General features: G+C 43.5%; 3 protein-coding genes, 1 long non-coding RNA gene and 1 pseudogene across 11 annotated transcripts; all 5 read right to left on the reverse strand.

The window, feature by feature from the left end:
• Positions 1-14,458: 14,458 nt before the first annotated feature.
• Positions 14,459-48,436, reverse strand: GPAT4 (glycerol-3-phosphate acyltransferase 4). 4 transcript variants are annotated; one of them, XM_035003967.1, is made up of 13 exons: positions 48,280-48,436; positions 35,222-36,225; positions 26,333-26,402; positions 25,653-25,953; positions 24,793-24,867; positions 23,600-23,689; positions 23,355-23,448; positions 22,624-22,739; positions 21,727-21,782; positions 21,456-21,541; positions 18,080-18,208; positions 17,913-17,992; positions 14,459-15,986 (listed from the first exon to the last, which is right to left on the reverse strand). In XM_035003967.1, exons 2-13 carry the CDS (start codon positions 35,384-35,386, stop codon positions 15,878-15,880), a joined length of 1,371 nt encoding a protein of 456 aa, XP_034859858.1. In that variant the 5' UTR covers positions 35,387-36,225; positions 48,280-48,436; the 3' UTR covers positions 14,459-15,877. The 4 variants fall into 4 exon arrangements, with proteins under 4 accessions (XP_034859858.1, XP_034859860.1, XP_034859862.1 ...); XM_035003969.1 differs by lacking the exon at positions 48,280-48,436 and adding an exon at positions 37,151-37,193; XM_035003971.1 differs by lacking the exon at positions 48,280-48,436 and adding an exon at positions 37,132-37,150.
• LOC118010138 lies at positions 20,588-20,792 on the reverse strand (annotated as a pseudogene).
• A 6,507-nt stretch (positions 48,437-54,943) lies between the features above and the next one.
• LOC118009831 lies at positions 54,944-56,444 on the reverse strand. Its single transcript, XR_004679039.1, has 2 exons — positions 56,307-56,444; positions 54,944-56,077 (listed from the first exon to the last, which is right to left on the reverse strand). It is a non-coding gene; the product is annotated as an uncharacterized LOC118009831 (long non-coding RNA).
• Positions 56,445-78,435: 21,991 nt separating this feature from the next.
• On the reverse strand, positions 78,436-91,139 carry GINS4 (GINS complex subunit 4). The gene is made up of 8 exons (XM_035003972.1): positions 90,953-91,139; positions 90,228-90,341; positions 85,816-85,902; positions 84,934-85,047; positions 82,320-82,417; positions 82,065-82,153; positions 78,977-79,067; positions 78,436-78,886 (listed from the first exon to the last, which is right to left on the reverse strand). Exons 2-8 carry the CDS (start codon positions 90,321-90,323, stop codon positions 78,790-78,792), a joined length of 672 nt encoding a protein of 223 aa, XP_034859863.1. The 5' UTR covers positions 90,324-90,341; positions 90,953-91,139; the 3' UTR covers positions 78,436-78,789.
• Positions 91,140-100,674: 9,535 nt separating this feature from the next.
• Positions 100,675-122,301, reverse strand: GOLGA7 (golgin A7). 5 transcript variants are annotated; one of them, XM_035003974.1, is made up of 7 exons: positions 122,225-122,301; positions 121,869-122,000; positions 116,549-116,701; positions 111,475-111,537; positions 109,992-110,093; positions 108,672-108,734; positions 100,675-101,342 (listed from the first exon to the last, which is right to left on the reverse strand). In XM_035003974.1, exons 2-6 carry the CDS (start codon positions 121,977-121,979, stop codon positions 108,687-108,689), a joined length of 477 nt encoding a protein of 158 aa, XP_034859865.1. In that variant the 5' UTR covers positions 121,980-122,000; positions 122,225-122,301; the 3' UTR covers positions 100,675-101,342; positions 108,672-108,686. The 5 variants fall into 5 exon arrangements, with proteins under 5 accessions (XP_034859865.1, XP_034859864.1, XP_034859866.1 ...); XM_035003973.1 differs by lacking the exon at positions 100,675-101,342 and adding an exon at positions 104,663-106,059; XM_035003975.1 differs by lacking the exon at positions 100,675-101,342 and adding an exon at positions 104,663-106,059 and having other exon boundaries at positions 108,672-108,739.
• Between the last annotated feature and the right edge of the window lie 21,878 nt (positions 122,302-144,179).

Genomic DNA, 144,179 nt, shown 5'->3' on the forward strand with positions numbered 1-144,179 from the left:
CTCCCGGAATTCATAGCCTAGTGGGAAAAAGGTCCATTTGGGGAACTAGGTACCATAAAGAAAAGATTAGGGGGGACAGAAATAAAAGCACTAACATTAACTGAACCCCCCCCCCCCCTAAATTCTCCCACGTGGAAGGCCTGGATGACCTTACTTGACCTCACAAGGAACTTAAGAGGTAGGTGTTATGCTCGTCGCCTGGTTGAGGGAACCTGGGCTCAGAAGGTACCTAAGGCAAGTCCCAGAAGTAGGAAGGCGAGCAAGCCGAGAGTGAATTCCAAGGCTCTCACATCCACTTGCCCCAGGAGCAGCCCCTCAAAGCCTTTTCTGTAAGATGAGAGGCCAAAATGAGGTGTGCTTTCAGGAGCCTTCCAACTTGAATGATCCATGCAAACACCAGCACGGCTGGAGTCCCCTTTGCCGTCCCAAGTCCTTCAGTTTGTCCCTTGGGCCCCCAGGGCAGGAGACTCTGGCCTGGGGAACCCGCCCGGAGGGGAAGCAAGGGTAGGAGGAAGACTCCAGCTGGGGCCGCTTGGAAACTGAGGCACCAACCTTTCATAATAACCCTAGTGGACCCAGAGGACAGGAGTGACTGACAAGAAAACATAGAATGCTTTTAATCCAAAACAATGCCCACACTCAGTCTCTCTGGAGGTCAAGTGGGAAGGAGACAGAAGACAGCTTGTAAGAACAGAGCGCCATCTCTGGAAACTCCTGGCCACAGGCTGCACTGAGAAGCCCTCCGCTGACACATGGGGCCTGAGGTGGGGGGGGTGGGGTGGGGGGCGCGCCTGCAGCCATGCTGCTGCAGGCGGGACAACAGCCTGGGAGCACCCGAGGAATCACTCAGCACAGCCCCCCAAGACGAAAAACCTCTGTGGGCTCTGGGAGCCAGGAGCTGCCCGGTGTCCCCCGAGCACTTTGAGGAGAGCATGGGGCTTGCAGGCCGGGAGGAGGCAGTGAACATAATCCACTTGCCAAGTCATGAAGCAGGTCTGGAGGAGGAGGCCAGTGACCACCCAAATTGAGCTTGTTTCCTTCTTTTGTAAGCGTATTATAGTCCCAACTGCTCTCGTAGAGCTGTAACTCTTGCATGTCTGATTCAAGTCGTTTGGGGTCAGTATTAAATCAAGGTTGGGGGAAGTTTTTCCCTGGGGAGACATTTGCTGAGCTAAACAAACTCTTCTCCAGTCTCCACGTTCTGGGACACCTGCCATTGGAACCTGTGGCTCAAAGACTCCATCTTCCCCGCCGTCTCGTCTACCTCCCTCTGGCTCTCATGGGCAGCCTGAGCACGGGTGCCCAGCCAGCCGGAGCTCCTGGCCCTCACTCACTCTCCCAGAGGGAAGAGCCCCGGTGAACGGCCCAGATTCCCGAGGGTAATCGGAATAAGTCTTGTTCTCAGCAGATGCGCACCTGGGTGCGTGTGCATGTGTGTATGTGTGTGTATACCTGTGTGCGCGCGTGTGTGTGTTGCTGGGGAGAGCTCAAGGCTATGCCACTTCATCTATCATAAAGAAATCACAAGCCCTAGTGGCGCCTGGGTGGCTCAGTCGTTAAGCGTCTGCCTTCGGCTCAGGTCATGATCCCAGGGTCCTGGGATCGAGCCCCACATCGGGCTCCCTGCTCAGCTGGAAGCCTGCCTCTCCCACTCCCCCTGCTTGTGTTCCTGCTCTCGCTGTCTCTCTCTCTCTGTCAAATAAATAAATAAAATCTTTAAAAAAAAAAGAAAGAAATCATAAGCCCTAGACATTTTATGCCTGATTATAAAAAGAATTTCTTGTACGTCCTGAATTCAACAAAAATCCAAAGTTATTTTGGAAATTTGTGCTTCTTGCGACTCCTCTCCTAGCACACCACAAACTTTTCAGGGGTGAGACGAGGGGGAAGAAATTAAATCCTGTGCTCCCAATAGCCACAGAGTCCTGCTCTGATGGGCAGCCCAGTAGGCTCTGACAGGCAGGCACAAATTCTGGGCCACAGCCCTCGTATCTGTGGCTGCCAGTGTTAGAAGGACACAGGACTCGTCCCAGCGGGCTGGGGGCAAGTACGGGGATGGCAGTGTCTTACCAGGTTGAGGACGGCCATGTCCTGATTGCGACAATTGAAGAGGAGACGGGGTACTGGAATTCCACTTCTGGCAACCCCTCCCCATACTCAGGCCCCCTCTAGGGGTTGAAGCTGGACACCAGTTGACCCGAGCCTTTTCCAGCAGCACAGCGTGGAGGACTGTGTTCAGTTGCCTCCTGGCTCCACCGCCCTGTGGCCTGGGCTGGTTACTCAGCCGCTGAGCCTCAGTATACCCATCTGTGGACAGGAAAGATTGCACAGACCTCGCGGGGCTCTGTGACATCAGAGCTAATGAGTGTGCCCGGCACATGCAGACACCCGACCTGCTGCATGATCCGAAGAGGGCTTCGAGGCTCTGAGTCCTCACGTCGCCAGCGAGTAGCTGGGTCAGGTGACCAAGTTAGTTAACCGCTTGAAATCCAGTTTCCTCATCGGTAAAATGAGGCTGACGTCGCACTCCGCAAGACGGAGAAGGTGAAAGGAAATCGCGTGCAATGGACAGACCTGCGTGGGCACTTATTATGAGGATGCTGCCACCCTCCCGCTCCTCCCCAAGTTCATGGCTTCAGGGAGGCCTGAGCCAGTGCTGCACAGTTCTCCACCACCGACCCGCTCCCGGCTCCGGTCAGGCATTCGGCCCCGGCCCGTCACCTGCTCTCCGGGCGGCGGTGGAGGGACTCGCATGGGACCCGGGTCGTTCACCCGGCTCCCCGGCAGGCCGCTACCGGACGTGGAGGGCTGAGTGCAGCCTGCACAAGTGTTTCTTCGGGGCCCACTGTGCTTCTGTAGACACGTTAGCTGGGGCAGGGAGGGGTCCCCACCTCTTCCCGGCACCTCTGCCTGCCTGCCCCGGGGCGGCTGGATCTGTCTCTTCTGCAGGGAGGCCTCGCTACTCTAGGGCCTGATCTGGACACCAGCAGCGGCCTCACCCGGGAACTCGTCGGAAACACGGACCCGCGGGCCCCATCCAGAATCTGCGTGTAACCGGATGCCCGTCCGGCTCCCAGGCACAGCACGCACCGCGTGAGAGGGGCCGGGGCGGGCGTGGCTGTGTGAATGCGCAGGCCGCGCTTCTCTTCTCGGAGCACAGAGGTCGGGCTCGACCAAACGTTGTTCAGGGGATGCAGTTGAGCGCAGGTACGGCCATGGCATTTGTGACCACGGAAAACACAGCTGGGACCCGATTGTGAGCAACACTGTTAAAAGTCTCGAGGACAAGAAAGTAGCTACCACGGGCCCGCACTGCTCTCCCAGGTGGCCGGAGCCCCTCGCTGCAAGGCCAGAGGCAGAGGCCCAGAGCCTGGGTGCGAGGTGGCCGGTGTCCGCAGCGGACCGCGAGGAGAAAGAGGAACTCCAGAGCCTAGCCTTCTGTGGGCGTGTGGCAATAGGACCGAAAACCTGCCGTAGGTCAGAGGTCTTTGAAGACAGCACTGTGGCTCCTGTTCATAACGATGTCCCAGAGCCATCAGAAAGACTAAACCCCATCCTTTGTCTTCTGCATAAGACGGCGGAAGAGGATATTTTAGAAGGATTTTCATTGGGAAATGATTTTGCTTAGAACAGTTCACTCTCCGATGATGCTCAGATAAACCAAACGGTACCAAATAAAAGAAATGTGCTGTTCTGACTATCAGATCATGTCATTTCAACTTGGTTCAGAGGGTGGGTTGGGAGTTTACAGAGGAATTTTGTACAAACCTGTGGTGGGAAGGACTTCCGTTGTTCGGGAGGCAGAGGTCATGGGAAGGAGGCTAAGGGAATCCCTGTGGTCACCTTGTCTCCAGGCCAAGAGCTTTGGCATCAGGCCAGGATGCCAAAGAGGCATTCATCTGTTCCCTATACTGCAGAAGAAGACCCCAGAGCCTTCCATGGAAGGGACTCCTTCCAAATGCTTTACTTACACCCACTCATTTGTCTTCTAACAGCCATGTACAATTTAGTATCCCCATTTTCCGGATAAAGAAACTGAGGCAGAGAAACGAACTGATAGGAGTCTGATCCCAAGTCCATGGATATGCAATAGTGATTCTGCTTGACTTCAGAATCATGCTCTGTCCTCCATTCATTAAACACTCACGGGGCCATGCCCTGTTCCAGGGACTTCTCTCACCTCACTGTCAGAAAAACCTTACATGAAATAAGCACCATTATGATACCCATTTTATAGCCAAGGACACTGGGGACACAGAGAAGTTAAGTAACTTGCCCTACGTCACACAGCTTAACCCAGTCTGACTCTGGAGCTTCCATTTTTAACTACCATAAAAGGGGAAAGAGAGAGGGGCCATTTGAATTAGGTCTGGGCTGTGAACTGTTTAAAAAGAAAATTAGGATTGTATGTGTTCATAAATTAAAATCCATGCCGTCAACATTTGAGATCTGCTTTTTGCCTGGCACTGTGCTTGTTGCTGGGCATCTGAACAGAGAACAAGCTCCCTACCCTCCTGATGCTCACAGTCTAGAAGGAGACCAGCTGCCAAGAAAGAAGGGGAACACAATGCTATTGTGAGGAACGTCTTCACAGGGAACAGAGGGACCCCCCAGGAGGCAGTGGTTAAGGATTAGAGAGCATTTAACTGGTGGCAATGTACACTAACAAAAATGCAATTCCCCGTTGATCCACGTGATACCATATCTCATCAAAAGCAGTATATCCTGTATCGTATAAGGAGCACTATAGAATAAAGGCAACCTTCACTCGTGAGAATCACTGTGTCTATATGACCTAAACATTAGAATTTACAGAGTTTGAATGAAAAGCCACGACTGAATGCTCATTTGAAACGATAATACCATACTCACTACAGCCTTCCATACACTTTCACGCACATTCTTTCGTGGGTTTTTTTTTTTTTTTTATGTACGCACATTCTTTCATTTGATTCTCTGACAGGCTGGTCATTGGATTTTATCCCCAATTTGCATATGTGGAAACCAAGATCTATGCAAGTTCAAAACTCCTTGTCTTCTAAGTCCAGGCTGCGTCTCTCCGTGGACGTGTAAAGACGTGAAAGCTACAGAGGACACAAGAGGACCAGATGAAGTCCTCTAATCAAAGACACACTGATCAAGTGCGTTGTAGCGCACGACTCCGGCGAACAGCGTTTCTCTTGGTGTGGTCTACGCTGCTTTGCCGTTGATGGCCAGTGTCTCTGGGAGGAGCAGATATGCCACAGCCAGAGAAGATGTTCACTGAGGCAGTTGCCCCAGCTTGCCTGACCTATGATTTGTCAGGCATACAGACCCCCAGGGCCCCTCCGGATCTGCGGACTCAGCTGGGCGAGGGCTGCCCCTGGAATGTGTCTGGGGAAAGGTGCCCAGGGCACTGGAGTGGACAAATTTGGCAAATAGTGATTTTAGAAGCCCACATTTTGGTTCTCCCTGCCGGATCTGGACTTGTTCACAATGACCTGCATTGTGGGTTCTGTAGGGTTTCCTTCCTCCCCAGGTGACAAAGATTCAAATAGTCAGGGAAGGCAGCCGGGATGGAAGCAAAGCTGCAAAGGGTCTGGATCTTCTTCCCAACGAAGGATGGAGAGATGGTAGGACGCTTCCGGTCTCCTGCTGCCGAATCCGCTCTGGGGCTGTGATACTTGCGAAAAGGTCTAATATAGTCAATCCTTCAAGGGCTCCGGGGAGAGACCCCGCTCTAACAGATTTGCTAAACCACTGCCGCTGTGTTCTGGAAAAGAAGGCAACGTTGGGCTTGCGGTTCTAATTCTGCTTTAGCTGGGACCATCACATGCCAAGGTGGAAGGAGCCAGCGCAAGCGGGGTCTGCGGGCGAGGTGCAGGATAACTGTAAAGTACAGTGCCTTGCTCAGTGAATGGCAGCTTCTACACTCACTGAGTAGTAAAAGGGTGCAGTGCGCGTCTGTGGTTTGGGCTGGCCTGCCACTGATCCTTGCCTTTTTCTGGTAAGGCTACCCTGATTTTTCTAGGGAAAAACAACCCTCCTGCCTCATTCGATTGATCTAGTTTGGGCGGGCTGACCCCACCCCCAGGCATACATGACTGACACAGTCCTAAGCCAATCAGCGAATGCCACCTCTCCGCTCGTGTGATGGATTGGTTCTGGGATTGGCCTGAGGCTCTTGCAGCCAGTGAACAAAGACCAGGTTGGCCTCAGGGCTACCTGTCTTACCTGTCTGCCTGGCGCTCTTCTGGCTGCTGTCGCGGCCCTCTTACCTCGGTGAGGATGCGGTACGCCCGCCTGAGAAGGGTGCCAACCCCGGGGAGAAGTAGGGCTGAGAGACGGACGGGGAGCAGGACTGAATGGGTGACACTGTTTCAGGCCCAAACTCAGCCAGGCGTAATCCACCCCTAGCCTTTTCAGGAGATAATACCCTCTTGTCTTGAGGCTGGTTGAAGTGGTTTTCTATAATTTTTAACAGCAAGAACACGAACAGCAAAAATAAATGGACAACCCTGTTGTTTGCTTACAGGCTGGTCCTTCAGGGGGCTTGCCACATGGGGGTATGTGGACAAAGGGGACCGCCCTGGGCGAGTGTTCCCCAGCGTTCCTTCCCTCCCAGCCCGGACGGAGACCTGGCTCCCACCCTTTCCTTCTCTTTACTCCCCGCTTACCCCCACAGCTCGGATGGCCAGGTTGTAATGAATGGACCATCCTTAGTGACAGAATGGGGCTGGATTAAGCGTTTCCTCCCCTCCTCGGCGATTATTGGCTTGGAGTCCTGCTCAGATTCCTGCAGAGAGCAGCGCCTTGCTCTCGTGGGGAATGACACTTGAGCTCCTTGGAGGGTCTGCCGGTGAGGAAATCTGCGGAGCCCCCTGCAGAGCCCCCCTCAGCGCATGGCTTCATACCTGCAGGGCCCAGCACCACCCTCCCCACCATCCATCTGGGCTGTGCTGCCCAAAAAGGTCACGCTGTCGGGCTCCTTCTTGCCCTGTTTGGGCTGTGCTGAGCCTGGAGCGTCACTCACAGAAGCCGCTCGGTACCAGTCTAGTGACCCCGTCACTTACAGGAGTCTGCTCCCCTGGCGGCAGTGGGCACCCTCCCTTGTCCTGAGGCTCCTCGGACAGCGGCCCCTCCTTAGAAGCCCTGGCCTGGCCGACCGCATTTGTTGCTCTTCAGGCCCCGACCTTTGACAACCCCCGGGTGTGCAAACGGGGCAAGGCCCCAGGTGGGAAGAGAGCTTCAGGTGATAGATAGGCAGGGCAGGGGAGGGGCGGGCCGGCCGCAACCCCGTGGGCAGGTGTGTTGAGAAGGTATCCTTGTCAGTAACAACCCCATGGGGGCAGGACACAAACAGCTCATACTCTTTAACCAATAATCCTTTTGTCCCTGTTTCTTCCAGGGAAGGCCCCAGCGCCTGAATAGGGACACGATGACACTGGAAGTGGGGGAAGAGGCTGTTCTCCTTGGTGTAGAGCAGTTTGCCAGCCTCTTGCCCCACAGCCAAGCCAGGAGGCGTGCCGTTCGCAAACCCCTCATTAGGGCCTCTCTGAGCAGGCAAACAAACATCATTAATCTTGGCAAAGTGAGTGAAAGCACATTCACCTGTCCAAGCAAGAGAATTAATGTTGTGTCAATAGGAAATTAGTATTTGCCTCTGGCCTTTACATCATCCCTTTGCTACAAAAAGCCCAGGGCGGACCAGCCCAAACGCAGGATCAGAGTCAGAGGAAAGAAAACAACACCCCCCCCGCCCCCTGCCCCCTCCCCCCAGGCCCAGGGCCCGGCCCGGGGCGGCTGTGCTGGATGGGATGTCGGGTGACAGGAGAGGCCCGGCTCGGAGGGAGGTCTCTGCTGCAGGGGGAGCAGGGGAGATGTTGCCAGCCTCAGACAAGGTGAGTGGTGCCCACAGTGCCTTGGGGCCAAGGTTCTCACTGGACTGTGAGCCCCAAGGAGACACGCACCCCTCACCGTGCATGGACAGACGTGGCCTTGGGTGACTGTTTGTCTCCGGTACGCGGGGCTGTGATCTCTCACGCCAGGCGGGCAGCGCACTGTAGCTGCACAGGTTGAATGGGGCCCCGTTATTGGCCAAGGGCCTGCTGCTTATTGAGCACCTGCTAAGGGCCGGACACGGAGTGTGGTGATTGACAGTGCTTCCCTAAGTGTCCTGCAAAGAAGGTCTCAAGGATGATACTGCAGGGCAGAAGATCCAATAGGTTCGCCTCCAGGCCACATACAGGCAAGAGGTGGATTTGAACCCAGGTCTGACCCCGGAGTCAGTGTTTCCCCCCACGAATGGTCACACACACTTTCACACCAGGAAGGATCAGCCCACTGCAGGTGAGGTCAAGTGTAAAGACCGGGAGTCTCTGAGGAAGCCTTCTGGGTCATTCCGTGTTCCTGCTATCCGCCAGGAGGGCCTCATTGTTGGGGGGTGGGTCAGAGAGAGGCCGGGCCAGGCCAGCCAACTTGAGAGCGCGAGGGTGTGTGCGTGCCTGTGTGCCCCGGGAAAAGAAACTAAACAAGCCGATCAGATCTCTCGTTTCCAGAGCAAAGCACCAATTAAACACAAGGCAGATGTGAGCAAATAAAGCTGTGGCGTCCAGAGAGAAAATCAATACTAGATTATACGCCCTAGCCCAATCAAATGCCAATTAATACAGAGCGGGTGGGGCTGGGTGCTGGGGGAAGATAAGTCTGGCCGGCCAGCATGCAGGGGCTGACCGTGTTTGCCCCCAACGTCCCCACAACTTGGGGCTCCTGCCCTTTTCCTCCTCAGGTGGCGGCTGCCAGCCCTGATTCGCCTGAGGTGTCTGGGGGTGTGTGGGGGGGGTGGGTAAGAAGAGCTGCCCTTTAGTCCTGGGAGCAGCTCAGAAGGAAGGAAGAAGGGCGCGGAGATGCTACGGGAGGGCGGCGCCGGGAGGGCACACACAGTTCAGAGCCTGCACACGGGCTGTTGGATGTTTAGTTCGCCACATAAAAAATAAGGCACTTGCTTTTGGAGAGTGATAGAAAGTCAGGCAAAAATGGGAAAACCGGAAATCAAATCTCTACCCCTAAGAAGTGATACTCAAGCCCCTGGTTATTCTGTCCGTGCTTTTATTTAATTCAGAAAGTACAGCCAAGCAGTTAATAAATAATTTTCGGGAGGGGTGATAAAAGATAGATGGCAAAGGGTTTGCAGCACAAGACCGGGTGACTGTGGGGGTGGGGTTGTCCAGAACATTCTGTGGAAAGGTTTCAGTTCATCACCAGGGTGCCAGGGACAAGGCGGTGTGACACACAGCCACCTGCCAATAGAGAGAGTTTACCAAGTTTAGCAGGCCCCCTGCCGCAGGGAGGTGGCTTTGGCAACATCAGAAGGACAAATCAAAGGTGCCGACGTCCCAAGGAGAGGAAATCTGGCTGTGGGCTGGGTGCCCGGCTGCAGAACAGTTACAGACTATGAATTCCTGCCCTTGTGGGGGTCAGGACACATGGTCGCAGAGCGAGTACGCCCTTCCACCAAAATTCCCAGTGCTCTTGGGGAAAGGAGACCCAGTTGTGTGGGAAGCAGAAAACAAAAGTGGAAGGAAAGGTGGCAAATCGCTGAAAAGGGCACCTGCTTCCATTTCCCCCACAGGAAGCCTCTCTGGCCAGGGTCCCTCCTGTACCCTGAATACTCCCAGAGGTCCTTTGCAAGTGCGAGCTCTGTGGGCCAAGGACTGTTGCATGCCAAAGAAAAACGAAATTTGCTAGCTGAATATTTTTTAGACATTTTGCAAGATGCACAGCCTCCCTGACAATTTTTAATGTACTAACTGCCTGGTCCAGTGAACTGATTAATTGGTGCTGGAGAGATCAATAAAAAACAGAAAATTAAAACAATTTTAAAGTGATTAAGTAGTTTAACACCTGTCTCCCATCACGTCAGCGCAGGAAGAAAAATAAAGCAGGTGTCGAAGGGGCCTCCTGAAGCAAGAGAAAACAGCGCCTGCCTCGGAGAAATGACAAATCACAGCTGGTGGATCAATCGGAGTGCAGGCAGCCCTTCCCCAAGCCCACTGCAGCAGCGGCGGGAACCAGAGACCCCAAGAGGCTGGGCACCTCCCCGGCCGCTCCTTCAGAGCCACTCCTCAGCGAGGGAGGAACAGTGCAAACAGGGCAGGAGGGAGCACGGGGAGCCGAGGACCATCTTGGCCTGGAACTCTGGGTGCGATGAGATGGGAAAGCACCAGCTAACCTTCTCCTGACCTCACTTCCAGCCAGTCAGAGCTGAATCTGTGCTGCATGGAGGGGTTCAAAGGCAATGAATACGCATTTGGGGAGCTGTGGGGTCAAGGGAGGGAAATCCATTGTCATAGCTCTCTAGGATTACCAAATCCTCCATTCTGGAAGCTTCAGCTCTCCACCCTGACTTCCTCCCAACCTCCACCTTCCCCCCGCCTCTACTGCCTGGCTGTATCTACAGGTGTGCAGGTACCCGCTGTGATGGCCCCAAAGTCCCTTGTAACTCCTCTGGGCCAGCCTCACACCCCTAACCCCCAACCAGCTGCCCAGCAGTGAGAGTCACCCCCGTCCCAGAGTTTAATGTATTTGATTCCGAATCACCAGAAGTAAACTCATGGAGCTCAAGAAACTCTAAGATGATTCTCCTCCAACTTTCCTCACCAGGGTCCTAAAAACAGAGTGGAAAGAATATGGACAGGTCAAGGGAAGTGAGGGGCAATGAACAGAGGCTAGAGGTAAGCTCCCCAAGTGAAACATTTCACAGTCTCCTGTTTTACCTTGAAAGTGGGCTTGCATTTTGCACATATCAAGTACAGAATATACTCAATGTTACTCGTGTTCTAGAAAGCTAGGTGCATGCTGCCCTGTGGCTCTCCTGCCTGGGCCACCACTACATCCCTCCCTCCCCCGGGGGTGTTGGGGTGAGGCTCAAGCCTCAGGCACAGGCTCTGAGCTCCTTGGAAGGGGGAGCCGGGCTCCTTGGCCAACCTCCTGCGTGTGGGGGCAGAATGGGCCACGCCCCTGAGAACCCGCATCAATACTCACCTGCCCGGTGCCACAAGCGTTTGTTTTCTGCTCCCCAGCTTCCTGTTCCCCTTTGAGGTTCCCTTGAAGCTTTCCCTGCCAAGACCAGGACAGAAAAGGAACTCCAAGCAACAGCAGAGAAGCCTTGCAGCGGGTTTAAAACATTACATTTTAAAAACATTTAAAAATGTAATTTAAACATTAAATAACCTAAAATGTTTAAAAACATTAAAGCCCTCACCTGAACTTCTTACTAGCGGTCCCCACTTCGCACGTCTTCCTGTTAAAACCTGTCACACTGACCAGGAAGGGAAAAAGAGTCACAGTAGCAGCCTGGATAGGGCCAGAGTCAAGGAGTTCCACCCGTGAGCTTTAATAAAAGCATTTTACTAGCCACATTCTCCCCCTTTGTCCTGCTTCCATCCGGGCTGGGAGTTCTGCTTCTGTATTCAGTGCTTGGGCCTCTGTATCCATGACAAACACTGTGGGGTATTATTCGTATTAGCCTCAACGAAAACTTGTCAACCCTTTACAGCAAATTTTAACGCCAATGACCATCTCACAAAAAAAGACCTCCAGTCTTCAGCTATTGGCCCACTTTTAAAAAATCATCCATACAGCCAGATCTCTACATAAAATGTAACGTATCTCTTGGCATTTCCTGTCACAAGATGGGACCTGGGAGATTCGGTGGGGATGGAAGCCGAAAGGCCCTGCAGTCCAACTTTTCTCATGGGTCCCCGATGCCTGCTTGTCAAGGGTGACTAGTCGGGGGTGCAGCAGGTGGGGTGGCCTGCGGGACGGCGCAGCTCTGGGCTGCCCCCGGGTGCGTGTGCGTTGTGCGCACGCGCGCACGGGGCCCGGCCAAGGTACCTCACCGCTCTCGGAAGCAAACAAAGTTCTTGATAACGGCGCCCTCCGGCCCGCCGCTGCTCCCTGCAGAGGAAAGGATCAGACTGACGAAGATAAAGTTTCCCCGGGCTCAAGTTCCAAACTCGGCTGTTTTGTTTCTGTTAAAATGCAATTGTTTTTCTCTGGAGTGTGCGGTGACTGCTCGGCGTCAGGAAGATGTATGAAAGCCTCCACTTCAATTCAGCATCCCTTTTCTCCCAGACAAACACGGTCGGATTTTAATAAATCAAAGAGCCACACTGTTTAATAAAAATTTATTGACTTACAAGTGATTATTTATCAAAAGGCCATTAATAGCAGGTACTGAAATGATGTGTTACTGGGTGGTGCTGGGGAGACTAATAGAAAATCAATGCAGCTGGCCGGCCGGAATGCATATGAGAAGCCCCCCCGCCCGCCCACGCCTGGCGCGATTGCACGGGCAAAATACACCAGACGCTACCCCGGCTGCAATGAAAAGTCCCCCCTTTTTATTTATCGTTTACGAATGAAATGATCAATACTTTTAATCTAGAGCAAAATTTATTAACTTTCCCATCGGAGAGAGACATATTGACTGGGGGGGAGAGGGGGTGTTAGCGCCACGGAAGATGGATGGCCGGACGGCCGTCTCCTAGCCGGTCCGAGAGCCAGAGTGCGTGCCGCTGCCCTTCCGGCCCGCAAGTCCCAGGCCACGCAGCGCGCGTGCGCCCCGGAGGCACACCACGGCGGGCTCGCTGTCGCTGCCGTGGCCCGGACGCGGGGGCACCCACCCACGGACCACGGGGCTCGGGGGCAGTTCCCCGAAGGAACGGCAGGCTCTCCGGACCCAGAACACCTCTGCGGGCGGGCAGGGTTGGCGCCCGCTGTCGGCGCTGTCGGCGGGGGGCTGCTGCCAAGGGCTGGGCACTCGGGGCACCGCGGGGCGCTCCCTGCCCGCTCACGGCCAGCCTCTTTTCCCCTCGGAAGGGCAGCCGCAGGGAGTAAAGAAGCAAGTGCTCAAGTTGGTTCTCCTGTCCCAAGGCCACCATCTCAAACTGCTCCATCAGGCTGAGCTTGCGGAGCTCTGGCCTGACTGACGGCCTTCTGCCGAGCTCCCTCTGACCGGGGAACGTTACTAGCCTTTCTGGAAAGCTCCTTCTCTAACTAGCTGGAACAACAATACCTCCCGGTTGAATGGAAACAGCTTGCCGAGATCCACTCAAACCCACGCAGCCCCGCCTCACCTAAAACACTGAGGGACAGCCTCTACTGGAGTGTCCACTAGCCCTATGTTCTAGAGGGACTAAACCGATACAAACGGACTTACTTCTGAACCAGATGACTTTAGAACCCAGAACTAAAGTTTGAACCAGGGTTTTTTAAATTACAGACATTTGAGGTGGAAAGAGCTCTGGAGGCCATCTAGCCCAAGTCCTTAATTGTGGATCAGGAAATGGAGAAATAAAGTCAAAACAGCAAATGAGCAGCAGGTTTGGAAGTGGGATTAGAAGCTGGCCAGTGCTCATCCCACCAATTGATGCCGTTGGTTTTATTCCCGAATCATCCTCGTTGTTGCGAGGATCCTAAGCATGAGTATTCTGTACTTGACATTTCTTTACATTGATTCTGTCGTTCCTGCGTGTTGTAAGGCTTTACCACCCAAGACCTGTCCAGTTATCCCAAATCAAGCATCTGACTTAGGGGTAATGTGGGGCCTGCAGGACCCAAATTAAAAAGAATGGCTGTGTAGTTTGATGAGTCTCCATACTTACGACAAGCACTAAATGAAAATTTTAGAAATTGCTTTTCTGGGGGTGAAATTCACATTTCTCCTCTTGGTAAAACAGTGAAATAATCCTTGCTTAGTTTCCACAAATATTTCTTTACACAGCAGCTGACTCTAACCCAGGCTCTTGCAATCCTCTGCTAGGTCATCAACAGATAGGCATATTTTTAATATTGTTTTGATCTTTTCAGCACACCTGTGAAAATCATGATACAAACGTACTAAGCAACAGAGCTTTTTAGAAAAGAACTTCTAAAAAAAGGGAACTTGATCTTTAAAACCGATTTTAAAGATCATTCTGGATGGTCTTTAAACACTATAAATATATTGCCTCCTCTAAAGGCTGAAAACCACTGTTTCCTCTTCGTAAAACAGTTCATAAGAGGCTGTTCCTTACAGTCAAAACAGGGTTTTTATTGGAAAGAAAAATTGTTTTTCACTGGTTAGCGAAAGGGCAGGTAAGAGGAAATGGAAGGCTAGCAAGGGAGGCAAAGGAACCAGAAGCAGTCAGGGCAGGGCAGGCCAAGTGCTATCAAGTCAGTGCCTCAGGAGCAGGGCTGCCCTCCCACCTCATCCCCGGGCACAGGCCAGAGGGCAATCTGGGAGAGGTGACGCTTACCACAGCTGGTGCAAATCCTGAAAGGGGCCACAGCTGTGCCATAGCTGTGCCATGCTGGAGCCAGGGGTGGGAGTGGGGAGGGACGGAGAGATGGGTAAATGGTTGTGGGGGAAGGCAACTCTCTCTTGTTAGGGATGTGAAACTGGTACACCCTAGGAGCCAGAAGTGGTGAGGGTTGCTTGGCTTTGGATCCGCCTTCATGGTGACTGTAGGCGGGCGCAGGGGACCCAGGAAGCCCACAGTTTTCCTCCGGCTGTGTGGAAGCCCACAGTGCACCCAAGAGCCACCTGCCCATCCTGTCCCCTCACTAACCCTTCCAGAGCCTCTGTTCCTACCTTGCCCCCCTATTTCCTTGCTGCTTCCCACTGTCCTTACATCCAGACTGCCCTGCCCTTGTCCCCAACAAATGGTGCCTCTTCACACGCCTCTAATGCCAGGCACCCATCAGTGGAGAAATCCACATCTCAGTCTGTGCTGGAAGTCTAAGTTAATCAGAGAGAGAGGCAAACATCTGATACGAGGAGGAGCTTCTTCTGAACACTACTATTCCTCATTCCAGAAGTCAAGTGGATTCCCTACAGTCTCGGGGCTTTGGTCGAGTCAGAGAACTGTAACTGCTGTATGAAGCGTGTTGCCTAGGGCTACATCCGGGGGACAAAGAGTGAAGGGGAAAACCCCTCAATTAATTGACCATCAAAGACAATTTTATTTACTCACAAAAAGAAACTCAAAGCCCTCTGCAGCAGCTCCGAGTTCAGACCTTTTCCTGCCACGTTTCATGGACCTATATTTGTAACACTGAACAACTTGTCCTTTAAAGTAGCACTTCAATCCCCACAACAACCCTGTGAGGTAGGTATCACCACCCTTCCCCTCCTGATCCAGGTTACAGATGGGGAAACTGAGGCACCAGTTAACAAAGAGCAAGTCACATGGGAGTTCAGGGTTAGCAGTGGAGTTCGAACACAAAATGACTCTTGGTTCCCACCACACCCTAGTCACCGGTCCACCTCGCTTCCTGCCATCCCCTCTGGTGACTGCCTGTGGGCAGGAGCGCAAGAATTAAAACCTCATTTTGCCGCAAGCCCCCGCAGACAGCGGTTTTCCTCTTATCCTGTCTGCAGAGCTCCGAGGCTTCGGGGGGTGATGTTGAGACTGAAGCAAGTCACACTGCCTCGGCAGTGCCTCTCCTCACAAATGGGGGGACCCTTTCCCCAACAAAGTCTGTAACAGACGGACATGCTAATGTCCTGAACACGGGAACGTGGCTGCTTCTTCCCAACCACTCAGCCCCACACACGTACAGGTGGAGAGGTGACTTTAATGGCATTCCTCCAACGGACTTAGTGTAAAAGAGACAAGAAGGCATCTCATCCTGGGCAGCAGCCCCAGCAGCGTCCACTTCAGACGGTGCGCCCAGGGATCTCTGGGGCGGGTCTGAAGAAGCTGGAGTCCTGGGATCCAGAGCGGCCTGAGGAGCCCCGGAGTTGGGAAGGGTGCGGCGGCGGGGGCGGCGGGGGCGGGCGGCAGCAGCAACTCCAGCTGGCTCGCGGGTCAGGATCTGCAAGTGGTGGCTCCAGCCAGCGCGAGGCGCAGGCTCAGGACCGGCTCCTGTCCTCGTGGTTCCCAACGATCATCTTGCTGTACAGCTTCTGCTGCTCCTCTTTGAACGTGTCCTTCACCTTCTCCCTCTTCAGACCACCATCCCTGATGAGAGAGAGTGTGATGTAATAGCAAAGACGGCCTCCTACCCACCCTTACATCACAGCACCACGCTGCTCAAAACCCCAGAAGCAGCTGTCAGAAACAAAAGCACTCCATGGTTCTCTCCCCCATGAGGGTGACCTCAGATACTGACCCGGCACTCCCCAATTCCACCGTTTCTACCTTAAATCTCTCACTCTTGCCCTGGGGTCAGAAGTCACTCCTCACGGTCAACGTACTTTGTAATCGCTCAAACCTACCTACCAAGGAGTTTACAACGCTTTCTACTCAAACATTCACCCTCACCCGACAACAGATACAGGAGGTATTCTGGCATCACGAAAGGTGAGCCAAGCTTTAAGAACTACGGAGAAGGTAATGCATCTGTAAATCTCATCTGTGAAATAAAGTCTGTTAAGATTCAGACCCAGAGATGCACGCCAACAACGAACACAAGGGGAACTGCGAGTCCTTACTTCTTCCATGCTTGAAGGATGGCGCTGGAGAGAAATCCAAGTCACTCTCAGACTCCTGGGCTGACACTGGGATCTGCTTCTTCAAAGTCCCATTCCTAACTGGCACCCCAACTGCTTGCCTACACCCTAGAATTAGCATCACCTACCTTCAGTGACTGACGGAAACCCCAGTCCACGTTCAGGCTTTCTGCTACACCTATACTTCCCCCTTTGAGTTATGCAGGTGGTGGTGGCAGAGAAAGTCTGACGAAGCACAACCCCCCTCCCCATCACTGGACAGACCTCACAGCGAACGCTCTTCTATGTGTGATGCCCTTTACAATCCACAGCAAAGGTGCCTTTTTAAAGGTAGCCCCGTGGACAGGGAATGTGGAACAGTGGTTAAACATTCCAGCTCTAGCAGCCTGTCAGACCTGGGTTCAAAGTCTGGTGCCCTGATTCCTCTGCAACTCTGAGAAAGTTTCCGGACCTCTTCAAGTTCTGCTATCTCATCTGTGAAATGGGAGTAACAGTTCTTACACTGCATGGGCTTCCTGTGAGGATGGGGTGAGGTCATCCCCGGCAGTGGCACAGTGCCTGGCTCACAAGGAGTGCTCAAGGACCATGCCATCACCTGAGAACCCACATGTCAGTTTAAAATGTGAATCTCTACTACATCCTTTTCCCATAATGCCCACTTTAGTCAAGTGCCCCATAGAGCTGACCCTTGTGCTTAAAACAAAGGGCCCCGGAGGGTGGGATGATTTCCCTGAACCAGCACTCCTCCCAAGTCAGCTCCTGTTATTTGGGGTCTAACCACCTCATACTCTAGTGTAAGGGTCCACAACTATGGCCCGTGGGCCCAACCTACCCTGACACCTCTTCTGAGAACGTTTTATTGGAACCCAGGCATACTCATGTGTTTCCATATGGTCTCGGGTGCTGTCACACGAGTGGCAGACTGAAGCAGTCACGACAGTGGCCGCATGACCCACAAAGTCTACAGTATTTACTGACTTCACAGAGAGAGCTCGCCGACTCCTGCTCTAGTAGGAACAACTCATTGTAATAAATGAAACTTCTGCCTTTCTAAGGATGGTCCAGTTTTACCAAATACATAAGATTAGAGAGCCCAGTTTAGGCAGCTTCCAGACCAGCATCAGGTCACCCCTACCTAAAGAGACAAGGACCATCTGGGTGCCCTGGCAGACGGGTACAGACCCCAGAAGGTACAGGGAATCAATTGCTTCAGACGAAGCGTGCTGGGCTCTGTGTGCCCAAGGTCAAGGCAGCATGGGACACTTCTGAACTGGAACTAGGAGAAAGGAGTCACACTGCTCACTCTCCAAGGCTGGCGAGCTTAATTCTCCACACCAGGGAGAGGCGGATTCTTCGTAAAAGGAGACAATTCAGCATCTGCTTCAGAAATTCACATCCTGCTAGACTCTGCAGATAAAACCCGGCTCTGACTCACCACAGCAGGTCCACGAGCCCCCCCTGCCTGGCAATGGCGGATTTCACCCTATTTGCAAACTGGACGGCATCTTCATCTGTCTGTAAGAAAGAATAAATGAGACCACTCAACACAGGCTGGAGTCACACAGAAGGAAGCCAAGAACTCTGCATGGTGTGAGTACCCACCTCTCTGGTCATGGGAGGCAGGTACCAAACGCTGCAGACAATGGCCCAGCTGGTCATCATTCTCAGCAGGTACGTCACCATCCCATACTTGCTGCTGTTCCAGAAGGCATCACCAAATTGAGGGTCATACTGAAAAGCAGTGGAAAACTGGATGGTAAGAAGTCAGTAGTTCTAACAAAACGTGGGTGTCGCCAGCAACTTCTGTGACTGCGTCACCTAGGGCAGTATCAATTCCAGAAAGCCGCTCTCAGACCCCTCCATGAACACTTCTGAAGTAATTCTATGCCCAGGCAGTTCTGACCTCTAGCAACATGAACCTCCCGATGGACTCAAGATTCTGCTGTCGATCATCAGGGAGGACTCCCCGAACTGCTTTCCTCAAACAAATGAGCTCCCTCTTTGACCCATTTCACGCCTTCCTCACTCATAGGTGTATGTAATTCTTAACGTGTTCAAGCATATCCCAAACCGGAGAGAACAGCATAAGATACTCTCCTACCACCATTCCCCAGATTTAACCATTAGAACATTCCACCACACGTGCTTCGCCTGTCTCCAACACTGCCTCATTCATTCATCCGTACTTCTACAGTACCTCACCCAAACATACCAACTTTTTAATATCATTTCTGGTGCCCCTGACCAAGGAGAAAACAACGACAAAGCTTCTGATATACTTCCATGACGACAGCACGAACAAAGCTAACTGTGAGCAGGAGGCTTTGGGCTGATGGCGTCAACAGCGTTCTTCAGAGCACCTGAGGCACGCACGACAGCTCATGAGGCCTCCGCCACGCACGTGCTGCGCTTCCTACCAAGCAGCAGGCTCACCAGATACCTTCTTTTGCCAATGACTCTACTGGAAGCAAAGGCTGCATTTTGTGGGCAACGTGGCTGAAGCTGTGACCCGCAGTCTCACCCACCAGAAGAGAAAGCTAAGTGGCAGGTAAGCAGTGGGGGAGAGGTGAGGGAGGAAGTTACGTAAGAAGCAACCAAAGGAACTGAGTCCTCAAAGAGAATGCCCGAACGGAGCATCCTGCACCTGCTAGCGAATGTCTGAGGGGCCATCACACACACGACCTCAGGCTGTAACTATAAAGCAAAGATGGGGACCAGAGTGTGGAAAAAGAAAAGGAGGTGGAATGGCAAGAGTGATCCCGCAGGGGCAAGCTGCTACCGGTGTGAGAAACGCCCTCTCCCTGGAGAAGCTCGAGAGGAGCACCGGCAGGGATGCTGGAGGAGTTGCCCTTGACGGAGTGGGGCTAGGTGTGAACCACAGGATCTTTCAGGCTCCTCAAGCCTAGATTTCATGATTCTCAGAGCAGAAACTGTTCACAGTTTCTGATAACTATGCCTAGCCGTGGACCTGACTACACAGGAAGGAAGACATTTAGATTAAATTACAGACTGAACTAAGAAATTTAGATTTAACTACAGAAAGTTCCGTGAGCTTACATTATAATAGCAAAGGGAAATAAGGGAGAAGAATGAGTTTTAAACAGAAACGAATGCTTATGTTTTGAAGAAAATGGTGTTATATTTTATAAAGCCCTATATGGATAAAGTAGTTGACATCAAATGTGAAAGCCCTTTGTTTAGAGCTGAATCTCTGTTCCATGCTGGGCTGACACTGTAGATAGAAAAAGGCGGCAAAAACTCAAAATTGCAATAAATTTCTCAAAATCAAATAATGGCCTAATTTTGGTGGAAACATAGTAAGAGCCTTGAAACTGCTAAGGTTATCCAAATTTGGTTACCAATGAAGGCTTTACAAAACTAGCAACGTTGTTGTAGAGCAGTTCTTAATCCTAAGTGGGCTTAAATAAATCTGTGGACAAAATGAAATTATATGTAAAGCTGACATGACTTTTTCTTTGGAGAGGAGCCGTAAGTGGCCTAAGGGTCCATGTCTCAAAACTGTTTAAGAACCACTGCTCCACAGCAGGGCTCCCCAAGTGTGGTTCTCAACCAGCCCATCTGGAGTACCCTGGAACAGGTTAGAAATGCAAGTTCAGAAACACCTAGCAATCTGCATTTTCCCAGTCCCTCCAGGGGATGCTGATACAGCTACAAAGAACTGATGTTCTGGAGCAAACAGTAAGGAAGGGCCTCTTCTAATACTGTTTTTACTGCCCATGTATGGGGAGCACTGGATACTGAAATGCAGGATGGGATGCAGGAGACAGACACCACTCCCCAGGCTCTCCTCCCATGGCAGACACCGCTAACAGACTGTTCTCTTTCATGCTGTTCCCAGAGACAGCATCCTCAACAGGTGGCCTGGGCAGCCCTAACCCATGGGTCAGCCAGTTCTCCTCCAGCCACCATGCATCTACCACTGCTGCCCCAGTGCTCGGCCTCCCTGGCAAAGGGGAATGCTGGTAAGCATTCGTCGCCCCAAGAGACACCCCTCTTCCTGCACTGCACTGGCTGTGCTAAGTGACGCGGATCCTCTCCAGAGTGCTCTGCAGACAACACGCGGACCCTTGCGAAAGGGTGGAAACTAAATTTTAGGTAGAACTGGCACAAATGTACTTGCTGTTCTACCCTGATCTGAGATTTCAATGTAAGCACTAAACACACTGACAACAGCCTGTAGTGTTTAGAAGTAATAATGCGAGTAATAACATTCTTTTAGGAAAAGTTTTCAATTAGCAATAATCGCGCCTCAGATAAACCTCATTGGCTACGATACTGCCAATAGAAACAGTACAACGTATGGATTTATAAAACCAGATGGATGTAAAGGCGGAGAGAGGAAAAGGACTAACTGAATCCCATCTTCCCAGTGAGTTTGAAGTACAAGTTCCTAAAAGGTGGGGGAGAGCCTAGACAAGCTCTTGAGATGCATTTCATCAATAGTTCCTGGTGTTTACAATGATACCACAACCCAAAGCAGTGGAGCTGTTTCTTCCTTCAGTATTAAGGACACATCTGTAGCTATCCATGCTCCCCTTTCCACCAAATGTACACATCCAGCTGGGCCATACCCCCCACTCCCTACAGCAAGCCTCCTCTTCAAGTGGAGCACCTTCCACTCCTGGAAGATTTATGAAGATGTCATAAGCGGGGCACAGCATGCAAAGCTTGTGAAAGAGTTTGCCATTTCCTGAATCTGGTGATGGCAGTGAGGTGTGGGCTAGAATGGGCTGGTCCTCATTCAGACACCCCCTGTCCCTTCTAGCGGGCTGTGAACCGTGAACAATTCCTTTCTCTTCCTCTAGCACACTCTACCCACACTAGCCCGGCCCAAGCTGCTCCACCGGAGGACCGACCCGCTGGCCGGTGACACCACCTTCTTCCTCCCCTTTCTCTCGCTGTGTCCCATTCACGGCAGCTGTGACAATGACCACATGCGCCCTCAGAGGTCTTGTACCTTGATAGCAACAGGGTAAACCGTGGCTCCAATTTCAAAACTTCCCTTTTTGAACATCATCACTGATGTATTATTGATGCAGGTTCCTAAAACACAGGAGAGTAAAATGTGCAATTTCTTTTGGTCCTTTTACCTCAGAGATTAGGAGTTTAAGAACTAAATATATTAAGAAAAATTCTTCTAATGGCTCTTCAAACAGGATAAAACCATCCTGCATGGCCTCCGGACCCTCCCACACAGAAGCTCTCTACAGGGATCGACCCCTTCTTACCCTCTGGGAAGATGAGGATGGGTAGCTTGCTTTTATCCTGCACATGCTCAGTCAGTCTTTGGAAGGGAAAAAGAAAACAAAGGTTCAGACAGCCTTACATCCATCATCATCAAAATGCACTTATAAATAAGCTATGCAGATGTCACACCGGATGGCGTATGAAAGCAAGTTAACAGATATGATGATCTTTTATAAACCCACAGTCTGAATCTCATAAAGACAAAACTTATACAGACAGGGAGAATCAGATGACTACTTAACTAATTCAGCTGTTCAGTTAAGTATTAAGGTCTATGTAGAGGACACTGCTCAGACTTGGGACGACCTAAAGGATGTGACCTGCCGCAGGGCCTTGCTAACAGCACCCTCAATAAACACTTGTTACTGGATTTCTGGACTTCCTGACACCCGTGTTGGGTTAAACCTACAGTCCACCTGGCTTAGCACTGTCCCTGAGAGATGCAGTAAAGGGAATCCGGGGCAGGTTCACCTGTCCCTGTAGAAGATGGTCTCAGCTAAGTCTTCATTCCTCTCGGTTTCCTGCAAAGCTCTTGCCATTATGTACCCCAGCTCTACCTTTTTTCCATTGCCTTAAGTTTGTTTTTATTTGTGATAATGAGTTCACCTTGAGATTTCAAATAGCCTTAAAAGTTCATATGTGGTTTATCACAATGAGTAGAAGGAATGAAAAAGGTTGAGCGATTACTAACTTGGCAAATAATACCAAGGTTTCTATACCTTCTTATATTCCATGTCTTAGGGAAAAAAATGTTTTATTATGAAAGGAGTACAGGCTCAGTGTAGAAGACGCTATGATTCTACGGTGGAGGGATAACCACGCCTAAAACGCGTTCATTCTAACTGATCATACAGAGCAATGGCATTTTGTGGATTTACCTTTTAGCCACCAGGTGGCGATCTTTCACTTCAGAACGCTCAAACCAGACGTGCGGGCAGGCCTTCACCATGGCTCTCTGAATCACACCCATGAGTCCCCCGTGCACTTGACCCACCTAATCTCACAGAAAGGCATAACCGGGAGTGAAGCCATCCTCACACAAATTCCCCGCTCTGTGGAGTCAGCCCCAGATCCCAAAAGGAAAGTACCCCAACCTCTCACCCTCTAACATTTTGATAAGCATAGGTTTCTCACTATTAAGAAACCATTATTAGACTCTCTGAATCTTAAATTTTGCCTTTTATTCAGTGATATCAAAGATACATCATTAAAAACATAGCTGAAAACCCAAAAAAGAAATAATAAAGAAATAATACCTTGTGTAAAAATGCTTTTCCTGGGCAAATTCTCCAATGCCCTTGAACCCAGTCCTTTCAAATCCTCCTTCCCTGTCCTTCACTCCCTTCCATGGTCTGCCTAAACATCCAAAGTCTAATCTCCAACCACACTCTTAGTTAGTACCCTGCTCAGAATACCCCCTATCAAAGTCCCAAGGATTTCTCAAAGCAACAGAAACAGAGGTGACAATCTAGATTGGAGCCCGTGTGTAAAAACGTGTTTCCACGTTTATATTCCTAAGTAAGGGCTTTCTGAAGGGTCCAGAAGCATCCCAGCCCTGAGCATTCTAAAGCTCTTACTTACCCAAGAAAGCAACAGAAAATGGTCTTACCATGGCATAATAACCATCACTGGCCAAAATGATGACGTCAATTGGAGAGGTGTGATTGGCCACACAGATGCCACCGTTTCTAGGCCTGTTTTCCCTGTGTTTAAAAAGAACGCAAAACAACAAAATCCATGTGAAACAACTGATCTGGAACTCAGCCCTTACTCACCCACCTCATGGGCTCTGAGAGCTCAGAAGAGCCCTCGCTGGCCAATGCCATTTCCCCGTGTCATGCAAAGTGCCCTCACCTGTCGTGGTAGGTAATGATGGCTGTCAGGGCTCGCACACAGATCCGGTAACACATTAAGTGAACATGTTTACTCAGGAACTCCTTAAACCTGGTAGGACAGGACGAAGATTTTTATTTTTACTTTATACATAGGAAGTCGGTAAAAGTTATGGCCTCTAACAATGTAACTATCACTGCCTACAGCCCTTTACAACTGCAGATGTTTTTATAAATATTACCGCATATGGTAAAACTCTATGGTGTACAAGTGTCTTTATGCCTATGTAATGAGGAAACAGAAATGACGAGAAGTGCTTCTATTTACTGAAGTGACTGGGTTTAGAATTTATAGCCCTCAAATTTCCAGCAAAGGTGAGCCTCCTCGATTCCTTTCCTTTCCAAGGACAGAGAGTCTAACCTCACCAGCCCAGGGAAGAAGAGAGCTAGCCCCAGAACTTCCAGAAGGAACAAATTTCTCCACAAAAAAAGCCCTACCTATATTTCTTTTCCTTTTACCAATTTATCAACACAGCAGAATGCTCAAAACTAAATGACATGCTGTAAAATCTGCTGGCCCTGGGCGCCTGGGTGGCTCAGTCATTGGGCGTTTGCCTTCGGCTCAGGTCATGATCCCGGGGTCCTGGATTTGAGCCCCACACTGGGCTCCCTGCCCTGCGGGGAGCCTGCTTCTCCCTCCCCTGCTTATGTTCTCTCTCGCGCTGTGTCTCTGTCAAATAAGTAAAATCTTAAAAAAAAAAAATATGCTGGCCCTGGACTCCATGGTTGTGAGGTTCCTCCCTTGTCTTTAAATATTTTTTTTTTTTATTTAAAGATTTTATTTATTTATTTGAGACAGAGAATGAGAGAGACAGAGAGCACATGAGAGGGGGGAGGGTCAGAGGGAGAAGCAGACCCCCCGCCGAGCAGGGAGCCCGATGCGGGACTCGATCCAGGGACTCCAAGATCATGACCTGAGCCGAAGGCAGTCGCTTAACCAACTGAGCCACCCAGGCGCCCCCTCCCTTGTCTTTAAAATGGGAAGTGTGTGACTGGTGAAAAATACAATCTTAATGCTGACGCCACTGTTATCAATGGGTTATCTTATCTATCTAAGATGCCATGGGTCTGGCTGTCCCCAAAGGAGTGGTCTGGTTGGAGCCGCCATTGCAGAACTAAGTACCCTCCAGACACGGACTCTCGTAAACCACTCACCTCCCGTTTGGCAGGTATCCCACCACGGTCGTGCCTACCACCAGAAGGCTAATCCCAGTAAAAGCAAGAGCTATCCTGTAAGAAGAAGACACGTGAAAACATAGCAAACAAACCCTTGCACTACAGATAGACTGGAATGTGTGAAGATGAAAGTGAGCATCACGAAAACCAACCCCAAGACCATCTGATCACCTAGGATCCAGGTAAGAGTTTCATCTAGGAAAGAGAGCAGAAATCATTTTAATTCCAAACTGACAGTGAGCTATGGATTTGGCTCTCAGTAGATGCTATCTCCTCAGCCATCAGGCAGCCAGAATGATGGAAAAGCCTACTGTTGGCCGCTCTGCCCTCAGGCACCTGCTGTCCTGCTGTCTTACCCTTCCCTTTGGCTCCACACCCTGGCGGAAGCAGAGCTTTTCTGGGGAGCAACAGGAAGCAGAGCCTGAGGTACCGGCAGCTGGCAAGGCGTACTCAGAATAGCACGTGGTACAGAAAAACTGAGAGCTCAATAATGCCTCTGTATTAGAGAGGTAAGCTTGCAGGAAAGCATCAGCCATGCCCAGGGAAGAGTGGCCAGAAAGTACACCATGTTCCCTATCCCTGTTTAGGCCATCTAGATGAGTAGTCTGATTTTAAGAAACCCCACGATTTCTGTCTGATATGCAGAAAATCCAAGGGCCTTTAAAAGATAACCACCAGCGTCCCCTTCCAAGAGTCAGATGGACTGGCCGGTGACAGAATCAAACTATGCTCCTTTCTAAAATGGAAAAGCAAAGCAGAGTGACACAGGGAGGCCAACCATGACCGGGCTTAGGCAGCCAGCAGCTCAGGCCTTTAATCCCCATCCGGCCTGCCCTCACCTGAGTGGCAGAAGGAAGCAATAGCGAATCAGCACTCCTAACCCCCATAAGACGGTGAGCCGAAGGCTGATGTACTGGAAGTTATAGTTGGTTCTACTCAGCAGGTTCCAGGACTCCAATTCCTCTGCTGAGAATCTCTTTGTCACCTCATCATCCATAATGGTCTCCATTCCTTTCCGGCAAAAGTAGAAAATGTCAGAGAGCTCAAACTCTGGTGTATTATCCAGAGCCCTACTACTACCACTTCGACGAATTTCTTTGATCTCTTCTTCTAGTGAAGTGGGATCTTTTGCAATGATTCCTGCAAAAGAGAATATCCATGTCAAGCAGCATGCTGGGAGGAAGCATGCTAAAAATATTCAGAGTCCAGGGGCACCTGGGTGGCTCAGTCAGTTAAGCATCCAATTCTTTGGTTTCAGCTCAGGTCATGATCTCAGGGTCCTGGGATCGAACCCCTCACTGGTCTCTGTGCTTAGCATGGAGTCTGCTTGTCGCTCTCCTTCTGGTCCTCCCCCCGCCCGCACTCTCTCTCTCAATAAATAAATAAATAAAAATCATTAAAAAATATTCAGAGTCCACATCCTCCCTTTGATACAGTGAAGAGTATGTGTGGAATTAAAAGCACTTAGGAACATGTTTCAAAGGGACTGTTTGGGATAAGAAGGAAGAGCCAGTCTTACCATTGGTATAGGGCTTGTAAAGTTGGTGGTTTTTCTCCTTGGCGCCTCTCTCCATCCTCAAGGTGGCCCACTGTGGGGAGAAACGGCAACACACAGAATGAGATCCTTCTTCATACAGCGAATGACTCCATTTCCATTCTGGGAAAGCCTCAATCCCAGTCACCTGAGATCGGACTGTAGCTGAGAAAGCACCCACTCTAAAAGGAAAGTCAAAGCCTTCTCCTTCTAGAGCAGTCCCCCTCCTGATGACAAGGAACAAAAGATGAGTCACCTATAGTAAAGGCCTAGAGACTCAAGAAGCTTGGGTAAATTTCTCGGGCTTAGGTTCTTTCTGCCCAAATCTGTCTTCAGGGTACCTAAGGAATTCACTAGCTAGACCTCTCTTGTTTCTTCTTCACTGCCAAAGAGCAGCTATTCACAAACAGCAAAATCAAGCATCCTTTCAGCAACTGCCTACCACCTGATGCTGCCTACCCCCCAAATTATTCCAGAAGCAACAATTTTAGTTTTTGAGTATTTAAATAATATCCATGTCTAGACTGTCCATCCACCTCTGAGTAGCCTCGTAACAGGAGGACCCCACAACATGATATAGAAGGGCATAGTGTTAAACAAAAACACACAAAAACACCATATGGAAATTTCAAAAAAAAATCTGGGGCGCCTGGGTGGCTCAGATGGTTAGGCGTCTGCCTTTGGCTCAGGTCATGATCCCGGGGTCCTGGGATCGAGCCCCACATTGGGCTCCCTGCTCTGCGGGAGGCCTGCTTCTCCCTCTCCCCCTGCTTGTGTTCCCTCTCTCGCTGTGTCTCTCTCTGTCAAATAAATAAATAAAATCTTAAAAAAAAAAAAATCTAATTGAACACTTATGCTAAGTCCCTTAAGCAACTCATCCCAACACTCTTTTCTATCTACGAAATAGGACTGATGGTACATCAACCTCCTGCTTCATGGGGTTGCTTAGGATCAAATGAGATCATATATGTGACAGAACGTGGGAAACTGCAAAACACCCTAACTGTCCTCACTGTGAGTGAAATAATGACTCTAGAAGAGATCTAGAAAAGAAGCCTCTTCCTAGAGTCTCCCTTCCTTAACACCCATCTAACTACACTGAGCCAGGGTCTCTCCCACTATCCCATAATGAGAGGTGAAAACGAGCTCACTTATCCCTAACTGGAATATGTTATCACTGCATAAAAAGTTATGTCCAGGGGCGCCTGGGTGGCTCAGTCGTTAAGTGTCTGCCTTCGGCTCAGGTCATGATCCCGGGATCCTGGGATCGAGTTCTGCATCGGGCTCCCTGCTCATTGGCGAGTCTGCTTCTCCCTCTCTCACTCCCCCCTGCTTGTGTTCCCTCTCTCGCTGTGTCTCTGTCAAATAAATAAATAAAATCTTAAAAAAAAAAAAAAAAGTTATGTCCATGGCAAGTCAAAGAAATAGAATAGATATTTTAAAAGGTGTCTTTTCAAACTTGCTTCCACAGTTACGCAAGGTGAGAGAGAACCCTCAAGTATCAGCAAGACTGCTCTGGACGGTCCAGCAGAGCCAAAAGCAGGACATGAGTTTAATTAGTGATCTGACCTCATCTGGAAATTTCTTCAAACACCACTGTCTAAGAAAAAAAGACAGCTTAGAGTCACCCACTCATAAGAGGTCTAAGGCAAGAAAACCCACAGAGCCCATTTTCTATACTTCGGATATTTAGCACTGATGTTTTTTGGCTCTATGCATGGATGATCTTTTCTAGAAAAAAATGTAAAAGAAATGCCTACAATGGAGGAAGGTAGACTCCACCTGGGAATTCCATCTAGGGAAGCGGGGAAGAGGGGCAAGAGAGCTTATAGCAAGCCTGACATACAAACAAAGGCCACTCAACTGGAGTTTGGGGTTTTCCATTCTGGCCAAGACTGCACTGGTACAGCAAGCACAGACAGAATCAGAAGAACGTGGTTCTGTACTGACAATTCTGATACTCAGATGAGGCTGCAATAGGCAGTTAATATATGACATCAAGCCTCTCGAGCACTAGAATTTAAGTCTGTGAGAACTGCTTCACTGCAAAATTCAAGATGGCTGAGGTGTTTTAACTGCAAAGGTATAGGTTAAATGAGACCCTACAGCTTCTAGCTCTATCGCAGAGCTGTCATCAACATCGCCTTGCCCTCCTGCTCTGTACATCTAGCTTTGCTTTTTCACACTTCAGGTACATTACAAAATGTTTCTGTGTTTAGGAGAGAACTGTCCAGTCGCAAGGCCGGAGGGACCTGGCTGTTAGCTGGGAAGAGCCTGATCAGTGAACCGGATCACTTTGGCCCTGTGGAGAAGACTGAAGGAAAGGGGCGCTGCACATGAGCAATGTCTCATAACTCCCCAGCTGGCTTCTCTGAGTGGTCACTTTCAGAAGATCCAGAATAAACGGAGAATCCTAGGTTCAGAGTTCATTCCTATAACCCTCCTCTCCTTCCCCTGACATGCGATGCCATTTACCATGCTATTCAGCATCAGATTACTCAATTATTCTTGTCTCAGCTTCTCCTGGATAGAGAAGAGACCAGTTAAGGGCATTAACGATGCTGCACTCTTAGGTAACATTAAACCAAGGCAGACCTTGGCAGGTGAAAGGCAGGCCCAGCTCCTAGAAAGGCAGAGGGTGCAATGTATACTTTTGCTAGTTATTCATTCTACTGAACACTGAAATTTAGGAATTAATCACAAGTCACATCTAACAGACTTCGCAACCTAATCTCAGCAGAAACTGCCTCCTTTTCAGTCAGCCCTCACCGCACTGTCCCATGAACTAACCATGTATGCCCAAAGAATGAGACCCTTAGAAAATTCAGGCTCTCATCATCTAGTACCTCTATTCCCCTGCACACACTACCTCTTTGAACAGCTCTCTTTTCTCTCCCTGCTTCAGCTGTAACCTCTAAGTAGCTACTAGCAGATCTGCAAATCTTCACTTCACTGAAGTGCCAACCTCACATATCCGAGCGCCTGCTGGTCATCTTCCATGCAAGTCCAACCAGCCCTCACCAGCATGTTGCAAATTAAAGACGGCACACCTCCCAACCCTGAAAGTGCTCCCCTCCCTCTGGCCCTCCTCCTATGGCACTGGTCACCAAGCTTTCAGGCTTCCCATCTGTCACCAAGTCCTCTCGCTCCTCCCCTGAAAGGGGACTCTTTCACAGCTGCCTCCCGTGTGATGTCATTACCTTCGCTCTCTAGCTTATTCTCTTGCCTGTATTAATGCAAAGGCAATTCAACTGCCCTTTCCTCCCTTCAAGCCACCCAGACACATGCTGCCAGTCTGATCATGTCACTTCCTGGCTCAAAAAAACTTCAATGGCTTTTCAATGCCTAAAGAAACATTTGCTTCTATAATTGACCTCACTCCCTCCACGCACCCAATGTTTTTGCTCCACTAAGCTATGTACGGTCTCTAAACAAGACTGTACTTTCTCACCCGTGCTTCTAGAATGCCTTTTCAAGATCCAATTCAAATGCCAACTCTTCTATGAAATGTTACCTACCCATTTCCTGCAGAGTTCATCTTTCCTGGTGTATCTGAATTAGCATCCAATTGTGATTTAGTTATTTATGCATATACTTGTTTTTCTTACTACACTGTAAATACCTTGAGGAACAGGAGCCAGAACCCACCCATGTTCTCACTCCAGCAGAGTCTGATAGAAGGTCTTACACTTAGTAGGCAGTCGCTAAAGGCTGCAATTTAACTCCCAGTATTTCTATCAAGATCTCCATGTGAAAAGATACAACCTACAACTACTTCCCATCACCTTCCCTGCCAGAGTCATATTCTCACCTTCTTCAGTTCATCCTCTCAGCTCATCAGGGTTCTGTTAAAGTCACCCTTCTCGCTGGAGTAGGGAGGACATGCCTGGTTGACATGACCACTTTCACTACAAGCACATGAAGCAGGGGTTACGACTTCCACTCTGTAGATGAGGAAGCACATGGGAAAGTCTGACGACTTAGGTCAAGTTTCAGAGCTCATCGAAGAGCCCTGGATTTCAAGCTGAGGGCCACTAACTCAAAAACTCATGTCCATCCCACTACACACTCCCACTGTACAGCCTCTTCAATTTCCTCACAACTACCACTTTCTAGGACTCTCCAGCGGCATGTTTACAATTGTTGTAACATTTACAACAGTCTCTGACCTGACGTGATCAAGCCCTTGCTGCCCATGAAGCAAAATCACCCAGGTCATTTCTTTCCATCTATTTCCAGGCTTTCTACTTCCTTCTTTTCCAAATCATTCTCAACTCAGTGGAAAGCCACTCCCAGGACTTCTACTCCAAATAATACCATCATCACTGTATTGAGGGTAAATCTGAAGCACAAACATTAAGAAAACAAAAACACTTTTAAAGGCCACTGCTGCCCTCTGCACATGAATATCTGCTGCAACTCAGCATTGACAGGACCTACACCGAGTCAAGTCTTCCAGGACAGGGAACTGAAAAGACACTGACCCACCCATATTCTCCCCTTGGCAGGGATACTGAGGTTCTTCTATATAGGATGCACTAATTATGGGAAACTAGCTGTTAAGCCAGGGCTTGCTTAGTTCTGCCAAAAGCACAGGTATAGGTACTGCATGGACCAAGAGGATATGCAGTTTTAATCATCTTTATGCAGATTACCTATTAAAAATGGCTGACAAAATCCTGAAAGAAAATATGGATACAAAACTATATATACATGCTATTAACACAACCATAAAATATGAATGCAGTGCCAAAGACTGAAAGGTAATGCACGTACAAAAATGTTAAGGTATTAGAAGCTGTGTAAACATGAATGAATGTTTAAAATTCTTTAATATTATATTATTTCTCTGGTTATCTATTGCTACATAGCAAACCACCCCCTAGCTTAGAGGCTTAAAACACCACCACCATTTATTTCGCTCATGAATCTGCAAGTTGCACGAGGTTTGACATTGGCTGCGTGGCTCAAAGGCTAAGGGCTGGGATCCTCTTCATACTTGCTCACTCCTGTGTGTGGCAGTCAATGCTGGTTGTCAGGGTCTCCCTGGGGTTGTGAGCTGGAATACCTAACACATGGCCTGGGCTTCCTCACAACATGGTGGCTGGGTGCCAGGAGCAAGCATCCCAAGAGTCAGAAGTTATACTGCCATTTCTAACCTAATCTCACCTATTGCACAGTATAATTCATGTCCACTACATTCTTTTTTTTTTTTAAGATTTTTATTTATTTATTCATGAGAGACAGAGAGAGACAGAGAGAGAGAAAGAGAGAGAGGCAGAGGCAGAGGGAGAAGCAGGCTCCTCGCTATCGCTAGCAGGGAGCCCGACGCGGGACTCGATCCCAGGACTCTGGGATCATTACCTGAGCCGAAGGCAGACACTTAACCATCTGAGCCACCCAGGCACCCTGTCCACTACATTCTATTTGTTAGGAACAAGTCGTAAAGCAGGCCCCCCTATTCACGAGGATGTCGATCAGACTCTACCTTTTGATAGCAGACCTCAGAATCACTTCGGGAGTTTTAAAAATATACCCATCCAGACCAATTAAGTTGGAATCTCTGGGGAGATTCTAGTGCTCCCAAATAAGTACTTTTATTTATTTATTTATTTATTTTTAAGATTTTATTTACTCATTTGAGAGAGAGCGAGCGAGCACAAGCAGGGTGAAGGGCAGAGGGAGAAGCAGACTCCCCGCTGAGCAGGGAGCCTGATGTGGGACTTGATCCCAGGACTCCGGGATCATGACCTGAGCCAAAGGCAGATGCTTAACTGACTGAGCCACCCAGGTGCCCCCAAATAAGTACTTTTATTGAATTCCCCAGGTAATTCAAATGTGTAGTTGGGGGATAGACCCACAGAATTAAGATGATCTCTGAGCTTTCTACAGCTCCAAAATTATACATAGCAGCCTGATTTAGGAAGGATGAAAAGGCTAAAAAAGGTAAAATAAAAGTCTATTAAAAAACACCCACAAGTGGGGCATCTGGGTGGCTCAGCTGGTTGAGCGTCTGCTTTCGGCTCAGGTCATAATCCCAGGCTTCTGGGACTGAGTCCTGCACTGGGCTCCTTGCTCAGCGGGGCGCCTGCTTCTCCCTCTGCCTGCCACTCCCCCTGCTTGTGCTCTCTCTCTCTGACCGATAAATAAAATCTTTAAAAAATAAAAAATAAAAGATAAAATAAAATAAAACAAAACCAGTTTGGCCAAATCCAACTTGTGTCTAATACTAATGATGATATATATAGCATTCAGTTCTTACTGTCCATTAAAGGTCAACTCAGAATAGTAATAGAGTCAGAAAAGACCAGACATTCTTGCAGAGCCACCTATAACCTTGCTGGAATGGTATCGGTCCTTTCTAGCCTACCCCTGACTCTAGCTTATAGCCAAGTTGTAATTATCCAGGCAGCTCAACAGGACAGCACCCAGAGTACCCAGAACCCTTTTAGTGCCTGATGTTCACATCTCTAGGAAATAAGAAGTGTAAATCCAGTTCTTGAAATCCTAAATCTTGGGGTAAAAAATGGGTACATACATAAATATACACACATATACACACATTATTTCCATAATCACTTCTAAATCACTGCGCCTTAAACTAGTGATTTTCAAGATGTGGTCGGCAAAGAAAGCCTCTGACGGGCCAATATTACCTATCCCATGGATTGGCCCAACAATATATATTTAATGAATTTCAGCTATGTAATTATAATGTACACTGAAAGTCACAAGAATATAATTTAAAAATACAGTCACAATTAGAAGGATTTTAATTGACTATGAACTTTAAAATATTAATTTGGGGAAGATATTCAAAATGGAATAGAGAATATGCATGGATTCTAGGCCTTCTGTGGCCCAAAGCGATTCAAGTTAGAAAATTTTAGTTACTACAGAATAACTCAAAAGGCTGATAACTCTAGGATTTCTACGTTTTAAAAATAAGGATTTCCATAGATCTATCAGTTAACCACTTGCTTCTAAACCTGAATGAAAGCTAGCCATCACTCAGTGTTGTCTCCTAAAAGTTTACTAGCTGTTCTACTGACCCTCTAACTGGTTTTCCACAGTGGCAAAAGGGCATGAGTAGTAAGTTATACAGTCCACTGGAATCCTGGGCCCCAGTGAAGATTTTCTTGGACTGAAATTTAAGAAAATTACATTTCCTGATTATTAAAAGAAATACGACACATAAGCAAAGTAGCTGGTCCAAAGACTGACTAGATTACCACTTCTCAAACTTCAGTGTGCATATGAATCGCCTGGATCTTGCGGCAATGCAGATTCTAATTTAGCAGGTGTGGAGTGGGCCTGAGACTTCCATTTCTAACCAGCTCTTAGGTGACACTCAAGCTGCTGGCATCCATACTATTCCCCGAGTAGGAAGGAACTAGATAACCTCAGAGACCATCCGTAGGGCTCAAAAATCATACTACGGAAAACAGGCACTCAAACACAAACAGGTACACTCTAGCAACACTACTGACAACAGCCACAAGGTGGAAACAGCCCAGCCATGTCCGCCACTGGATGAATGGATAAGCAAATCATGGTACAGACACATAATAGAATACTATCAGCCATTAAAAAAAAGTACTGAAATATGTTATAATGTGGATGAATCTCAAAAATACACTAAATGAAAGAAGGCAGTCATAAGAGAGCACATTTTATATGATTCCACGAATATGGAATATCCAGCATAGGCAAATCCAGAGCTGGAACATAATAAACTCACGGTGGCGGGGTGGGGGGGGGGAATGGAGGGCAATTGCTTCATGAGTGTGGGGTTTCCCTCTGCAGTGATGAAAGCGTTAGGGAACTAGGCAGAGGTGATGGCTGTACAACACTGTGAATATAATAAATGCCACTCTTAAATGTGACAAAAATCACATTCTTACAGGAATATTAAATACCCAAACCCAAGATTCAATAATACACATAAAAAATATTTCCCACCATAAAGTAACATTTCATACAGCTCACTTAATCTTTCAGAGTCTCTATTTTTTCACTGACAAAATGTAGATATCCTGTCCACTGAAGAATTATAAGGAACCAAAGGAAAATGAATGAATTTATTCTGAACCATAAGATACTACATGAATAAGTAACTTCTCAAATTTTTGACTTCTCAAATTATATATGGTCTCAGCTATGAACAAGAATGAAGATTTGGTGACTACTGAACACAGATATTGCTAATAAAGTACCAACTCTCTGGATAGATATTAAAAGTCCTGTGGCAAAAATCAACTTCCAGGAACGGTTCCTTTACACTGTGGCCAGTTTTGTTCAGCGGTATAATTAGCTAAGTTCTGACATATGTTAAGAAATTGATTGTCCTTCTCCTGTCTTTAAGAAAATAAAACAATTCACCAAATGCCCTGCCCTGTTAATTTCTTCTGTCTGAAATACAAGAATCTATTTAAGATATTTAAGTCTAAACAAGAGAAAAGTCTCTCCCAAACTTATTAGTGAGGGAATATGTGAGCAGCAGCTCCGTGTTTCATTAACTGCTACATAAGCAGAGGCAGAGTCTGGCAGTGATTTTTTCTTAAATTCTAAGCCCCTCTCTTTGAAATTATAAATAGGCAAGGTGTGGAGTTATGGAATAGGTTGCCTTGCTCAGAAGAATCAAGCATACAAGGACCTTAGCTCGAAAAGAAAGTCTGCTAAAGGCTTTCACAAGTACACATTTAGGGAAGTTTTTGGTTTTTTTTTTTTACTAAAAATGCTACTTCCCATTCTCCCAATTTTCTCTGTATGCAATAGAGAGATAATAATCTGCCAGGTAAGAAAAACTCTTTACTAATAACAGCATTTCCTCCATCCTCCGTGAAGCAACCATTTGTAAACAGCACAACTTACCGCAAAGATTTTTAACAAAGTTTTCATGTAGAGCTTTCGGATGCCAAAGGAGACTCCAAAAATGGCAGGGACTATGATGAAAACAAGAAGGAGGGTGAAGAGGACAGTCAGGGAGATGCCCAGAAGGTTGACAATCAGGCTATCAAAAGGCAGCAACAGGAACATGGTGGAAGATCCAGGCAAGGCCAGTGCCCTCCACCCCAAGAACAAACCACCGTCTTCAGATGGTCCTGTCAGTTAGCACCGGCCTGGGAAAGAAAGCGAGTCCCCAAAGGATAGCAAACCCCGTTCCAAGTTCACATCATTTGACTGCCTGGGGGCAGAAGGACAGTAAAAAGGGCCACAGGGGGCAGCCCAAAAACGCCAGCTCTCCCCAGAACCGATGGACTTTGGAGGTGAATGTGGCAGGACCAATCTTCAGTACAAGCATCCGAATCCAGGCAGAGTTTCTGTGAAAGTGAGTAGTGAGGGAGGGATCTCTGCTCTGTTACCCTTCTGCTCCTTCCAGAAGTTTTACTTTTTCTTTCCTGCTCAAGAGCATTTAGTAGATAAATCTGTTCTGAAGATCTGTCATTGCCAGAAGTACCAAGAAGAGTTCAACTTGGTGCCAGAACAATCCTGATAACTTCTGTGGAGGGGGGGTGACTGCTGGCCTTCACACAGAAGGCTACTGAACTTGAATATGTGGAAATTAAATAATTGTTTTACTTAAAACTCCTTCATAAGCTGAAAACTGTGTTCATTGTAGAGAGTTCACATCTGGCCCCATTCGTCCTCTAGAGAGGTTCCTGGTGCATGCTGCTTCCAGGACCCTCCAACCTGGAGAGCTACAGTCTTTGCCAGCAGGACCCAGGGGCTGGCACAGAATGTCTCATGCTGCCTGCGCTGAGCGTTAACTCCAGACGTGTCTGGCATTGGTTTCCTCTGGACGGTCTTCTCCCTAAGGCCCCCTTCTCAGCGGTGACCTGGGTTCTTGGCAAGAAGTTGCTTACATGCTGCCAAAGCTGGGGGTGGAAACAGAAACACCATCAGTCACACAAATCAAGAGGAGAAACATCAATATGCTTTGGGGGTGAGGGGGGCTGTTTTAGAGTAAGCCTAGAGTCAGTGCCAGCTTCTCGAGTCATCAAGGTCAAAGGGAGCAGGCACAGCGACAGGTGTCTGGCAGACGGAGAGGCGGGAAGCAAATGGAGATGTTTCGTATAGCTTTCGATTCCAACGATATCATCTGTGGCCAAGTTTTTGAAGAGAAAATATATGGATATATGCCACATTTTAGAAGTTTGGACAAAAGATCCATCATATACGGATATATGCCACATTTCATTTATACTACAAAAAGTAGATTTCCCTCCTACTTGTCCCCAGATACCCAGCAGATGCAGCCGTGTTACCAGCTTCATATTCTCCCCAAGGTGTTCTGCACTTACGTGAGGAAATCCTAACTTACCTTTACTACTCACCCCCTCACCCTGGCAACAATAATGATGCCATATTCTGCACACTGTTCTTCAACTTGCGTTTTGGGTTTGTATCTCTAGCTTACCATATCTTGGAAGAGTACTCCATCAGCACATGCAGGGCTCCCTCTCTTTACAGGTGCATAGTTTTCAACTTTGAGACTATACCATAGGGGCGCCAGGGTGGCTCAGTCTGTATCGTATTTTCAAATTGGCTTTTTCCAATTAACATAGCCACTCGTGAACTACACTACTTTAAATACCTTACAAAAGTATTTCAATTTTATATTACTTATCTCTAACCACAAGTTACCAATGCAAGTCCTGCACTTGGGAACGTCCTTTCAAATCTCTGGCAAACTCTGCGGCTTCACACCAATCACCTTCTGGCTCCGCTCCTATACATTTATAGAAGGTTGAGAAGTTGAATAAGCAGGTTACTACCTTTACCTTAAATTTTGTCCAGTACCTTTTTAGAACTCGTAGAGCCTCTTCACAGTTTCTTTCATAACCTGTCAACAGTATTATTTCTGTTTTACCAATTAGGAAACAAAGGCAGACAGAGACAGATCCAGTTCTTCAGACTCCTAACCCAGTACTGCTCCCATTACATTCCCACGCATTTAGTGATTAAATCAACAGGACATGCTATTCCGTGGCACTGAGTCACAAATACTAGTTCCTATTTTGGATCCTCCAGTTCTTCCATTTTAACACGATCATCATCACTGCTAACGTTTACTGAATACTAACAACACGAAAGACCCTGAGCTCCCATAACAAACATTTTACATATCTGACCCTCACCTAAGTCTCACAAAACTATGGTGGAGTTCTTACTACCATTGCTATTTGACACAGGATGAATCAAGGCTTAGAGAATTAAGTAAGTTACCCAGAATGACACAGCTACTAAGTAGCAGAGTAGGTTTGGAGCAGGGGATCTGTCTCACAGCCCAGGCTCTTTAACCACTATGCCCTCCTAACTCCCAAACTACCCTGAAATAAATTAACACTTCCTTCATGCCAGGCCTGCTCTACAGAACTTCTTGCGGTCAGAGAAAAACCACAAGGCCAATCTGGATTCATGTATCAGAATTTGGTGTTCTCAGAATCCAAGGTACAAACCTACCCTTTCATTTTTATAAACTGGCCAAACTGACTCTACGTGCCAGATTTCTAACAACATCCCAGCAGAGGCTGAGGAAATTAGAAATATTTCTGAGACTTAATTTGCTGAGTCACTGTATTCTTTAAACCTGTTTAATTCCAGCCTAATTCTAGGGCCACATCTCTGTCCCACTCTTCCCTGTCCCCCTTGTCCAGCATTCCCGTGGAAAAGAAGCAGCAAAATCTCTCTGTCCCACTAGCCATGGTTACCCTGAGTTCCATGGACTCAAGATGACGGACACTGGGGTCACTGTGATTTCCCATGCCAGAGTTTAGATCTCTTTTCTTCAAATCACAATCAACTGAGAATTCCCAAGGTTATTCTGGGTTCATGTCCCCAAAACATTAAACATATTATTGCTATAAACTAATTCCCTCTCTTAGTTCAGGAGTTGGCGAACCACGGCCCATAGGCCAAATCTGGCTTTGGCCTGTTTTTCTAAGACTCTTAGCTAGGAATGGTTTTTACATCTTTAAAGAATTGTAAAAAACAAAGAATAATTTGTGACAGAGACCACGGCCAGCAAAGCCTAAAATACTTACTATCTGACCCTACAGTTTGCCAACCCATGATCCAGCCACTCCTTTCTCCCCCCAGAGGCACTGAACTCCCCTCTAGGGTCCTGCCCCACCCCTTGAGTTCATGTTCATGAGTGCCAGACTCCAGAACAGAGAGAACAGTAACCTAGCCAAACAAGTTATCTGGCCAATGCTAAACAATCCTCACATAAATTCTTAGAAGTAAAGAGAAAAAGCAAGCCAACTGCAGTTATCAGACAGAGTTCCAAACATCTTGCTGGATTAGCAGAGCGGCCATTAAAGCCAGAAGACTGGTGTCTTAGGCGTCCTTAACACAAACTTTGATCTCTGGAAATATTATCAGAAAATTAGTCACAGCAGAGCTCTACCACACCACAATTTCCAGATAACTGCTCATTTAGGAGAGGGTATCACTTTGCTTCCAGTAAATATAACCATGACTCCATAAGCATGAGGTAGTATTTGCTCATTCTCTTAATTTCCACAGCTTTCAGCCAAACTTACGGAGAGTTATTTGGACCAAAGTTCCCCTAACAGCCCAAAGGGTCCAGAGAAAAATCTAAGAACCAAGTAGTTCTCAGCCTTTTAGAAGGGAATGTGACAGAGCCCATCACTAAGCTAACTAAACTCTTCAACCCACTGAATGGCACACGTGGGCCTTTAAGCCCCCAAACGACCCAATTTCCAGTGCTCCTCAGTTCTCAGAGCGACGAGTTCATTCATTCAACAAATATTCACTGGGCACATACTATGTGCCACACATTATGTCAGGCGGTATTTAGTAGTGAACAAATATGCCTAGAGACAAGCATTAAGCAAATAAGCATACACACAAAATCATAATTTTACACTCTGATGATTGTTAGCAAGAAAAAGAGGATCCTGGAAGAAAAAATAACAGAGGGAACTCCATTTAAATCAGTTCTGACCCAATCACAAGACAGGGACTATTATGATTCTAACTGCAGAGTCAAATACAGTTGACCCTTGAACAGCAGTACAGGTTTAATTGTGCAGGTCCACTTATATATGGATTTTTTTGATAACCACAGTACCATAAATGTATTTTCTCTTCCTTATGATTTTTTAAAAATTTTATTTATTTTGAGGCAGAGCCCGTGCACGCACGCACGCGCAAACGAGGGAGCAGAGGGGCAGAGGGGTAGGGAGAGGGAAAGGGAGAGAATCTCAAACAGACTCCATGCTCAGGGCAGAGTCCAATGCAGGGCTCGATCTCACAACCCTGAGATCATGACCTGAGCTGAAACTAAGACTCAGACACTTAACCAACCAAATGAGCCACCCAGGCATCCCTCGTTATGATTTCCTTAGTAACATTTTCTTTTTCTAACTTACTTTTTTATAAGAACACAGCATATGACACATACACACAAAATACGTGTTAACCTAATTGACTGTATCGGTAAGACTTCTGGTCAACAGTAGGCGATTAGTTAAGTTTTAGGAAGGTTAAAAGTTACACGCAGATTTTAGACTGTACAGGGAATTGGAGTCTTAAAGCCCATGTTGTTCAAGGGCCAATTGCATTTCTTTTCAGCTAGCTCTCTGTGACACGTACTACTTCAGGAGACCATGACTACCAGAATATGTCTAGAGAGAGGTCACATACCAACTCAAAGAAAGTATACCATTTCATTAAACATAAATGCTTAGGCAACAAAGGGATAATGCATTTTTTAAGCACACCAAGCACAATGTCTGTCACATATTAGATTTCAATAAATGGTATGTACCATCATTCCATTGGGATCAGAAGAAACCCAGGGTATTGTCTTCAGTTTTTTTCTTTAAAGATTTATTTATCGATTTTAGAGAGAGCACGCGCGTGCGCAAAAGAGAGTGAGAGCACATTCATGAGTGGGGGGGCGGGGCAGAGGGAGAGAGAGAGAACCCCAGACTCCCTGCTGAGCCCAGAGTCTAACATGGGGCTCGATCCCAGGACCCTGAGATCATGACCTGAGCCAAAAATCAAGAGTCGCCCGCTCAACTGACTGAGCCACCCAGGGGCCCGTCTTCAGTTCTAAATACCAAACTTTAAGAGAGCTAGATAGAGAGGAAAGCATTTCAAAGTATGTCACAAAACCCACAGGCCAAAAAATACTACATGCCTAACAAGCACTAGGTGCTCAGTAAAAAGGTTAGCTGTAAAGCACATAAATGTTAATTAAAACTAGTGAGATGGCAAAAAAAATTATTTTATAAACCACCATACTGGTGACAATGAGAAAATATTCTCAAATACTGCTGGCTAGAGTCTAAAAATGGTACAACCTCTTTAGAGAACAACTCAGTAAAGGCTATCAGAATTTTACTTTTTTAAGATTTTATTTATTTATTTGACAGCAAGAGAGGGAACACAAACAGGGGGAGTGGGAGAGGGAGAAGCAGGCTTCCTGCTGAGCAGGGAGCCTGATGCAGGTGATTGATCCCAGGACCCTGGGATCATGATCTGAGCCGAAGGCAGATGCTTAACTGACCAAGCCACCCAGGCGCCCCGGCCATCAGAATTTTAAATGCACAAAACCTTAGCTCCAGCAATCCTACCTCTAAAAATGTATCCTAAAGATAAACTAGAGGGGTGCTTGGGTGGCCTAGTCAGTTGACCATCTGACTCTTGATTTCAGCTCAGGTCATGATCTCAGGGTCCTGAGATTGAGCCCCCCGTCAGGCTCCACGATGGGCGTGTAGCCTGCTTAAGATTCTCTCTCTCCTTCTCTCTCTGCCCCTTCCTGCTTGCACACACTCTAAAAAAACAAAAAATAAACAAGCAAAAAACAGGTAAATTAGAACAGTAGTTTTCAACCAGGGGCCATTTGCCCCCCAACCTCTCCCCTCTCCCCCCAACACTCCCCCTACCATTTGGTAATGTTTGTAGACCTTGTTAGCTGTCAGGACTCAGGATGGGGAGCTGCTGGCAACGAGTACAAAGACGACAGGGATACTGCTAAACATCCTGTAATACGTAGGTCACCTCTTACGGCAAAGAATTATCCAGCCCTAAATGACAATGGTGCTGAGGCTGAGAAACCCTGTACTGATGCATATACAAGACGATGTACGTGCAGGGTTACTGACTGCAGCACTGTTCTGTAATATCCAAAGAAACATCAACGTCCACAATTAACAGAAGATACAATGGAATGCTATTCATCTGTTAAATGAAAAAAGACATTTACTTGTGCACTGATAAAGAAACAATCTACCAGTTAGATGCAGAACAATGTCCACAGTAAATACCAATCGAGAGGGAAGAAAAGGAAAAATCTACAGTTTATATGTATTTGCAAAGATACAGATCTCTGGAAAGATACAAGAATGGCTACAGCTGCTGCCTCTAGGAGTGTGAGGGCGAGGTCACTTTATCTTTTTTGCTACCTTTAAAATTTTATTTACCATTTTGAATAGGTAATAGTGCTGGGGGGAACTGAATGTCAAGTGTATTAGAGTAGTGGAGTATAAGAAATTCGCTTGAATGGAATGCTGGTGCTTAGGAGAAAGTATACAGTGTTTCCAAGGAAACAGGTTAGCACTCAGAGCTACTAGGTTGAAGTGAACCTGAAGTGCTAAAAAATCAAAACTATACATAGAGCTGACATCAATCCTAGATAAAATAAATGGTTCAAGACAAAGTCAAGATAGAGTAAGCTAAAGGATAACTCACCAGAAAGACGACAGTAACAGGGTCAGTTTTGGGGTCCTGATCTTAGCTAAGGTCACCCTGACCTTACGTACCTTTCCCCTTGCCTACAAAGGACTAATGTGATTTGGAACTGGGTAGTAAGAAACCTGGTACCAAGTTCCCCCAGAGCAACATGAAGTCTTCGAACCTAGAAAAGAAAAAAAGGACAAAGGACACAGGATATTTTGATATTCAGGGGCAATCAGCCTAAGAAAGGACAATTTAACTTTCTGGGGTTTTTAAGACCCAAGAAGTTTCATTACCCAACCTGAATGCTGCTCTGTGAGCTCCATCTCAGAGATGGTGTTTTTACATTTGAGTACTGTATATGTAATTGCATATTACATATACAGTATGTATATGTAAACTGTATACAGTTTCTGGCCTTTTTTTTTTTTTTAATCTTTTTTTGTCTGGCTTATTTCACTCAGCACAATTATTCTGAGAGTCATTCATATTGCAGCACATGTCACGAGTTCATTCCTTTTTACTGCTGAGCTGTAGCCCAAGGTATGGATATACCACATTCGCTTATGCATTCACCTACCGATGAACAACTGGATTGTTCCAGTTTGGGCCTGTTACAAATAAAGCTGCTATCTACAAGTCTTGATATGGACATACATTTTAATTTCTCTTAGGTAAATACCTAGGAGTGGAATGACGGAGTCTAAAGCAGGTGTATGTTTACCTGCCAAACTTTTTTTTTTTTTTTTTTTAAAGATTTTATTTATCTGTCAGAGAAAGAGCACAAGCAGGGGAATGGCAGGCAGAGGGAGAAGCAGGCTGCCCACCAAACAAGGAGCTCAATGCGGGACTCGATCCCAGGACCCTGGGATCATGAACTGAGCCAAAGGCAGACGCTTAACTGACTGAGCCCCCTAGGCATCCCGCCAAACTGCTTTCTAAACTGGTTGTACCATCATTTTGCATCCTCACCAGCAGTGTATGAAAGTTCCATTTGCTCTACAACCTTACCGCCACTTGATGGGATCAGTCTTTTTTTTTTTTTTTAAGATTTTATTTATTTATTTGACTGATAGAGATACAGTGAGAGAGGGAACACAAGCAGGGGAGGTGGGAGAGGGAGAAGCAGGCTTCCCGCGGAGCAGGGAGCCCAATGCGGGGCTCGATCCCAGGATCCTGGGATCATGACCTGAGCCAAAGGCAGGCGCCCTAGGATCAGTCTTTTTAATTTTAGACACACTAATCGATGTGAAGTGGTATCTCATAGTTTTGACTTGCATTTCCCCAATGACCAATGATATTGAGCATCTTGTTTGCTTATTCACCATCCATCTATCTTCTTTGGTGAAGTGTTCAAATCCTTACCTATTTTTTATTAGGTTATTTTATTACTTAGTTTTGTTACTGGCTATTTTTTAAAAAAAATCAAGCCTTTTTCCCCCCAATGACTAAATAGTGTTAAAATGAGAAAGCATTATTATGGACTACACACTTAAAAATGGTCAAGATGGTTAAAAAAAAAAAGAGAAAAGATTGATCCCACAGACCAAAAGAGAGAGCATTTCATCACAAAGGTACAAAATTTGTGAACCATCAGACTTCTTTGTTCAACTTGCTACAAACCTGAAACAATCGTAATTATGCAAAGAAAAATCACTAAGACATGAAACAAAAAAACCAATGAATACAACCACAAACTATTTTAACCTCAGAATTATTACTAAGAGCCTAAAATGCTCCTTTATCTTTATGCTCAGCTGACAGTGATTCTGTTGTCCAACACAGCAGCCACTAACCACATATAACTCTTGAGCACTTGAAATGTGGGTAGTCCAAATTGAAATATGCTGTAAATGTAAATAAGATACACACTGGATTTGAATGTTCTCTGAAAAACTGAACGTAATCATTAATAATCTGTATATTGATTACATGTTGAAGTGATATTCTGGATAATTTGGATTAAATAAAATACATGATTAAAATTATTTTCGTGTGTTTCTTTGTACTTTTTAAAAAGTGGCTCTTACACGGGATGCCTGGGTGGCTCAGCTGGTTAAGTGTCTGCCTTCGGCTCAGGTCATGATCCCAGAGTCCTGGGATCAAGTTCCGCATCACACTCCTTGCTCAGTGGGAAGCCTGCTTCTTTCTCTGCCTGCCACTCCCCCTGCTTGTGCTCTTTGACAAATAAATACTTCGTGAAAAAAAAAATTAAAAAAAATAAAAGTGGCTATTACAAAATGTAAAATCATATATATGGTGTGTATTGTATTTCTATTGGACAGCACTGATCAAAAACGTTTATTTTTTATTTATTTTATTTAAGTAGGCTCCATACCCAGCATGGAGCCCAACACAGGGCTCGAATTCACGATCCTGAGATCAAGACCTGTGCTGAGATCAAGAGCCGGATGCTTAACTGACTGAGCCACCCAGGCGCCCCTGATCAAAAACTTTTAAAGCAGACCCTGAAAATAAAATATGTGTAACTGGTAAAGAAAAAAACATATACATATTTTTTCCCTCCCCATTCCTCTGCTGTGTGAAGAAAATGATACCGTAGAGGAGCTTAGAATTGGAACTCAGGAGTCTCCTTAGCTAAGAGTTCAGGCACAGCTTTGTTACTATCTGGTCTGTAAGTCATTCAGCTTCCCTGGATTTCAATTTCCTCATCAGTTTTTTGGTATTTTAATTCAAAAGGTCAACAAAAATTTATTATGCTCCTACTTTTTACAAAGCATTATTCTAATATTGCAGATCTTGGGCTTATAGTTTAAAAGGAGGTGCAATGCAAACACAAGGCAAACTAAAAGAGTGCCCAAAGAAAGGAGACAAGGCCCTGTGACTGGGTGGCAGGTGCACGGGTATGCATGTTTCACAGGACAGAGTACCTTTAAAGGAGTTAGGAAAAACTGCAAGCTTTATAACATTCCTATTAACTCCAAAATTCAGTGCTTTTAAAAAGCATTCATCATGCTATCCTAAGTATTTTGTAGTTTAGTGATACATGGAATTGATGATATTTGGTCAAGTCCTCCCCTGAGCATAATGATACAGAAAGACGTAAATGCCACTCCATAATGAGGTTCTACTTTACTTGAAAAAACAATTTTGTAGTACAGTTCAACCATAATCAAATAATCTCAGCTTCTAGCTCCAGAAAGCAAGAGATTTTTAATAAAAGGTAACATTTTGTGACGTGCATACAGATAAGTGGTTTATTCTTCAGCAGAAACCAGTTACCAGGCTAGACTCCTAGCTAACCACTGTACTCTTTCCGATACCACAAACACAAAAAAACCCCACACCCACAAGGGGTGGGTGACTCAGTCAGTTAAGTGCTGACTCTTGATTTCGGCTCAGGTCATGATCTCAGGGTCCTGAGTGTAAGGCTCTGCACTTGGTATGGAGCCTGCTTAAGATTCTCTCTCCCTCTTCTCCCTCCCTCTACTAAAAAAACAAAACAAAACAAAACAAAAACAAAAAACCCACAAAACCCACACAAAATATAAAAGTTCTCCCTGCACCCATGTCTGTAGGGTAATGATTTACCAAGACACCCCGATGCTGTTATCTCAGCAGTTATTTCCATAAGCTGGATACCACTGTATTTAAGGCACAAGGTGACAAAAGTCCATCCTGAAAATAATTTATAAACAACTATGTTACGTCATATAAACCAAACTTAAAAGCAAACTCGATGAACTCTATATACAAAGATTCCTTTGCTCACAGCATTCCTTGGAGGTACAATATCCCCTCCAATTTTAAGGCTGAAGACTGAGGTACAAGTACTGAATTTACCTGTCTTTCCTGAGATAAGGAAACTTAACAGCACAAAATGTGTTAAGAAATACATACTAGTTTTGTAAAAAACAAAAAAAGAAAAGAAGGCAAACACCTAATCCATGTTACACCCAGCCTAGGATTTTTATCTGTTAATGGCAAGAAAGGATGTTCTATGGAAGGGTACTATGGTTCTCTCTGCTATCAAGAGCAAAACTTCAGGAGTGCATGCCAAATCATCCCAGTTTCCCTTAGTTACTCTTTCTTAAATAGCTGTGAATGTTATCTACATCTGTTAAAGTTTGTAATTATTCTCAGTCTGGTATTCCCCTTCTAAGGTCACAAGTTTCCCATGTTTACTAAAAGCTGTGATTAGAATTTCTCATTTGTCCCATGTCTGGCTTAAGAAATATTTTAAGACATATCCCCTAGTTTTATTATTCCAGAATTTGATGGGAAAGTTCCTATTAACCCATCCAAACCTTTCATTGTAAAAGTCTTCATTATAGCCCTCCCACACACTTCCCTTTCCTTAAAGAAACAACTTAAAGGTAGTACTATGGTACAGGAGAAAAAAGACTGAATGTGGAGTTGGGAGAGGTTTCCAGCCTCTTTGGACTCTTATTTCCGGTTGATCTGGACAAATCTCTGAACATCTATGGACCCTGAGGGTGCATTAAAAATGAAAAAGTTGGGCGCCTGGGTGGCTCAGTTGGTTAAGTGACTGCCTTCAGCTCAGGTCATGATCCCAGGGTCCTGGGATCGAGTCCCGCATCGGGCTCCCTGCTCTGAGGGGAGCCTGCTTCTCCCTCTCCCACTCCCCCTGCTTGTGTTCCCTCTCTCGCTGTGTCTCTCTCTGTCAAATAAATAAATAAAATCTTAAAAAAAAAAAAAATGAAAAAGTTAGGGGCGCCTGGGTGGCTCAGTCGTTAAGTGTCTGCTTTAGGCTCAGGTCATGATCCCAGGGTCCTGCTCCCTGCTCCGCGGGAAGCCTGCTTCTCCCTCTCCCACTCCCCCTGCTTGTGTTCCCTCTCTCGCTGTCAAAAAAAAAAGTTAGAAAGATGACCTGGAATTTCTCATCCACATCTGAAGACTTGTTTCAACCTGTCCTCCAGCACTTTGATCATTTTAGGTGTCCTTTTCTGGCCCTTCTCCAATGCTATTACGTATTTCTTAGTTGAACAACTTCCAATAGTAGACTATGTCCCAAAAAAGTACATTATGATTTTACACAACAGTACAATTTTTATTTTGAATCTCAAGCTGCTTTTGATATCAAGGATTTATCCCAGAGCTTAGGGAAGGGGGACATGGATGGGACAGGCTTAACCTGAAGATCAGTTGTTGAGGCTGGATGATGGATACATGCTGGTTCACTATTTTATCTATTTTTCTATGTCTGAAAGTCTCTATAATACAAAGTTGGTAAAAAAACAAACAAAAAAACACTATCAAAGTGAGAAGACAATACCAGACTGGCATTATTACAGGACTCATTTCTACAGTCTCTGGCATACGGATAACTGCTTTCACACCATTTCCCTTGGGTTGAGAGAGAATCTACAGGAGATGAAACTAAGCAGAGGCACTCAAAGTTCAGTCAAAATTAAGGAAAATGAACCAGAAAGGAAATGCTGTCAAGGTTATCACTGAGAAGATCCATGGCACTGAGGGCATGAGCAGTGAGAGGCACTTATACCTAGTATAGTATGGAACTTATTTCCACAGAGTAATACCATATGTTTCAAACAGTATGTTTTCTCTAACTTTGAAACTGCAAAAGTTAAAACCCTACGTGAAACGAAGTGAGTAAATAAACAAGACCCTCTGGTAGGAGGATGCCTTGCAGGGCGTGAAATCAAAACGGAAAGATAAGGGATTTCGGGGGTTAAGAAATTCTAAAGAAAGAAAAATGGGTTCCTCTGGAGAACAAGCGAGAAAATCCACATCCCAGCGAAGCCAAAGGACCCAAGAAAGGAAATTACAGGAGAAGGCGCCTCCTCGTGATCTCTAATACCCCCTCAGCCCTCCCGAGCTCCACTCCTCCACGCTCGGGGAGGACGGGCTGCGGAGCACCTGGGATGCGGGGGAAGCCCGGAGAGCCCATCCGGAGGGGGACCGGACCGAGCAGGGAGTGGCGGGAGCCGCCCGACACCGGCCTCCGGGGCGCTGCGGCGGGACCCGAGGGCGGCGCCGCGAGCTCGCCCGGGGAGGGGCGCGGACTGTTCCACCGCGGCCGAGGGGGCGGAACGTTCCGACGGGCCGGGAAACCCCAGGAAGCGGCAATGGTGTCTCCTGACGCCGCAGCGGCGTAGGGACGGGGTTCCCAGACCGCAGGCCGCTCGCGGGGTGCCTGGCCCCGAACCCCCGGGCCCGCTGCCGGCTCCCCTGGGGCCAGTGGCCTTCAGAACCGGCGGGAACTCGGTCATACTCACCGACCGCGAGCCTCCGGAGCTGCCAGTCCCTCCGTGGACGATCCCTCCCGCCCTTGGCCGCCGCCGCTGGCCGAAGCGTGCGTAAAGACGTGCGCGCGCCCGCCCTTTGTCTACGCCGCTTTGACGTGACCCCTCGCGTCCCATCCCCACCCCTCCCGCCGTTTAATCTCTCGCCCGGCACCCGCGCGCCGGGCGCGCGCCGGGCGGGGACCCCGAGGGGCGGGGCGCCGCGTCCCCTGCCCGCGGTCGGGAGCGCCTGGGACGGACCGAGGCGCCCCCTGGCGAGCGAGGAGCCGTTACCGCGGGCTGGCGGAGCGCTACGGAGGCTGATGCTGTGCTTCGAGGGCCCTGGTCCCCTGCCCCTCACCGCGGCGCGCGTCCCTCGGGATTCCTGCTCCAATAAGGGGAGCGCTTCCGAAAGAGGGGTCTCCACGTTTCTGAGCTGTGCCCGGGCCCGAATACTGGTTACTTCCCCCAAGGGGCTCTCGTGTAGGTTCTAGAGAGGGTGAAATCTGTCCTGATCAGCGAGAAAGGCTTGAGTCACAAAATTATCTTGTCGTCTTGGGGCTGTTGTGAGTATGCGGTGAGATAGGGTTCTGTATGTAGAGAACCTAGCTCAAGGCCTGGCACGCTCAAGAAACAGCTGCCATTACATCACCATCACTGCCACCACCATCACCATCACCATCATCGAAACCAGCGTCATCATCCCTGAGTGTCATTTGTCTTACTAATGAAGCCGCGGAGTGCAAGGGGTTTGTGTGGGCAATCTCCTTGTTCCCTCACAGCTGGAACTTTGCAACGTCCACCTCAACTCGGAACGGATCTCTCTGCTTAAGTCTAGCTGGTGCCTGCTGGAGTTTGCCTGTGTATTTCTCACCAGCACTTCAGACTTCAAATGCCTAACCCAAGGACCCAAGTTTATCATCTTCTCTCAAATGAGTTCTCTTTAGGAAGAAAAATAGCCCTTCTCCTTGTTCTTAAAAGACATTTTTACCTCCAATACCAAGCCCCCCCTCCCCCAGTTTATTCTGTGTACTAGTGTCGGATTGCCATTCCTTGCTAAATAACTTGATAATAAATCTTCAGGGTAAAGTCCACATTCTTAAGCCTCAAAATCTGACGATAAGAATGACGGCTCTACTCCAAAACACTGGACCACTCATTTCCACTCATCACCACACCCGTTTGGGATTTATCACATATTTTAAACTCAATCATTTATCTATTCATTTAACAAATCTTCACCGAGTCCTTCCCATGTGGCCAGTTTTTGCCATTGTCCCAATGGCAATACAAAGTTGAATAATTCATGGCCTTGGAAAATCTTCAACTAGATTAAATTCCATAAAGGAAACTGGACATCATACATTTTTGTGTCCTCCTCAGTGCTAGGGCTAGAATTTTAAAGTGGTCACTACCATCTTAAATGCTTTTTGGATTCTGATATCTGGTCTCCTTTCCTGCCTCCAGAACCAGTCAAAACTTAGAAGTAGTCTGTGCTCTGCTTTTGTGTATTTGTGTTTATGTTTTCTTACAATCCCCACCATTTATTACTGTTCTTTCTATATGATAATTTTGAAATTAAAAAATGTTTCACACATTTTAGAGACTCAACACAAATGACATTGATTGATTCTTTGCCCAGCCAAGTAGTAGACTCAGTTGTTGGGTATCAACACACACACACACACATTCCTTGACACATTCTCTAAACTTCTTTAGTGCAGGAAGGCAATCCCAAACTTCCTTTTGAAGAGGGAGCCGAAAAGAACTGGGTTAATATGGTTCCCTCAGGTTCCAGAATTTTGTTTTCAAAGGTCAATGATATAGGCAAATCTCTGTCATACCCATTTCTAGGCAGAGGAATACAAATGAGAGAGATAAGATGAGCAAATAATGCTTGAAAAGTTGGACACAAAGTAGGTTTATCTATAGAGAAGGCCCACTGCCTATAGCATGACTAGGCTTACATCCAACGCTAAATTCCTTGTCACTCCGAATTTGGACTGTCTTTAGATTATTGTTGAGGTATTTCCCCATTTTAGAATGAAAATACTCTTAATACAAAAACTATGTGAGTAATCTTAAAAACCTGATGGATAGTCCATTAAGAAAGGGGGATGTTGGGGCACCTGGGTGGCTTAGTTGGTTAAATGTCCGGCTCCTGATTTGGGCTCAGGTCATGATCTCAGGGTCATGAGATGGAGCCCCGCCTGGGCTCTGCTATCAGCAGGAGTCTGCTTGGAATTCTCTCTCTCCCTCAGCCTCTCCCCTCCCCCAATCCGGGCACACACATTCTGTCTCTCTCAAATGAATAAATAAATCTTTAAAAATCGATAAATAAAAAAATTTAAAAGGGGGATCACAGTGTTAACAACCCCCATGTCATTCTGACTTTGAGCTAATTTCCCAAAATGTGCCTCTATAATCATTGTGTTTGCTGTGTGTATGGCAAATGGGAAGATATTCCTTTTAAAGATGCCCTTTCCCCCAGTAGAATATTCCCATAAGTGTGCTGCATAATTTCTTTCCCTTCCACAGATACCTTTTCATGTATAAAGCCTTTGACATTAAGAGGTGAACCACAACTATTTACTAAACAACTAGCAATACCAATGCTCATTTCCAAGCACCAAGAGAAAAAGACAAATTAAGCAAAAGGTGTATTCTTTTTATTTATTTAATTTTATTTTTTAAAGATTTTATTTATTTATTTGAGAGAGAGGGAGCACAAGCAGGGTGAGGGGCAGAGGGAGAGGGAGAAGCAGGCTCCCTGCTGAGCAGGGAGCCCAGGACCCTGGGATCATGACCTGAGCTGAAGGCAGATGCCTAACTGACAGCTACCCAGGCACCCTGAGGTGTGTTCTCTATAAAAAAATTTTTAATTGTGGCAAAATACACATAAAATTTACCATCTTAACCATTTCTAAGTGTACAGTTCAGTGGTGTTAAGTATATTCACATTATTGTGCAATCAGTCTTTACAAATTTTTCGTCTTGAAAAACCAAAACGTATACCCATTAAACAAAAACTTCCCATTCCTTCTCCCCCCAGCCTAGGCAACCACCATTCTACTTCTGTTTCTGAGTTTAATTACTCATACCTCATACTCATATCTAAGTGAAATCCTATAATATTTGTCTTTTCGGGACTGGCATATTTCACTTAGTCTAATGCCTTCCAGGTTCAAGGTGTCAGAATTTCCTTCCTTTTGAAGGCTGAATAATGTTGTGTTGTAGGTACATGCCACATTTACTTTACCCACTCATCCACTGATGGGCATTTGAGCTTCTTCCCCCTTTTGGCTGTTATGAATAATGCTGCTGTGAAAATGAACGTACAAACATCTGAGATGCTGCCTTCGGTACATTTGGATCTACTCCCCAAAGTGGGATTGCCGGATCATGTTGTAATTCTGTTTTTAATTTTGGGGGGAACCACCATTTGTGATGCTGGTGTTTGATATAGGAGTCTAAAGTTGGGAGGAGAGATCCAGTGATTTAAATCTGAGAGTCATCAGAATATGGCTGATACACACGTTGGATCAGATCAATAGAAGAACACTCTGGGGGCGCCTGGGTGGCTCAGTTGGTTAAGCGACTGCCTTCGGCTCAGGTCATGATCCTGGAGTCCCGGGATCGAGTCCCGCATCGGGCTCTCTGCTCGGCAGGGAGTCTGCTTCTCCCTCTGACCCTCCTCCCTCTCATGCTCTGTGTCTCTCATTTTCTCTCTCAAATAAATAAATAAATAAATAATCTTAAAAAAAAAAAAGAACACTCTGACTTAAGAAGTAGAGACTTTGTAGTTAAGAGCAAAATGAAGAAGACAAGTTTTTCAGTCTGCACCCACACTGTGGTCCTCAACTTGAAAATTCACAGACCCAACTTTTTCAGTTCACAGCAAGATGATCTGTTTCTGGGGACTGATTTATAGTAATCAAATCTGCAGGAGACACTGATAAAGGGGACTTATTTATTAAATTAGGTGGATCATTAAAAATGCAAAATTAACTGGAATAATAGAATCCATAGGTCAGTTCATACCCTTATAGCAGTGTCTACTTGGGAAACCAAATCAGCATCAATAGGTTGATGATAAAGTTTAAAAAAAAAAGAGAAAAGGAAATGTATGTCTCTAAAGGCTCTGGCAATTTGATATACCTTGTGCTTATATGGGGCTCTAGCTGCTGAACAGCCAAAAACACTTGGCTGAACAGAACGTCCTCTTGGATGAATATGGCCATACCCTCCTCTTTGCCCAGCTCTCTGTTTTCCAAAATTCACTCCTGCTGGCCATTATCACCTCCATTAAAACAATGGCTGACTTCCTGGGATCCTCAGGGGAGCAAAAGAGAAGTTTCCAATTAGTGGAACAATAATTCAAAAGTCTTGTGGAAATCACATACATAAATAAGGCCATTTAAACTAACTGAAATGTAATTTCTGGCAAACATCTACTATCTTTTAGGCACTCACTTTGGGGGTCAGCTCCAAGAAGACATTTTCTCTGATTTCTTCCTAGGTGCTCATTCTGTGTGTGTGTGTGTGTGTGTGTGTTTTCTTCTTCTTTTTTTCCTTTTTTCCCCTCCATGTGTTTCTCACACTGCCTGGTGCCTCTAGAATTATTTTTATCAATCATCTGTATGTATGGCTCCCTTCAATGGACTGTGAATTTTGTTTTATTCATCTTTCTAGCCCCAATACTTAATATGATGTCTGGCACAGTGTAGTTGCTCAGTAAATGTTGAATGACTCAAAACTACACGATGACTACCAGAAACTTGACAAAGTATGCATGTATTTAATAAAATCATGAATGAACTAGTACTTAATGCATGAAATTTGGTAGACAATACAGGGTGTATTTGGGAAAGACAGTAAAAGGGGTCACTGAATGGAAAAATTACCTGCATAGGAAAGGTTGTCATAAATTAAACCAGTTTATCTTAGTCTGGACGTTTGAGAGGTCAAGAGTCTGGGCCACTTTTGTTTTTCTGAGATTATCAGTATAAAAAAGAAAAAAAAAGAATTACAGGATTACATAACTGTGGCATATAGTACATATGTGTATTTCCAAAAGTCACAATTAAACACTGTTATGCTGTTTATAAGATAAGAATTTATAAAAATATCAAATATTAATTCACTAGTTTTCTGAAATCTCATTGATGAGCTTCTAAAAAAATACAGTTGAGGTCAGGGCCTCAATTTTGTGATCTGGCACTGAAACATGTGAAACTCAAAGATGACTAACAAGCAGCATCTCTTTTCAATCCTGCTGGTTGTCTCTGTGGTTGCAGGAGTATAATATCCTAAGTCTAGATTCCTCAGCCCCCCTAAACTGTTAGACCTGACCTATGTGGTCTTTCAAGACTTCCCTTCTCCAGTGGTGGGCCCTGACCTCAACTGTATTTTCTTAGAAGCACATCAATGAGATTTCAGAAAACCCTGGTTTCATGAGAACTATATTACAACACATTCTGGGAATAAGTCACCTTTATAGCTGACTGCTCATTTTTTTCTGTTCTTACCAGCTTTAATTTCAGAGACCGACTCCCAATCCGGACAGCTTACCCAGTGGGGACCACCCACCCTATTCCCGATCATCTCTTAATGAGTCAAGACTGGAAGCCTGGAGTGGGGGGCGGGGAGGAAACAGTCGTGGTACTGTGGCATCCCTTATCAGACGAGGAAGCTGCAGCTGTGTCCTCTCTGTCCTGGAAGCTTGCTTGTTCGGCTCCTTCTATCTTTACCCTGTTAACCACCTGGCTGTCATACACACAGAGGGAGTCAGCCGGGGGCAGGCCCTCTAAGGGACAAAAATAAATAAAGCGAATGTTGCTTGCTCAACTATTATGATTGCGTGTATTAGCCTACCACTGGCACAAACAAACGTAGCCCAAGAAGTCAAGGATGAGAGGAAATAAAGATTAAAAAACAAAAACAACAACACTTTTGTTAAAAATTTGTCATCTATGAACGATAATCTGAGAGAATGAACAGTCTCTGAAAAGAGGTTAAGATCTTCCAAAGGCTAAGGATCTCAGAACATTATAAATTGAAGCTGGGGGCATACCTGGCATGAATACTCATGCATTATTTCAAACCATATGTCTTGAGTATCTCAGGGGTGGCCAGCCTATGGGCCAGCAATGTACATGGTTGGGCCCTTCCCAGCTCTCCCAGGCTCTGAGGGGAGCAAACAATTCAATAAGCAGTTTCAGTACAGGGGGATAAATACAACAGGGAAAGTGTGTGTGTTGGGGGGGGGGGTGCAAATAGGAACAAAGGTCTGGCTTCTGGGTCTAGGTAAATTACACTTAAAAGAATGTGCAAAACAGTTAAAAATGTTTGTTTTTTAAGTACATTTATTTGGAGGTAGATAGAGTTTTCCCAGACTCTTATCTGCTGGAAGAGGGGGAAAGGTCAGGTGTTGGTAGACAATACAAGATGAACTCCTGTAACAAACTTTTTTTTTTTTTTTTTGGCAAAAGTTGAAGAGGCAAGACAACTTTGAGTTACCAGAAAACTAGCCCTTTCTGGATAGAGAGGAAAGTAAAAGAGCACATTTCTGGGCTGCATCTCTATCTTCAATGTAAAGAGCTCCTCCTGACCTCTGCCACACACCCGCCCAACCCTAAGGGACACTCTCTGCCAGGCCTTTTAAAGAATTACATTTAAAAGCTTTATTTACGTTTCTCCTGTTCCACATTCCAAAGGCTTCCTTCCCTGCGAAGGATAAAAGGTGCCATACCGAGCATCTTCAGGAAGGAAATCTCATCCCTTCGGTCAGGAAGTGAGCCTGCCCCCCAGAAAGAAGAATGCAACGCATTCAAGGCTTGGGGCCCCCCCGAGGAAGGGGCCGTGGCTGGGAGTTGCCCCAGTCCGGTTTCCCCGCTATGAATCCCGGAGCAAAAACAGTCTGGGGGAAGCTCCTGGAGAGAGAGGAAATACGCACCACCTGGGTAAGAAAATCAAGCTCTGCCTGTGCAGAAAAAGTAATCCCAGAGGGCTCAGCCTGTGGGCCCTCGAGAGAGTTCAATTTCAGTCTGATGAGCAGGACTGTGAACTGGGCACCACGCAACAGTTCTGTCCTTGACTGTTGTTCCCCAAAAGCTGCTGAGCACACCCTAAAGAGATGCAGAACCGGATGGCGTCCTCAGGGCCCGGGGACACTAGGGGCCTCGCCACTGGGAAGCCGAAGCTGTCAGTCTCGCTTCTCCAAGGACCGGCCGTGTGAACACAGGGCGCTTCTGGGAAGGCAGCTATGCTCACCACTATACCACCAACGCTGGGGCGCTTTTTGGAACGAGTCGCTGGCATCAAAGGTCGTGCGCATCTGCACTGCCTTCTGGAAAGCCAGAATGCGCACCCGCACGGTGCCTCGCAGGCAGCCCCCCGGCCCCGCGCTCTGCTGCCGGCACACGCTCCGGTTCTGCTGGCGCCTCCGGAAACCCCGAGTCGGGCCCAGGGGCCGAGAGGCCCGGGGCGCAGAGGGTTGGGGGGGATGCGGGGCGCGGGAAGCTGGACAGGTGACACGAGCCCTCCTCAGAGTCTCCGCCCACAGCATCCTCAAACAGGTGCATAGATGTCAACGAGAGCCCCTTCGTGTCTGCAAACACCACCTGCTTCTTGGGGCCCTGGGGTTTAGGAGGTCGTGCTAGGCAGGAGCGTAAGGACCGCAGGGGCCGCCGCTGGGCTCCGCCAGACCGCAGGAGCTGCTGCGGGGACGGGCTGTGGCAGAGGCAGAGATGCATGGGGCGGTGCACAGGAGACGGGCCGGCAGCACTGGGACCTTCGACAAGAGGGCAACGACGTTCTGAGGACAGGGCAGAAGGACCTGGCATTCTCCGCTGCAGCCCAGCCTGCACCTCCTCCCTGCCCCATCGCGCGCTTCTCCGCCCCTGGGGTCCCCCGCCCGCAAATGTCTGACGAAAGTGGGTAAAAGGAAGCACAGGCAAGCGGTGGCTGTGGGCTGGGCGCCAACGGGGAGCCCGTCAATTGCTGAAGGCGGGCGCACTTACCCCACGCGGCTCCGGGCAGCGGCGCGCGCGGCAGCTCGCCTAGTCTGAGGCCACTCTCGGCAGCCAGAAGTATTTAGGGGCTCCTGACCCCCAGCCGGCCAGCCGCAGCGGGGCGCGGGCCCCTGGAGGCAGCCAATCCGAAAGGCCTTTCGCGTCGGAACCACTTGGGGAAGTGAAAGGATGTGACAAGAAGTGTGACTCAGACACTTTGCCCTGGGCCGCCAGCACTCCACCCCTGACCAGACAGCCCTAGGGGTCACTCTGGGGTTATCTGTGGCTGTGGTCGGGGACGAGGAGGGGCAGGGCAATGACACAGACCCAGGCTTCCAGGGAGGGGAGGGTTTCCTACGCACTGCGGCTCCTTTCCCCAGGGGAGACAGACTTTTCTCGGCCTCTCCCTTGACAGAGTCGGCTTTGGGGCTTTTCCCTGTGCAGTGACCTGCTGCCCACTTTTGGGGCCGATCTCTCCATCTCACGGTTTCTTCCCAATCACGTTTTGCCACTGCTTTCTTTCTATGTTTCTGTTTGTGTGTTGATGTATTTATTACTCTGTAAGCCGTGTGTGTGTGTGTGTGACATCCAAAGAGAGAGGAGGGTCCCTGGAGGAGGCACTCATTGACCAATATCGCTCCTACAGGGCCTGGGGCTCGGATCTCTCGTTCAGTCAGTTGTGGCCAGAGCGACAGGGTCACAGGCCACAAAGTACCTCCATAAGGAATCCCACTGGGCCTGCGGGCATGGCGCTCCTGCGCCAGATGTGATCAGATTGCCTCAGGGTCTGTGTTCTTACCTCGGGCATCCTTCTCCGATTCCCCGCTGCAGACCACTGTATTCTGTCACTTCAACCGTAACGCACCCCAAGTCCTCAGCCCTCTGCATTTTTCACCTTAGACCTTTTCCTCCGAGATCCTGATCCAATTCTGACAATTATTCAATGACTTTCATATGCTAACTCACACATCTGGATCTAGCTTAGACCTTTCATCGCACTCCAGGCTCCTAGATAATGGTTCTACTTCTAGATCTGGGCGGTGGTACCAAAGGTGAGTTCCCTGTGTAATTTTCTGTATGTATGTTTTACTTCAATCAATCAAAGGTTTATTTAAAGGAAAAAAAACGGGCGCCTGGGTGACTCAGTCAGTTAAGCGTCTGCCTTCTGCTCAGGTCATGATCCCAGGGTCCCGTGATTGAGTCCCATGTCCGGTTCCCTGCTCAGTGGGGTGTCTGCTTGTCCCTCTCCCTCTGCCCCTGCCCCCTGCTCATGTGCGCGCTCTCTCTCAAATAAATAAATAAAATCTTAAAAAAAAAATAAAGAAGAAAACCAGCAAGGAGGTAAAATTGTTAATTATATAGAGGTTTGGAGATTTTATTCTTACAAAAATGGCCTCAGAATGAATATATATAAAGGCAATATGTATTTTACACTTAATATATCTATAGCTGTGAACATCTTTTCATATTATAGATGTGGCTTATTTTTCGCCCATGGTGCATGGTATTCTGTCATATGGGTCCACCATACTCTACTATACACATTTAGGTGATTCTAAATATTTTAAAAAGATTATTTAATTTAGAGAGAGAGAGCATGAGCATGAGCAGGGGGAGGGGTAGAGGGAGAGGGAGAGAAGCAGACTCCGCATTGAGCGCAGAGCCTGAGGTGGGGCTCAATCTCACAACCCTGAGATCATGACCTGAGCTGAAACCAAGAGTTGGAAGCTTAACCGACTGAGCCACCCAGGCGCCCCGTAGGTGATTCTCAAATTTTTTGCCAATAAAATAGTGCAACTAAAACGGTTGGATACTGGGGCGCCTGGGTGGCTCTGTCAGTTAAGTGTCTGCCTTCGGCTGAGGTCATGATCCCAGGGTTCTGGGATCGAGCCCCACATTGGGCTCCCTGCTTAGTAGGGAGCCTGCTTCTCCTCCCTCTGCAGCTCCCCTGCTAGTGCTCTCTCTCTGTCAAATAAATAAATAAAATCTTTAAAAAAAAAACGAAGCCCCCCAAAAAACTCTTGCATACATATGTTTGTGTACATGTGTGAGAACTTCTCCATGACAGATATTTAGAATGAGAACTGTTAGTTCAAAGGGTACCCACATTTAAAACTTTGATAAGTACCACCATATTGCTTCCAGAAAGGCTGTGTAAGTTTATAGTTTCACCAATAATCTTCAAGAGTTGCCTTATTTCCATAGCTTCGCCATCACTAGAATGATCACACTTTAAAATATTTTCCAATATGATAGGTGAAAAACAGTATCTCATGATATTTTTTTAAAGATTTTATTTATTTATTTGACAGAGACACAGTGAGAGAAGGAACACAAGCAGGGGGAGTAGGAGAGGGAGAAGCAGGCTTCCTGCGGGGCAGGGAGCCTGATGCGGGGCTTGATCCCAGGACCCTGGGATCATGACCTGAGCCGAAGGCAGATGCTTAAAGACTGAGCCACCCAGGCGCCCCTCTCACGATTGTTTTGATCGTTCCTTTTTAAAATATTTATTTATTTATTTTAGAGAGAGAGAGAAAACGACGGGGATGGGGAGGGGCAGATGGAGAGGGAGAGAGAGAATCTTAAGCAGGTTCCTTACCCAGAGCAGAACACCATGTGGGACTCAATCTCACGACCCTGAGATCATGACCTGAGCTGTAATCAAGAGTCTGACACTTAACTGACTGAGCCACCCAGGCGCCCCTGATTATATTTTTAAATGAAAATGGTATGTAGTATTTTTTTCATATATTTTCTGCCATTTCCATTTTCTTCTCAGTGAGACGCATAATCAAATCTCTTGTCAAGTTTTATAGTAAGCCATTTGTATATTTTTAAATGAAGTAGTAGTTCTTGGGTTGCTGCCGTGGGCTACCTTTTTTTTATTTTATTTTATTTATTTATCTGAGAGAGACAGAGATAGCGACAGAGATAGCGAGAGAGAGCACGAGGGGGGAGGAGAGGGAGAAGCAGGGCTCCCTCCTGAGCAGGGAGCTTGCCAAAGTGGGGCTGGATCCCAGGACCCTGAAATCATGACCTGAGCTGAAGGCAGACACTTAGTGGACTAAGCCATCCAGGCGCCCCCATGAGAATTATTCTCATGTTATTGAAATTTCTAAGGGATGATCCTGGGGGAGGATATATTTTTCATGTTGATTTAGAGTTATATTATGGGTCACCTTTCCTTTCTTTCTTATGCACCAATACTCTGGATCCCTACAATGTGGTAAAGGATGTGTTAGATGCTGAGGTACAAAGGTGAACAGAATGGCAAGGTTGCTGACCACATGGGGTTTAATTTTTAGCATTCAGAAAATGTGGTCTTTATTACCTTTATTTTGGGGGAATTTATTGAGATTTTCTTTGTTGGTCAAAATTTTCTTAAAAAAAGTGTTTTCTTCTTTTGTTAAAATTCCCTCACTTGAATTCAAATTCTGAGAAACGAGTGTTCAAATCTTCTATGATGATAGTGATTTTCTCAAATTGATATACTCTCTGATAACTATGCTTTATATTATTGCAATACTATCTTGTTTGGTGCATGAAAACTCAGCACTATTATACCTTCTTAGTGAGTCTATCTTATATCAACGAATGATAACCCTCTTTATCCTATTTAATCTTTTTTGCCTTGCAGTCTACATTGATAATTCTATCTGTACCCCTATTTTGCTTCATTAATATTAGTCTGTTATAGCTGTATTTAGTACTTATTAAATCCACTTTTCTGTTATTTTAAGTGTGAGGTTATTTGGGAGGAACAGAAATAGCTGGACTGTGTTTTTCTATATTTCTCTTCTTTTCCTCTTGCTCTTGGTCCTTTTCAATAAGCTCTAGGTTTTCAATTGACCTACATTGCATAAGAGTTGGTTTTTCTCCATCCTCATTGTCTAATGCCAAGCATCTAGTTCAATGAGATCCTAGCATTGCTTTCAAAGCTAATGTGGACTGAAAGATGAGTTTCTGGCTATTATTCAGACCTCCTTCTATCAGGATTGTGTGTATTTATCCTATACACCTCAATTTCCCAAATCTGGTAAACACAGAAACACACATGTGCATGCAGGCATGCAAAAGTCTCAAAGATTTTAAAAACCTTCACCCACAAAAAAACATTGAGCTGGAAGAACATATTGAACCAAAGTTAGAAGTGGAAAAGATCTACCACAAGATAAGCAACCTTACTACTTAACACAGAACACGGAAATTGGGGAGCTGGGGCGGTGTTTTCTGTAGTGACTACCATCTGAAAAGCACAAGGCTAGAACATATTTCTGTTGGACAGGTGATGTGGGGTCAAGGAAAGATAACTGGTTTTCTGCGTCAGAAGTGCTAGGTTCCAGTCTTGGCTAAATCACTTATTGGTAATTATGAACAGCCATGATAGTCTACAAATGAGATAGGGATCTCTGCCTACATCAATGTACTGTAGAAGAAGACAGCAATAAATGAACAATTTATATATGTATTAATATTTAAGAATTTTCTAAAACCTTTTCACACCTTATCTCACTTTTTCCTTCTGACAACCCTGTTATGTTGGTGTTACTATTCTCCCTATTTTACGTATAAGGAAGTGATTTCTCCAAGGTTCCTGAGTTGATAAAAATGCAGATTCTGAGGACACCTGGGTGGCTTGGTTGGTTAAGTGTCTGCCTTAGGCTCAGGTCATGATCCCAGGGGCCCGGGATCGAGCCCCTTGTTGGGCTCCCTCCTCAGCAGGAAGCCTGCTTCTCCCTCTCCCTCTGCCACTACCCTTGCTTGTGCCCTCTCATTCTGTCAAATAAATAAATAAAATCTTAAAAAAAATGCAGATTCAGGACTTGAGCCTAGTTTTGACTCCAAATCCCAGCATCATTTCATGGTAACCTGTTCCTTGTGAAAACATTTTGATAAACAAAAAGCACCTTGCAAATGCAAGGTTTAGTGTTAATTTTCTGAAAGAGGCATGTGTGGGTCTGGGCATAAATCTTCAGAAGACTGCTGGGCTGCTGGCAGACTGAAAACTGCCAGGGAACTTGGGAGATTTTCTGGTCCAAGCCTTTGCAAGCTTTAGGCAAGCAAGTGTTGAAAGCTTTCAGGAACAGAAAAGTATTTATGACTTTTTTTGCATCTCCAAGATCTTAGCTTCTACAAACTTCTTTGGTAGACCAATCCAGTGTTATGACAAAAAGCCTTTTCTTCATGATACCATATAGGTCTCTTTCCTCTTGGTAAAAAATTCTGTCTTTGTCACTTGTCATTTTTCTGATTCTTTTGTTCTTTATATATGTTCCTGAGTGTGCTGACTTATACTTTAGAAAAGCGGCTTGATTTTTATGAGTCTCCATTTCTTTTCCATTGTTTTCCTCCTGCTAATCATAATACTAGAGAATTTTGGTCTTTTAACATTCATTTTTTTAAAAAAAGCTGCTTAATTCCTTCCTTCTTCCTTTCAATTGAATAATTTCCCAGCCATTTCTTCCTGCTTTCTTTATCCCATAAAACTAATTTACCCCTTAAAAACCAAGATCAAATCAGTCATCAGATCTAGTTTATGCCTCTAATTACCACATACAAATCGATGGCTTCATCATTGTTTATCATGTCCAGATTCCTGTCTGTTCTGTTTAATTCACGAAACTTAAGCAGTTTCATTTTAAAAAAATTTTAATACTAGTATAATTAGCACATAGTGTTATATTAGTTTCAGGTGTACAATATAGTGATTCAACGATTCTATACATTGTTTAATGCTCATCAAGATAAGTGTGCTCTTAATCCCCTTACCTGTTTCACCCATCCGCCATCCACTGACTTAACTCAGGTTGAGTTTCATCACTTGTAACCAGAATCCCTAATCTATGGCACTCTCTTCACACCCTGTAGTCTACACTTGTCCTTTGGTTATCTCATCTGCTCCTAGGACTTCAACTTCACCCAAGTACTGATGACTTCCATGTTATATTCCATGCCAGACCTCCTGTCTGAGCTGCAGCCAGTCATATTTCTGTATGTCTGGTAAACATCAGTTTGTTCTCTGTAGTTAAAAGTCTGTTTTTTTTTTTTAAGATTTTATTTATTTATTTGACAGAGAGAGAGACAGGGAGAGAGGGAACACAAGCAGGGGGAGTGGGAGAGGGAGAAGCAGGCTTCCCGCTGAGCAGGGAGCCCGATGTGGGGCTTGATCCCAGGACTCTGGGATCATGACCCGAGCTGAAGGCAGACGCTCAACGACTGAGCCACCCAGGCATAAAAGTCTGTTTTTTTGTCTCTTTTTTTCCTTTGTTTGTTTTGTTTCCTAAATTCCACATATGAGTGAAAGCATACAGTATTTGTTTTCTCTGACTCACCATAGATCTATCCATTTTGTTGCAAATGGCAAGATTTCATTCTTTTTTATGGCTGAGTAATATTCCATTGTGTATAGCTATCATGTCTTCTTTATCCATTCCTCTATAGATGGACGCTTGGGATGCTTCCATAATTTGACTGTTGTAAATAATGCTGCAATAAACATAAAGATGCATATATCTTTCCAAATTAGCATTTTTGTATTCTTTGGGAAAATACCCAGGAGTGGAATTATTGGATCATATGGTAGTTCTATTTTTTTTTTAAAGATTTTATTTATTTATATGACAGAGAGAGACAGCGAGAACAGGAATACAAGCAGGGGGAGTGGGAGAGGGAGAAGCAGGCTTCCCGCTGAGCAGGGAGCCCGATGTGGGACTCGATCCCAGGACCCTGGGATCATGACCTGAGCCGAAGGCAGACGCTTAACGACTGAGCCACCCAGGCGCCCATGGTAGTTCTATTTTTAATTTTTTGAGGAACCTCCACACTGTTTTCCACAGTGGCTGCAGCAGTTTGCATTCCCACCAACAGTGCATGAGGATTCCTTTTTCTCCACATCCTTGCCAACACTTGTTTCTTGTGGTTCTGATTTTAGCCTTTTTTTAAAAAAAATAAGATTTTATTTATTTATTTGACAGAGAGAGATACAGCGAGAGAGGGAACACAAGCAGGGGGAGTGGGAGAGGGAGAAGCAGGCTTCCCTCCGAGCATGGAGCCCAACTTGGGGCTCGATCCCAGGACCCCGGAATCATGACCTGAGCCGAAGGCAGATGCCTAACAACTGAGCCAACTAGGGGCCCCTGATTTTAGCCTTTCTAACAGGTGTGAGGTCATATCTCATTGTGTTTTTGATTTGCATTTATGTCTTTGTTGGAAAAATATCTGTTCATGTCTTCTGACCATTTTTAAATTGGATTATTTGGGGTTTTTTTGGTGTTGCTTTGTACAAGTTCTTTATACATTTTGAATACTAACCCTTTGTTGGAGATATCATTTGTAAATATCTTCTCCCATTCAGTAGGTTGTCTTTTAGTTTTGATTATTTCCTTTGCTGTGCAGAAATTTTTTATTTTGATGTAGTCCCAATAGTTTATTTTTAAGCAGTTTCATTTTAAAGGTCACTGGAGTCTAAAGCATCTTGATTGGCTGTGAATCACAAGCAGCAAGGAAGTCCCAATTTCCCATTGACAGAGGACACAGCTACATCTTTCTCAGAGACTCCCAGGATGGAAATTCCATGGAACTTTTGTATGCTGTTTTAGTTCAGGCTGCCAAAACGAATACCATAATCTGGGTGGCTTAAAAAACAGACTATTTCTCATAGGTCTGGAGGCTGGAAGTCTGAGATCAAGATGCCAGCATGGATGGATTCTAGTGAGAACCTACTTCTTGGCTTGTAGTTGGTTACCTCCTTGCTCCTTGCAGTGTCCTCCCATGGTGGAAAGGGAGGTATCTCTGATCTCCTCCTCTTCTTATAAGGACACTAATCCCATCATTGAAGTCTCACCCTCATGACCTCATCTAACCTTATTACGTCTCAAAGACCCCACTTTCAAACAGCATCACCTTGGAGGGGTGGGACTTGAACATGTGAATTCACTACGCCGGAGTGGAGTAACCATGAAGCTGCCTGCGCTCTATTTCCTGTTCAGGAGAAACCCCATCTGCAGGAGAGAATAAGGTCAAAAGACATGGAGACGCAGGAGAAAAGATAGAGATTGGTACACACACACACACACACACACGCACACATATCCTTCTCAACGTAGTGTTGGAATCTGTAGACCTAGTTGGTCATTGGAGGCCAGCTGCCATTTTCGGTTACAGGAGCCAGGAAATTCCTTTTCCTGAAGTTAACTCAGGTTGAGTTTCATCACTTGTAACCAGAATCCCTGATCTATGGCACTCTCTTCACACCCTGTAGTCTACACTTGTCCTTTGGTTATCTCATCTGCTCCTAGGACTTCAACTTCACCCAAGTACTGATGACTTCCATGTTATATTCCATGCCAGACCTCCTGTCTGAGCTGCAGCCAGTCATATTTCTGCAGGAATTTCCACTTTCATATCCCATGAATACATTAAGCTCCATACGTCCATGACATCATCATTTCCTTCACTCTACTTCCAACTAACAAGATTTTTCTATATTTTCCTATCCCAATTAATGTAATTTTTGTTTTCACAGTTACCCAGATTGGATGTCATTTTAGACTTCTCTCTCTTCTACTGTAATTTCCACTCACCTCCAAGCTAAATGGTCATTTCCTTCTTTAGACATGCTCATTGCTAACCCCCCCCTTTTTTTTTCAAATCTGCAGTGTTATTTTGTACTGCTTCTAGTTCCTCCCTGAAATTTTGGAGTTCATCTTTTATCCCCACGAATATGGCTGTTTTATAGTCTGTGCCTATTAATTCCTCCATTTGGAATACCTGACTTTCTGTTATCTGTTGCTTCTATTGATTCTCACACACATTATCTTTTCTCTTTATATGCCTAGTTAATTTTATGTTAGACATTGCATTTGAAAAATTATTTATAGAAATCATTTGAGACCTAGGATGTTCTCTTTCCTCAGAGATGATTTTTGTTCTGTTCACCAGCATAAATTGGATTGCTTTAATCCAATTTACAAGTTTGAAATTTTCAGGACCATCCACATGATTCAAAGCTGACCTAAAATCTGTGTGTGAGGGCTTGGTTTACTTCTAATTCTCTTTTACTCCCTGAACCCTGATCCCAAAGGAGGATGGTTTACCAGAACTCTCAATCTTCGCAGGCACTGAACTCTAACTTTTGTGCCACTGGTTCCACTAGGCAAGAGGTGCTTAACCTTTTTTGTCCTTTGACAATCTGATGGCTACGGACTCCTTGGAACAATGTTTTGGTTTGTCTTGTTTTTAAGTTTTTTAAGTAGGTGTGGAGCTCAACACAGGGCCCAAGGCCATGACCCTGAGATCAAGACCTGAGCTGAGATCAAACGTCAGACACCTAACTGACTGAGCCACCCAGGTGCCCCTAAAATCATACAACAAATAGGATTACAAAGGAAACTTATTATATTGAAATAGTTATCAAAACACTGATTAAAAATTTGTGATAAGGTAATACATGTGCATCTCTATTAATGTATTAAATAGCAAGTTCTTGCAGCGGGTCTAATACCAACTGTAATTTAGCATAGTGATGAACGTAAATGACATTTTGAGGTATCTGCAACAACTGTAAATGTTGATGAAAACATTTGATTTCTGTTGATGACAAAGTCACAAGTACTGTGACTATTACTACGGCTTGCAGCCTAGATTAGTAACAGAAGAAAAGTCTAAGCTTCATTTAGTGGTTAAGGAAAAGAAAGATGTAATTTTTTTCTTAACCAAGGTCATAGACCCCCTGAATTGAACGGTCTGTGGACCTCAGATTTAGGATCACTGCATTTGGCTGTTCGGCTTTTGTCAGTGCTATTCAGTCTCTTGGCTAACACCTGGCCTGGCCAAATGCTGAACTCACTTCTCTGGACTTCTGTTTTCTCCTAGATCTTGGTGCAACAATTCTTCACTACCTCATTAGCAATTTGATGTCTTCAGAAAAATGTTTTTATATTTTATCCAATTTTTAAATGTCTTCAGTGTGAATTGACCCAAATTACTTAGTCTGCCATTACAGGAAGCAGAGCTGCCTGCCCATTGCCATGCCATCCCCACCTTTATGTGCTATGGGGTCCTTATTTCTTCTCACTTGGACTGCCAGCATAGCCACTGATTTCTAACCCTGTGATGTGGCCTCCATTCTCCATAGTCGCCAGAAGCATCTTTCTAAATGCAAATCAGATTTTAAAATATAATTCTAATCATTTCAGACCGTAGCTTCAAGTCCTCCAGAAGCTCCCAGGGGTCTCCTATGGGATCCTAAAAGATGGGAAGCTGTCCTCCCACAACCCACTCTTATCCTATTATCCTGCCCAGCTTCTTGGAGTGCCCACAGTGCTGTATATGACCTATGGCTTTGTGCCCTGCTCATGGTATTTCTACCCAAAATAGCCATCTCCTCTTCCCTCCTTGGCCTGGCTAACTGCTCTAGTGTTTCAAGTCTTGGCTTAGGCCCCCCTTTCCAGGAAGCTTTTGTGATTTCTTGTCCTTGGAGTCCTTCCTGTGTTCTTTTGTACCACTTCTTGCCATTCCTACTTTTACAAAACCATATTATTCTGTGATTGTGTTCCTGTTGGTCTCCCTCACTGAGTGATACGATTTCTTCCTCTGAAGCACGGGTTACATGCAGGTTATGCACCACAGTGTCTGACCTTATGTTTGTTTACCAAACTGAGAGGAGTTGTACTTGGCATACTACTATTTTTTTTAATTTTAATTTTTTAAACTTCACACCTTTTTTTACTATTGAATTTTAGATGAAGCACACAGCATACTGCTATTTTTATTGTCATTTATATGATCTAGTCACTCTGTAAAATTCTAGCGTGACAGGACACTGCGACTCTTGCCTTCATTATAACTTTTGTTTTTGTTCACCTAGGAATTCATATTCCATGAAACGCTCATTCCTATGCGTTTTAAAAACTGGGAACACTAGGTTGCTAATATATGTCCAAGTTACTACTATGTACTTATTTATCCTTAATTCTCCTCAAGATTTGACATAGCTTTTTAAATTTAGACAAAACAGTAAAATTGTAGGTATAAAAAGATCAGAAACTATTTAAGGAAAGACTCAGGGCAATGTGATGGGAAGCCATGGTGAGGCAATGGACACAGTAACTGGCTCTGAGCTCCCTGGTAGGAAGCCTAAAAATGGGAACCAGTAGGACTCCTCTGTCTGATACAATGAATCATAGAAGTTTGAAGAGACAAATTTTTACTTGTACTAAATTTTGAGAAAAATTTCTTTCATGGATCCTATAAGACAACAGAAGGAACATAATTGAGACTGTCTTTGACTATAATTTTTGGAAGACATGGAGATGTTATTCACACAGCTATTTCTCTGCTAAAATCAAGGAACTAATACATTCCCATTAGCCCAGGGTAAGTGCTTTCTGGGACCAAGTTTGATACAGAACTAAAAGTTGTGGAACCAAGAGAAAGAGACCGATGATATGGCCGTTAGTATCTCTCTTGTTTTGTTTATTAAACTGTCGACACACCATTGTTGGCAGTCTATTACTCATGACTGAGTTCACTCAAGTGGAGACATGTGATATTGTTGATTGCAGGTCAGAAAGCTTTAGATACAAGGAGATGGCAAAGTTGATGATCTCTTATTGCAGTCTCACTGAGACTGAAGGCCAGCTGCCACGTCTGGAGGTTGAGGGCAGCCATGCCTGCAAACACAGCCAAAGGGGTGCACACATGCCGGGTTTGTTAACAAATGAGGCATATGCCATTTCTCCTTATGTTATTTTCATGATCTATTCAGGAAATTAGATTGCCGTCATGCTTAAAACATCTTGTTTGTTCCAGGGTTCCTAATATAAAAGTATTTATACCTTCCTCAGTTCTCCAAAGAATTTTGGTGTGATTTTAATGATCAGAAAATAGTAAAACTGTAAGTATAAAAAGATTAGAAACGATTTAGGGAAAGGGAAAGGGTAATTTAACCAGGAAGCTGGGAGGCAATGTGAGTATGAGGATTAAACAAGGTCATTTGTGGAGGGCAGTTTGTACATTGTCCTGGACATAGGACAAAAATATTAATTTCCTTTACTCCCTTCCTTTTCTGTAGGCAGTGGGTAGCCACCGAAGCTTTTTAAGAGAGACAATGAAATGGTCAGAATTATACTTGAGGAAAATTGCAGCTTCAGAGATAACAGGAGCTGCAACTTGAAGTTTAAAAAAATTTACATTTGAGCTGGGAACAACTTTGGGTCCCAAGGAACACCCCACTTATGAGGCTTAAAACATCCTCTCATACACAAAGCTTTGAACCCAAGCAGATAATTCCTTTCAAACTTCATAGTCCTGGCTCTTAAGACAATCTTTTTCCTGAGTCAAACAATCTCATATTTTCAGATATACACTTAGGTGGTTCTCTTAGGATTCATTGTAATTCCTTGGGGGCAGAAATAGTCATTTTTTAAAAAATTTTTATTGTTATGTTAATCACCATACATCATTAGTTTTTGATGCAGCGTTCCATGATTGTTTGTGTATAACACCCAGTGCTCCATGCAGAATGTGCCCTCCTCAATACCCATCACCAAGCTAACCCATCCTCCCACCCCCCTCCCCTCTAAAACCCTCAGTTTGTTTTTCAGAGTCCATCCTCTCTCATGGTTTGTCTCCCCCTCCGATTTCCCCCCCTTCATTCTTCTCCTCCTATCATCTTTTTTTTTAACATATATTGTATTATTTGTTTCAGAGGTACAGGTGATTCAACAGTCTTGCGCAATTCACAGCGCTCACCATAGCACATACCCTCCCCAATGTCTATCACCCAGCCACCCCATCCCTCCCACCCCCCACCACTCCAGCAACCCTCAGTTTGTTTCCTGAGATTAAGAATTCCTCATATCAGTGAGGTCATATGATACATGTCTTTCTCTGATTGACTTATTTCACTCAGCAATAGTCATTTACTTTCATTCTCATAGAACCTAATAGAACTGGGACAAAAAACAAAGTTTAGGTAATTGTGTGAAACTATTTTGAATAGTTTTCCTTAACAAGTTAGAAGAATTTGTAAGCAAATAAGGTTGCTGTGAAAAAAAAAAAGTTGCTGTGAAGATTTACAAATTTATCCTACTGAAGGCATAGAATAGTATGACTCATAGTAAATACTTGATCAACATTATTGCCTTCAGAAACTGTAGTACATTCCTTTGAATACCCTGTTAATCTTAAAAAACTAAAACAGTTATTTTACCAGCAAAAATGGGCTTACTCAGGAATAACAGAAAGTTGCAATTTAGGAATATGCAAGCTAGGGTAAAACCATAGGCATGGACAACAAAGTAAGGAGAGGCATGTTATACTATGGAGAATGAGAAAGCTGGGGGGTGTTGTTTTGAATGAAAGTCTCTTGGAAAAAAGTAAGAGTCCAGGGTGATGACAGTTTCCCACTGGGTGAGTTGCAGGGGTAGTAGAGTCTTTGTGGGAGATGCAATGTACATCTTTCCCTACTGGGACTTGGAATTGATGATTCTTTCCTGTTGGGAACTCTTCTGTTGGTGTTTATAATTGATGTTGCACAGTATTGCTCTCTCTTCTGGCCTCCACTTCAGTGAGGTTTTCCTTTATTAATTTTCACAACACTCAGTAATTGTTTTTCAGCCAGGGAAGGGATGTTCAAGTTTTTCGAAAGAGCTACATTATTTGAAACCAAGCTGTAAATAAAGGATACTGATTTCGGTTTTTAAAAATGAAGTTGTTTTGACAAGTGAGAGGATTTTCAGAGCTGGTTTATTAGATACATTAAAAAAAAAATTGGGGCGCCTGGGTGGCTCACTCATTAAGCGTCAGCCTTCGGCTCAGGTCATGATCCCAGGGTCCTTGGATCGAGCCCTGCACTGGGCTCCCTGCTCCATGGGAAGCCTGCTTCTCCCTCTCCCACTCCCCCGCTTGTGTTCCCTCTCTCACTGTGTCTCTGTCAAATAAATAATCTTAAAAAAAAAAAAAAATTCTCAGAGGATTCTGGGAAGATAGTAGAGTAGGAAGCACCAGGAATCTGTCTCTCTGCTGAGACAATTACACTGACAGAATCTCTTTTTTAACTATTTTGGAACTCTGGGGTCTGGTGAAGGCTTACAACTTCTAGGGGAACTCTTGGATGGTAAATCACAGTTAATTTTGGTCAGTTTCAGCAATTAGCTCTGTAGCAGCTACCCATCCTTCACTCCTAGCTATGTGGCAGGTGGTTGTACAAATGTTCCTGGAGCAGCTTGCACTCTGCTTGTGGGAGATAGGGTGGGTAAAAAGGACCCAATCCTCTAAATACATGGGGTTCTGTGCTCTGATTGCTGATTGGTGCTGCTGATCGCAGAGGTGCAAAGAGGCAGGCAGCCAGTACTGGACCTCCCCTCATTGTTGCAATCCTCTTTCCCTCTGGTTGAGATGGACTTACAAGGTTATTTAAAGGGCTGGTACCTTTTCTTTTCCTATTTGTTTTTCATTTTTTCCCTATTCAGGAGCCAGACTTAAAGACTAGGACATTCAAAAATAATTGCATATGCAGGGAAAATTAGAAAGTGGCTGTGCATGCCCAGGGAAAGGCTCAGAAAAGACCTGAGAAGACATGAAGTTTATACCTCAGGCCACACCTTGGCACTGAGCAAGCCTACAACAGACAAAAAACCAAAACCAATAAACATAAACAATAACAAGAAAACAGCAAACCCTGGAAAAGGGAGGGTCTGATTTACTGTTACCCCATCATTAGTTTCAAAGGTCCAGTGTTCAATGCAAAATCACAAGGTATACAAAGAAACAGGAAATTATGACCTACTCAAAGGAAAAAATAAATCAATAGAAACTGTTCCTGAAAAAGACCTAATAGTAATCTAGACAAAGACTTTAAAAACTGTCTTAAAGGTGCTCAAAGAACTAAAAGAAGATGTGTAGAAAGCCAAGAAAATGATGTATGAACAGAATGGAAATATTGAAGATAGAGAAAACTTAAAAAGAAACCAAAAAGAAACTCTGAAGCTGAAAAAATTCAATAACTGAAATGAAAAATTTACTGGCAAATTTAAACGGCAGAAGATTCAGTGAATTGAAGACACGCCAATGGAAATTACTGAGGCCAAAGAACAGACAAAAAAAAAAAAAAATTGAAGAAAAGCAAACAAAATCTAAGGGACCTGTGGGACATGACACCATTGAGAGGACCAATGTATGCATCATGGGAGTCCCAGAAAGAAAAGAGAGACAGAAATGGACAGAGAGAACACATTTGAAGAAATAATAGCTGAAAACTTCCCAAATTTGAGGAAAGACATGAATATAAATATCCAAGGTCAACAAACTTCAAGCAAGATGAATTCAGAGACCCACACTAAGACTCATTATAATCAAACTTTCAAAAGCCAAAGACAGAGAATCTTGAGAGCTGCTACAGAGAAGCAAATCATCACATAACAAGGGATCTTCAATAGGATTATAAGTAGATTTTTTATCAGAAGTTTGGAAGCCAGAAGATGGTGGGTCAATATATCCAAAGTGCTAAAAGAAAAAAACTGTCAACAAAAAAACTATGCAACAAAACTGTTCTCCAAAAGTGAGGAAGAAATTATGACACTCCCAGATAAATAATAGCTAAGGGAGTCTGTGACCACTAGACCTGCCCCACAAGAAATGCTCAAGGGAGTCAGCAAGGTGAAATGAAATGCCACTAGTCAGTAAATCAAAACCATATGGAAAGGTAAAAATCTAATAAAGGTAAACAAAAGGGCAATTATAAAAGCTAATATTGGGCGCCTGGGTGGCTCAGATGGTTAAGCGTCTGCCTTCGGCTCAGGTCATGATCCCAGGGTCCTGGGATCGAGTCCCGCATCGGGCTCCCTGCTCCTTGGGAGCCTGCTTCTCCCTCTGCCTCTCTCTCTCTCTCTGTCTCTCATGAATAAATAAATAAAATCTTAAAAAAAAAAAAAAAAGCTAATATTATTGCACCTGTACCTTTTGTTTTCTACATGATTTAGAGACATGTATTTTAAGAAAAAACCCTCAATTTTATAGTGTCAAAGCTAGTATCACTGTAACTTTGGTTTGTAACTACAAATTGTGCTTTCTACATAATTTAGGAGACTAATGAATTTAGATGAATAATGAGTTTATATTTTTAGGAACACAATGTACACAGATGTAATCCTGTGACACCAATAACTGAAAGGGGTGGGGCAGAGCTGCAAACAAGCGAAGTTTTTATGTTACTGAAGTTAAGCTGCTATGAATTAAAATTAGAGTGTTATAACTTTGGGATATTAAGTGTAATCCACATGGTGACCACAAAGTAGCTATAGAGTATACACAAAAGGAAATAATAAAGGAATTTAAACATTTACTGCAAAAAAAAAAAAAAAATCAACTAAACACAAAGGAAGAACAGAAATGCAGGAAATAAAGAACAAAATGGCTATAGGGCATAAAAAAAACAAACAGCGCAATGACAGAACTAAGTCTCTCTTAATCAGTAATTACTTTAAATTTGTACATAAACTCTTCAATCAACAGATTGGCAGAATGGACAAAAACATATAACCCAACTATATGCTGTCCACAAGAAACTCACTTGAGGTTCAAGGACACAAACAGGTTGAAAGGATAAGGATGGAAAAAGATATTCCAAGTAAATAGTATCCAAGAGAGCACAGGAGGCTATGCTAATATCAGACAAAACAGACTTTAAATCAAAAAAGGTTAGAAGAGACAAAGAAGAACATTATATATTAATAAGAGGTTTAAAACAGCAAGAAGATATAATAATTATTAACATTTATGCATCTAATGACAGACCATCAAAAATATATGAAGCAAAAACTGATAGAACTGAAGGGAGAAATAGACAGTTTTACAATAACCATTGAAGACTTCAATAGCCCCCTCACAACAATGAACAGAAGAAACAGAAGTTAAGTAAGGAAACAGGGGACTTAACACAATAAAAGCAACTGGATCTAACAGACATATACAGAACACTCTACCCAACAGCAGCGAACACCTTCTCAAGTGCACATGGAATATTTTCCAGAATAGACCACATTTTAGGCCACAAATTAAGTCTCAATAGATTTAAAAAGATAGATACCATACAAAGCATTTTCTCTGATCACAGCGGGATAGTTAGAAATCCATAAAAAGATGAAAAATTCACAAAATTGTTTAAGTTAAACAATACACTTCTTAACCACCACTGGCTCAAAGAAGAAATTCACAAAGGAAATTAGAAAACAGATGCAAATGAAAATGAGAACACGATATACATACATCTCATACATTATGAGATGTAGCAAGAGCAGAGCTAATGGGAAAATTTATAGCCATAAATGTTTTACATTAAAAAACAAGAAAAATCTCAAACCAACAACCTAACTTTACAACTTTGGAAACTAGGAAAAGAAGAACTAATCCCAAACATGCAAAAAGGAAAGAAATAGTAAGGATTGGAGAAGAGATAAATGAAATATAGAATAGAAAAACAACAGAGGAAATCAATAAAGCCAAAAGTTGGTTCTTCAAAAAGACCAACAAAATTGACAAACCTTTGCCTAGATGGACTGAAAAAAAGAAGACACAGATTACCAAAATCAGAAATAAAAGTGGGGACATTACTACTGATTCCAGAGAGATAAAAAGGATTGTAAGAAAGTACATGAACCAAAATTGGTTAACCCAGAAGAAATGGACACATGCTTAGAAACACAGAATGCTACCAAGACTAAATCACAAAGAAATAGAGAATCTGAATAGATTTATAACGAGTAAGGTGACTGAATATATAATAAAAAATATTCCATCCAAAAAAAAAAAGCCCTGAACTTGATGGCTTCACTGGTGAATCCTACCAAACAATTAAAGAAGAAGTGATACCAATCCTTCTCAAATTTTTCCAAAATATGTAAGAGGAGAGAACACTTCTTCACTCATTCAATGCCAGTATAACCCTGATACCAGAGCCAAACAAAGACACTACAAGAAAAGTGCAGACCAATACCCCTTATGAGCACTGATGCAAAAAGGGCACAATGACCAAGTGGGATTTATTTCTGGGATGCAAGGATGGGTCAATATATGAAACTTGGTCAGTGTAATAGGCCATATCAATAAAAATGAAGGAAAATAATCACAAGATCATCTCAGTTAATGCAGAAAAAGCATTTGACAAAATTCAACACCCTTTCACGATAAAAACAGTCAACAAAATAGGAAGAGAAGTAAACTACCTCCACATAATAAAAGCCACAGCAAACACCACATTCAATGGTGAAAGGCTGAAAACTTCTCCTCTAAGATCAGGAACTTGACAAGGATGTCCACTTCCACCGCATGTATTTAACACAGTACTGGAAGTTCTGGTCAGAGCAATTAGGCAAGAAAAAGAAATAAAGGTAGCCAAATTGGAAAGGAAGAAGTGAAATTATCTCTGCTTGCAGATGATATGATCTTAAAAGTAGAAAACCTTAGACTTCACAAGCTGTTAGAATACATAAATTCAGCAAAGTAGCAGGATACAAACACACAAAAATTAGTTACGTTTCTATACATGAACAATGAAAAGTTATAAAGATGGTTCCATTTACAACAGCATCATAAAAAATAAAACACTTAGGAATTAACCAAGGAGGTGAAAGCTTTGTACAATGAAAACTACACAGTATTGCTGTAAGAAATTAAAGACCTAAGTAAATGAAAACACACTCTATGTTCATGGAATAGGAGACTTAATATTGTTAAAATGTCAATACTACCTAAAGTGATCTACAGATTCAGTGCAATCTCTATCAAAATCCCAATGATATTTTTTGCAAAAATAGAAAAAATATATCCTAAAACCCACATGTAAACTCAGGAAAATCTTGAATAACCAGAACAGTCTTGAAAAAACAAAACTGAAGGATTCACACTTTCTTGATGATGCACTTACTATGAAGTTACAGTAATCAAAACAGTGTGGTATTGGCATAAAGCCAGACATATAGACCAATGGAACAGAGTACAGCGCCCAGAAATAAGCCCTCACATAAATGGTCAAATGATTTTTGACAAGGGTACCAAGACCATTCAATGGGAAAAGGACAGTCTTTTCAACAAATGGGGTGTGTGTGTGTGTGTGTGTGTGTGTGTGTGTGTGTGTGAGGGGGGATTGGATATCCACATGCAAAAAAAAAAGTTGAACCCTTACCTAACACCATATATAAAATTTAACTCAAAATAAATCAAGGACCTGAATGTAAGACATAAAACAATAAAACTGAGAAGAAAACATAGAACAAAAGCTTCATGACAGTGGATTTCATGATGATTTGTTGGCTATGACACCAAAGGCGCAGACAACAAAAGAAAAAAAATGACAGACTGGACGTCACGAAAATTTGTAAGTTGTGTACATCAAAAGACACTATTCAGAGTAAAAAGGCAACCCACAGAATGGGAGAAAATGTTTGCAAATCATAAATCTGATAAGGGGTTAATAACCAGAATGTATAGAGAACTCTGACAACTCAACAACAAAAAAACCAGCAACCTGATTAAAAAATGGGTGAAGAACTTGAATAGACATTTCTCCAAAGAAGATAGAGGAAAGGCGAGTAAACACATGGAAAGATGCTCAACATCACCAATAATTAGGGAAATACAAATCAAAACTATGAGATACCACCTCACACACATTTGGATGGTCATTATAAAACAAAAATAGAAAACAGTGGGATGATGTAGAGAAACTGGAGACTGGAACACTTCTGCACTGTTGGTGGGGAATGTAAAACGGTACAGTGGCCGCAGAAAACACTAGAATGGTTCCAAAATGTTAAACAGAATTACCATAGGATCCAATTCCACTTCTGGGTTTACAGAATTGAAAGCAGGGTCTCAAAGAGATATTTGTACTTCCATGTTGATGGTATTATTCTTTTATTTATTTATTATTTATTTGAGAGACCGAGCGAGCGAGCGAGTGCATGAGTGAGGGGAAGGTCAAAGAGAGGGAGAAGCACGCTCACTGCTGAGCAGGGAACCCGACGCAGGGCTGGATCCCAAGGCAGACATTTAACCAACTGAGCCACCCTACAGTATTATTCTTTTTTTTTTTTTTTTTAAAGATTTTATTTATTTGAGACAGAGAGAATGAGAGAGAGAGAGAGAGAGCACATGAGAGGGGGGAGGGTCAGAGGGAGAAGCAGGCTCCCTGCCGAGCAGAGAGCCCGATGCGGGACTCAATCCCGGGACTCCAGGATCATGACCTGAGCCGAAGGCAGTCACTTAACCAACTGAGCCACCCAGGCGCCCCTCTATAGTATTATTCTTAATAGCTGAAACGTGGAGCAACCCATGTTGAACACACCCTGTTCAATGATAGATGAATGAATAAGCAAATGTGATCTATACATATACAATGGGATATTATTCACCTTAAAATGGAAAGAAATTCTGGGGCGCCTGGGTGGCTCAGTCGATTAAGTGTCTGCCTTCAGCTCAGCTCATGATCCCAGAGGCCTGGGATCAAGCCCCATGTTGGGCTCCCTGCTCAGCCGAGAGTTGGCTTCTCCCTTTCTCTCTCCCTCTGCCTTTCCCCTTGCTCGTGCTCTCTCTCAAATAAATGAAATCTTAAAAAAAAAAAAGGGAAGAAATTCTGACACATAATACGTACAACATGGATGAACTTCAAGGACGCTATGCTAAGTGAAATAAGCTGGTCACAAAAAGAGAAATACTCTGATTCCACTTATATGAGGTACTTAAGAGTAGTCAAAACCATAAAGACTGAAAGTACAATGGTGGCTTTCAGGGGCTGGCGGGGAGGGGAGATAAAGGGGAGCTATTGTCAAAGAGGTGAAGAGTTCAGGTTTACAAGATGAAAAGTTACGGAGTTGGACAGTGGTGCGGGCTGCACAATGTGAATCTCTTTAATACACTGGGCCGTACACTTAGAAACGGTCAAGATGGTATATTTTATGTTATGTGTCTTTTACCACAATATATAAAAAAATCAATTCTAGAAGCATTTCAAATGTTTGGAATTTTAGCTTCCCAAGAAAAATTAAAGAACATTATATTAAGAATGGATAAACAATGTGCATGCTTAACAGTTTACTCTGAAAGCTCTATGGTTAACTTGTGTACCTCACATAAGGAAGTTTGACGGCACCAAAGTCACATTACATTGCTTGTTGGAGCCTGAGCACAGAGTAAAAACAGCTGACCTTGTTGTAAGGTCACAGCTGAATCATGATTGCTGTGGCTGGAAAAACCCAGATCCGGACCTGCCAGCACTTCTCAGGAAGAGCCATCTTGCTAACAACAAGCTTACGATGAAGTATGACGCAATTATTGAAAAACCATCTCTCATGCTTTCATGATGAGTTCTTATCAATGGAGCAAAATACCACAAACTGGAAAAGTGAAGTCAATGTCACACTAAGCCACTTCATTTCCTTTCCTACTTGGTTTTGAAATTGAACTTCCCCTTTATCTTAAAACAACTGATTTAAACCCCTCTTCCTTTAAAGTGGTGGCCTAGGAAATGGAGCAATGCACTCTGTGGTTTTGTAGAGACCTTTAAGTCTTCTGTGCAGCCTGGCACGTACATGGTGGGAGCTGGTGACGGCATAGAGCTCTACCGCTCCACTGTCTCTATATCCTTCCTTCAGGTATCACTGTGATACTCTCTGCTCATGTTAATTTCATCTGCTTCCCTTGAGAAAGTAGAGCTAAAAACAGAAACGCTGTTACTAAGGTCACAAGATAGGATAGTTAATGTTGCTGTTAGCAGATCCCTGGCCAAGAATGGCCAGATGGCCTGGAGGTTGGCTTGGCAAAACTGCCCGAGATTCGGGGAAGGCTGCAGGTTAGCAGCAGGGAATACATACTTCATTAGGCTACAAACTGAGAACTGGCCGGAGGCTCCTTTTGGCACAAAACTGAAACTCAGTAATGGTTTCTTGGTTTAGTTGTGACTCTCAGTACCCACCAGGGCAGAAATTGGTTTTAAGTCCAGTATCTGAGGTTCCAGAAGGTTAGTTCACACAATCCAGTGAGATAATCTAGAAGATATTTCATCTTCTGTTATTCTACTGCATTTATCCTCTTCTTACTGGGGAGGTGAAAGAGCTGTCCGGTCACCCTCAGGTCAGGGCTAACTACTGCCCCCTAATCATAGGCAGCGAGGCTTGTTTATGAACTGTGGTTGCCTCACTTCCCTTAGCTCAAGAAATACCACGAAGGAAAAAGGCGCACAAAGTGAGCGTCTCAGAGGGCTCGGCCAGAGCGGCCAGCACGTGGAATCAGCAGAGCGATGGCTCCATCTGCTGACTGTGGCTAGGATGGCAGTGAGGACGTGTGGCAAGTTAGGAATCGTGCCTTGAGCTCCTCAATGCCCAGGTGACCCACAGCACTGCTGGAAAAGTCTGCCGTCTGCAGGCACAAAGCGGTAAGGAGATCTTACACATTATCTTTAGGGTTCCATGCTGTCATTGTGTATTTACTTTTGATTTTATATCAGCTGAACTGCTCCAGAAGCAACCAGGGGTGCAATGGTGTTGTATCGGATCAAGTGCTGCGAGCCTTCCTCCAAGTCAATCACATAGTCCCTGAAAAAAGAGGAAATAATGTCTGCAGAGCTGTGCTGATGCCCCCCAGTGGAGGCAGATTTCCCACCGTCAAGGTCACATGTTGCTCACCTTTGCTCATCTGTTTCTGGTTCTACCAAGATGTTTTCCTGTCGTTCTTTCACTCTCAGAAACACGTATGAATCTAGATCTGGTTTGGGAACTGCCAGAGAAACGATAATGCAGTCAGAAAATGCTCAGCCAACAAGACCAATCTGGGAAAGCTGCTGGGATTCACTGTAGCGAGCACTAAGGGACCCCTGATGTGACAGCATTTTGCCGGGAGGGTGACTTGAGGAGAGATCTGGCTCCTTACAGAAACAGCACGCTTGCCATCCAGGGCCTCACAAAGCAATGGCTCATTCAACAGACGCCAAGTATGTAAAATGTGCACATTGTGGAAGATACAAGGAAGCGTGACACAGTCACTCTGAAAAGGGCTACCGGCAGCATTTGATAAAGCCTCACACTGGTAGCACAGTCCCTCAGGCAAGTGGGGAGGAAGACGTCAATGCAGACTCAACGAGGGAAGTGAGCCTGGGAGCTAACAGCAAGGGCCAAGGCAGAAATATGCACGCAGTTTTGGGAGGCAAGAGTGTATAAATCTAGTGAGAAAATATTTTTATACATAGTAGTAGTAGGAGAGAGCATTAGAAAGATTGGGTCACATGGGGATAGTCTTGAGTGCCAGATGACGGAATATAGGTTTTCACTGTAAGCGGTCCTTCCCTGGTTGATTCCGGGGTGAGACGTTGCTGCCTCTTCTACTACCAGCCAACACTGCATGTAAGGAGGGGCCCCAGGCTGGGCTGCTCGACAGCTCTTCATTTCTTGGAGCTCCATGTGTACCCAGAGGACTCCACCAACTGCAGGTTCTGAGAACCTACTGGATAACTCTCAGTTCTAAAAGCCTAGCTCAGCATTCATATTGCCCTTGATTTCCTCATCCACAGGTGGGGGTTCAGGATAACTGGCTCCAAAGGTCTAAGGGGGTCCCTTGGGCCGCTTCAGGGTCTGGGGCCTGCCACAGACACTCCAACTTCACAGGGCCAGTTGACCCGGCTGGGCAGCTACTTATTCCAGGAAACCCAGCTTGGGTTCATGCCTTCCCCCACTCTGCCCGCAGGGTCTACAATGCTCCAGAGGCCTGAAGGGGACTCCGAGCACCTGGGCTAACCAAGCAAGACTGGTTTCATGCCTTCCCCCACTCTGCCCGCAGGGTCTACAATGCCTTCAACATGCCTTCCCCCACTCTGCCTGCAGGGTCTACAATGCTCCAGAGGCCTGAAGGGGACTCAGAGCACCTGGGCTAACCAAGCAAGATTGATTTCACTGAGGCAGGTTGATCCCCTCTACAAGTTTCCAATTCCAGGGACCTGGCTCTAGTCCTTGGAAGGGATCTGGGACAAGTGACATGTGTCTTAGGAGGTGTCGGCCAGCATCTAGTAGAATTCAGTTAGATTCATGGTTGCTTTAATCAACTAGGTACGATAGCACTGAGCAATGATTAGGGATGCGGTCCTGGCTTCACTCCTCTTTTTCCAAGATGTAGACAAAAAGTGGCGGAAGTGGACATGGACCGGGCCTTTTGTTTCCCTCAGGCAGGTTCACCGAAATGACCAGCTCAGAGTTCCACAAATCTGCTATGGGTTTACCTTGCTCCTGGTGTTATCGGCTGCACCTGCCCCTGCCTTCCCCACAAATGCATATGTTGACACCCTAACCCCAGTACTTCAGGATGGAAATGTATTTGGAAATAGGGCCTTTAAGGAGGTAATTAAGTTGAAACAAGACCGTCAGGGTAGGGCCCAGTTCAATCGGACTGGTGTCCTTATAAAGAAGAGGAAGAGACACGAGGGGTGCACGAGCACAGATGGGCAACCATGGGAGAGGCCCCAGAGGAAACCAACCCTGCTAGCACCTCGATCATAGACTTCTGGCCTCCAGAGAAGAAATGTTTGCTCTAGTCTGTGGTACTTCATTATAGCAGCCTGAGCTGACTGACACACCCAGGGAACCATGTCTCCATCCGTCCTGCCCTAACTCTTCCACCTGCCATGGGGGTCACAGGGTGGCCCCCAGCACAGGCTAGGTGGGAGATCAATTCCCAGGGCTCAGTTGTACTTGAACTTGTGGCCTCAGCGCATTACATTTAGGCTGTGAACAAGGTGGATCCCGGTCCCCTGGAGAACCGTTTGATTTGGTCTGGCAATTTTGCCTGATGAAGTCCTGCTGGGATTAGGGCACACTATGAATGACTGAGGGGTATGGACTTTGACCTGGATGTCAGGGGGTCCCCAGCTGGCTCATCCGAGGTTGAGAGTGACTACCGTAATTCCCTTCCCTCGGCTCAGCAGGATGTTAAGGGGACTGTGCCAGGCTAGCACAAAGGTGGCTTTGGCTGTGTCCCCCCCGCTGCCTTCTCTTTCTCCTCCTGCTCTTAGCCCTGCCCCTCTTTCCATGAGATGCCCCACACAACGAAAATATTGGGGGCCCTTCCTCCAGGTGGCTGGGAAGTGACTGGGAATCACTGAAGGTCTCTAGCCTCCTGTTTGACTCCTTCTGGATAGCTAGATGGTCCCTGCATGGACTGGAATCTGTGAGGAAAAGTGTGCTAGCCCCTTGAGAGCAGACCCCTTTGCTCCTCAGTGCTCAGAAGGGCCTAGCCCGGTGTGGATGCCCAGTAGATACTGGCTGAAGGAATGAATGACTGCGTATGTGAATGAGTTTGCATTTTTAATGACAGTCATAAGAATTTCAACCTAAGCTAAAGACCACAAAAGTAACGCTGAAAAGGCTACCCTTACACCTGCTTTTAATGATTTTTTTAAAAAGATGTTATTTATTTGAGAGCGAGCACAAGCAGTAGGAATTGGGAGTGGGCAGAGGGACAAGCAGACTCTCTGCTGAGTGTAGAGCCCAACACAGGGCTCGATCCCAGGACTCTGAGATCATGACCTGAGCGGAAGTCAGACACTTAACCAACTGAGCCACCCAGGAGCTGCAATGATTTTTTGTTTGTTTGTTTTTAAACCAAACGACATCCTCTCTTCTCTTTTTTGCTTATCTACATATTTATTTTTCCAGGCTAGACAGTAAAGATGAAGATCTTATTCTAAGGCACCTGAAGATAGGTCTGAAAAGAGAGTGCTCTGCTCACCTGACCTCAGGAGGTCCACCGTCTGTAAGTTAGGAGGCATATGCTTTAAGGCAACATTCTTGAGGTAGGTCTCTGTGTTAGCCATGTACCTGAAAGAGAGGAACTCAAATCACTGTGACTACCCTCCTGGCAGGAGCCGCCAGGCTGTCAGACACACAACAGTGGTCCAGCCATCAGCTTCATGGAGACAACCACCAAAACTCATGCTCACAAGCCACGGAAAGAAAGCAGTCCCCACGCGTCCTGCTTACTCACTGTTTGGCAAAGACCAGCTCCTCTGGAGAAAGGCTAGACAGCTCCCCCTCGTGGAGTGTTTTCTCCTTTTCAAGGATATGAGGGAAAAACTTCTCTATCTGAGGATAAATAAAAAGCATTGTGTAAATGTGTCAGGATTCGAGAGTCAAATATACTAATTTTCTGAAATAGGTTGAGGTTAACCTAGAATTGACTTCAAAAATGGCAAGTCTTCACAGTCAAGACCCTTTCTAGACTTCCAAGATTTCAAGGAGGCAGGTTTCAAAGAATGCAGAGCAAAGATAAGGGCTCTAAAAAGGAAGACCACTTAAAAAGGATGAGAGGCTTTCATAAAAGAAAATATGAAGATGTAACTGTAAATGACATTAATGAGGGAGAGAAGGGGATATCATTTAACATTTCTAGGCAATTGCACAGGTTGTTCTATGAGATGAAGCATGTACAAAAGCTGGGAAGACACATATAGAATACATAAGCAGAGAGAATGGTGACTTTTTAAAAAAATTATTTGAGAGAGGAAGAGAGCATGACGAGGGGGAGGGGCAGGGGGGGAGGGACAAGCAGACTCCTAGTAGAGCAAGGAGCATGATGTGGGGCTCGATCCCAGGACCCTGGGACCCTGGCAGACGCTTAACCAACTGAGCCACCCAGCTGCCCGACAACAGTGACTCTTAATTGTAAGAATATAACCAGCAAGGATGAAGTCCACAGTGAGGCAAGGCTAGGAAAAAATGATAAGAACTACCAGGAAAAAACACAAACAAAACAGAAAAAAAAATAAAACGCTAAAAGCTACATGAAGATAAGTGGTCAGGAACTGCATAGGGATCAGGCCACCACTCAGAGTCAGTGCTGTTACGGCTCTCTGTGGAAGGAAATGTAAGTAGGGAAATGACAATGGGACGAGGACCCAGGCCAAGACAGAGGAGCCCTTATCTGCTTAAAGGAGTTCATGTCTTTTGGCCTGGACCAATTACATTCCAGGATAAATGAACGTCTGTGCGGTGTTTCGGAGCATGAAGCGCTCTGCGCTGGCGCACGCCAACCGCCCTCCGTCACTTAGTGCACCTCCGATGCAAGCAGTCTCACAGTCTCACAATCACTGCGCTCACAAAAGTGAGAAATAGCAGAGGCGGGCCGATTTCCCAACTTCCAAAAATACAAAGAAGGTGGGGAACCTTCAAATACAGATTAATGGCCTTCACATGGGTATGTGGCATTATATTAGAACAGATCATTTAAGAGTTGGTTTGTGAACTCAAAATTAAGTGGTTAACATGAAGAGGGTTTATCCAACTTAAGAAAAAAAAAAAAAGTGGCCTGGTAGTTGAAGGTGGGGTGGAGAGGCATATTTTTTTTTTAATCTCCATTTTGTCAAAACACATGACACCACTGTTATGACATCCTTGGGGGCAAAGTGTAAAGCCGAGCTGTGAGAGTATAGATCAGTATAGACTCAGAAGTAGCTGAAGAAACGACACTGATTCAACAGACAGATGTTGACTTGTAGGGAAGTCTCTGGTGGACTCTCCTGTCATTGGCCCAGTCCTACTAATGAATCAGATAAGACCTTTGATGACATACTTGTCAAACTTGACATAAGGTGATGATATCAAATGTTAGAGACAGCTAATATATTAAATGACAAGATCAGGATCCAGAGAACAGGGAAACGGCCCACTTTAATAAGATGAAGCATAAGAGGGGTAAGTATCAAGTCCCACACTTAGGGGTTGAAAAATCAAACCATTCAAATATAGGATAGTGACAAGATGGGAAAATGGTAACTCAAAAGCTTCAGAGGTTAGAGTTCATGGCAAGTGCAGAAAGAACAGTGTGATGTGTCTGTGAAATACACTAATGTGATACTGGGTGGCATTACTACAGTTTAATATCCAGAATAAGGGAAGTGATCATCCTGTTTTTCACAAAAGTGGCCAAACTACAAATGGAATATTGTACTCAGCTGCAGGTGGTATGATTTAAGGATAAATCTGGTTTGTCAGAACCAGGAGAGCAAACGGAAACAAAGGGTTGAGATGTTTGAGAGCACTCTCATGTAGAAGAGGATGTATTCATTTTGTAATAACTAAGGGAACAAGAGGAACCAAATGAGAAGATACTTCAAAGAAGTAAGAACTTTCCGAGTTAAAATAAACATCATATAAAACAAGAACGTTTTGCAATTTCATTTTCATAAGTTAGATGGCCTCATAACTATGGCTGAATGTCAAGTTATCATGGTCAATTTGACACTGGCTACACAATGGCTGCAAAATAATTTCTGAAACTATTTGCCTCTGGTCAGTATTCCCTAGTCAACCAATGCAAACGACTCTGCAGCATCTCTGTGCTGTAATTCCAGGGGCACCTTTCACACAGCAGACAAAGACTACAAATATGTCCCCGGAGGTGTGCAATGTATGTTCCATCTAGGCTTCTCCAGAATAATCTCTTGCCCTCCTTATTCTTTAGCTACCCTGATATTGGGGCTTTGCAGCATCTTCAGGCCCTGGATTCTCCCAGGCCCCAGCCCGATGTCTCCCCAAGACGCTCAGTCCATATTACACACTGCATTGCCTTAACACTAACTATAGGTATCTCCGTGTCAAACCTTCATGAGCCGACACCGCAAGTAGCTGCTAAGGACATAGCGGATCCTCTCCATCTCCATTCGATGGATACTGACCTTCAGATCCCCCTTCTTGGCTCTCCTGAGATTTTCTTCCTATTAAAAGAGAAAATGAAGTATATAAAAAACATGGTATTCAGAAGAAGGACGTTTCTCGTTCAGTCTGCACAGCTGCACAGGGACCACCATCACCGGCAACGTTGAGCCCTCGAAGACTACACTTAGGTCAAAGGAGAACCAAAAAACTACAGCCTCATTATAAAAAGTTCAAACAATACTCATTTACTTTTAGAAAACAACCATCTGAATAGAATCTGAATATGGTGAGTGGGAAGGGCCTAGAAGAACTCCGGCCCAATTGTAAAGGAGATAATATAGCAGACAGAAGATATGTCTAAGGGCAGTGTTAAATCACCAATTGAGAAACTGCAAAATACCAATGTTGTAAAGCTAGTCTGAGGCTAATAATGACTTAAGCCCAGCCCATCTAAGCCGAAGGTCACAAACTCAAGCGTCTATGGGGGCTAGGCAGGCAAGCTATCTGAGAAAGGTGGGTAGGTAGGGACTGTGGGGAACAGAGCACATGAAAGGGGATGGCCCTTACCCTGCTCTGGTCAGCTGTTCTCTAATAGAAACATGGGCCCAGATTTGAGAGGGTTTTAGACTTTTCAGGGGAAGCTGATGTGCAGATAGTCATAGGAATACTCATGCTTTATAAACGCAGGTAACTAATTCAATATTAAAAAAACCCATTAGGCTGGGCCAAACAAAACAGATTTGGTATCATACTTCAACCTCTCACTATGCTGACAAAACCCTTTTAAAGTTCTCCTCCTTTGTAATCCCGAGATAAGCAACTCTTACCATGTGATCTAGCTGTTCCATGACACACTCTACAATCTCAGACTTGCTTTCCAGCAGCTCAGGGGCAAACTTTTCATTCATCCAGGCCTAAAACACAATGTCCCCCGCCAAATATATATATATCAGTATCATTCACAATGGAGCAAAATAACCCTGTGAGTTCGTACATATCCCGTGAAAATCACAGCTATTTCCAGCAAAGAAAATTATTTGCCTATGAGTTGGAAATACTGGAAATGCTTTGTAAACAAGCTATGTTTATGATGGCTTTTCTATTTCTTTTAGTGGGAAGGCTGTGCTTACAATTTTATATTTAGCCAAAATTGCAAAAAAAATCACTGTTCACTTCAAAAATTTTGTCAGTTTGCCTCTGCAGTTCCCTAATACCATTTAAAAAAAAAAAAAATGTTGCCAGTATGATGCCTACTAGTGAGAGCAACACCACCTGGTGTTCAAACAGTACCCTTCACCAAATAGCATCAACACGTTCCTACGACTTCACGGGCCATTTCCCACGAGGGGGCGCCAGCACCCTTCTATTTTGAGAGATGAAGTAACCTATATCTACACATCTCATTTGGGAAGCTTAGAGTACTTTACAAATATTTTTTCATTCATTATAATATGAGAAGAATGGATACAGTTATCCTTATCTTATTAATGAGAAAACAGATTATTTACTAACTGCCTAAGAGTATAAAGGATCATAATATAAAAGGATCAACTATTAAATAGTTTTGGAACAAGAGGTTAAATCCTTAATTTATGACTCAGGCCCAGATATTTGGTACATTTCAGAAATTACCAAGGCTTAGAGAACTGAAATATCCACAGGTGACTGACGAAAACTAATCTTGTCTTTCAATTACAGTTAGTTTCAAGCAAAGCTCAGAATTACATGGCAATCAGGCTCACTTTATTCCTTTCGACATCCTTGAGTCTCTGCGTCTCCAATTATCACCATGAAGACATATTATTAAATAGTAGGTATTGCTACTATCATAAATTTTTTTCCCACGGGCTCAAGCTCCTATATTAGTGCTGTAAAAGTTAACTAGAAAGAAAAGTCTGTATTTTCAAGGAGCATTACAAATGAGAAAAGACTGAACTGTCATAGAGGACTTACAAAGCAGGAGTTTTTCTTTTTAACTGATCTTATTAAATACTGAATAGGTACAGAAATATTTATTACATATAACATGAATAGAGAGATAAATCCCTGTGTACACATAACTTCATTAACAAGTCTTATCATTATTTTAAAAGTCCCTGTGTCTTCCTCCCTCTTCAAAGGTAATCATTAGCCGGATGTTAGTATTTAATTTTCTATAGTCTCACTACATTTGTTTGTATTTCTACATAATGATTCCCAATGATTTCAAAGAAAATGATAGCACTTGTTGGGTACACTGGGGTAAAACGGGGTAGACTTGAGGGGGATTTCTCATTGACATTATGAAATTATTTTGGTAAAAATTTTAAAACATTAGGAAAAATTTATATTATAAAACTTTCAAACAAAATGTTTTCAAAATATTTAGTGAGAAACTTGCATTTAAATCCATGGTTTTTTTTTTTTTTTTTAATAATCAGGTTCTATGTTTGAAATAGCTACATCTGATTCCTGATCCAAATTTTTAATGACAATCTGTTCATTGTTATGGGCTAAACTGTGTTCCTCTCTACTCCCAATTTGTATGTTGAAGTCCTAATTCCTAGCACCTCAACATGTGCCTGCATTTGGAAACAGGGTCTTTAAAGAGGTAATTAAGTTAAAATGAGATCATTAGGTGGGCTCTAATTCAATGACTGGTGTCCTTCCTCTTCTTTTTTTTTTTAATTAAAGATTTTATTTGTTTGACAGAGAGAGACACAGTGAGAGAGGGAACACAAGCAAGGGGAGTGGGAGAGGGAGAAGCAGGCTTCCCGCTGAGCAGGGAGCCCGCCGATGCGGGGCTCCATCCCAGGACCCTGGGATCATGACCTGAGCCGAAGGCAGATGCTTAACGACTGAGCCACCCAGGCACCCCAGACTGGTGTCCTTCTAAGAGGAGGAAATTTGAACATAGACACACATGGAAGACCATGTGAAGACAAGGGAGAACATGGCCATCTACAAGCCCAAAAGAGAAGCCTCAGAAGAAACCTACGGTGCTAGCACCTTGATTTCAGACTTCCAGCATCCAGAGTTGAGAAAATACATGTCTGTTGTTTAATCCACCCAGTCTGTGATGCTTCATTATACAGCCTTAGCAAACGAATACAATTATTAAAGTGAGAAGCTTTGCACTGTAGGTAATAACTTTTAAATCATTTTTTTTTAAAGATTTTATTTATTTGACAGAGAGACACACAGCGAGAGAGGTAACACAAGCAGGGGGAGTAGAAGAAGGAGAAGCAGGCTTCCCGCGGAGCAGGGAGCCCGATGTGGGGCTCGATCCCAGGACCCTGGGACCATGACGCTTAACGACTGAGCCACCCAGGCGCCCCTTAAATCATTTTTTTAACAGGCATTCATGAGTATCCTCTATCTGCTCCTGGAGCTGTGATTATCAGGGGCGCTGTCAGGTGGCTCCTCAGGCTATGCTCCGGCCACAGCAGCTGTCCAGGCTATGGACCAACTCTTCGGCTGCACTCAGGGCACTGCAACAGAGCTTCAGGCCCGAGATGTAACTCCTGCTCACCCACTGCCAAGCTGAAGCTGTGCTGCCTTCCAGGGAGCCCCTCATGGCCACGAGAGGCAACCAGTCTGGGGGGCTCCCCCGTCCCAGAGGACAGATGTCAACATTGTGACGCACTGCAGCATACCAGCATGTGCCATGAGCTCTGCCTCGAACAGTTTTGCAAGTGCTTGAGCTTAGCATAAGTGGTTTCTTCAGAAACTTATTTTTTATTGTTGTACACCATGCTCTTGACAGTCATCCATGTTGTTGCAGGAGCTATCTTTCATTCATTTTATTGCTGTTTTTTTTTTTTCTCATTGTGTGTATAGATCGTAATTTTTATTTATTTTATTGTTGACAGATATTTGGGTTACTTTTGGTTTTTAACTGTTGCAAGCAATACTATGAACATTTTGTGCATGCCTCCTGGAAGTTTTTTCTAGGGTATGTACCTGGGAGTAGAAAGCCTGGGACACAAGATACGTGTGCCTTCAACTTGATAAGACAATAACAAAATTATTTTTCAAAGTACACCAATTCACCAGAGTAAACAAGTGTGCAAATGGCTCCACAATCCTTTATGTTGTTTTATTTATATGTTGCTTTATATTGTTCACCTTTTTCATTTTTGCCTATCTGATGGGTATGAAGTGGTATCTCCTTGGGATTTAAATTTTTATGTTCCTGATTACTAAAAAGATTGAACATCTTTTCCATATGATGGCCAGTAAGCCATCCTGGTTTCCACTTCTGGGAGATGCCTGTTAAGACTTCATTTTTTTGGGCGCCTGGGTGGCTCAGTTGTTGGGCGTCTGCCTTCGGCTCGGGTCATGATCCCGGGGTCCTGGGATCGAGCCCCGCATCGGGCTCTCTGCTCGGCGGGAGGCCTGCTTCTCCCTCTCCCACTCCCCCTGCTTGTGTTCCCTCTCTCACTTTGTCTCTCTCTGTCAAATGGATAAAATCTTTAAAAAAAAAAAAAAGACTTCATTTTTTTCTACTGGGTAGTTTGTAAAGTTGGTTTATATAGTGTGGATACTAATATTGCAAATATTTTCTCCCAGTTTTGCAGCATGTCTTTTTACTGTCATCAAGGTGTAAAAACAAAGTTCTCAAGTTTAACGTAGTTGAATGTATCCATTTTTTCCTTTATGCTTTGTGCTTTAGGATTTTTGTTTCATGAATCCTTTCCTAATAAAGCAGAGGCTCTTAAACTAGGTGGGCAGATTTCAGGGTGTCTGTGAATCTCCCGAAATTACATGCAAAATTTCTGGATGTGTGTGTATACATACATTATTCTGGGAAAAAGGGCCAGTTTTCACCAGCTTTTCAGAAAGGTCTGTGTTATAAATACAAATGAAGAATTACTCATACAGTAAGAATTATCATATAAGATATAATTTTAAAATTATCTTCCTTTTGTCACTCATGATGACATGCATGGTAGGACAGAATGAAGAATACTAGAGTAATAAACAGAGAATTCCAGAAAGGGGCTGTTAAAGAGAGAAGGCAAGAATAAGGCAGCAGGTGTAGTACATTAAGAGCAGATATTTTGGAGTCAAAGAGACTTGGTTCATTTTGGGCAGTAATACTTGCCTCATTGGGTTGTTGTAAGGATTATTACTCCTCACAGCTAACACTGAGTGCTTATCGTGGGTCAAACAATATGCTAAGCAAGCATTCTACATATATTATCTCATTTACCCCTCACAATGACTCTGTGAAATAACCACTATTATTAATGCTTACCTGCTCCAGTCTTTCAATGAGCTCTGCAGGAGTTAGGACCACCTCTTCACTACCCACATCAGAGTCCTGTCCTGTGAGGTCCAGTTCCTCCGTCATGTTCTCTGAAACCGGTACCTAATGAAAATAAAAGAACCAACACCCTGCAGTGTGGTTTCCATTTATTTGCAAGAATAGGCAACTGTCTATCTACCGCGGGTGTTGCAGAGGCTCACTAGCAGTCGCCAGTCAATTCACAGGCTTTGATTCTTTTCAGTTCTTTGCCTCTTCCTTCAAAACTTGGGTCAGATATCAGTTTCTCAAAGAGGTCACCCCTTAAAAGTGTTTCCCCATACCCCTCGAACTGAGCATCCGTCACGCCACGTAATACCTGTCTTCCTGGCAGAGTCCTTTCCTTAGGGGCTGTGTTCACTTCAGTTCAAATAGGAATCACGCATCTGCTTTGTTCCCGGCACTCGTAAGTACTGGGACATAATTACCTGTGCTTAACTCACAGCAGGTACTTTTAACTTGTTGCGAGAACTGATCAGCCAGAGCCACGAGGCCCAGCACCATCAGACCAGTGATCCCAAATGCTAAGAAGGTGGGTGGTGGGAACGAGAGACTGTCCTCGGGGCACTGGGGAAACAGAGCATACTCCTCCCGCTCCTCTCCAGTCTGGGGGCCAGGAGCACATTAATCCCCTCCCCCAACACACACACTACCAGAGGTTCCACTCGGACGCTCACCTGAGCACCAGGGAGGCAGAGAGGCACTCCGACTAACACGCGGCTAGTGCCGAAAAGTCGCGAGGAAGCAGCCCCCGTTTCCCAAGGAGCGCCTGGCAGCGGAACAATCTTAAGGCCTTTCCCGGACGTAGCCGACCCTGGGCTTCCCAGCTCTCGCGCTCTTCAAACAAACTTTCCGCCCCGGCCTCACGTCACCGCGCTCGGGCGGCGTTGACCAATCACGGCTCGGGGGCGGGGACTCGGATCTCCGAGGTCCGTTCTCCCAACAGCCTCACGAAGGGAGGTTAGCGCCGCCCACCTCGGCCGGCCGCCCGAGGGTGCGTTCTCGGATGACATTACCCGGGACGGTCGGGAGGGGGCGCGTCGCTACCGCGGCTGCAGCGGCGCGGCGGAGTCAGCCTTGGGCGGGGAACGGGCTCGCGGTGCAATGGCTGGAGCGTGCCCGGGCCTGCAGGGGGACCAACAGGAGAAATGGGGTCTGTTAAAATCAGGCCACTTCCGTCCCGTGGGTCATCTTCCCCGCCCACCACTCTTGTGGCGCTTCTGGTTCCTTCATCCTTGCCAGGGCTTCAGCTGTGGCCACCACTTCCAGGTCTAAAAACCTTTAGGCTAGTGGTTCTTAAAGCGTGGTGCCAGACCACAAACAGCGGCGTCCCGGAACTCGTGAGAAATGCAGATTCTCAGGCCCGACCCAGACCTGCTGGGTCAGCAGCTCTGGGAGTGTTTCGACAGGCTCTCCAAGTGATTCTGATGCAGGTGAGGTTGGAGAACACTGCTTTAGGCTATGCTTCCATCCCAGCTGCTTCATTCTGAAGGTTGTTTTGACGTTTACTATACTGCTATACCTTCTACCTTTAATGTAGGACAAATACATACGTATATATGTGTGTATATATATATATATTTTTTTCTTTGATGTCAGTTTTTCTCAGAATTGCTGATGTTTTCTCTCTGCTCTGTTTTCTATGCAAAGTACCACTTGTGGCTCCCCTGAGGGGTCACTTCCCCATCAGTCTGAAGACTCTTTTAAATTGTGATGTTTCCTATGCTATACTGATTGATTTGAAAAAGAAGTTTGGCTAATTGACAGGTTGATAGTACCTGCCTGATTACAATCATGTTTTGAAAATAGAACATCCTGATGGCAGAGTGGGCATATTTACGAAGGGCTATGGAAGCTGGGGGACATCGAAGAGGAATTCCAAAAGGATGGGACAATTACGTTTGAGCTCATCTTGCAGAATGAGTTTTGTTAGTGACAAACAGGTGGCCTTTTCAAGGGCTGTTTCAATGGTTTGGTAATCCCGTGGTTTTCAGTTATGGCAGATTGTGTTTTCCAAAGACAGCTGCTCTGATATAGATCTCATCCCATGTACTCTTCTTGCAATATGATGTTGACACTCATCCATCGAGAGAGGGGGTGTCTATATCCTTGCCTCTGGGAAGACATTCTGAAACCGCTATAGAAACATAAAGAGGGCTGGAAATCAAGATGGACACACTAGTGCTTCAGCAAGGCTTGACATCAAACTAAACAGATGTTTCTCTTCCTAATTCTTGGAGCCTCCTCCTCCCTTTCACTTGTTTTTCTGTAGAATCCTTTGTTCCAGGAATGCGGTGTCAATATTGACATCTCGCTGATCTCAGTGTATACGTAGTAACAAGGCAGGGATGGCCAGCGCTAGTCATGAGACCAGCTTGAAGACATAACGAACGCAGCTGGCAGCAAGTACCAGTTTCCTACGGAAACCACCCAGATCCTGTTTTTTCTTATAAAACCCCTCAGCCTTTTACTGTGGGTGGGTTTGCAGTCCTGGAGGCATTAGCCTGCTGCAGCCTCCTTTGCCTGGCAAAGTTTATTACTATGTGTAAAATCTGTCTTCGTGGTACATGCTTTGGCCCCAGAGCACAGAGGTCGGTTTTCAACAGCACTTTGTAATCGCCTTGCCCAGGAGAATGTGGCAGAAGTGATGCTGTATGACTTCATAAAAGGCTTCCACCTGACTCTCTTTCTTGAGCTACATCCCTTGGGAGCAATGAGCTTCTATGTAAGAAGTTTGACTATCCTGCCGCTGCCATGCTGAAAGGTCCATATGGAGAGGTCACATGGAGGTACAGAGTGATGTCTCTGGATGGAGCCCTGGCAGCCCCATATTCTGTCCTCCACATGTCTGAGTTGAGTAGGCCTTCAGATGATTCTAACTCTCAGACTGTGAGCAATCCCAGCTAACCTGGAGGGAGTGGAGATGAGCTGTCCCTGCAGAGCTCTGCCTGGATTGCAGATTTGTGAGCAAAATATTGTTTGAAACCCCTAAGTTTTGGGGTAGTTTGTTGTGCAGCCTTAGATTATCGGAACATTAGATGATTGGAACATTAGTTGTTGAGCACAATTCCATTCTTCCGTAATTTTCATTCCTACATAGCTCTTCAGTGGTTGTTATTAATATTCCTTAAGTGTTAGAGATTTGAGTCCAAGCACTGGTAACTTCTCCATCCAGGTACCAATTGATTACTTTACTGACTCAGAGACTTCCCTTCTCCAGGGCCAACTGCCTTTTCCAGTCTCCCACTGTTCCTCAGCTGGGGAGCAGGGGTCCAGCTTCTGCTTCCTTAATAGAGGTGTGGCCATAGACAAGTCCCTTCTCTGGACTTCAGTGGCGCCACCTGTTCGTGAAAGCAGTATGTATCTTCTTAAAGGCAGAGGGATAGATAAAAAATCGAGGGGCCCTCTTTCACTTCTAAGATCTTTGATTCCAACTAATATGCATCAGACGAAACCACATTAGACTAAAATGAATTCTTAGAGAAAGACTTCTACTACGTAAAAAAGGAGGATTTAAGGAGATGTCCAGACAGAATATATAGAACTACCTGGGGAGAAACCTGTGATGAAGCTGTTGGTCACATGGCACTGTCAAGTTCAGGAAGGTGGGAGAAAAGACGTGTCTTAAGTTACATTATGGAGAATGAAGAGAAAAATCAGGTTGATGTGTACCTGTTGTCAAGAAATTTAAAAAAAATGACTACACAGCCATGTAAATGGAATGCCATTCATTAAAACAGTCACATAGAAGAGAATCACAGAGGTTATGATACCAGGAGGGTGCAAGTTTGATGGTGGTGAATGGAACCGCGGGGCAGAGTTTGTAGGCAAGTTCTGATGATTGAAAGGGCAAGACACACATGCTAACCTGGGCTCAGACAAGTACAACGAAGTACAGTGAAGCCAGAAACATGGCAAAAGAAGGGAAAAGCTACTGCCCGACGTTACGGAAAACATCACCCTGTGCAACTGAACAAGCTGAGAAGTTAATGGGATTTCCCGATACTGCTCAATGAAGAAATTAATTGCACTTACAGACACAGCAAATAGAAACAGCCAAAATATTTGTGGGTAGCTATGGAAATACATGTTAATAAGAATGAATCTAATTTTTTTTTTCGATCACCGAGGATTAAGAGACAAAATCTGCATAATCTACACAGCACTTCGAGCCTTTTGCAGAGAGGTGCTTTTGAAATACAAGGTCATACTATCATTATTGTTCTCATATCATCCCTGCCCTTGTTCATTTGGTCAACAGCTGTTCCTCGCGGTTTCCTTCCTCTAAATTCCATCACATTCTTGGTCTCCTTGCCCTGAGAAGCAGAGCCTTATGTTTTGGGGAGTATATTAAGTGAAGTTGAACTCCCAGTTGTTCTGAATGAATGACAACTTGGACTAAGGATAGGAAGGTAAGCATTTTTAGGCAACTTGCATTATTAAGGAAGAGTACAGAGAAGTGCTGTTAGGATGTTTCCTTAGCCGCTCAAGGAAAGCTATAGATGGGTGAACTTACAAGTGTTTTTCTAGCCAATGGTAAAACCCCATATGCGCTTGTATGGGCAGATGCTGGAAAACTCCGGAGGCCAGGGTCTGCTTTGGCTCTCCCTGGCAAATGTAAGATCTGGGCAATTCAGGGTAATCTGAATTCCTTTCCCCCCCCCTCAGATTTCTTTCCTCATCCTGTACCCTTTTTGATTTTAAGCACATTAAATTAACACAGAAATGTCTCCAGCAAAGATAGACGCTTTTCAAATCTCTTCTTTTTTTTTTTTTTAAGATTTTATTTATTTATTTGCGAGAGAGAATGAGAGACAGAGAGCACGAGAGGGAGGAGGGTCAGAGGGAGAAGCAAACTCCCTGCTGAGCAGGGAGCCTGATCCCGGGACTCCAGGATCATGACCTGAGCCGAAGGCAGTCGCTTAACCAACTGAGCCACCCAGGCGCCCCAAATCTCTTCTAAGTTCTTCTTTTCTAACTTTTGAGATCACGGTTTCAAGAGTTTTAACAGGTAACAGCAAATTATATGATTGGTAATAAACAATTTATAATATAGTTCAAGCACGCACAAATCGTCAGTGCCATGTTCTCCGTCTTGTCTGTGCCCTCCCCTGTAGCAACGTGGTGTGACTCTCTTCCTTTAGTTTGGTCCTAATGTATTCCTAGTTTCTGGCACAGACACATAACTCCTACTTTCACCTCTGCACTCTGTTTCCTCGTGGTTAATGGGAGGATGTTTTTCTCATGACTATAGAATCAGCCTCAGAATATCAAAGAAGAGGCAGATTGCTATGGATGGGTACTAATCTTCTGGAGGGAGAGCGGACCCCGGGAAGAGATCACGTGGCTCCAATTTCAGCTTGAACACAAGCTTCCCAAGCCTGACCACAGACCGGTAGAGGCCATCTCCCTCCTGACCCCCCTGCCTTAGGGACCCTCAACGTTGTCCCTAAGGCAGCAGAGGTGCTGATCCTGGTCAGAGGCTGCTGACTCCTCAAGCAAAGCGTAAGATGATGACCTTTCATTTCAGTGTCCCTATTTTACACTCTTTTTAAAAAGTTTTTATTTAAATTCCAGGTAGTTAAGATACAGTGTTTTATTAGTTTCAGGTGCACAATATAGTGATTCTACACTTCCATACATCATCCTGTGCTCATCACACCAAGCATACTCCTGAATCCCCATCACCTATTTCACCCATCCCCCCACTCATCTGCCCTCTGGTAACCATCGGTTTGTTCTCTACGGTTTAAGTCTGTTTCTTGGTTTCTCTCTCTCTCTCTTTCCCCTTTGTTCGTTTGTTTTGTTTCTTATATTCTGCATATGAGTGAAATTATATGGTATTTGTCATTTCCTGACTGACTTATTTCACTTAGCATAATACTCTCTAGCTCCATTCATGTTGTTGTAAATGGCAATATGTCATTCTTTTCTATGGCTGAATAGTATTCAGATGTGATATATATATATCATATCTTCTTGATCCATTCATCAATTGATGGACACTTGGACTGCTTCCTTATCTTGGCTATTGTAAATAGTGCTGCTATAAACATAGGGATGCATGTATCCCTTTGGATTTGTGTTCTTCTATTCTTTGGGTAAGGCCCCGGTAGTGTGATTGCTGGACTGTAGGGTAGTTCTATTTTTAACTTTCTGAGGAAACTCCATGCTGTTTTCCACAGTGGCTTCAGCAGTTTGCATTCCCACCAACAGTGCATGAGGGTTCCTTTTTCTCCACATCCTCATCAAAACCTGTTGTTTCTTGTGTTGTTGATCTTAGCCATTCTGAAAGGTGTGGGGTGATATCTCATTGTAGTTTTGATTTGCATTTCCCAGACGGTAAGTGATGATGAGCATCTTTTTAGTGTCTGTTGGCCTCTGTGTGTCTTTTTTGGAAAAAGTCTGTTCATGTCTTCTGCCCATTTTTAAATTGGATTATCTGGGGCTTTTTGGGTGTTGAGTTGTCTCAGTTCTCTCTCTATTTTGGATACTAGCACTTTATTGGGTATGTCATTTGCAAATATCTTCTACTCCGTAGGTTTCCTTTTAGTTTTGTTGATTGTTCCCTTTGCTGTGTAGAAGCTTTTTATTTTTATATAGTCCCAGTATTTTATTTTTGCTTTTGTTTCCCTTGCCTTAGGAGACCTATCTTGAAAGAAGTTGCTGTGGCCGATGTCAAAGAAGTTATTGTGTCTGTGCTCTCTTCTAGGATTTTGATGGTTTCATGTCTCACATTTAGGTCTTGCATCCATTTTAAATTTATTTTTGTGCGTGGTGACAGAAAGTGGTCAGTTTCATTCTTTGACATGTGGCTGTCCAGTTTTCCCAACACCATTTGTTGAAGAGATTTCTTTTTCCCATTGCATGTTCTTTCCTGCTTTGTAGAAGATCAATTGACCATATAGTTGTGGGTTTATTTCTGGGTTTTCTATTCTGCTATTTTGCACTCTTGACATTTTCCTTAGAAGAGAGTGAGCAGAACACCTGTAGGCTAGCAACTCGTTGCTCTTAGGCCTAGACACCTGCGCTGGAGGTGCAGGACAATGTAGATTCCCTGGAGAGAAGCAGGGAGGCTAGCAGGCACTGGTGTGATTTTAGTCGCTCTCTTGGAGAACAGTGCTGCTGATTTTCTTGTAGTATAGATCTTCCTCCCTTACACCCTCTTTGCTCCACTCCTTTTGAACTACTCAAGGACACGAGGGATTTTGTCTTCTTTGCACATGCTATTCCCTCTTTCTAGGCTTTTCTTTATTTCTCCTTACCCAATGAACTCTTCTGCATCCTTCAAGACCCAGCTGAAGTAACTCTTCCTCTGTGACAGCATCCCTAATCTATCCACCCCTTCTTTAGGTCACCCATATGCCTTATACTCTTCTGGTATAACAATTATCATGCTATATTGCACATTTTACGTGTCTGTTCCTTCCATTAGGTTGTGCATTCCCCGAAGGTAACCCTCAAATCCATCACAGCGCCCATCATTCATGCGTGCTATTATTTCTTCATTCAACAAATATGGCTTGAGCATCTAGTGATGTTTGAGTATCTACTGCCAGGCTCTGTGTAAGTGCTAAAGAAAAAGCAGTGAATAGAAAACACAGACTCTGATGGGAGATAGACAATAAACCAATAATTATTTGTCAGGTGGTATAAAATAAAGCTGGGTAACAGAATGTTGCGGGTGGGGACATTTTAGAAGGTTGCAGTAGGCATCTGTCTTAGTCCATTTGGGCTGCTATAATAAAATACCATAGACTCTGTGGCTTCTAAACAGCAGAAACTTATATTTCACAGTTATGGAGACGGAGATGTCCCAGATCGTGGTGCCGACAGAGTCAGTGTCTGGTGAGCACCCACTTCCTAGAAGGCTGTCTTTTTGTTGTAAGCTCACGTGGTAGAAGGGGCAAAGGAGCTTTCTGGGCTGCTTGTATAAGGGCACTGATCTCATTCATGAGGGCTTTGAATTAGGGACTAGGGCTCTAGGATTTTAATATATGAATTTTGAGGGGATGCAGTCATTCAGCCTATAGCAGCTTCCCTGAGGAGGTGACATGTGACAGGAAGCGTGAATGAATTCCAGGAGAGATGAGCGGGCAACACTGTGAAGAGAAACAAAAACTGTATTGAGCACGCCTTTTCCTTTTCTAAAAAATGTAATTTATCTTCTGAAAAACTATGGCCATTTAGCAGGTTACAGAAAACTGTTTTCTTAATGATTTTCTGGATGAGTCAGCAAAGAGAAATGTGGTCTTTCCATCAAAAAATTCATGTGACTTTATGTCAGGGGCATCTAAGTGCTGGCAGGTCTTCATGTTTATTAGGGTCCATGTAATTTAGGGAATTGTCTTTAGGTCTAAATGAAAACCAGGCCAAACTCAGTATTTCTAAGTACTTACAGTTTGGGACAGTGCTCTTTCTTGTTTTTAAGTATGTAGCCACAGGTAAAGGTTTGATTATGGTCATAGGAAGAGGCTTAGAGGGTAGTCTTGATCGAGTCCACCCTATATCAAAATTCCAATCACTGGTTTTCATTTTAATGCCTTACCTTTTTTTGGTGTTAATGGATCATAGACATGGCACCGTGTTGAGAACTTCATATAACTAACAAAATGGGTCATTCCACTTCAGAGTAAAGTTTATTGAAGTAATTTTTCTGTGTAGGGACAACTCTTAGAATACAATTGAGACTCATCTGTATATGGGCATCAGTTTCCCTGAGATGAATAAATGAATGAATTGAATGAAATGAGATGAATAAATGAAGATTTATTTTAAAACTTTAAGTTCTAAACTTTCTGGTTCAAGTTACAGAGATGGAATTATATTGTCATTATTACCATTCTCTTATTTTTTATATGGAGCATGTATAAATTAAACATCTCTCGAGATGTCAGTGCTTAAAATAATAAGGAATAAGAGGCCTGGATTAATATAGAAATGTGAAATCTAAAAATCTGTCACATCTTAAAAGCTTCTGGCATTTTGTCTAGGTTTTTTCATTTAAACACTTCTTACAGGTTTCTTTTTGGTGAGCTAATGATTTTAATTGAGTTTAGTATTGAGAACAGATAATTTTTAACTGGGTTCCATGTCCCAGAACATTATCTGGGTATTTTACTACTAAATTAGCTAGAGCAGATAATGTAATAATTCTACCTTTAGAGTATCCCACAGTGATAAACCCCACGAAATTGTCAGTTTCTGTTATGTCCAGTTTAGTTATGAAAATGTTTTCAGCTGGAAATACTGAAATCTGGTCATGAAATTGTGTTAACTGTTGATATTTTTGGAGACAAGAACCAGAAGCTTTGGGCCACTTGCTGATCTTGCTGTGAGTGTTATCATTATCATTCTATGCGTTGCCAACTTGTTAGGGTCAGTAAGCTTTGGATGTGACCCGTGGAGCTCTGGGAAGGCTGAAGTCACTTTGGACTTATCCCTGTTTATGGGGAAGTGAGATCATAAGTTTCCTAGTTAGCTTCTCTTTCTCTCATCTTCAACATGTTTACATGAGAAATTCAGCTGGACCCTGAACTTTACCCTTGGCTCTATGCTGCTTGTAGGCTAGAAGTTTAATTCATTTATTTTAAAAGGGCTACTCACATATCTATAAGCCCTTTGTCCATATTTTTCACTTTTTTGGTATATTTAGAAGTAGCAGAACTCAGAGGTTAGTGCTTCTTGACAGTGAAACCAACGAGACAAATAGGCCTGAACCCTTAGAGGAAATTGGAAATAGAGACCTGAGTGAAATCCGAGGGGGTGTGTCCAAATTATCAAAGCCCATAATGACATTGAAGATGCTAACTGGTGTGTATAATACTTAGATATAGTATGGACATATATAGGTGCTTGTTTTTGTAATAAAATTTTTTAAATTTGAAAATGTATAGAAAATAAAAAGCCATTTAATATTACAAATTCAATCTAAGCTCTGTGCTCCTCTTTCTGACCCCATCCTCTTTCCTCCCTCTCTACAGGTAACCACCAGCTACAGTCAACTTAGTGTTCATTGTTCCCAGGCAGATGGACGTATTTTACCATAGATGCATGTATCCAAAAGTGATATGATAATAATATACAAATTATGTGTATGTGTAACAGTTAGGAGAACTCATGGAATGTAATCGTAAAGCAACTTTATTTATTTATTTTAAAGATTTTATTTATTTATTTGACAGAGAGAGCAAGAGAGCACAAGCAGGGGGAACAGTAGAGGGAGAGGGAGAAGCAGACTCCCCACTAAACAGGGAGCCCGATGCGGGGCTCGATCCCAGGACCCTGGGATCATGACCTGAGCTGAAGGCAGACGCTTAACCATCTGAGCCACCCAGGCGCCCCAAGCAACTTTATTTTTGTCCCTTTACATTGATTTGTTGGGTGGGTATAGTTCTTCCCCTATCCTGGATGAAAACTGAGGAAGGTCCATGATTATTTTTGTCACTCTTTGGTTGAAAAAAAAAAGTCCCATGATCTTTATAAGTCACAAAACACAGTGCCCGTTCAGTAATTAAAATGTCCAGTTTGTTCTCATCAAAACCCCCTCTGGAGAATAGTGCCACCTTGGGGGCTTAGCAGTGGCCTCTGTTGGCCATTTGGGCACTGGGCAGTGGCAGTAGCCAGATCCATCATAATGAGCGGAAGTTGATGCTGTTGAGTCATGTGTAGCCTCCATCCTTGCTGCCATGACCATTTTACATGGTCCCAATGAGCAAGCACCAGGGGGGCTGGGAAGAGGCTGACTGACATCAGAGAACTTTCCACAGTGAGACCCTCTCTGCAGTGGGTGCTATCTCATGGGCATTCACATGGCATATGGATTTCTTCACACTCTGAGTCTGTTCCTGGAGGTTCTTCCACAGAGCGTTCCTCTACTCTTCACCAGCCTTCCACTTTTGTCCTCCCAGGTCCCTAAGCAGATGGTCAGCTAGGCTGCTCCCATGAATCAGTGTACCATGCTCAGATTTCCTGCTCAGTCATTTCTCCCATTGGCTGAATCCTACTGGAAGCCACAGGCCAAGGGAACCTGGTGGAGGCCGTCCGCAGAGATCAGTTTTCTAGAACCTAAAGTTGCACATGGAGGAGAAAGGCTCTGGAGGGGCAAGAGGACAGGCAACTGGACAAGCTTGAGTCTGCATATCTCGGTCTATTCTGTTCCATTATTCCGTGAGCTAATCCTCATACCAATGCCCCATGTTAAGCATTACAACTTAATCTATTTTGCTAGTTGTAGGGCAGGTCTCTTCACTTTTTCTAGAATCAGCATGTCAAGTTCCATAAAAAAACCTTATTAGGACTTAGGCAAATAATTTTTTAAGTTCTTAATAAGCCTGTCTGTAGAATGAATTGATTAGACCAAATTTTACCCTAAATGCTTCCTCCAGTCCCAGAGGGATTTTTACTTTCTGCCTTTAACTGTTACATAGAGTTAATATGCAGCTGCAGTATTATCCTGACACTGCACATTACCTTGATAAGTAGAAAAATTGTGGTCACTTCAAAACCTACATAGTACTTGGGAATAGAAATCAATGTACACAAGCAACTTTCTTTCTCCCTCAGAGTTTTCTCAGAGTCTCTATCAAGGATCTGATTATTTTTAATATGTAGCTCTTGCCATCAGGGGTTGGTAAAGTTTCTGTCAATATGGTTTCTGTTGGGAATTCTGGTTACTTAAAAAGGTGATTTTTCCCATCTTGATGTAGTCCCTCCATATCATTAGACGTTAAGTGAAGATCTTTTTCTGCAATATTAAAAATGCCCACAACATGCTGTTAGGCCTTTCCTTTCCTAATTGTTTAACTGAAGCATCACTCATTTTAAAAGTAGATAGTCACATCTATAATAATGTTGCTTTTTCAAGCACATAATCCTTCAAACATCTAAGAAATTAGGAATTGGACTAAATAAAATATTTGTGCGTTGTATGAGATACACAAAGATATGCAAATGGGCCCAGTAATCCTTTAATTGGGAAGAAAAGGTCACATTACATCTGTTTCTGAGTCCTTGTATATCACAGAATCTGAGCTTCTACAGTTATGTTGTTTGGCATTTGGTTGTTCCCAGAAGACTAATTGCCAAAACATTTTGAATACAAATTATTATGTTCCTTTCCTGGCAATAGGTCTGTGAAAATATGAGGTAAGAAAATATAATATATAAGAACAAAAACATTAAGATCAAGAACGACAGATTTGGCAGCCAATGAACTGATTTTTAGCCTCCCCCCCTTTTTTTAAAGATTTATTTTATTTTAGAGAGACAGCGAGCATGAGTGGGAGGGGCAGAGGAAGGAGAGCCTCAAGCAGACTCTCCGCTGACATGAGGCTTGATTTCATGACCCCTGAGATCGCAACCTGAGCCGAAACCAAGTCATACACTTCACTGCCTGAGCCACCCAGGTGACCCGCCACTTCTTTTTTTTTTTTTTTTTTAAATCTTTGTAGCTGAAGCAAAAGAAATAAATTCTTCAAAGGCAAGATCATTTATGGTTCTGACGGTTGAAGATTTCACATAAAAAAAGTGACAGCACAAAGTTAAGTTCTTACAAGGTCAATAAACACTTATATTGCTCAGATGCTCTTTTTAAAAAATCAGAAAATTCTGCTGGCATAAACTCATTTTGACAATGACCCTTAACCAAAATCTTTGATTGTGCCTGATTCATAAAATTATTTCTTTTTGCAAAGTGGAAGTTTTTTTTTTTTTTTAAAGTAGGCATTCAATTCCTACAGGGCTTGTAGGCAGAATTTCACAGAACCTCACATCTGCACCATTTGAAATATATAAGAACTTGGGATGTAAGACAAGAAGAGCTACAGCCTTTTTTATAGTCATGTAATTCTATGTTTATTCATTTTGAAGCAAACTATCCTCGAACTTAGGGGGCACAGAACCTACATTTTGGCATTCACAATTCACTGTACATATTTGCTATCTTGTACACTTTTCCAAGTTTTGAGTACTGTGGAATACTGTTGTAAAACCACTCACTACAGCTTTGGTGGGAGGAAGAATAAAATCCTTCACACCTTACACATTTGCAGATTAAAGTGGGTCACTGTGTAATGCCTTTATTTATTGGTTTATCCTCCAACCAAGCACAGATGAGGATGGGGATCACTTATTGGCAATGTCAGTGATCTACAGAATAAAAAGAGGACAAAGGATGAGTTGGAGGCTTACTCATTATTTACAGATCTATGTACTTTAGATTTTTTTTTTTTAAATGTAATTCCTTTCCTTACCCTGGGAATTCCTATGTACAGGAAAAAGGTCACCGGAATCCTCAAGAGTAGTTATCTCTGTGCAAAAGTCTATTCTAATGGAGTTTAAGCCACAGATATCTTTCCAGTCTTAGAACTTTACAAGGGGGAGTATACAAGTCACTATCTTACAAAGTTAAACACCTTACTAATCAAGATGTAGTGAAGTAACTCTGCTAGCGACCCGTCAGCCTGTATCTTACTCACTTAGCAAATATGAGTGTTAAGTTGATGTGTCCCCTGCAAGGATGATGCTTGGGTTAGGGATAGATGCAAGGGTAACTAGAAACAACCTCTGCCCTCATGGAATTAGGATTAGGGTGGGGAAGGAGACACATGGCAAGGGGAAGGGGAGTTCAGTGTATAAATCATATATAGCACTAATACTCTGACCTCCCGAAAAACAAAGCATGTTACTCTTGAGAAACCATGTCTTTATGCTAGGAGCCGGGCAGGGTCTTATGACCTTCTGTATGAGTACCATTTACTGTCAGTGTAAATAGGGTAGGAAAGAGAAGCTGAAATTTTTTTTTTTTTAAAGATTTTTTTTTATTTGACAGAGAGAGAGCACAAGCAGGGGGGAGTAGCAGAGGGAGAGGGAGAAGCAGGCTCCCCGCTGAGCAGGGAGCCCGATGTGGGGCTCGATCCCAGGACCCCGGGATCATGACCTGAGCCGAAGGCAGACGGTTAACCGTCTGAGCCACCCAGGCGCCCCTGAAAATTTTATAAAGAAAAATAATCTCACAAAAGTCAGAACATGGACTCTATTTTATAAGTGGTTATTCTCTACTAATGCACTTCATCTTAAAAAAGAGTCATCAGATGATCCAAGGTAGTAACAATAACTGGTATTTTATTCCTAATGAAACATCCTAATCTTTTATTTCTTTAATTGAATACATTTTTGACTCTCAGGGATGATTTCTTGGTTTTTATCTATTTAGCTAACATATCTGCCTCTTATGAGATAAAGCATGTAAAAAACTGGAAAGTGTGATGAGTGTAAGATGTTTGTTGGAAAATACTAAGCCGCACCGATTCTAGTAGTGTTGTTTATCTGTGAAATTTAATGCCATATCACTTTACCAAACCACACCAAATATGATACAGAGACAATTTGTTTAAGAAAAGTTTTACTAATGTGTTCTTATTTCAGCAAAGTTATTGCAACAGGTTTAAAAGGCAGACAGACACACTATTACAGGCTCTAACAAAGGAATTTTATACAAATAAAATATTACACAGACCAATGAGATTTACTGAATAACAGATCCATAAAAGAAACTAAATCTGAAAGATTAAATCCAGTATTAGCACCTACAGTATCTCTGAAAGTAAAACTTTTAACTGTTTCATTCTTTCCTAATATATTTCTGAACTTTCTCCCAAAAACAGTGCTCTCAAACCCCAAAGATGAAAGAAGGGCATAAGAAACCCGGATACTAAGAACATACAGCCAAAAGAACTAGAAACACTGACTCAGACTTGAAAGTTTTAGTTGGAAATCACTGAACTTACTGTACTTGAACCAATCATAAGACTTCTGTGCACTGAATACTGTATATGAGGAAAGTCTATAAGATTTGCCAGTAGGGACAGTTAAAAATTAGCAATATACAGTATTATTCCTATCAAATTTTTTTCTCATAAGTTATATTTATAACAAAACTATAATTAAAATATTTATTATACTTGCTTATTACACATTCAGGGACACAGCAGGGACATTTATGTGTTTGATGGTTTAGCATCCACTTTATTGTGCTTACTTATTTTTGTAATGAACACGCAACACATACTACATCTTCCCAACATTCAAGGTAATGCAATAATAACAAAATTCTCCAAAGAAAAATAACTGGAAATTGCATTAAATACTGCTTTAATTAGGAATAACTGCTATCATAAAACAAATAACATTATACATTATTTTTCCAATGAGTTTCAGTTTGAGAAACTGAACAGAAACAGATCTTTAAGATTTTAGTCATGGCAAAACTGGTAGTTCTTCGAAATCTGGGAGATGCATTAGCAAAACCACAGACACAGCCTACCTTTCACCAAAATCCTGGAGAACAGCATTTTATGAATTTGGGGGAGATAAGACTGAATACTGGCTGAGATATGACTTGGAAGTCGAGAGCCACCTGGGAAGCTGGCCCAAGGAATGAAGAGAACCACTGGTACTGGTGGCAGATAAGAAAGAAACTTTGTGTTGGGCTAACCAACGGCCTATTTTATTAATGGCTCTGAATAAAAGAAGTGAAATGCATCATTGTGTTTTCTCAGAAACTAATCAAAAGATTACAGAGTCCTACACAATTTGGAGACACAAAGTGGATGCTGAGCGACTAGAGGTCACTCCAGGTGTGGAATTTTAGAAAGTTAGTCCTTGGAGTAAATGGCACCGTGGCTCTGGCAGCAGATACAAAGGAATGATGCTCTGGAGAGGAGGTAGGGGACACTCTGCGATCGGCCAGTGGATAGATGAGGGTCCCAGCTGGAGGTGGGATCTGCAGTTAGATGCAAAAAGAAGTTTTAGAAAGGGATGCTAAAATAACCTCTACAACATCTCTCCTACACCAGCTCATAGGAGCTCCTCATAAGTGGGCTAGTTCTAATAGAATACTTGGATCTGTACTAACTGACAAATGAGGACATAGCTCAATAGTCTAGAAATGCAAGCCCTGGATATTTCAGTCTCTGAACGATCTTGTCACAAGAGGTAGGTAGCACAGCACAGGCTGAAGTGGCGAATCTGGGGCCAGGCCACCTCGACTGCTACCTACTAGTCTTCAGCCTTAGACAAGTAACTTGGGTTCTCTGTGCCTGACTCTCCTCATCTGAGAAAACTGGGATAACAGTACGTACCTTGTTGGGCCGCTGTGATGATCAGTACTAAGCATTTAGAACAGTGCAGGCACATAATGAGCACCCACAAAAGTTGGCTATTTTCCTCAGCACTCATTTATTGTGACCGGGTAATGACATGTTCCAATTTTTAAATAAAAAAGACAATCCAAAGAGAAAACACCATCAGTCTTTAATAGAGCTATTTTAAACATTTTTAATAAAGGCCATCTGCATGATTTGTGTATTTTTTGGTTAAATCATTAACTCTCATGTAATAGTTCAACCTGCAGAAACCTTAGAGACTTAAGAAAAACCACAGAGCTGGATTAATTATTCTTACAGTTTCTCCCCCTCCTCCAAGACTTCCGCCCACACTAGATGCTGTGCCTGAGGAACACACAGCTCTAAATTGAACAGAAATATTTGCATTCATGAAACTATCCAGAAGTTCTTAATGTAAATCTTTCCCATTTCAAAATTTCACAGTTGCCTGACTATTGAGAGATTAGTCTCTGGTGTGTATTTGCTCAAAACCCCACACCACCTCAGAAAAACATTACAGTTAGCAATAATAGCTGCAAAATGAGTCATGACAAATGGGTTGTGCCAAGTCAACGCAGCTGCAATTGATAAAACAAACTTATTGCAATGGCACATAACAAAAACCACACATTAAGGCTCCTGGTTGCTCCACTGAGAAGTGTCAGTTTGGGAAACTGTACATGACAAAGTCTATGAGCAAGTAACACTAAGTGTTCCCAAACAAGACCTTTTTAAAGAAAAGAAAACACATGGCAGAGGATATCATGATTTAGATTTTTGGCTTTCAAAGTCAAAGAATTCAGGTGACACTCTCACTAGTGCTACAAGACAGCAGCTTTGGAATGTTGGTTGGTTTATAGGATTTGATAAATTGTACGGGGCAGACAAAATGTATCTTTTAAGAAAGTCTTGAAAAAGAAAAGGGGAGGATAAACACTTAGAATAATCTGAATCTGATGAACTCTTCCCTCTCCCCATGTTTTCTGCTGCTGCAAGTACTTATAGGAAGTATGGGTTTGTGGTCCACAAAACGGGTTTTGTGGTCCATCGAACTTGGGTTCGTATCCCAAAATGTGTTCAACTCTATGACTTTGAGAACACCATTTCATCTGTTTGTACCTCAGTGTGCTCATCTCTAAAATGGAGGCAATACTCCGCACACTTTTTGTAAGAATGAGACATACCATTTGTAGAACACCTGGCACAGAGCAGGTGTCCTCAAAATGGCAGTTATTATTACTGTTGCCCCGGGAAGGAGGAGGAGGAGGTCTGCTTTGGCAGAATCTGTGTCTGTGCTGCCTGTCAGTGACAAACACCTGCAAACAGTCACGTAGGAAAGTACAGCAGCAGAACACTCTCGGTAGAAAGTGTAAATGACTGGAATCGGCAGAAACAGTGCAGTACGATTTTCTGTTACTTAGAAGCCTGTGCTAATGGACTATGGTTTCCACATGATTCTGCGTCTACACTCCTATCAGTATTAACTATTTGTTTCTCACTTCTTCAAGGTCATTATATATAGAAGAACATAAACGTTCTAAACAAAAGAATTAAATTTATGGTTTTAACCACCAGGTTAAGTTTTCTTCTACAGGGCAATGAAGCCACTTAAATAAATGAAATATTCAAAATCTCCCCCTCCACTCTGAAATGTTTCTTTCGTTATTAAAGCCATTCATCATACAGGCAGGGCAATCGCTGAAATGATTTTTATATGCAAAATCCAAAATGATTTTTATATGCAAAATGCCTAAGATTGCTCTGAAATATTAAAACAAGACCTCCTCCCCTGAAAAAACATCTGCCAAAACAAAGTAACAACAAAACAGTCTGAAAACAATACAGAGGGGAAAAATCAGGATTAAATTCTAGATCACTGACGGGGCGCGCCTGGGTGGCTCAGATGGTTAAGCGTCTGCCTTCGGCTCAGGTCATGATCCCAGGGTCCTGGGATCAAGTCCCGCATCGGGCTCTCTGCTCCTTGGGGGCCTGCTTCTCCCTCTGCCTCTCTCTCTGTCTCTCATGAATAAATAAATAAAAATCTTAAAAAAAAAAAAAAAAAAGAATTCTAGATCACTGAATAGAACTTTGGGTTAAATACACATTTTAAATCTCAAGCCAATACAGAGAATATGCCATTACCTAACGATTTATTTACCATGCAGGGAAGAAAATTCACCCGTGCTACATATGATAAAAACTACATATAAACCATGTAATTTTTTCTTACCTTTAATTCTATGGTTTATCTTCCACTGCTCATGCCTCTGTCTTCATAAATGGTGATTTCAATCTAAACAGCAGAGCTGTTAAGAAAACACACTGGAGAATGGAACATATAAGAGGGGACTGTGGCAAGATGATGTGTACGATCCGCACAGACTTTGCTTTCAATTTCCTTTTGCTCATTTTTTTATTAAGAATTTCTCCTACTTAAGTTAAACATGATGCTCTCTCCACCTTGCAAAAAACTTTAAGAAATGTAATTGCCTGTAGTAATCTACATGTAATTCCCCTCCCCCCCCAAAACATTATTTATTTTTTGGAAAAAAAAAATTCTGAAAAAGATGCTATATTGTAGAACTAGGGGGTTGTTAGCTGAGAATCGAAGAAGGTAATGAATTCAAGGGTTTAAAATGCCCTGTAATTATTTGCAAACTTTTTCTTGGGAGAGGGTTCATGACCTCTATAAGTTTAAGAACCACTGCTGCAGAGTATAATAAAACTGTTGAAATTATTATCAGCCGGAAGGCCTGGGATTATCTGACCTAGGTTTTTAAAAAAAATTTATTTTACTCATTACTCCAGTTATCAAGCTAAATTAGTTTTTTTTGCAATTCTATTTACCAAATTCACTTAGTGAGTTTCAAAGCTTACTGCCTCTAAAAATATGCACAGTATGTCAAAGGTAATGAAATTATACATCTGGCAGCTGTAACTGATTTCAACCAGTCAGATGAACCCATGGAACTGCAATTCATTTGGATGACAAGTCTCACCACACATTATGAGTTTATGCATTTCAAAGAGGCTTTAGGTTCAGAGTTTCTGCAGCTGAAATGCATTACTCATGCCACCCTCATTATTACTACAAGATGCCCTCAGAACCACCAAGAAAGACAGTAACCAGAATATTAAACAATCTGGAGACCTGCACAACGCAAAGGAAGGAGATGTGCTTTAAGAAAAAGGTTGGGAGATAGGAGCTTGTGGTAGCTATGCAATTCACACAGAAGATTCCCAGGGCAGGGGTGCCTGGGTGGCTCAGTCGTTAAGCATCTGCCTTCGGCTCAGGTCATGATCCCAGGTCTTGGGATCGAGCCCTGCATCGGGCTCCCTGCTTGGCGGGAGGCCTGCTTCTCCCTCTCCCACTGCCCCTGCTTGTGTTCCTGCTTTAGCTGTCTCTGTCAAATAAATAAATAAAATTAAAAAAAAAAAAAAAGATTCCCAGGGCAAATACAAGAGAAGGGAGTTAAATTCTCTCTAGTTGTACCATCAAAATTTTCTTTTTATAGATATTTAGACTTTATGATCTGGACAAAAAAGATACAACTCGAAGTCCTCTCTCAATGGGATCTGTCAGGAGGAGGCCTTGGGGAGCATATATCTTCTCATTCTGCTCTTGAATGTATTTGGACACTTTCTTCAGAACCTGACAGAAAGAAACACCATAGCTTTTAACAAATATCATCAGATTTCCCATTAAGTATCAGCTGGATCTCAAAATACTCAGGCAGTGGAATTAGCTTTTGAAACAAGAAATGGATATCCACATGAAGGGATACAGCTGTGAGTATTTGGCACACACCAGTTGTGTATGACATACAGCACAGCCTGATGGACTCTGCAAGTCACTTAAGTACCAATGCATACAAAAGCATGAGCACCAGCCCCTCCTTCTTACCTGCTGTCGTCTCAATCCTGGATATACAAAAATAAGTAGGTGATTCTGTACACAAAAGCTGGTTGTACTTTTCTCTTTCCCACTCATCAAATGTTAATGTGACACCAAGGTAGCTCTTGGCCGTTCCCTTTAACACTTAAGAACTGCTGCTTCTCTCCTTTGAATGTCTTTGTCAACTTTAAGTAATGATACAAAGTTGGCCCATTAACAAGAAATAGCCCAGTTAGTTTAAAACTGAGTTTATTTCCTTTGTAAGGCATGTGACAGCTGCCAAGGAGTTTCTGATGACAAGTGTCTTACATCATTTCCACCACTGCATATAATGCTACTCTGTAGTTTGCTCTTGTGTCCTTGATGGGAACTTTGGTTTTTAAGTTTAGCACTAAGGTTGTAAAAGTCAAAGCAAATGCAGACAAAAGCCAGAGAGGATACAAAGGAACTTCTGGAAATTGCCAAATCTCTAGCTTTAATAAGGTCAATTTTGAGACAGATAAGCTAGAAGAAAATAAATCTTAATAGCTATATACAAAATCAGAGAGTTACATGTTTTATTTCAGATTCAAAGTCATCATAACCCTTTTTTGGCTCTAGTGTTCAAAAAGGCTTTGATCCAGTTCTTTAATTACTATATATTTTCTTAAATTCATACGACCAGCATATGCTATAGTCTTGGATAAATGTGATCACAACGTAAGGGGAAAAAAAGAACTGTATGAGAATAAGGTTAGAGATTAAGAAACAAATTAAGTGTGGGTCTATAATGTACCAGGGCAAACTAACAAAATTAGGATGCTACAATTTAGGTGCTGTAGTATAAGCTGATTTAGAATTTAAAACACTAGGTAGTTTGCATAACGAATTTTCTTTTTTTTTTCACTCTTAAGGTGAATTGCATTATTTGTATCTTTTGAATTTTCTTACTGAAGGAAAATAAAATTTAAATAAGTTTATTCAAGTTGTATCTTTGGGAATACTATAATTTGGGAATACTAAAATTCAAGTTGCATAATTTAGGAATACTATAAGTTCTAAAAGAGCATGATGTTATTAAAAGAGCAATCTGCAGGGTTCTTTAGGTAGTGAATTAAGAATACCACTTCTAAAGAAAACATTTTTTTCATCTAATTACCTGAAATAATACAAGTATCATTCTCCTATTTTCAATTCTCAAAGAACTCGAGTGATTCTTGGTCTGTATGAGCAAAAAAGAAATCTTAGGTACTATCTTTCTATCAGAGTTTGTCAATCATGCTAAAATAACAAATAGAAGGAAGTAGCCCATAAAGGTGCCCAACTCAGGACCCTCAGTCTTCTCTCCAATTTCTTTCTCAGCTCACCTGCCAGAACTGGAAATTGGAGAGTCGGTCTACCCTCACTCCAGTCCATTTCCACTAGGGGGGACAGTCAGAAAAGTGCTTGCACGACTGGCTTCAAAGAAAGGACTCCTTCAGAACAGCTTTCCTTCCTCTCTCCTTGGGTACAGGTTACCAGCAAAGAAATAGCATGCCTTTATTTGATTTAAGCATAACTTTGTTGTGCAAGGTTTTTATTTAAGCTTTAATAACATTCATGTGCACTTAGGTATCAGTTCAGAAAGAAAACAAGGTTTTCTTTTTGCATAAGCTCCAAATCCTCTTATACCACTCTGGTGAAGGCAGGACTGTCTTAAATAAGATGCTCTTAAACTCTTAAGGTCTCTTTAGCAACAAGAAAGCATTAACATGAGTAAACTCATAATGCATCCCAGGCAGGACAAAGCAGCATTCTTACTCCCAAAAACTTCATGGTGACATTTTAGTCATAGTTTATTATTTTTGGAAATCAATGTCAAAACAAACTATAATATTGAACAAAATTATCTGTTATCCTCAAACCCTCAACAAAGCCTCAATCTGTATATTTACAAAGCTAAACACAATCAAACTTCAGTAAAGACTATTATCCTCCTTGAGAATATTAAACTGGAGAGACCCTTAAGAAAAAATATCCTAAGTGAGGCTAAGCGAGAACAGCAGGATCTTAGTATTTTCAGAAAATATCTAAGTTGCTTCTAATTTGTTCCTTTTGCAGATTAAAGCACATAAGCAGAAGGGATGTTTTGAACAAGACAGACAGCTACTGAGCGGAGAAGCTTCTACAAGCCCATTTGTTCCCTAATTATAATGGGCAGCAACAATAGAGAAATAACACTGAAGTCTTTATCTTCATTTTAAATCAATAAATAGCACATTATAGGAAAAAAAAAAGCATGATTGTTCTAATGAGTTTTAAAAGGCTTATTTACAATTTCAAAAAATTTAACCCACATGACAAAGTGTAAGCACTATTATATTTGGCTTACTGTTTGTAGACTGAAAATTTTAGTGTTTAAAGTATAACTACATGTCTTAATTATGACCATTCCAGTTATTCACTTGGCACAATCTAGTTATTCATGTCCAGTTTCTAAAATAAAATTACCTACTTAAAAAATGTGGCCACACCTTAAATTTTGGTTTCTTGACTAATTTTATTTGGTCTTTTTTTTTTTTTTTTAAAGATTTTATTTATTTATTTATTTGAGAGAATGCAGAGCAAGAGAGTGCACATGAGTGGGGTGGGAGGGAGAGGGAGCAGCAGGCTTCCCACTGAGCAGGGAGCCTGATGTGGGCTTGATCCCAGGACCCCGAGATCATGACCTGAGCCGAAGGCAGATGCTTAACCAACTGCGCCACCCAGGCATCCCTAATTTTATTTGGTCTTTACTTGCTTTATAATACTCCATAAAAAGAAAGAAACCTTGATAAGACTTACAAAGTAGTACCTTCTACATTGCCTATGAATCCAAGTTAAAACATATATTAGGATCAATTTCCACTCTATTTCTGATACAGAGAACTGCCTTTCAAGATTAATAATCAAAGGGATGATGACTGATTGTAGGCTCCACACCCAAGGTGGGACTTGAACTTACAACCCTGATATCACAAGTTGCATGCTCTACCAACTGAGCCAGCCAGGTGCCCCAATAGTCAAAGGGATTTTAATTAAAAGCTGCTAAATGTTTTAAGCAGCTAAGTAAGTTAGCAGCTGCTAAAAAAGATGACTATACCTGAAAAAAACTGTTCACAAATATCTAATTAAAACGCGTGTGTGTATATATATGTAAACACATTGGTGTGTGTATATACATATAAAAATATGTATATACACTAACTTAATTTTTAAATTTCTTAAGAGAACACTATTTATCAGGCATCTACCATATGTGAGGAAATACATTAATTCTAATGTATTTTATAGTTGAGAGAACTCAGAGAGATTAATTTGTCCATGATCCCATAATTAATGTAATTGACTTGGCTGGCAACCAATTACCAATTTCTTTTTACAACTGACATTAGAAGGAGGTATCTATCTATTTCAGCAAATGCACATGGATAAATAAAAGTTAATTAAAATCTTATCAACAAATGTAAAAGCTATAAGGAAATGACAGCTCAATTTTCTAATACTCCACTAAGCATGAACAAAATTCTCTAGAGGATATAATTCTACCTTAAATTGGTAGTATCCTATACTTCTTTAAATGACCATCCCCGGATGGCCTAGTTTCTATCCATATGAATTCAGCCTTATCCCCTCCTACATTCAGCTTCTCATGAAATCTTGGTTCCACTATCACCATATTCCTTGAATTTGTTCATCTCCTTCCATCTCTACTGCTCCATTCCCTGTCCAAGCTATCATCATCTCTTCCTGATTCCTTTGGAGCATCCCACCTGGTTTCCCTACTTCCATTTTTATATCTTTTTTCCCCCCTAGAATAAAGAGATTGCTTTAAAGTGAAAATCTGATCATATCACTCTTCCACTTAAAATCTTTGAGTAGCTTCCCCGATGCACTGGAAATAAATTCTGAACACCTTTCCATGGACTACATACTCCTACATGATACAGCTCCTCCTTACCTCTCCAAACTCACCTCTGGACCCTCTCTCCACTCCCCTCCTTCCACACCGACCTTCTTACAGTTCCCAGGACACATCACGCTCTCTGGGCCTTTGCACACACTTATCTCTCTACCTGAATGAATGGTCCCAGGATTTGCATCCTTCATGTAGCCACTTATAGGTTATCACTTCAGAGGCCTTTTCTGACCACACAATCTAAATTAGGTCTCTCCTATTATTTTCTATCACAGGAAAGTTTGTTTTCTTCAAGACACTTATCATCATTTATAATTTAGTTGGTTTTGTTTCCTTTGCATCAGTTGTTACCACTAAATTATAAACACAAGGTCAGCAATCATGTTTGCCTATTCTGTTATATCCCCTGTACTGTTTAGCACATGGTAGGCTTTCAATAAATATTTACCAAATGAATGACTCCTTTGTCCCTTCACTCAGCAAATGTACTATTAAAGAGAAGCTGCTAAAACAAAACAGACTGAAAGCTGATACTGATCCTTTAAAACTTCTGATTTTGAATGTTAAACAGGAATGAAAGCTGCTTCTCTGTATGATATGAAAAAAATATAAACTACTAATTTAGTTATTTAAATACACCCTTTTAGTAACACTAAGACAATTCATGTCAGGATGCTAATGAAGCATATGGCAGCATTTTCAGCCAATAACTCACAAAAATACTTCAGTTGCAACTGTATCTGCTTTCCACTATATAGAGTCCAAGACAACCACAGAGACACTTCTATTAGGTGGGGTATAATCTGTAACATAGATATCCTTATAGCATTTCAGTTGCTAAACATTACTGTGATTAACTTAAATTCATTCAACACACATTCAGTGAGTGCCTAATACACCCAGGGCATGGTGTTGGGCACAAAGAGGGACACAAAATGGTTAAGGCACTGTCCTTGATCTCAAGAAGAACACATACTTGAAGGGCAAATAATGCAAACTGCTACATTCCAAAGTCAAGAGAGGTAAGTGCCAGGAAAAGAGACGTAAATAAAATGTTGTGGGAATACAAAGTCGAGAAAGAATTATGATTAGAAGAGTAAGGAAAAGTGAGATGACAGTAGGACCTAAAGGACTGGTGAGATTTGAACATGGGAAGAATGGCACTGTAGGTGGAGGAAAACCTTGGAGGGTGTGCGTGGGGCCGGTGAGGGAATGAGTCTGGCTGAAAGACTGAGTGAAGAAGGGGTGGGAGACAAAGCTGGAAAGGTAAGTTGGAGGTCACTTGGAGAAAGGGCTTGAACTTTACTCACTGGCAGTAAACGGGAAGCCAGGGAAAGCCTCTGGCTTTGTAAGAGTGCTAGAGGAAGTAATACAGTGTTGTTGTTATTTTTTTTTTTTTTTAAGATTTTATTTTATTTATTTTAGAGAGAGAGAGAAAGAGTGCATGTGAGTGGGGAGAGGGACAGATCAGGAAAGAGACAGAATCTCAAGCAGACTGTGCTGAGTGCAGAGCCCGACACAGGGCTCAACCCCAGGACCCTGAGAGATCATGACCTGAGCCAAAATCAAGAGCTGGAGGCTCAACTGACTGAGCCACCCAGGCACCCCAATAACGCAGTATTTTATGAAGGCAGCAGCAGATGGTTTGGAAAAATAAAAGAATGGAAGAGATGAAACTCATCAGACTATTTCAATAGTCTAAGAGACAGGTAGTAAGGGCACATATTAGAACACTGGCAGAGGAAATCATGAAAAGTTAATGAATGAGAAACTGGAAGATATTTCAGTCTTTGACAACTGATAAATTTTCCCCTTCTTCATCCCCTACACCTTAAGATGGTACTGAAAAAGGCAGGGCGCTATTAAAAAAAATGGGAAGGTGTGAAGTTTGCCTTTTGGAAATCTAAGTTGAGAAGCTGGCAACTCCAGGTCTAGCATGCAGCTGGAAAGAGAAGTGGCAGGATAAGATTGAAGATAGAGACCTGGGGGGAAAAAGTAAGAGGATTCTCAGAAAGCTAGATAGAATGAGAATACAGATTTTCCACAGTCTTCTTAAGTGTAAGCCAATTTGAACATTGGTATGTCACCTTCATGTGGACAGATCAATTTTGACCAGTTTCTGAAAGACTCAGGACTCTTTACCATGTGCTCTAGATATAGGAGCAACAACAAAATTTGAATTATTATTATTATACATGCCCCTTTAAGTTTTATGGCAACTGCCACCATGTAAACATGTCAACAACTCACCTTTTTTTATGATTTTGAGATTTTGCGAAAACAAAGGCAGCCTTACCTTCTCATAATGAGTTTCCATGCATAAGAAGATGGTGTATGCTGTTAAACAAGCCAAACAGCCTTCAAGATAGGATTGGCCCCCAAGCTTCTCTGCTTCTGCATAAAGGTTATTTAGAGTTCGAACTGTTTCTTCAAACTGCTGTCTATCAATCTGTACGGAAAAAAGAATTTAAAAATAAGTTTTGGAAAAAAAGATCAACCACTCACTGATGCTTGCTACCACTAAATTATTCTGCTGTTTTGTCAACATTCTTATCCACTAGGTGGCAAACATCTTAGGTGATGAAATCGGGACCTATGTTACTGCAACTGCGTAGTCTTTGTTTATTCTCATCCCTCTTACGGACACTGGGTATCTTCAAGACTCAATATGGTATCTCTTTATTCTCTATACTGAGTATCAAGTAACTTAATAAAATTATACAATCCTGGGGTACCTGGGTGGCTCAGTTGGTTGAGTGTCTGACTCTTGGTTTCGGCTCAGGTTATGATCTCATGGGTCATGGGATGGAGACCCATGTTGGGCTCTGTGCTCAGCAAGGAGTCTGCTGGATTCTCTCTCTCCCTCTGCCCTTCCTCCCCTCCCCGCCCCCCAGCTCATGCTCTCTCTCTCTCAAATAAATAAATCTTTTAAAAAAATTATACAATCCTTCCATCTTTCCATTCACTTATATTCACATTTACTGAGCATCTACCATCAGACAGATGTTAGGACAGGCCTTAGAGAAAGATGAATAATTGTTTCAGTCCTCCAGGAGTTGGCAGTCATGAAAGCAGAATAGGTATGTAAACATATAAATGTAATAAATTGACAAAGTACTACAGTGGAGGCATATTTAAAATATGGTGGGGGCACAAAAGGAAGGAGACGTTCTCTTTATCTGGAAAGAGCAGGTAATCTTATTATTTTTTTAATGTTTTTATTTAAATTCCAGTTAACTAACATACAATGTAATATTAGTTTCAGGTGTACAAAAGAGTAATTCAACACTTTCATACAACACCCGATGCTCATCACAAGTGCACTCCTTAATCCCCATCACCTATTTCACCCATCCCTTCCCCCCCAATCCACCTCCCCTCTGGTAACCATCAGCTTTTCTCTATAGTTAAGAGTCTGTCTCTCGGTTTGCCTCTCTCGCTCTTAAGAGAAAGTAACCTTAAATTGGGTCCCTAAACACTGGAATCTACTGAAAGCTCACACTAAACAAGACAAAATCTCAAACTATCACACAATTCTTCACACCAAGTCATTCCTATTACCTTTCTATTCAGTGACACCATTATCTCACATTTACACTAATACTACCACTGTCATCCATTTTCATTCTAATCTCCTGTTTTCACTTTTTTCCCCTAACTTTGTAGATTTTAAAACTCAATGCTCTACCCTAGGACTTTCACCCCATTAGTAGAGTATTTCATGCAACACTACCATTCTTGGCAAAAAAGGACAATTTATCTGTCCTTACTCTAGGCCTCCTCTCACACATCTGCCTTATTCCTGAAAGGAGTAACTCCTTACATATAAATTCTATCTTTTATGAAGGCTTTTCTTTTTTTTCTTTTGAGAGAGACTCTTAAGCAGGCTCCATGCTCAGCGTGGAGCCTGACACGGGGCTCGATCTCACAACCTGAAATCATGACCTGAGCCGAAATCAAGAGTCAGAGGCTTAACTGACTGAGCCACCCAGGCACCCCACTTTTGTGAAGTCTTTATATAGAAACAGACTTGGAAAAAAAGTTAAAGAACTTCCATATACAGTTTGAGACAAAACAGTTCCAAGAACATAATTTTTTAAAATGTAAAACGATATGATCATCACCTTTAAGCTATTAAAATCCTTTAGGTTAGAGGCAATTGCAATTATTTTTTTGTCCTTTGTGTGGAAGAACTATTGAGGACCCAATGGGCAGATGGCATGAAAAACTTTAATGTGAACTTTAAAGTGGTGGCGGCTCTTCTGTTTTTCAAAAGGAGCTACTTTTAATTTCCCAGAATATTCAGAGTTTCTGACAAGGGTTGGGTGGATGGAGATGGTGCTAGGAGCCAGGGTAGCATTCCTGCACTGAGCCACCACTTTAAGAATGGTCATCTGGGGAATCTATGTCAGAGTTCTCATTCCCTGAAAACGGACTTTGTTCACTCCATGAACAAATATTTATAACAAATTGTTATCTTTACTAATTATGCCCAAGTTAACACCTTCAGTTTGTCACATCAGCAAATCCACAAAAGTCTAAATAATTTTAAACACGCACATTTGATCTACCTAAAATGTTATGATCTGATAAGGAAAGTTCTTTGAATTATTTACATTTCTCTAGACATAGTGTGATTCAAAACCATGGGATCCAACCGAGAAACATTTCTTTCAGGTCAGAATTACTGGTCATACCAGAAACATGAATTCTTAAAAAAGTTATCCCAAGATTATAATGCTTTATAGGATGGAGGTAAATCATAGATCATTAAAAAGAAAAAATCCAAGGTGAAGTATTTTTTAAAAAAAGTTTAATAAAAAGGAAATTTAAAAAGTCAGTAATTTCTTTGAAAGGCTATTAAAAAAGGGGGTAAAAAGTATGCTAGCCAGCAGTGAAGGCAAAGGACATAACATACAAGGGGTCGACAGAACAAATGTGGCCATTTTCCTCTCACTCACTTCACTAGGAAGAACCATCTGTCAGTGTTCTTCCTTGGGTACTTGAAGACTGATACTGAAGCTATACAAAATTGGGAGATTTGTGAAGTGGGAGCCAAATATAAATTTGGAGTAATGAACATTGAAAATCAGAAGGAAATAGGAATCAGACTCATTTTCCCAGAATTTTTGTTTCCTGAACTATGTGGTAGAAAGCATGGAGCTGAAGCTTAAAGTGATCATAAGTCAAAGGTAACAAGTCAAAGGTAATTTCTACCAACCAGATGTAGACACATTTTTAAAGGTATGTAAGGGAACAAATGCTTCAATTATAGTTCACTCATTTCTCTCCTACCCAGACCAAGGGTGCCTAACATGACTATTTTTGCTAAAGTGAGAATAAAGCTTTCTTTAGGAACCGTTCTGGCAACAAAATACTTAAGCATCTAAGTATTACATTCTAAGAGGCAATAGAAAAAGTAAACTTGTTAAAAGGCAGAATTTGTCCTCACTGCCAGGTTAAAGGGTACAAATGTGTGTTTAATGCTTTAAAGTAACACAAAACATTTGTATATTAGTTTCTTCCTCTATTAAATTGCCAAGTGTGATGTTCTCACAAAAGGAAAATCAGCCCCAGTGGCAGAGCAATCAGTACAATTTCTAGGGTAAGTAGTAGAGAAACAAAGAAACCTTTCAATTTTCCATCAAACAAAGCAAGGAAAATTTAAACCTGTAATTGAAATTTGATTTCAACGCACTAAAAGAAAAATCAAAGCTCTCCCAAGCAGTTTAAAGTATAAACTAGTATTTTAACCCAAACATTTAAAAAAAGGAAAAAAAAAAACAAAACAAAACCTCAAAGACACAATTGAACAGCACCAAGTAACACTCCATCTAGTACTCAGAGTCACAAGCAGTTCTAGGCAATAATCTGAAGTCAAAGAAATAAAAGGACTCCAGAATTTAGAAACATCAATTTCCTATAAGTATCAGTGGAGTACTGTGACTACACTGTGTTTCTTTATTCAGACTATAAAATAAAGGCTCTACCACACACGGAGTGGAAGGCTAATGTCTGATTCTGCATACACATATTTGGCTCAGTTATGAGTTGGAAGTTTGACTTTAAAACCTTTAAACAAAAGAATCTTGTAACATCCAAGTTAAGTGTGGTAAAAAGAATAGTTTACACTCTGATTTGAAAGTACATAAATAGTATAAGTCAGAGTTTCCATAACAAGCTTATAAACAAAACATTTGCTTCGTTTCATACAAGCCGTAACATGTAAAACATGTTAACTGTGATGTTAAATTATTTTAAAAATAACATTCAGTAGCTCTAGCCAACAGGCAACTTGCTCAATTTCTACTTCTTCAAACCACGGTGGAAATGTCCACCCAGTGTCAAGCTGAGTTAACCCAGCATGGAGACAATAAACTGCAGCATTTATGTGGCATTTCACAGACAAGCTAATCTACAAACCATCTTTATAAAGCATACCTGATCTTTCATTTGCACTTAAAGAAACATACTTAGGTCACTAACCCGACCACAGTTATAAATTAAGTCGAAGGACACTACAATTGATATACATTGATTTTTCAAACTTGGCCATCAGGTAGAACCACCCACCTGTTACAAGTTGATTTTAAAGGGCTGCTACACATTTTTCTAGTACAGACTCATCTACACCCACTTATCCCATGACCAGTATTTCTTACTCCCACACCCACAGCACACCTAATCACCTCAGTCCCTCACCCTCCCCATCAAGGTGAAAAGAGCACAAAACCTGCTCCATCTAACCAGAAACCGATCTCTAAAAAGGAAACAGAATGTAAGGTAACATGGCTCAAGACCAAAAGATCTTTCTTTGGGTGGGTAAACACTTGCGGGTATAAGAAAACACACACATATGCTCACTTCATTGTACTTTTAGAATAAAATACAATGATTCCCCCCCCCCCCCAAGTCTGAAGAAAGAGGAAACAGCCCATTCTTCCATTTCTGTATGCAAGGTTGCCTAAGGGACCTATATCCTGATGCCAATTTTGATATGCAAGCCAACAAAACACAGGTGGCTCCCAGTGATGGTAACTGGGAATGACAAGCGTAAGGCCTTGTTCTGACATCTTTCCCTGTCCAGGCCGATCTAATGCTCTGCATTTTTCAGGTTCAAAGAAGGCCTGTCTGTACTGCCTGGCACAGCAACTTAATAAACCCTTTCTGCCGAGCAGTGCGACCAGCACAATGGCCACAAACGCCAGTCACGAGAATGATTACTCCTGCCTGGGGATGTAGGAGGATATAGCTTCCAACACGCTGAGTTAGGTGGCTTGGAACCTCAGGAATTAGTTCCTCATCACTGCTGGCAATAACCCGGGGTGGGGGTGGGGGGACAGCCGGGAAGACGACGGCTGGCTGGGTACAGATTCCCGGCACTGGGCACCACAGAGTTCTATAAGGTCATCACACCGGGGGCTTGGCCTTATTCGTCCTCCTCCAAGCACCGTGTCTTGCTTAGTGGCCCTCTTCTGACCAAGGCTCCTTCTTTGCCTTCCCCTCCCCAGAGCCACGAGACACTCTGCGAGCCCGGTGTCGGCCCATACTCCCTCCCGTCCCTGAAGAGCCCCCTCCCTCGCCCCAGAGCAGGTGCGGAGAGCCAGTCTGCGTACCCGGTTCTCCAGCTCCGCGGGGAACTTGGTCTGGAACTGGCACCGTGTGCCACTGCTGTAGTCTCGCTGAATGAATACCTTCCCGGACACCGGCGCCTGCTGCGGCCTCATGGCGAGGACAGGACGCGCGCGCTGCGGGTTCGGGGGGGGGTGGAACACCAACCACGGGTCAGAGCCCCGGCCTGGACCCAAGACTCCAGCCCGCCAGACCCCCAGCCCCACCCACGGGCCAAAGCGGCCCAAGGCCTCCCCCGCCGCACTCCCCTTCACCCATACTGTCACCGCGGGCTTTTAACTACAGCCCCGGCCCAGGCCCCGCGCCCCCCACAGCCCGGTTCGGCCCGGGAAACACGAACCCGCCTCCTCTGCCCTCCAGCTGCAGTCGCACCGCCCACGCCGTCACTTACGTCCTGCCGCAAAAGACCTCTTTCCCCGCCCCACAGCTCGGCCTCCTACCTCAAGGCCGGGGCCCACCCTCTCCCCGGCCGTAAAGCGACTCTGGTGAGGCTGCGCGTAGCTGCGTGGAGGTGCGCCCAGGGGGCGGGGCCCGGCCCGATACCGCCTCTCGCCCCGCCGGGAGGAGTCAACACGGAAGGAAAAGGCTGGGCTGCGGGAGGGGGGGGTGGTGTGGGGGGTAACTGTGGAGGCTGGGCTCGCCCGGTGGTTGCAGAGGTGTAAGACTCGGGATTTCCCCGTTGTGTCATATCCGTGTTGTGTCATTTCCCTAGGGATGGTCGAGGTAGTTTTTGATCACTGATGTAAGGCGTTATTTTCACTCTTGATTGGATGTCCTAGCTTACACGTGGGACACCGCCGGACTCTACAAAACAAACTGCTCACACAAATTTGGAAATAGAAAGCAGACGTCTAGGGATCCTTTTGGCAATGGGGCGGGAGAAAGAGAGGACAAAGAACCTGCTTGGGCTTTATTATCAAGCATCCCTCCTCCAATTCTCTGAGGTGTTACCGTTTCTCTTACCCCAAAGATTTTCATCCAGCACCCCAGTCTACATCCCTCAGGTGGCCTGAGAGGACAAGCAGTTCTTTCCTTGACCACAGGCACTTTCACTTAACTCAGCATACTTTTGCAAGGCAAAGAAACCCCACGTTACCCTTGTCTGCTGGTGCCTGGCTGATACAATTTGTTTGCACCACTGTGTCATCCTGCCTTTTATATATTTTTAAAAATGTCTCTTACTGTATTTTAAAAACAGTTTTATGGAACTAAAAATAGCATACAATAAACGGAACATATTTGAAGTGAACAATGTAAAAAGTTCTGACATATATATACAACCATGAAATCATCATCTCAATCAAGATTGTGAACATTCATCGCCCTCAAAATGTTCCTTATGCTCCTTTGTAATCCCTCTGTCCTGACCTTACTTACCCAGCTCCTTTTCCCCAGGCATCTGCTTTCTGTTACTATATATTAGTTTACATTTCCTTGAATGTTATATAAAATGAATCACACAGTATTTTGGGGGGGGTTGGCTTCTTTCATATAGACATTATTTTGAGATTCATCTGTTGTTGTGTTATCAAGAATTCATTCATTTTTGTTGCTGGATTTTGTTTATTCATTCATCCATCCATTGATGGACTTTTAAGTTGCTTCCTGTTTGGGGCTATTACAGATAAAGCTGCTATTGGACATTCATCTACAAGTCTTTGTATGGACATATGATTTCATTTCTCTTGGGTAAATATCTAGTGTTTAACTTTTTAGAAAGCTGCCAAACTGTTTTCCAAAGTGGTTGTACCATTTTACATTCCCACCAGCAGCGTATGAGAGTTGCTCCACTTCTTTGCCAGCACTTGTATAGAGGTTTCTTCTTGTGGTTATAAATTTCATTTTTCTATGATTAATGATTTTGAACATCTTTTCATGTACTTATTTGCCATCCCTATATCTTCTTTGATGAAGTATCTGTTCAAGTCTTTTGCAATTTGCTTGTGTTTGTTTTCCTATTATTGAAATTTGAGAGTTTTTTATGTAATCTAGAGAAAAGTCCTATATCAGATATATGATTTGCAATCTTTCTTTTTCCTATTCTGTGGCTTGCATTTTCACTCTCTTAACATATCCTTGGGCCTGGGGGCATTAGGATGTGGACAGATCTTGGGGAGGGCATTATTCTGCCTACCACAGGTATGGATTTAAGCTCATTTTTTTCTCCTGATGTGAATGTCCAGTTATTCTAGCACCGTTTGTTGAAAAGACTCTCCTTTCTTCACTTCATTGCCTTTGTAGCTGTGTCAAAAATCAGTTGCTTATATGGGTGTGTGTGTGTGTGTGTGTGTGTGTGTGTGTGTGGCTATTTCTGGATTTTCTATTCCATTCCATCGTCTGACCCTGTTTTACATTACATGTCTACTAGTGTTTGTCTCTAAAGTTGATGTTTCTTTACTGATTCAGTAAGGTCCCCTAGGAGTTTTTTCCCTACATATTCAATATTTGCAGTTGGGAACATCCTCAAACAGGTAGAACAATCTCAACTCTTGAACTATCAGTCTAGGGGAGTAGACAAAACAGCTTTCATGCATTGTGTAAAAGGTAGTATTTTTGAAATATTTTTCTGTGTACTTTGTCTTTAACTTGGGGTTTTCCCTGTAGCCCCTGACCACTAAGGCTAGGTGGTGAAACAGTTCATTCACTCACTCATTTTCGCCCCAGGAAATGAGAGGGAAAGTACAATCCAATTGTTGATACTTGAGAAGAAGAACCTGGGTGAAATAGGAATAGAAAAACAGTCATGTTAGTGTCATGTCTACACCCCTCCCCATACATTCATATGTCTATATTCTTTCAGGAAGAACCTGGGAGTAAGAGTAGTGGACACAACCAGAATGCTAGGGCAGGGTACCTTGCTCAATGCTTCTCAAGCTTTAGGCCAGAAGTCCCTCTTTCAGCATAGAACTGGGAACCAGAGCAACACAGGTGCCATACAGGTGGCAGATGAGAGAGCCAAGGCTGGTGGGCCAGAGATGGTGCCTCCAAATATCCTGTTCTGTAGTCTGGGGAAATCAGAGCACCCTATGTGGAAGTGCCAAGAGATCCAGTGACATGGAAGAAGCCTGGGATGGGAATGAGGAGGTTGCAGAATGGAAGGACCTATGGCTGGCCATGCAGACTTCTACATTGCTGGCAGCAGGATGTTCAAAAGGACCAGGTGGGTCTTGCCACGCCTTACTGAATAGCAGCACAAGATGCCCAGAGACTAGGCAGTGCAAGCTATACCCAGGAGGATGCCAGAACAGGAACCCAGTTCTCCTTCCCACAAATCAAAACGCTATACAAAGTCCTCTAGGACTTGGATTTCCTCCAGAAGAAGGAGGAACTCATAATTGACTGACCTCATATTTAAAAAATGCTTGGAAGGGAAGTTTTCTTGAATGGACCCCCTCTTGCTACAAAATAGGAGGAAAGAGAATAAAGAGAAAATAAAGTTCTATTTCTTTAGCCCACCTGTCCTAGCGTATAAATTTCATCTCTCACAACCCACACCTGGAAAGCTATCCTCCAAAGATGTGAAATCTGATCTCCATATAAATAGGCTTTAGCTGGGTGAGGTGGGCTCTCTACTGACTTATGTTTCTTTTGGGCCTGGTGATTGGGGTTGAGGTTCTATTCTACCAAATTACTGAGGGAGGTAGAAAGGTGACTATGAAACTGTTTTTCTCCAAGCAAAATTGGTTAAGACCGATCAGTGATTTACTTTTATCCAGTGGCTCCCAAGCTGCTTTTCTGCCTGATACACCTGATAGATGCCAATCACATTGATGAAACACTTTCTTGGGTATGCTTAGATGAAGGACCGTGGTATAGATAAAACATTTCAATTTCTATTGGTCTTCATTTTCCTCCTCCTTCTCCCTCTTCCTTTCCTCTGTCTCCTCTCCTTCAGTTGATTTACTGTTAGTGGTATTGAATGGTCTAGAATGGTTCCAACCTATTCTAGGCGGTTGAACACATTTTGGAATTCTGCACTACTAATTCATATTTAGTTAGCATATTCAGTTTTAGTTATCAGAGAAACCAATAACCATGGTGTGAAAGTGCCCTTAAAAAAGATATCTAATTCCCTTGCCTCATAGCAGAAACTTCACTGATAGATTTCTAAGGACTCTAGGAAAGATTTCATAAACTTTTCACATACTGGCCTTTTAATGCCTAATCTAGTTTCCTTTCTCTGGTTTAAGCCATTTCCCTTTAAAACGTATTTAGCTGGGAGCTTCAATTGTCTGTTTATTTCTGAAGATTAGTCTTTCTATATTCCAGTCATAGCCTTGCTCCCCTGCTTGGAAAACTAGAACATCTTCCTAACATCTACTGGATCTAACTCTGGTGTTATGTCAACTAATTTTACATAATTTAACCACATGGCTCTCTTTTTCTCTTACACAATCCCTTCATTTTTAGTCAGACTACTGTGTTTACTGACTTGTTGGGACCCTCTCCTGTTCCCACTACTGTATCTTTACTTCTCTGTTCTTTCTTTTAAATACAGCGTTATATTAGTTTCAGGTGTACAATATAGTGATTCAACAATTCTGTACATTTCTCAGTGTTCATCATAATAAGTGTATTCTTCTTTTTTTTTTTTTTTAGAGAGAGCGCGCATGCACGCACATGTGCATGCAAGCCGGTGGTGGGGGGGGAGGTTTGGGAGGAGGGCAGAGTGAGAGGGAGAGAGAGAATCTTAAGCAGGCTCCATGCCCAGCCCTGAGCCCCATGTGGGGCTTGATCTGACCACCCCAAGATCAAGATCTGAGCTGAAATCAAGAGTTGGACGCTTAATGGACTGAGCCAGCCAGGTGCCCCCATGATAAGTGTACTCTTAATCTCCTTCACCTATTTAACCCATCCCCCCATGAATTGGGGCTATTTTTGTAATTAGTCTTCCCACTGCCTCATATGAGGTAAAGAAATAAATGTGTTAATATATAGAAGGTGCTTAAATTGTATCTGGCACATAGTAAGTCACAGAGCTTATGTCAGTTACAGAGAAATATTAGCTATTATTGATAATATTCACTAATTGGCAAACAGGGTCTGGGATAGATCCCTTCCTCACCTCTAAAAAAAAATGAATGAATGGATGAATGGATTAATGAGTGAATATCATTGGAGAACTCCTAAGGTTGACATCAATATGCTGATTAGTATTCCTGGATGGCAAAAGATAAGCCAGCTGTGAATCTATGGACCTGTTTACATGTTTAAGAGCATGGGCTTTGGAGTCGGACCTGTGCTGGGATGTGAGTTCTGCACTTTCCTAGCTTTGTGTCCTTGGACAAGATGTATAATAACCTCTCTACATCTCAGGGTCCTTACTGTAAGTGAATATAATATTGAATCACTGTATTAGTTTCCTAGGGTCACCACAACACTACCACAAATTGGGTGGCTTAAAAAAACAAAAAAATATTCTCTTACAATCTGGAGGCTAAGAGTTCAAAATCAAGGTATTAGCAGGAACTTGCTCTATTTGAAGGCTCTAGGGAAGGATCCTCCTTTGCCTCTTCTAGCTTCTGGTGATTGCTGACAATCCTGTTAACTGAAACTGGGTACACCTCTTGGTGGATGTTGAGCCAGAAGACACAACCAAGCCAAAGAATAGGAAAAAGGAGAGTTCTACTTGCAACAAGAAAAGGAGAACACTGGGGATATTTCCTAAAACAGTATCTCCTTGAATAACAAAACTGGGGAAGTTTTAAGCTAAGGGTGCATACATACTCATGAAGGGGCTTGTGCAATGGGGCATTCAGACTCTGAGCCATCTAGGTGCCCCCATTTTTTTTAATAAAGATTTATTTATTTGAGAGAAAGAGAGCGGGGAGGTGGGCAGAGGGAAAGAATCTCAAGCAGATTCCCACTGAGCATGGAGCCCCATGTGGGGCTTGATCTTATGACCCTGAGATCATGACCTGAGCCAAAACCAAGAGTCGGTCGCTCAACTGATTGAGCCACCGAGACACCCCAAAAGTCATCTTAAGGTGATAGAGTTCAGGTCTTAGTTGGTCAGAGTCCTGAAGGCCGGCAAGGGTCAGTATCATCAATTCCCTGGTTCCAGTTGGTCTGGTATCTGAGTTCTCAAGGGAGTTCAGATCTTGCCGAGATAACTCAAGAATGTACTCAGGTCAATCTTGCTTTTGAATCAGCACTGGGAGTTTGACCACTGATAAATTGTCCCTGATATGATTATGCTATCTCCTGGCTTGATAGTGGCAGTTTGGTCTACATTCTTTTGTTCCCTTAAAATAATTAGCTGATGAAGTCTATTCTCTTGCAGTTTCATCGTCTTGGAAAGTTCTGCAAGACATGTGCTTTGGCCAAGTAGTGCTGGTAAGGCATAGATTACAAAATGACTGGAGGCCTAAAGTGACTTTTCTTGTGTCAAGAAAGCTATGTCTCAGGGCACCTGGGTGGCTCAGTCAGTTAAATGAGCAACTCTTGGTTAAGTGTCTGGCTCTTGGTTTCAGCTCAGGTGGTGATCTCAGGGTCATGAGATTGAGCCCTGTGTCCGGCACTGGGCTTGGAGTCTGCTTAAGTTTCTCTTTCTCCCTCAGCCCCCACCCCCACCCCCAACCCCATGTGTGTGTGCTCATTCTCTCTCTCAGAAAAAAAAAAAAAAAAAAAGCTATGTCTTGGACCCCTAACTCCTTCTGCTTAGAATCCATGGCATTCCTTGGCTTGTGGCAGCATAACTCCAATCTCTTTATACAAACTTCTCCTCTGTGTGTCCTCCATGTCTTCAAATCTCTCTCCTGCTAGGACACCAACCATTGGATTTAAGGCCCACCTTAATCCAGTATGACCTCGTCTAAACTTGATTACATTTGCAAAGGCCCTATTTCCACATAAGGTCACATTCTGAGGTTCCTGATGGACATGACTATTTAGGGACACTATTCAACCCAGTATGCCTAATTGCAGAGTTTCAATGTGATATCGTATGTAAAGCACTTAGGACGTGTTTGCTGCATAATAAATAATAAATAGTAATCATTGTTTTCATTATTATTACGGTTATATTGTTAGAGATAATCAAATATCTTGCTAAAATCAACATAATAATACTCATAGCTATGACTTGTTGAGTTATTAGTGTCAGGAACTAGGCTGAGTAGTCTATATGCATTATCTCATATAATCTTTACTAAATCTATGAATCTAGTAACCCTGGCCAAATAATGATAATAATATGAATCAGACACTATCAGTAATCCATGAACCTATGCTAGCTCCAAATGATCATCTTATTCTTTTATGTGTTTTAAAAATCTTTTACTATTTTAAGGTGCTAAAATCAGGCTGTCACTAGCTAGACCTAAGACCTGAGCTTTACTGCCCACCTGCTTTTACTCTCCTACCTTTGTCCCACATTTTTCCTTAAGCTATTCTTCCCAGCTTCTCTCTCTCTTTTTAAAGATTTACTTATTTTAGAGAGAGAATGAGAGAGCACAGTGGGGAGGGACAGAAGAGAGGGAGAGAAAATCTCAAGCATACTCCACACTGAGTGCAGAACCCCATGTGGGGCTCGATCCCATGACCCTGAGATCATGACCTGAGATGAAACCAAGAGTCGGATGCTTAACCAACTGCACCACCCAGGCACCCCTTCCCAGCTTATCTCTTAACTCAGGCAAATGGAAAGCAAAACTATCCCTGGATGTAACAACTGCCCTGACAAGACCTTCAGTTGGCTGAGACCACCCCGACCAGTTTGAGCCTAACTCCTGACTCACACCTACGCAGATGGACCATGGAGTGACCTCTAAAATGACTGATCACTACCTTTACCTCATTATAATACTAAAGTCTCCATCTAAGGAGGAGCCTCAGCCTCATTTACATAACATGCAATGTGTGTATAGGCATGTTTCCGTAAGGCACGTGAATGATCTGATGCCCGTCTCTACCTACCATGACAGGGCTTTCTTATCTGAATGTTCACCCTAGTCTTAAATTGAAGGAACCCATTCACCCTTAGTCAGAGAGTCACAGCTTTGGAAATTATTCCCTGTGATCTCCTTATTTGCTGCAAATCAAGTTTTCCTTGTGTGACAACTCCACCTTGTGCAGCTTCTGACTTACCAAGGAGCCAACTCCTGCTGGTTTGGTTATAAAGCTACTGGTCTATAGTCTTAAAAATGCATTCTTCCCTCCTTTTTAAAATTTGAGTCCTTTGTGTCTAGTTTCTTTGAGTCCTACATATTTATTATATTACTCTGTTCATGATAGATTTTCAAGAAATGATTTGAAAATGAAATTCAACAAATATTTATTGAGTGCTCACTCATAAGAGCTGGGGATGAAATTTCTTGTTTCTGGGGTGCGCTCACACAACGGACAGAACTCCAAGGACTGTTGTCTCTTCATTTTCACGCATTTGCTGGTAATTTCTAGTCAGCTTCTGTTTCAGAAGCTTGTGTGTCTCCACTGCATTTTGAGATAATACTGTTAGTATACCTGAGTTGACAAAATCTGCTCCTCCCTATTTAAATCCCACCATCCAGAGCAACATGTGTCCCAATTTCAGGAAACAGGCTGAACAGATGCCTAACTATTGTACTGAACACTTTGCTCATGAAAGAGCTCTTTTGCCTGCATTTTTGTTTCTTTTACTGTGAGGTAAAAGAGTGGGTTGAGCAATGTCATTTACAGGAGTCCTTTGTCTTTACTGTTTGGGCTAATATTGCAGCCCTCTTGTGTCTGCAGTGGCTGGCTGTAGCAGAGGGTTCGGAGGTTTGACCCTCTTCACCGGCACAGTGCAGAGTCACAGAGCTGGAAGCAAGTCTGGCTTTGTGGGCCTGTAGCTTGCATGGTCTCACAAAGCTCCACACCTACAGGGACCCCACGCTTGGCTTTATATTCTGCTGTCGTCATCTAGAAATTCTTAATTTTTGAATGTGTGGTCACATTTTCATTTTGTGCTGGATGTCACAGATTATGGGTGGTAAGAATAAAAGGGCATCTGGTAGGAACACACCATCACTACCTGGGATAGATGATTCAGCTTCCATATCTCTGTGGAAGCTGATTCAATGTGAATTTTGACAAAGTAAGAAAGAAAAACAAATCTCTCTTAGAATTGAGTCTTCCTAGAGTTGGAAGGGCCCATCAGGCATGTGGTTTTCCTTCTCAGACTCTGGCACTGTTTAAATTGTTTTTGTGGCTTCTAGGGCTATGGATTGGCACAACTCCCTAGAAGGTCCTTTCAAGTTCACTGCAGATTATGCCTTGTTGTCTTATAAAGGACAGACATCCATCAAGCATGGAGGAACTTTTAATCACAAAAGTATCTTTATAGTAACATGCATGCCAGGGCATTGGCAAAATGCGAATTGAGAGCGTCTGTAAATTTAAGAAATTATTTTTCCCCTGAGAACTAGCCTGCCTAAGAAGGGATGTATATTTAGATCTTGGCTTTTAGGGAAGTGAATTACTCTCCTCTTGACATTTGGCCATGGAAATGTATTTATAGAGGGAAGGAGTTGGACAACTCATGGCTGGAAAAGAATCAAGAAGAATGAATAAGTGAGGAACCCCCTGAAAAAGAACAGAGAAGATGTAAGGCCTTGAAGAGGATGTTTTGAGAAGGCTACATCTGTGGCCACAGACTCAGAATTCTGTTTGGTATGTTTGACAATCCTCTCTGCTTTCTAAACCATCCATCCATACATTATTGAACCGTTCTCTGTAGGATGCACTGCGTGCTCAGCTCACCCTGTGAGCCCCTCACACATTTTCCTGCTGGGTGATATTGAACCATGTGATCTTCATATTGTTTGTGCTATGTTTTTAGTTCTTTAATATAAGACTTGCATCATGTCCCTATTAAATTCCATTTTACCCTTGACAATGGGTCTCATTTGTACCTAATTTAGTGAATCCCCTGCATTTAATCAGCAGGGTTTCTGCTCCATCATTTAAGTTCACTGATAGGCAGGGTTATTGAGTAATAGAGGCTTAAAAAATCACCATGTAACTGAAGAAATGGCCCAAGGCCCTCCTACCCAAAATACTAGATTTACTTCTTTGATCTTAAACCTTTTAACCAGAAACACATAAGTGTTGAATGCAAATTTCTTCCCCAGGCACGTTTACATTCATGAACGTGTTGACTTAGACTGATTTTTCTTTTTTTTTTTTTTTAAGATTTTTTTATTTTTAAGTAATCTCTACAGCCAATGTAGGGCCCAAATGCACAGCTCTGAGATCAAGAGTCGCATGCTCTTCTGACTGAGACAGCCAGGCGCCCCTGATTTCTCTTTTTCCTGGAAGCCTGGAGGGTCTTGGAGGGTACAACAGGTTGTGAGTGAGTTTTCCTTCTGTGGAGAAGTGTGAAGGGGAACAGTTGGGGCACAGAGACTAGCCCAGAGAAGCTCCCAGAAGGTTTCTTGAGTGGCCCAATACTGCTAAAGGTAGGGTACGTGGGAAAAGGCATGAACATCTGGGATGTCAGCACGCAGTCACAATTTTGCTAAAAGCTAGTCCAGCACAAGGCATTTACCCTGTAATGTGTTGAATTGGCAGAGAAGTTGCCTTTCTCCACTATGCCTTAGTAGCTGTCAGATTAGTCAGTGACCAGGCAGGTCCATGGAGAATAGGACAAAGTTCAGGTGAGCCTGGACTTGGCAGAGGAAGTGGGAGAGATTTGAAGTAGGTGGTGGGCTTCTGTGTGATAGTCCCTAATAGGTAGGGGAAGGACTTGGGAAGGGAAAATGGATGGGTGGAAGCCCTCAAGATAAATTTTTCCTACTTTTACTGGAGTTGTTGTGCTGTTAAGTGATAGGATCATTTCAAAGGTGAGCAGACATCAGAATCAACTGCTTCAAGATTTAGTGGCATTGAGAAGGGGTGACCAAGTTTGTAGGTCTTAAAAACCAGGTGTTCTCTGATATGTTGTATATCTAGCCAGGTGAGACATACATTTCTCCTGTCCTGGAGAAAAATGGGCTCTTCCTCCCATGCTTCTGAGGACGAGGAGAGTCCTTCCCCTTAGTCCATCTCTAAGCAATACCTATTCCTTAAGATTTGTCCACTTTTCCTTCCTTCGTTCCTTCCTTCGTTCCTTCCTTCCTTCTTTCCTTCCTTCCTTCCTTCGTTCCTTCCTTCGTTCCTTCGTTCCTTCGTTCCTTCGTTCCTTCCTTCCTTCCTTCCTTCCTTCCTTCCTTTTTCTTCTTCTTTCTTTTCCTTCCAATCCATCCAGCATGTTTTAATGGACAAAAACTTTATACCCTTAATTTTCTTATGTGAAATCAGAGACCATTAATTACTGGCCTCACAGGTTGTAATGAGGATGAAATGAGATAATTAAGGTAAGTTTCCTAACTCTGGTAAATCACTAGATGTTAGTTTGGTTCCTCTTCTAACATTACTTTTCGTTCATTCTTTCACAAGTATTTGTTGGATGCCTATTATGTGTCAGGCACTGTTTTGAATTCCTTTAAATAATTATTGCCTTAAAAAAATCTAAAGTACTAGATTAGTTGTAGATTAGCTGATATTATGTGTCAATGTTAATTGTACAACCAATTAATAACACAATTATTATCATGTTAATTAATAGCACAATTGATAATTATAAATTAATAGTACTATTGATAATTACACTATAGTTCTGTAAGAAGGTGATATTTGCAGGAGTTAGGTGAAAGATATATTAAGATTGTTTTTACAACCCTTTATGTAATTATTTCAAAATGGAAAGGTAAAATATTCTAAGAAATACTAGGATCCCTGGTAAGTAGCAATGAGCATGTACTTATCTCTTTGTCATTAGGTGATGCTAGATGAGGATATTGTACATTATCCAGGATCTCACTGACTGGGTAGAGATCCAGAGAGAGAGATATTGGGGCACAAGACAACTTGACTTATGCAAGCCCCATACTGAGCTAATCATCTTCTTTTACCTGTTCTCCTTTCTGTAATTCTCTAAATTATTAACTCACATCCCTTCTCAAATTAGTGAACATCAACTAGTCATTGCATCTTTGCCTGCCTATCTCCAAAACATCACTATTCTTTTTTCATTCCCACTGCCTTTGTTTGGGGCTCCTGACCTCTTACCTGGACCCACCTCAGCTTCCTTCATCAGTCATACATGCTTCCATTCCACCTTTCACACTTCTACCAGAACGATCTCTCTAAAATGCAAATTTGATTATGTCATACTCTTATTTAAAGGGCCTATCTGTCTACAGGATAAGTTTCAAAGCCCCTAGATGGGTATGGTGGGTTGAACCAGACCACCTTTGCCTCCTAAAATGTTAGAGTCCTAATCCCCAGTACCTTAGAATGTGACATTATTTAGAGATGGAGTTTTATAGAGGTAATCAAATTAAAATGAAGTCATTAGGGTAGGCCCTAATCCAATATGACTGGTGTCTTTATAAAAGGGAAAATTAGACACAGAGACAAACAGGCACACAGAAAGAAGATTGGAATTAGGCTGCCCCAAGCCAAGGAACTACCAGAAGCTAGGAGAGAGGCCTGGAACATCCTTTCCTAGCACCTTCAGAGGGAGCATGGTCCTGCCGACACCTTGATCACTAGCCTGCAGAACTGTAAGACAATACACTTCTGTTGTTCAAGTCACACCCCACTTGTGGTACTTTGTTACAGCATCCTGAGCAAACTAATATGAGGAGTTTCTGTCTCATCTTCCAGTACTTACTTCATTTATTCATGCAACAAATATTTGTTGAGAGGTGATAATATTCCAGGTACTGTGCTAGATGTTGGGATACAGTTGAAAATAAGGCAGGTGGCTCCTGCCTCATGGAACTTGTACTCAAGTGAGGTCCATGATAAGTGCTCAGACCATCAGAATGAAGTGTGAGAAGTCTCTGGTACAGTACAGAGTGCACAAAAGCAGGCGTTAAATCAGTACTTGGAGGGCTAGAGAAAGCTTTCTGGAAGAAGCAACATCTAAATGTGGTATCATAACTCCACCTCCTCTACAAATGTTTGTGTTAGTCTATAGCTATAGATTTTTATTTTCATTTTTATTTAAAACATTTTTTAAAAAGATTTTTTATTTATTTATTTGACAGAGACAGAGAGAACACAAGCAGGGGGAGCAGGAGAGGGAGAAGCAGGCTCCCCACTGAGCAAGGAGCCCAATGCAGGACTCGATCCCAGGACCCTGGGATCATGACTTGAGCTGAAGGCAGATGCTTAACTGACTGAGCCACCCAGGTGTCCCAGATTTTTTTTTTTTAAATAAGCTCTACACCCAACGTGGGGCTTGACCTCATGACCCCAAGATCAAGGTGGCTCTACCAACTGAGCCAGCCAGGTGCCCCATTTGATGAACTATGGGAAGAAAGGGCAAAAGAGAGGAAACCAAGGCAAATGGTGTTAACCATCCCAGCCATCCCTCTAAGACTTCCATATACTCTCTGAAATGAGTTTTCCCATATGGTGTGGGCAATTTGTTTTAGTACTTTTATCCACACCTTGGGTATATATACTAGAACATATATACTGAGACAGAACTGTGCCGTACACTACCTTCCCCTTCTCCTCTACTGGCCACTCTTCCATTATGCTCCCTTCAAGGGATATGATTTGATTTGTGATTTATTTTCCTCTTCAAAGTTGATCATGTTCATTTTAACCATTTTAAAAACATGATCAAGAGAATGAAAAGACAAACCACAGAATGAGAGAAAATATTTGCAAAAGACACATTTGATAAAGGACTGTTATCCAAAATATACAAAGAACTCTTAAAACTTAATAAGAAAACAAACAACCCAATTCAAAGATGGGCAAAATACCTGAACAGACATCTCACCAAAGAAGATATACAGATGGTAAGTAAGCATATGAAAAGATATTCAACATCATATGTCATTAGGGAATTGCAAGTCAAAACAAGATACCACTGTATATCTAGTAAAATGGCCATAATCTAAAATACGGACAGCACCAAATGCTGGTGAGGTTTGAAGGAACAGGAACTCTCGTTCATTACTGGTAGGAATGCAAAATGTACAGTCATTTTGGAAGAGAATTTGGAAGTTTCTCACAAAACTAACCATATTCTTACTGTTTGATCCAGCAATCATACTCCTTGGTATTTATTTACCCAAATGAATTGAGAATTTATGTCCTTACAAAAACCTGCACATGGGTATTTATAGCAGCTTTGTTCATAATTGCCAAAACTTGGAAACAAGAAAGATGTCCTTCAGTAAGTGAATCGTTATATAAACTGTGGTGCATCCAGATGACGGAATTTTAGTCCAAGGCAAAAAGAAATGAACTATCAGGTAACAGCATGGAGAAACCCAAAATGCACCTTATTAAGTGAAAGAAGGCAATCTGAAAAGACTAGATTCGGTATGATTACAGCTACATGACATTCTGGAAAAAGCAAAACCGTGCAGACAGTAAAAAGATAAAGTGGTTGCCAGGAGTTAGGGGGCCAGGGAGGGCTGAATAGGCAGAGCATAGAGGATTTTTAGGATAGTGAGACTATTCTTCATGATGCTACCATGGTGGATGCATGTCATTACACATTTGTCAAAAACCCATAGAATGTACAGCACCGGGAGCAAACCCTAATGCTATGAAGTGTGGGTGGTGAGGGTGTGTCAGTGTGGGTTCACCAGTTATAGCAAATGCCCCATTCCAGTGCCAGATGTTGATAGTAGGGGATGCTGTGTGTGTGTGAGGACAGGGGGCATATGGGAACTCTGTATTTTCTGTGAACCTAAAACTGCTCTAACAAAGTTTATTGATTTTAAAAAACTAAAACCAAAACCCATGGGTAAATGTGAGTTGTGGCTAGGAATTGTCATCTGCTCCAGATTTTGTGCCTCTTTCTCTCCCTCCAAATCCCCAGGGATGATGTTCCCAACCATTTCTTCTCTTTTACCTCTGGCTTCTGTTTTCTTATTTTTCTTACTTCTTTTTACTCTGTCAGAGTACATGGAATGCTGATTTCCTATCATGATGTTTCTGCTAACATCCAATTTTCATTGAAAATACCCTCTTACTTTTCTGCTGCCCAATAAACTTTAACTCCCTCCCCAAATCTCTCAAAGCATTAGGCTTTCCAGTCTCACCATTCACTGGTTCAATTCTATTTAATTGGGTCTGTCCTTTATACATTGCCATATGGCTTCAATATGTATGTTGTCAGTATCTCCTAAAATGTTATCTCCTAGACCCAGAGCATTTATAAAGATGTCGCAAATGGAATTTAATTAAAAACAGATGGATCCCCTTTGAACGGCTTCCTTATCAATTAACAATACCAACTGTCTCACTAATGCAATCCTAGAAAAGAGAGAAACCATCTAAGTCCCTCCTTTTATAGATGAAGAAGCTAGAGACCAGAGATGTTTATGTGACCTTCTAAAGGTCATACAGCTAGATAGTGACAACACTGTGCTTTGAGTCAGGAGACCTGAGCTCCAGTCCCAGTTTCTATCAGCAGAGGCTGTTCTCCACTTGTGATGTGTGTTTGCAGGGAACCCCCTGTCAAATGTTCCCTCGTAGGGTGCTCCAGCCAAGACTGGGGCAGCAACTCTTGCATGAAAGAAAGTTCATGCATTTCCTGCTGGCTCTCTCCTTCTTCCTCCTCCTTCACCTCTTCTTTTGTCAGACAAATAAAATTTAAATGCATTTTTCTGTGTTTTTTTTTTAAGATTTTATTTATTTATTTGAGAGAGAGCGAATGAGAGAGAGAGAGCTGGGAGAGAAAAAGAAGGAGAGGGAAAGAGAGAGAGAATCTCAAGCAGACTCCCCACTGAGTAGGGAGCCCCATGTGGGGCTCAGTCTCGCCACCCTGAGATCATGACCTGAGCCGATATCAAGAGTCGGACGCTTAACCTACTGAGCCATCCAGGTACCCCTTAAATGCATTTTTCAAGATCTCACATCTTTTCCTTTTAAAAAACAAGAATATAGGGGTGCCTGGGTGGCTCAGTCGGCTAAGCACCTGCCTCCGGCTCGGGTCATGATCCCAGGGTCCTGGGTTCCAGCCCCACATCAGGCTCCTTGCTCAGTGGGGAGCCTGCTTCTCCCTCTCTCTCTGCCTGCCGCTCCCCCTGCTTGTGCGCTCTCTCTCTGACAAATAAATAAATAAAATCTTAAAAAAAAAAAGAATATGAAGCTCATTGCAAAGAGTTAAGAGGTCTTAACTTAAGTCTTAGCCTGTTAATTTTACAGATAAGAAAATGGAGACCCAGAGAGTTAATTTGCTTCAGATCATGCAGAAGATGGGAAATCAGAAATTTGAACCCAGCTTCACAAACTTCTAATAGAGTGCCCGTCCACAGTGTCCTAGAGCAGCCTGACTCCTTTTTTTTTTTTTTTTTAAGCAAGCGATGGGTGGAAGGCGGGTTGGAAGCAACAGGGAGGAGGCACTTAGGAAAGATTTGAAAATACCCCATTAATTAATTTTGTGTGAAGAGGAGCCAATGCTTCTAAAAACATGTCCCTGGGTCAGAGATAGCACTGTTGAGCTGGACTACTCTGAAGATGAAAAGCAGAAGTTTGTATTGGCACAGTCCTTGTCCGTGCACGAAAAAGGAAAAATGTCCTTTTCTTGTGTGAAGACTGCATGGATTGTCAATTTCATTGTGTTTTTCTAGGAATTTGAGACAGTGAGAACAGATCGGCTTTTACTCACACGTTATTTCTCAGTTTATTTTGCTCATAAACATACTATCATTTCCAGACCAATTAATCTTTGACCTCCAGAATCCTGCCTTCACAAGACACGAGCAAGATGAAAGGTTATTTTGTTCAATGGAACATTGAGATGGATTGTTATTCCAACCAACTCAGCTGCTCCAAAATGTGTTTCATTCCCCTTCTTACATCTGTTTTTAGAGGTTTCCTTTTTAAAACCAAAACTCATCAGATTTTTATGAAGAGAGGCAATATTAATTACTTGTGAATTACGGCATTCTTTGGTAATAAATTTGAACACAGATTTTAAGGGCTTGCAAATAGCTTTTCTTAGAAACTTTTCTGCATTTATAACCCAAAAGATATTTTGGATCTTAAAAAGCATTAAAAATGCTTAATTAATGCTTAACTAGAAAGCTTAGTTTTTGTTTCCTGATTACCTTGATTTTATTCTAAATGAAGTAGCAATTTCAGCACTTTGGAGTAGGGAGAGTCTTGCAGGATGAATTGTGTGCCACTCCCCCTGCCCCAACCAAATTCATATGGTGAAGTCCTAACCTCCAGTATCTTAGATGTGACTATATTTAGGGACTGGGTCTTTAAAAAGGTAATTATAAAATGAGGTCATTAGGTGGGTCGGTGTTCTTATAAGAGAAGGAACTTTGAACACAGACACATGGGAGACCATGTGAAGACTCAAGGAGAAGACCTCATCTGCGCAAGCCCTAATCCAATGTGTTTTGGAATGCTCAGAAGCTAGGGTGCTCAGAAGCACAAGAAGCCCTTTGTTCTCCCCCAGAAGGAGTACAGCATGTGGCTCTCACTTTCCTTCTAGGGCTGGTAAGTGCCCCAGGGTGATAATGTGTGTGAATATGGTTAGAAAACTATAAATCCCTGTCTAGCTCTGTGACCCTGGGCAAGTCTCCTCTGCCCCTGGGAATCAGTCTCCTGTCTTGGAGAGTCCCTCCATACTCTGACCGAGGCTGCGCAGGGCTGCCTACTGTGCTACCCCCTCCAGCTGGGCCCCCAAGGGAGCTTGGTAAAAACACAAATTCTCAGGCCCACCTGCAGACCTACTCAATCAAAATCTCTGCAAGTGGTGTGCAGGAATCTTTATTTTTATTTTCTTAAAAAAGATTTTATTTATTTATTTGAGAGAGAGAGAGGAAGCATGAGTGGGGGGAGGGGCAGAGGGAGAAGCAGACTCCGCGCTGAGCAGGGAGCCCGATGCGGGACTCGATCCCAGGTTCCCAGGATCCCAGGATCTCGACCTGAGCCAAAGGCAAACGCTTAACTGACTGAGCCATGCAGGTGCCCCAGGAATCTTTATTTTTAACAAACTCTCCAGCAGATTCTGACGGGAAGCCTAGTTTGGGAATCACTGGATTAGATCTTCTCAAGCTTTCTCTGCTACATTTAGCATTCTGTGTTTCTGGGCAAAAGGTTTTGATTCCTGACCTCCAACAAAGAGGCTGGAACCTGGGAGAAAATGGGCCATGGAATCTTGTCTCTATCCCGCCCCAGTTATGTCCTATTTTACTGCCTGCACTTTTCCCTGCCAGTCTCGGAAGTTTTGAAGCTTCATAGGACAGCCTGCGTTGTGAGGGGATCTCCTGGGAAGGGGAACTTGGGCCCTGGGGGCTGGCTGTTGAACTGCTGGCCTGCAGAATGGGGTTGGTTTGGGGTGCAGGGAAAGGGATCAGCTCTAGGCATGGTGTGGAAAGAAGGCCCCGTGAAGCCCAGGGCCACGGTGGTACATGGATGGATGGGTTGAATTCTGTTTCCAGCTTTGTAATGTACTAGTTATGTGTCCTTGGCCAGGATAGTTTGGGCCTCAGTTTACTCACTTGCAAAATTCATTTATTTCCTGCTCTGCCTGTCTCGTGGGACTATTGGAATGATCAACTGAGATGAAGGTTATAGAAGTGCCTTGAAAATAGAAATCCTTTCCACCAGTCTCCGATTCTGTCGTTGGGATAGAGTAATAATGAGCCATGGTTGGATGTGGCTGAAACCAGCAGTGTGGCTGGACCACAACACAGGTCTTTGGGAAGCTAGCAAGATGAACTGGCTAGTTCCTGATATACACTTTCTGATATAGATCTAATTAAACTATGCATCTTTGGTTAATGCCTAGCCAGTGCTTGTAATAAAATAAAACGACTCTGAATCCAACACAGGGAAAATGGGTTTCCATCAGAGACTGGCCAAAAATATGGCAGAGGTAGAATGTCCATCCAGGTATACCTTGCCCATGTCACGTTGCCTCTCCTTGAGTGTAAACGGCGTGCCACTCGTAGGGGTCTGACTCCACAGTCATACCCTAGGACGTGCAAATTCCAAAGAGAATCTGGCAAGAACTGCCACTTTTATTAAATCCCCTTCACACTCACACACTAATTTGTGGAAGAACTGTCCTGGTTTCTCTACATATCTCAGGGACGTTGATATTTGCACATCTGATTTTCATAATGATTTTCAACCTTACGGTATTTACGATGTTAACTAGTGAGTCCTCAGAGAGTCCCTCTGTGGGGTTGGCAGTTCTCATTGCAGTTTTATGGAAAGGGCAGCTGGGAAACAATGGGACTTTCTCCAAGCTCCTGTTAGTAGTGAGGCCCAAGGCTAGACAACTGATTATTTTAGCCCAGACTATACAAACTCACCTGGCCTATCATCTAGTCCTTTAGTTACCTCTCAAGTGGCTTTGGATCAGTTGGAGAGATCAACTGAAGTAGTTGGTGTATCTGTTTTATTTTATTCTTTCTCTAAGTGTGTGTGTATGTGTACAAACACACACACATATATAAAATTTTTCATTTAAAAAAAAGATTTTATTTATTTGGGGGGGGAGGAGCTGAGGAAGAGGGACAAGCAGTCCCTGCGCTGAGCACTGAGCCCGATGTGGGGCTTGAACCCACCACCCCAAGATCACCACCTGAGCCGAAATCAAGAGTCGGACGTTTAACCTACTGAACCACTCAGGTGCCCCATAAATAAAATTCTTATACAAACATACATTTTCCCTCACTTGTCCTACTGATGTCTTTTGTTGATTATTTTTCAACCAAGATTTAATTGAGATTTATACATTGCTTTTGGTTTTTAGCCCTGGCTCATCTAGAGCAGTCCTTTTACCTACTGACTTTTTCAGGATTTCAGTCCAGGTGTTGTATAGAATATCTGACATTCTGGATTTGTCTGTCTTTTCATGGTGTTTTAAATCTGTTCCTCTACCCCCTGCATTTCCTGAAAAATGAAAATCGGGACCCAGGCTTGATTAGATTCAGGTTAAACATTTTTGCAGGAATAAATCATAGGTGATGTTGTGTCCCTTATGTCACTCCATATCAGATATCAGGAAGCACATGGTAACAGTTTGTCCCCAGTCAGTGATGTGCATGATCACTTGGTTAAAGGTGATAACTGACATCTTGCAGTTGTGGGGTCCATTTCCACCCTTGCAATCTGAGAGGTGATACTTTGGCACCCTGGTAATCTTCTGCTCCCAATGTTTCACTGAATGGTTTTAGCACCTTTCAATGCTCCTCACCTTGACCACTAAGGACTTTAGAGGTTACAAACTGGGGATTCCTTCCTCCCTCCCTCCCTCCCTCCCTCCCTCCCTCCCTCCCTCCCTCCCTCCCTTCCTTCCTTCCTTCCTTCCTTCCTTCCTTCCTTCCTTCCTTCCTTCCTTCCTTTTTCTTTTTTTCTTAAGAATGAGAGGGAGACAAAGAATCTTAAGCAGGCTCCACACCTAGCACGGAGCCCAATCTCATGACCCTGAGATCATGACATGAGCCAAAATTGAGAGCTGGTTGCTTAACCAACTGAACCACGCAGGTACCCTAAAGTGGGGATTTCTAAGTGTATCATTCTCCAAAATTCTCTGGCCTTCTGTAAAGAACTTTCCTCCCTGGCTTCCCTCCCATCCCCCCCACTTCTCTCTCCTTCTTTGAGGATCACTGTAGACTTCTGTGTTTTATTTATTTAATATGTTATAATAAGTTAGTCACTTTTTTGAGAGACAGAGATAGAGACAGAGACAGAGAGAGGAGGGGCACAGGGAGAGAGAGAGAGAGAATCTCAAGCAGACTCCATGCTCAGCCAGATGCAGGGCTCAATCTCACGATCCTGAGATCACAACCTGAGCTGAAGTCAAGAGTTGGACACTTAACCAACTGAGCCACCCACGTGCCCCTACAGTCACTTTTGATGCTTACATTTCCCCAAATTTAGACAGTGGGAGTGACTTCAAGTTGGCTCCTGTGTCCTTCAAATCTGACCTTAGTGGTTTTAGAGTACTGTTCTTGCTTTTGGGCATGATAGCCCAGGCTCCTTTACTCTTTTTTTCACCTCGGGCCTGAAATTAGCCATTTCTCAGAGAGTCCTGATTTCTCAGTGAGGAAGACTATTAAAATCCAAGATCTGACTTAACACTATGGAACTGTATACTTAAAAATGGTTGATGGTGAATGCTATATCGTGTATTTTACCACAAATAAAAAGAAAAACAAAAAACCAACCAAGATTCTGGTGCCATGTAGGTATGTTTATAAACTTATTCTCACAGTTTCCCCATCCTTTCAGTAAATGAAACTAGGAAAGAATGTTTTAAAAAATGAGTTTATGTTGGTATTTCCAAATCTAATCTAACAGTGTAGGTTTTTCTTCACTTATTCTGTATAGGTATCTCTGCTTGCTTGTTCTGAAAATCTTGGTTTACAGAATAACTTATTTTAACTTATTCTCTTTATCTTGTTATATACATAAAATAATTTCATGATTATAATCACAATATTGCTATTAACAATAAATTTACCTACTAAAGTTTAGTATTTCCTTGCAGGGCTTTTTGTCCTTAGAATATAGTCATATAGAGAGAATAGAGCCATTGAAGATGTACAGAGTATAGTATTCAAAAATTACTCAAAATAATGTTGTCACATTGTTCATTTGATAACCAGTTAAGCTAATTTGTTTCTGTTTGTGTTCCATTTAAGGTTTTAGATTTTTCTCCCCATTTTTGATTTAATTTTAGCTTTTGAATATATAAAATATTTGTAAAGTTTAAAGGTTAAAATAATATCAAAATTATGTTTGGAAAATCCTTGATCCTGTCCCTACCCCCTATTCTACAACTCCCCTTTTTCATTTGTTTCAGTTCATATTTTCTGTATATCTTTTTTAAAATTTTAAATTATTTTTATTTTTAATTTTTTAAATTTTTTCTTTAAATTCAATCTAGTTAACATATAGTTTCAGGGGTAGAATTTAGTGATTCATCAGTTGCACATAATACCCAGTGCTCATTACATCAAGTGCCCTCCTTAATGCCTATCACTGTTACCCCATCCTCCCACCCACCTCCCTTCCAGCAACCATCAGTTTGTTCCATATAGTTAAGAATCTCTTGGGGCGCCTGGGTGGCTCCATCGGTTAAGCGACTGCCTTCGGCTCAGGTCATGATCTCAGGGTCCTGGGATGGAGCCCCACATCGGGCTCCCTGCTCTGCGGGAGGCCTGCTTCTCCCTCTCCCACTCCCCCTGCTTGTGTTCCCTCTCTCACTGTTTCTCTCTCTCTGTCAATTAAATAAATAAATAAAATCTTAAAAAAAAAAAATCTCTTGTGATTTGCCTCCCTGT

The sequence above is a fragment of the Mirounga leonina genome, unplaced genomic scaffold, assembly GCF_011800145.1.
Source record: "Mirounga leonina isolate KUSES-001 unplaced genomic scaffold, KU_Mleo_1.0 Mir_128, whole genome shotgun sequence".
Classification (NCBI taxonomy): Eukaryota; Metazoa; Chordata; class Mammalia; order Carnivora; family Phocidae; genus Mirounga; species Mirounga leonina.

Excerpts from the sequence above, each read along its gene's own strand:
- GOLGA7 (XM_035003974.1), bottom strand. The coding sequence starts at position 121,979 with ATGAGGCCGCAGCAGGCGCCGGTGTCCGGGAAGGTATTCATTCAGCGA. Across the intron at positions 116,702-121,868 it reads CCGCGGAGCTGGAGAACCGG|ATTGATAGACAGCAGTTTGA; the intron begins GTACGCAGACTG and ends TTTTCCGTACAG. Across the intron at positions 108,735-109,991 it reads TTGAGAGAGGACTTCGAGTT|ATTGAAATCACCATTTATGA; the intron begins GTATCTTTTTTG and ends TCTGCTGTTTAG.
- GINS4 (XM_035003972.1), bottom strand. The coding sequence starts at position 90,323 with ATGACGGAGGAACTGGACCTCACAGGACAGGACTCTGATGTGGGTAGT. Across the intron at positions 85,048-85,815 it reads TGGAACAGCTAGATCACATG|GAAGAAAATCTCAGGAGAGC; the intron begins GTAAGAGTTGCT and ends CTCTTTTAATAG. Across the intron at positions 79,068-82,064 it reads GGTGGACCTCCTGAGGTCAG|TTCCCAAACCAGATCTAGAT; the intron begins GTGAGCAGAGCA and ends TTTCTCTGGCAG.
- GPAT4 (XM_035003967.1), bottom strand. The coding sequence starts at position 35,386 with ATGTTCCTGTTGCTGCCTTTTGATAGCCTGATTGTCAACCTTCTGGGC. Across the intron at positions 23,449-23,599 it reads ATCATTACCTACCACGACAG|GGAAAACAGGCCTAGAAACG; the intron begins GTGAGGGCACTT and ends TTTTAAACACAG. Across the intron at positions 21,542-21,726 it reads CATCCTCATCTTCCCAGAGG|GAACCTGCATCAATAATACA; the intron begins GTAAGAAGGGGT and ends CCTGTGTTTTAG.